The following is a 144,179-nucleotide window of genomic DNA, read 5'->3' as shown; positions in this document are numbered from 1 at the left end:
TTGCTGTGCTTTTGCCAGCTTGAGTCGTTTCATTTTTCTAGCGAGAGGCTGAGTGCTTCCATCCTCATGTGAAGCTGAACCACTAGCCATGAACATAGGCCAGGGCCTCAGCCGTTCCTTGCCACTCCGTGTGGTAAATGGCATATTGGCAAGTTTACGCTTCTCCTCCGACAATTTTAGTTTAGGTTTTGGAGTCCTTTTTTTTCTGATATTTGGTGTTTTGGATTTGACATGCTCTGTACTATGACATTGGGCATCGGCCTTGGCAGACGACGTTGCTGGCATTTCATCGTCTCGGCCATGACTAGTGGCAGCAGCTTCAGCACGAGGTGGAAGTGGATCTTGATCTTTCCCTAATTTTGGAACCTCAACTTTTTTGTTCTCCATATTTTATAGGCAGAACTAAAAGGCACCTCAGGTAAACAATGGAGATGGATGGATTGGATACTAGTATACAATTATGGACGGACTGCCACGGTTAGGTGGTATAAAAAAACCACGGTTAGGTGGTATATATTATAATAATAATACAATTATGGATGGACGGACTGCCTGCCGACTGCCGACACAGAGGTAGCCACAGCCGTGAACTACCGCACTGTACACTGGTTGATAAAGAGATAGTAGTATACTCGTAACAACTAGTATGACACTATGACGACGGTATAAAGAATGAAAAAAAAACCACGGTTAGGTGGTATATATTATAATAATAATACAATTATGGATGGACGGACTGCCTGCCGACTGCCGACACAGAGGTAGCCACAGCCGTGAACTACCGCACTGTACACTGGTTGATAAAGAGATAGTAGTATACTCGTAACAACTAGTATGACACTATGACGACGGTATAAAGAATGAAAAAAAAACCACGGTTAGGTGGTATATATTATAATAATAATACAATTATGGATGGACGGACTGCCTGCCGACTGCCGACACAGAGGTAGCCACAGCCGTGAACTACCGCACTGTACACTGGTTGATAAAGAGATAGTAGTATACTCGTAACAACTAGTATGACACTATGACGGTATAAAGAATGAAAAAAAAACCACGGTTAGGTGGTATATATTATAATAATAATACAATTATGGATGGACGGACTGCCTGCCGACTGCCGACACAGAGGTAGCCACAGCCGTGAACTACCGCACTGTACACTGGTTGATAAAGAGATAGTAGTATACTCGTAACAACTAGTATGACACTATGACGACGGTATAAAGAAAGAAAAAAAAATACCACAGTTAGGTGGTATATATTATAATAATAATACAATTATGGATGGACGGACTGCCTGCCGACTGCCGACACAGAGGTAGCCACAGCCGTGAACTACCGCACTGTACACTGGTTGATAAAGAGATAGTAGTATACTCGTAACAACTAGTATGACACTATGACGACGGTATAAAGAATGAAAAAAAAACCACGGTTAGGTGGTATATATTATAATAATAATACAATTATGGATGGACGGACTGCCTGCCGACTGCCGACACAGAGGTAGCCACAGCCGTGAACTACCGCACTGTACACTGGTTGATAAAGAGATAGTAGTATACTCGTAACAACTAGTATGACACTATGACGGTATAAAGAATGAAAAAAAAACCACGGTTAGGTGGTATATATTATAATAATAATACAATTATGGATGGACGGACTGCCTGCCGACTGCCGACACAGAGGTAGCCACAGCCGTGAACTACCGCACTGTACACTGGTTGATAAAGAGATAGTAGTATACTCGTAACAACTAGTATGACACTATGACGACGGTATAAAGAAAGAAAAAAAAATACCACGGTTAGGTGGTATATATTGTAATACAATTATGGATGGACGGACTGCCTGCCGAGTTCCGACTGCCGACACAGAGGTAGCCACAGCCGTGAACTACCGCACTGTACTGTGTCTGCTGCTAATATAGACTGGTTGATAAAGAGATAGTATACAATACATACAACAATATACTACTATACTGGTGGTCAGGCACTGGTCACCACTAGTCACACTGGCAGTGGCACTCCTGCAGCAAAAGTGTGCACTGTTTAATTTTAAATTAATATAATATTATGTACTCCTGGGGGCTCCTGCTATAACAACCTGCAGTGCTCCCCAGTCTCCCCCACAATTATTATAAGCTTTGCCTTTTATACATTGATGTGCAGCACACTGGGCTGAGCTGAGTGCACACAGACTGAGTCACACTGTGTGACTGGCTGCTGCTGTGTATCGTTTTTTTTCAGGCAGAGAACGGATATAGCAGAGAACGGATATATTATATTAAAATAAATAAAAGTTAACTAACAACAACTGCACTGGTCACTGTGGTAAACTCTGTCTGACTCTGCACAATCTCTCTCTCTCTTCTAATCTAATTTCTAATGGAGAGGACGCCAGCCACGTCCTCTCCCTATCAATCTCAATGCACGTGTGAAAATGGCGGCGACGCGCGGCTCCTTATATAGAATCCGAGTCTCGCGAGAATCCGACAGCGTCATGATGACGTTCGGGCGCGCTCGGGTTAACCGAGCAAGGCGGGAGGATCCGAGTCTGCTCGGACCCGTGAAAAAAACATGAAGTTCGTGCGGGTTCGGTTTCAGAGAAACCGAACCCGCTCATCTCTAATTCTCATCATGCAACATGCTGCTGGAGGTAAGTATGGGCTGGGCTGGGTTGGAGCTGAAAACATGGAGGTGGCTGATGTAGGACACAGGGAGGCTGATAATACACACAGAGGGGGAGTCTGATGATACACACAGAGGGTGAGCCTGATGATACACACAGAGGGGGAGCCTTATGATACACACAGAGGGGGAGCCTGATGATACACACAGAGGGGGAGCCTGATGATACACACAGAGGGGGAGCCTGATGATACACACAGAGGGGGAGCCTGATGACACACACAGAGGGGGAGCCTGATGACGGACACAGAGGGGGAGCCTGATGACACACACAGAGGAGGGGGAGCCTGATGATACACACAGAGGGGGAGCCTGATGATACACACAGAGGGGGAGCCTGATGATACACACAGAGGGGGAGCCTGATGATACACACAGAGGGGGAGCCTGATGACACACACAGAGGGGGAGGATAATGATACACACAGAGGGGGAGCCTGATGATACACACAGAGGGGGAGCCTGATGATACACACAGAGCGGGAGCCTGATGATACACACAGAGGGGGAGCCTGATGATACACACAGAGGGGAAGGATGATGATGGACACAGAGGGGGAGCCTGATGGTGTTCACAGAGGGTGAGCCTGATGATACACACAGAGGGGGAGCCTGATGATACACACAGAGGGTGAGCCTGATGATACACACAGAGGGGGAGCCTGATGATACACACAGAGGGGGAGCCTGATGATACACACAGAGGGGGAGCCTGATGATACACACAGAGGGGGAGCCTGATGATACACACAGAGGGGGAGCCTGATGATACACACAGAGGGGGAGGATGATGATACACACAGAGGGGGAGGCTGATGATACACACAGAGGGGGAGCCTGATGATACACACAGAGGGGGAGCCTGATGATACACACAGAGGGGGAGCCTGATGATACACACAGAGGGGGAGGCTGATGATACAGAGCAGGAGCCTGATGATACACACAGAGGGGAAGGATGATGATGGACACAGAGGGGGAGGATGATGATGGACAAAGAGGGGGAGGCTGATGGCGTTCACAGAGGGTGAGCCTGATGATACACACAGAGGGGGAGCCTGATGATACACACAGAGGGGGAGCCTGATGATACACACAGAGCGGGAGCCTGATGATGGACACAGAGGGGGAGGCTGATGATACACACAGAGGGGGAGCCTGATGATACACACAGAGGGGGAGCCTGATGACACACACAGAGGGGGAGCCTGATGATACACACAGAGGGGGAGCCTGATGATACACACAGAGGGGGAGCCTGATGATACACACAGAGGGGGAGCCTGATGACACACACAGAGGGGGAGCCTGATGACGGACACAGAGGGGGAGCCTGATGACGGACACAGAGGGGGAGGCTGATGATACACACAGAGGGGGAGCCTGATGATACACACAGAGCGGGAGCCTGATGACGGACACAGAGGGGGAGCCTGATGATACACACAGAGCGGGAGCCTGATGACGGACACAGAGGGGGAGCCTGATGACGGACACAGAGGGGAAGCCTGATGATACACACAGAGGGGGAGCCTGATGACACACACAGAGGGGGAGCCTGATGATACACACAGAGGGGGAGCCTGATGATACACACAGAGGGGGAGCCTGATGATACACACAGAGGGGAAGCCTGATGATACACACAGAGGGGGAGCCTGATGATACACACAAAGGGGGAGGCTGATGATACACACAGAGGGGGAGCCTGACGATACACACAGAGGGGGAGCCTGATGATGGTCACAGGTGGAGCCTGATGATACAGAGGGGGAGGCTGATGATACAGAGGGGGAGGCTGATGATGGACACAGAGGGGGAGGCTGATGATAGACACATAGGGTGGAGGCTGATGATGGACACAGAGGGAAGGCAGAGAAACACAGAGTGGGGGGGGGGGAGGCAAGCAGAGTGACAGAGTAAATGGGGGTGCAGGCTGATAGACCCAGATCTAAAGGGGGCAGGCTGAGAGTAGCAGGGGGGAGGTGATGTGTGGCTGAGAAACACAGGGGGAGATGATGGTGTGGCTGAGAGATGCATGTTGGGAGATTATGGTGTGGCTGAGAGACGGACGTAGGGGGGAGATGATGGTATGGCTAAGAGACACAAGGGGGGTGATGGTGTGGCTGAGAGACGCAGGGGGGAAGATGATGGTGTGGCTGGGAGACGCAAGGGGTAAAAGGTGACACAGGTGGCATGAGTCTGATTGATATTCTGTTGTATGACGATGACTTTGATTATATTCCTACACAAACAGGCATCCTCCATGCCATGTGAAATCCTACATTAACAGTAAATACTGACTGAAGATGCTGTGTGACCAGGGAGGCTACATTTTTTAAGAGGTACCCCATTGTGAGAAACCACCATATAGGTAAGGTACATTTGGAATGCAAATGAATGTTCCCAGAGTGATGAGAAATGGGTGGTGTGTCATGTAGACGCGCCCCCATATTCAGTTGCCATGCCCCTGTCAGAATGTGGCCACACCCCTTATTTTGGCGTGCGCCTCCGGTGCGCACACACAGTACCACTAAGAAATATTTTCTACTTGCAACCCTGCACTCACCTAACGCCTGCTTCATGGAAATCACTTGCAAATTACATTAATCACTGTGGGTGCGCATTGCGGCAATGACACATGCGCAGTTTATCCATTATCGCTCAAAACATCAGCATAGCATATATCTCTGAATAAGGCCCTATGTTCAGCAGAGAAGACCTAATTGTACAAGTCCCCCGGAGAACTTACAGTACTGGTCATAAAAAATATTCATGCTATACCCGCCCTGGCTGCCTGAAGCTACAGTATTCCTCTACGTAATCTTGATTGATCTAACATTCCAAAATCTGAATGTATGACTAAAGTGGGAATCTCTCTAGTGACTATCGGGGTCATTCCGAGTTGATCACTAGCCTCCGTTGTTCGCTGCGTAGCGATCAGTGAGAAAAATTGATTATCTGCGCATGCATATGCGCCGCAATGCGCACGCGCGTCGTATGGGTACAAAGTCTTTTTACACTGGTTCCAACGACGATTCCAATCGCACAGACGGCCGCAAGGTGATTGACAGAAAGAGGGCTTTTCTGGGTGTCAACTGACCAATTTCAGGGAGTGCTTAGAAAAACGCAGGCGTGTCCGGGAAACGCAGGCGTGGCTGGGAGTTCATTGGGCGGGTGTGTGAGGTCAAAAGTCGTCCCTCCATCGTTAGAATCAACGCACAGGATAAGTAACTACAGGGCTGGTCTTGTTTTGCACAAAATGTTTTTGCAGGCGCTCTGCTGCACAGGCGTTCGCACTTCTGCAAAGAGAAAATACACTCCCCGGTGGGCGGCGACAATGCGTTTGCACGGCTGCTAAAAACTGCTAGCGAGCGATCAACTTGGAATGACCCCCTATAAATGAAGGGTTTTCATCTACAGAACGGAATGTTTAGTCTTTGAAATCCAGGTACAGTAGCTTTGTTCCCTGGTGTAATTTATTATTTAGTCATGTTTATCATTTTGAGGCTTGTTTTCATTTTTGTATATATTTAAAGAAAGCAAATGAGTTATTGTTTTTTATGAATTCTTTTTGTTCATCTTCCCTTTATGTTTATTGGCATTTATACGTAATAACTAATCATGCATAAAAAGCATATGTGGGATAACAGCACAGTTTATTTGTTGTCAGAGATGGTCCGAGCCAACCCCAGCACTTCTCCAACCTCTAAGCAGAGGCGGATTGGCCATAGGGCTTACAGGGAAGATTCCCGGTGGGCCGATGCACCCGTGGGGCCTGTTTTGTTTGAGGACATGTGGTCCTTTTTATAGACATAAAGAATAAGATGCAAAATAAGTTTTATGGTAAGAACTTACCTTTGTTAAAACTCTTTCTGCGAGGTACACTGGGCTCCACAAGGATTGGACAATGGGGTGTAGAGTAGGATCTTGATCCGAGGCACCAACAGGCTCAAAGCTTTGACTGTTCCCAGAATGCACAGCGCCGCCTCCTATATCATCCCGCCTCCCAGCACAGTAGCTCAGTTTTTAGTTAACCAGCCCAATGCAGTAGCAGAAAAAGAGACAACAACAGTTAGTAGCCACATACACCACACTTCCACAACAAGAGAAGTGTCAGCGGCTAATGCCATACCAACCCAATGAAGCTAAGTGTGTTAGGGTGGGTGCCTTGTGGAGCCCAGTGTACCGCGCAGAAAGAGTTTTAACAAAGGTAAGTTCTTACCATAAAACTAATTTTCTGCTGCGGGGTACACTGGGCTCCACAAGGATTGGACAATGGGGATGTCCTAAAGCAGTTCCTTATGGGAGGGGACGCACTGTAGCGGGCACAAGAACCCGGCATCCAAATGAAGCATCCTGGGAAGCGGCAGTATCGAAAGCATAGAACCTTATGAACGTGTTCCCGGAAGACCACGTAGCCGTCTTGCACAATTGTTCAAGGGTCACACCACGTTGGGCCGCCCAAGAAGGTCCAACAGACCGAGTAGAATGGGCCTTAATGTGAACAGGAGCAGAGAGACCAGCCTTCACATAGGCATGTGCAATCACCATTCTAATCCATCTGGCCAGGGTCTGCTTGTGAGCAGGATAGCCACATTTGTGAAATCCCCCCCCCCAAAAAAAAAGAATCAGATTTTCGGATAGAAGCAGTTCACTTCACATAGATACGGAGAGCCCGTACTACATCCAAAGACCGCTCTTTGGGAGACAAATCAGGAGAGACAAAGGCTGGAACCACAATCTCCTGATTAAAGTGGAATGAAGAAACCACCTTAGGTAAATATCCGGGACGAGTCCTAAGAACCGCCCGATTACGGTGAAAAATCAGATATGGGGAACTACAAGACAAGGCACCCAGATCCGACACTCTTCTAGCAGAGGCAATAGCCAGCAAGAACACCACCTTAAGGGAAAGCCACTTAAGGTCAGCTGAACCAAGGGGTTCAAATGGAGGCTCCTGCAACGCCTCCAAAACCACCGACAAGTCCCAAGGAGCCACAGGCAGGACATAGGGAGGTTGGATACGCAACACACCCTGAGTGAAAGTATGAACATCAGGCAAAGTCGCAATTTTTCTCTGAAACCACACCGACAAGGCAGAAATATGAACCTTTAGGGAGGCCAGACGCAGGCCCAACTCTAGGCCTTGCTGCAGAAAAGCCAAAAGCTTGGCTGTACTAAACTTGGAAGCGTCATAATTGTTAGATGCGCACCAAACAAAGTGGTAATGCCAGACCCTATGGTAAATCCGAACAGAAGCCGGTTTCCGGGCCCGCAACATAGTTTTAATGACCTCTTCAGAAAAACCCTTAGCCCTCAAGACGGAAGCTTCAAGAGCCACGCCGTCAAAGACAGCCGGGCTAGGTCCTGGTAGACACAGTGGCCCTGAACGAGGAGGTGTGGGCATTGAGGAAGTAGAATTGGACGCTCTGACGATAGACCCTGAAGGTCTGAGAACCAGTGCCGTCTGGGCCACGCCGGAGCTATGAGAAGCAGATTTCCTTTTTCTTGCTTGAACATCCAAATTACCCGGGGCAGGAGTGACACCGGATGGAACACATATGGCAGCCGAAACCTCCACGGCACCACCAGCGCATCCACGAATGCTGCTTGAGGATCCCTTGTCCTTGCTCCGAAGACCAGAACCTTGTGATTGTGTCGAGACGCCATCAGATCCACGTCTGGAAGACCCCACTTTTCCACGAGGAGTTGAAACACTTCTGGATGGAGGCCCCATTCGCCGGCATGCACGTCCTGATGACTGAGAAAGTCCGCTTCCCAATTCAGGACTCCCGGAATTAATATTGCCGATATGGCCGGTAGATGGCGTTCCGCCCAACGTAGAATCCGTGAGACTTCCTTCATTGCCAAACGGCTTCGAGTGCTGCCTTGATGATTTATGTAAGCAACTGTGGTGGCGTTGTCCGACTGTACTTGAACAGGACGGTTCTGAATTAAATGCTGGGCCAGGTTCAACGCATTGAAGACCGCCCGCAATTCCAGAATGTTGATCGAGAGGAGAGATTCCTCCTTGGTCCACCGACCATGAAGGGAGAGTTGCTCCAGCACCGCACCCCAACCTCTTAGACTGGCATCTGTCGTCAACAGGACCCAGTTGGATATCCAGAAGAGACAGCCCCTGCACAACTGTTGGTCCTGGAGCCAAAGTAGCGACAGACGGACCTCTGGCGTCAATAAGATCATTTGAGATCTGACCCGGTGAGGCAGGCCATCCCACTTGGCTAGAATCAGCCTCTGGAGGAGGCAAGAATGGAATTGAGCATACTCCACCATGTCGAATGCTGATACCATTAGGCCCAGCACCTGCATTGCCGAATGTATATACACTTGCGGATGAGAAAGGAAGCAACAAATCCTGTCCTGAAGCTTCAGGACTTTCTCCTGAGACAAGAACAACCTCTGGTTGGGAGTGTACAACAACGCTCCCAGGTGCACCATGTTCTGAGCAGGGACCAGGGAGGATTTCTTCCAGTTGATGAGCCACCCGTGGGCTTGTAGAAACCGGACCGTCATATCCAGATGACGTAGGAGAAGATCTGGGGAATTTGCCAGAATTAACAAGTCGTCCAGATACGGCAGTATCCTGACCCCTTGAGGCGGAGTACCACCGTCATCACAGCCATGACTTTGGTGAAGACTCACGGAGCCGTTGTTAAACCAAAAGGTAACGCCCGAAACTGGTAATGTAGGTTGCCAATAGCGAACCTCAGGTATTTTTGATGTGACACTGCTATAGGAATATGCAGGTAAGCATCCTGTATGTCCAGGGAGACCATGTAGTCCCCAGGTTCCAAGGCCAGAACTATAGAGCGAAGGGTTTCCATATGGAACTTGGAAACCTTCACAAACCTGTTCAATGCCTTGAGGTTGAGAATGGGCCGGGCGGACCCATTTGGTTTCGGGACTAGAAACAGTGGAGAATAGTACCCCTGGCCCTTCTGAGCAAGAGGCACCTGTACTACGACTCCTGTATCCAGGAGGGTCTGTACCACCGAGTGTAGAGTTTTTGCCTTTGTCTGGTCCAAAGGGACGTCTGTCTGGCAAAATCGATGAGGAGGTCGGTTTTTGAAGGCTATGGTGTAACTCTCGAGTGACGTCTTCCCGTATCCAGGCATCTGAAGTGGTTTTCAACCATTCCTGGGTATACCCTAGAAGCTGGCCCCCCACCCTGGGATCACCCAGGGGGAGGCCCGCCCCGTCATGCGGCAGGCTTATCGGTCTTGGCAGCTGGCTGACGGACAGCCCAGGCTCTTTTGGGCTTCGGCTTACCAGGTTTGGAAGTGCGGGCCTGCTTATGGTGCGCCTGACCTTTTGCTTTACCTGAAGGAATAAAGGGGCGAAAGGATGTACCTTTAGCCTTCGACACAGAAGGAGCGGTATTAGGCAGACAGGCAGTTTTGGCAGTAGCCAAGTCAGCCACTATCTTATTTAAGTCCTCCCCAAACAGAATATCTTCCTTGAAAGGGAGTACCTACAGGGTTTTTCTAGAGTCCAGATCCACAGACCAGGATCTCAGCCACAATATCCGGCGAGCCAGTACTGACGTAGTAGAGGCCTTGGCTGCTAGGATACCGGCATCAGAAGCCGCCACTTTAATATATCGAGAAGCTGTGACAATATATGACAAGCATTGTCTAGCATGGTCAGAAGAGATTTTAGCTTCTAACTCCAAGGCCCATGCTTCAATAGCCTCTGCAGCCCATGTAGCTGCGATAGTGGGCCTTTGTGCAGCACCTGTGAGGGTGTAAATCACTTTCAGACAACCCTCCACACGTTTATCCATAGGCTCTTTTAGAAACGTGACGGTAGTGACAGGTAGAGCTGAGGAAACCACCATCCTAGCCACATGTGAGTCCACTGGAGGGGGCGTTTCCCAATTTTTAGACAGCTCTGGCGCGAGGGGATAGCGAGCCAGCATCTTCTTTTGAGGCACAAACTTCGTACCTGGGTTTTCCCAGAGTTCCTGACGTATATCCACTAGGTGGTCAGAGTGAGGTAAAACTTGTTTAACCCCCATCAGACGCTTGAACCTATCTGGTTTCTTAGGAGGGACGGATGGCTCGGGATCATCCGTAATCTGCAGAATTAATTTAATAGCCTCCAAAAGATCAGGAACATCCACATGTGAACTACCCTTCCCATCAGCCGTATCTGAGTCAGAACCTGAGGGGTCAGTATATGTGCCGTCTTCATCAGACGAGGTGTCAGTGACAGCAGTGGATTGTGAGGAGATGAGCGCTCGCTTAGAGGACCTCTTGGACCTAGGCAAGCGTTGGTCAGACCTTTTAGTAGTCAAGGACTGGTTCAACTTCTTTAATTGAGCAGATAAATCGTCCGCCCACGGCGGGTTAGCTGCAGGGACCACATACGGTTGTACCGGCATTGGGGGTCCCATAGGGGGTGTCAGTTTATGAACTAGCGTATGCAGAAGCGTGGAAAAAGCGGCCCATGGCAGGTCATTATTTGCCCCCGTTGCCACTGTCCCACTGGGGGGCAAGGAGCCCCCAGAACCAGAGCCCAAAGCTGCTATATTCTCCTCATAGTTATCTGCGGCTTCAGCAACACCGGCAGTGTGTTCAGCCCCAGAACCGTTACCCTCAGAAGCAGACATGGGGGTATATTTACTAAAATTCATATTTTTCAGAATGAGGTTAAAGTTCAAACACGAATGACATCGCAAGTGTAAATTTGCAACTTTTTGAATTTATTACGACTAATTTACTAAGCTGTCGTATTCTGCATTTTCGTGTTTTCCGATGTCGATGTCATTCGTATTTATTGGCAGTGTTGTACGGGAGTGAATAGTAAAACACTGCCGACATTAACACAATGAATCTCGGCCGGATCTGTGAGATCCATGCAGGGCTTCATTGTGCACCTTTCGTATAAAAAATAACATTGTTACAAATCATTAAAAAAAATGCGTGGGGTCCCCCCCCCCTAAGCTAAACCAGCCTCGGGCTCTTTGAGCCAGTCCTAGTTGACAAAATATGGGGAAAAAAATGGCAGGGGTTCCCACATATTTAATCAACCAGCACCGGGCTCTGCGCCTGGTCCTGGTTCCAAAAATACGGGGGACAAAAAGTGTAGGGGTCTGATTGGCTCACGGAACGCCGCCGGACAGTGAGGGGCAGGAGAGGCGCACGCTGCGCTCTCCTCCCCTCACAGAGTGACAGCAGCAGCGCAGTGAGCACGGGGGATGGGGGGACCAGGGCAGCGGTGGTCAGGACCCGGCTGAGCCGCATGCAGTGGATGAAAGAGCCGCATGCGGCTCGAGAGCCGCGGGTTGGCCACCCCTGATCTAGTGTATGCTCTGTCTACCTGCTTGGCTGACATATAAGATTGAGTGAATAGTGATTGGGATACGGTTGGTGTAATAAGCAAGAAAATATATCTTTCTAAAGAATGATATAGTTTCCTAAATTCTGAAAGTGAATTATATAATGATGATGATGATGATGATGATGATATTATAGCAATAAGTACATTTGTTATTCGTTGGTTGGCTATCTTGATTCAGAAAAGTGTCATATTTCTATTTATTGCACGTGCATTACTGTATGTTTCTCTATCGTCCTAAGTGGATGCTGGGGTTCCTGAAAGGACCATGGGGAATAGCGGCTCCGCAGGAGACAGGGCACAAAAAAGTAAAGCTTTACTAGGTCAGGTGGTGTGCACTGGCTCCTCCCCCTATGACCCTCCTCCAGACTCCAGTTAGATTTTGTGCCCGAACGAGAAGGGTGCAATCTAGGTGGCTCTCCTAAAGAGCTGCTTAGAGAAAGTTTAGTTTAGGTTTTTTTCTTTACAGTGAGTCCTGCTGGCAACAGGATCACTGCAACGTGGGACTTAGGGGGAAAGTAGTAAACTCACCTGCATGCAGAGTGGATTTGCTGCTTGGCTACTGGACACCATTAGCTCCAGAGGGATCGAACACAGGCCCAGCCGTGGAGTCCGGTCCCGGAGCCGCGCCGCCGACCCCCTTGCAGATGCTGAAGCGTGAAGAGGTCCGGAAACCGGCGGCTGAAGACTCCTCAGTCTTCATAAGGTAGCGCACAGCACTGCAGCTGTGCGCCATTTTCCTCTCAGCACACTTCACTGGGCAGTCACTGAGGGTGCAGAGCGCTGGGGGGGGGCGCTCTGAGAGGCAAATATAAACCTTATACAAGGCTAAAAATACCTCACATATAGCCCATAGGGGCTATATGGAGATATTTAACCCCTGCCTGACTGGAAAAATAGCGGGAGAAGAACCCGCCGAAAAAGGGGCGGGGCCTATCTCCTCAGCACACGGCGCCATTTTCTGTCACAGCTCGGCTGGTCAGAACGGCTCCCAGGTCTCTCCCCTGCACTGCACTACAGAAACAGGGTAAAACAGAGAGGGGGGGCACATTAATGGCTATATATATATATATTAAAGCAGCTATAAGGGAGCACTTAATATAAGGATATCCCTTGTATATATAGCGCTTTGTGGTGTGTGCTGGCAGACTCTCCCTCTGTCTCCCCAAAAGGGCTAGTGGGTCCTGTCTTCATTAGAGCATTCCCTGTGAGTTTGCGGTGTGTGTCGGTACGTGGTGTCGACATGTATGAGGACGATATTGGTGTGGAGGCGGAGCAATTGCCAAATATGCAGATGTCACCCCCCAGGGGGTCGACACCAGAATGGATGCCTTTATTTGTGGAATTACGTGATGGTTTATCTTCCCTTAAACAGTCAGTTGAGGACATGAGGCGGCCGGACAATCAATTAATGCCTGTCCAGGCGCCTCAAACACCGTCAGGGGCTGTAAAACGCCCTTTGCCTCAGTCGGTCGACACAGACCCAGACACGGGCACTGATTCCAGTGACGACGGTAGAAATTCAAACGTATTTTCCAGTAGGGCCACACGTTATATGATTTTGGCAATGAAGGAGACGTTACATTTAGCTGATACTACAGATACCGTAAAACAGGGTATTATGTATGGTGTGAAAAAACTACAAACAGTTTTTCCTGAATCAGAAGAATTAAATGACGTGTGTGATGAAGCGTGGGTTGCTCCTGATAAAAAGTTGATAATTTCAAAAAAGTTATTGGCATTATACCCTTTCCCGCCAGAGGTTAGGGCGCGCTGGGAAACACCCCCTAAGGTGGACAAGGCGCGCACACGCTTATCAAAACAAGTGGCGTTACCCTCTCCTGAGACGGCCGCACTTAAGGATCCATCAGATAGAAAGATGGAAGTTATTCAAAAGAATATATACACACATGCAGGTGTTATACTACGACCAGCTATAGCAACTGCCTGGATGTGCAGTGCTGGAGTAGTTTGGTCAGAATCCCTGATTGAAAATATTGATACCCTAGATAGGGACAATGTTTTACTGTCGTTAGAACAAATAAAGGATGCATTTATCTATATGCGTGATGCACAGAGGGATATTTGCACACTGGCATCTCGGGTGAGTGCTATGTCCATTTCAGCCAGAAGAGCCTTATGGACACGACAGTGGACAGGCGATGCGGATTCAAAACGTCACATGGAGGTTTTGCCGTATAAAGGGGAGGAGTTATTTGGAGTTGGTCTATCAGACTTGGTGGCCACGGCTACTGCCGGGAAATCCACTTTTTTACCTCAAGTCACTCCCCAACAGAGAAAGGCACCGACCTTTCAACCGCAGCCTTTTCGCTCCTACAAAAATAAGAGAGCAAAGGGTTTGTCGTACCTGCCACGAGGCAGAGGAAGAGGGAAGAGACACCAACAGGCAGCTCCTTCCCAGGAACAGAAGCCCTCCCCGGCTCCTGCAAAAACCTCAGCATGACGCTGGGGCCTCTCAAGCGGACTCGGGGACAGTGGGCGGCCGTCTCAAAAATTACAGCGCGCAGTGGGCTCACTCGCAGGTAGACCCCTGGATCCTGCAGATAATATCTCAGGGGTACAGGTTGGAATTAGAGACGGATCCTCCTCATCGTTTCCTGAAGTCTGCTTTACCAACCGTCTCTTCCGAAAGGGAGAGGGTGTTGGAAGCCATTCACAAGCTGTACGCTCAGCAGGTGATAGTCAAAGTACCCCTATTACAAGGAAAGGGGTATTATTCCACTCTATTTGTGGTACCGAAGCCGGATGGCTCGGTAAGGCCTATTCTAAATCTGAAGTCCTTGAACCTCTACATAAAAAAGTTCAAGTTCAAGATGGAGTCACTCAGAGCAGTGATAGCGAACCTGGAAGAAGGGGACTTTATGGTATCCTTGGACATCAAGGATGCGTATCTACACGTTCCGATTTACCCCGCACACCAGGGGTACCTCAGGTTCATTGTTCAAAACTGTCACTATCAGTTTCAGACGCTGCCGTTCGGATTGTCCACGGCGCCTCGGGTCTTTACCAAGGTAATGGCCGAGATGATGATTCTTCTTCGAAGAAAAGGCGTATTAGTTATCCCATACTTGGACGATCTCCTAATAAGGGCAAGGTCCAGAGAACAGCTGGAGACAGCTTTAGCACTATCTCAAGAGGTGCTAAGACAACACGGGTGGATTCTGAATATTCCAAAATCCCATTTAATCCCGACAACTCGTCTGCTGTTCCTAGGAATGATTCTGGACACGGTTCAGAAAAAGGTTTTCCTTCCAGAGGAAAAAGCCAAGGAGTTATCCGATCTGGTCAGGAACCTCCTAAAACCAGGAAAAGTGTCAGTACATCAATGCACAAGAGTCCTGGGAAAAATGGTGGCTTCTTACGAAGCAATTCCATTCGGCAGATTCCATGCAAGAATATTCCAAAGGGATCTGTTGGACAAATGGTCAGGGTCGCATCTGCAGATGCACCTGCGAATAACCCTGTCACCAAAGACAAGGGTGTCACTTCTGTGGTGGTTGCAGAAGGCTCACCTATTAGAAGGCCGCAGATTCGGCATTCAGGATTGGATCCTGGTGACCACGGACGCCAGCCTGAGAGGCTGGGGAGCAGTCACACAAGGAAGAAACTTCCAGGGAGTATGGACGAGTCTGGAAAAGTCTCTTCACATAAACATTCTGGAACTAAGAGCAATCTACAATGCTCTAAGCCAGGCGGAACTTCTCCTGCAAGGAAAGCCGGTGTTGATTCAGTCGGACAACATCACGGCGGTCGCCCATGTAAACAGGCAGGGCGGCACAAGAAGCAGGAGTGCAATGGCAGAAGCTGCCAAGATTCTTCGCTGGGCGGAGAATCACGTGATAGCACTGTCAGCAGTGTTCATCCCGGGCGTGGACAACTGGGAAGCAGACTTCCTCAGCAGACACGATCTTCATCCGGGAGAGTGGGGTCTACATCCAGAAGTCTTCAACATGTTAATAGACCGTTGGGAAAGACCAATTGTAGACATGATGGCGTCTCGCCTCAACAAGAAACTGGACAAATATTGCGCCAGGTCAAGAGATCCACAGGCAATAGCTGTGGACGCACTGGTAACTCCTTGGGTGTACCAGTCAGTGTATGTGTTTCCTCCTCTGCCGCTCATACCAAAGGTATTGAAGATCATACGGCAAAGAAGAGTAAGAACAATACTAGTGGTTCCGGATTGGCCGAGAAGGACTTGGTATCCGGAACTTCAAGAGATGCTCACGGACGAACCGTGGCCTCTACCTCTGAGAAGGGACCTGCTACAGCAGGGTCCCTGTCTTTTTCAAGACTTACCGCGGCTGCGTTTGACGGCATGGCGGTTGAACGCCAGATCCTAAAAGGGATAGGCATTCCAGAAGAAGTCATTCCTACCTTAATTAAGGCACGGAAGGAAGTCACCGTGAAACATTATCACCGCATTTGGCGAAAATATGTAGCGTGGTGCGAGGATCGGAGGGTTCCGACGGAGGAATTCCAACTGGGTCGTTTCCTACATTTCCTGCAATCAGGATTATCTATGGGTCTCAAATTGGGATCCATTAAGGTTCAAATTTCGGCCCTGTCAATATTCTTCCAAAAAGAATTGGCCTCTGTCCCTGAGGTCCAGACTTTTGTCAAGGGAGTACTGCATATACAGCCTCCTGTGGTGCCTCCGGTGGCACCGTGGGATCTAAATGTAGTTTTAGATTTCCTAAAATCCCATTGGTTTGAACCATTGAAAAAGGTGGATTTGAAATATCTCACATTGAAAGTGACTATGTTACTAGCCCTGGCCTCTGCCAGGAGAGTATCTGAATTGGCGGCTTTATCTTATAAAAGTCCTTATCTAATCTTCCATTCGGATAGGGCAGAACTGCGGACTCGTCCGCATTTTCTCCCTAAAGTGGTATCAGCATTTCATCTGAACCAACCTATTGTGGTGCCTGCGGCCACTAGCGACTTGGAGGACTCCAAGTTGTTGGACGTTGTCAGAGCCTTAAAAATATACATTGCAAGGACGGCTGGAGTCAGAAAATCTGACTCGCTGTTTATATTGTATGCACCCAACAAGTTGGGCGCACCTGCTTCTAAGCAGTCGATTGCTCGTTGGATTTGTAACACAATTCAACTTGCACATTCTGTGGCAGGCCTGCCACAGCCTAAAACTGTAAAAGCCCACTCCACAAGGAAGGTGGGCTCATCTTGGGCGGCTGCCCGAGGGGTCTCGGCATTACAACTCTGCCGAGCAGCTACGTGGTCGGGGGAGAACACGTTTGTAAAATTTTACAAATTTGATACCCTGGCAAAGGAGGACCTGGAGTTCTCTCATTCGGTGCTGCAGAGTCATCCGCACTCTCCCGCCCGTTTGGGAGCTTTGGTATAATCCCCATGGTCCTTTCAGGAACCCCAGCATCCACTTAGGACGATAGAGAAAATAAGAATTTACTTACCGATAATTCTATTTCTCGGAGTCCGTAGTGGATGCTGGGCGCCCATCCCAAGTGCGGATTATCTGCAATACTTGTACATAGTTATTGTTAACTAATTCGGGTTATTGTTAAGGAGCCATCTTTAAGAGGTCCTTTCTGTTGTCATACTGTTAACTGGGTTTAGATCACAAGTTGTACGGTGTGATTGGTGTGGCTGGTATGAGTCTTACCCGGGATTCAAAATGCCTCCCTTATTGTGTATGCTCGTCCGGGCACAGTACCTAACTGGAGTCTGGAGGAGGGTCATAGGGGGAGGAGCCAGTGCACACCACCTGACCTAGTAAAGCTTTACTTTTTTGTGCCCTGTCTCCTGCGGAGCCGCTATTCCCCATGGTCCTTTCAGGAACCCCAGCATCCACTACGGACTCCGAGAAATAGAATTATCGGTAAGTAAATTCTTATTTTTTATTGCTAAATTATCATTCTAAACAGGATTACACTATGGGTGGGATGTAATAGTGTCCGAGATCACTGGAGGTGTAGGATGCGGGCCAACCTCGGCAAAATCATGCCTCATATGTGTTCTTGTATACTTTGTTACTGTATATCCCAGAGCTGTAAATAAAAATCAGATATTCTTTATGCTGGGATTACCTGTGGAATCATTTTGATAAGTCTTAATTATTTATATATATATATATATATATATATACACATACACACACACACACACACACACACACACACACACACATATATATATATAGGCCCTCATTCCGAGTTGATCGGTCGCAAGGCGAATTTAGCAGAGTTACACACGCTAAGCCGCCGCCTACTGGGAGTGAATCTTAGCTTCTTAAAATTGCGAACGATGTATTCGCAATATTGCGATTACTAACTACTTAGCAGTTTCAGAGTAGCTCCAGACTTACTCTGCCTGTGCGATCAGTTCAGTGCTTGTCGTTCCTGGTTGACGTCACAAACACACCCAGCGTTCGCCCAGGCACTCCCACCGTTTCTCCGGCCACTCCTGCGTTTTTTCCGGAAACGGTAGCGTTTTCAGCCACACGCCCCTGAAACGCCGTGTTTCCGTCCAGTAACACCCATTTCCTGTCAATCACATTACGATCGTCGGAGCGAAGAAAAAGCCGTGAGTAAAAATACTTTCTTCATAGTAAAGTTACTTGGCGCAGTCGCAGTGCGAACATTGCGCATGCGTACTAAGCGGATTTTCACTGCGATGCGATGAAAAATACCGAGCGAACAACTCGGAATGAGGGCCATATATGGTATGGGTTCACGTCACAAGATTTTTTTTTTTAGCACTGTTGGTGATTTTCACTCCAAATTACACTAGGTGGCGCCCATGTCCTTTCTATCATTCAGAAATTGAGACTGAGTTATTTCTGACGTGAATATTGGACTTAATATTTTAGATATATCAAGCCATGGATACAGATAAAGTGGAGAGAGATCGAATAAGAATTAATCAGCTCCTAAATGTCATTTTTCAAACACAGGCCCATATGTGTTAAGCCTTAAATAGAGATAAAGTGGAGAGTGATAAAGAGTGATAAAGTACCAGCCAATCAGCTTCCTAACTGCCATGTTACAGGATGTGTTTGAAAATTGACAGTTAGGAAGCTGATTGGCTGGTAATGTATCACTTTATCACTATCCACTTTATCACCTTTTAAGGCTTAAACCATTTGGGCCACAGCCTGTGAAATGACAGGTATTGTACTGTAGAGGCAGATTGGTTGGTACTTTGGGGGGTATGTACTAAGTAGTGAAAAAGGTGGAGAAGTGAGACAGTGGAGAAACTGTCCATGGCAACCAATCAGCAGTGACGTAACATTTATAAATTGCATACTACACATTTGTACGGAGCAGCTGATTGGTTGCCATGGACAGCTTCTCCACTGGCTCACTTCTCCACTTTTATCACTGCTTAGTACATGTCCCCCTTTGTCTCTCTCTAAGCTTTTTGGTTAAATATATATACTGTATATGTGTGTGTGTGTGTCATACTTGCCTACCCTCCCGGAATGGGTGGGAGGCTCCCGAAAATCGGGTGACCCTCCCGGCCCCCCGGAAGGGCAGACAAGTCTCCCGATTTCAGCGGTCACCCCCTGCCCGGCCGCCCACTTAGCGAGTAAAGTAGGCGGTCCGAGCAGGCGATGACGCGATTCTTGTTGAATCGCGTCATCATAGCCACGCCCCCTGCTGTATAATGCCGAGAATAGCGGCATTACACAGCGGCGGGGGGGCATGGCTTACATTACGCGATCAATCAGCCACGCCCCCGTTCCGCCTCTGGCCCGCCTCCCTCTGGACGTCACCTCATTTCCCGCCTGCCCTGATGAGCCGACCGGCTGCTCTCTCCCGGAGAGAGCAGCCCAGAAGTCGGCAAGTATGGTGTGTGTGTGTGTGTGTGTGTGTGTGTGTGTGTACAGTATACATAATATGTACCGTATACACTGTGTGCATAAACTTGAATAACTATCTGTGTATTCAGCAGGCCCCATTTATGAACCAGTGACTCTGGCCAATCTGTATATTCCTGTATTGTTACCATATTCTTGATGAGTTTTGGTTGGTACTAGAGATGAGCGCCGGAAATTTTTCGGGTTTTGCGTTTTGGTTTTGGGTTCGGTTCCGCGGCCGTGTTTTGGGTTCGACCGCGTTTTGGCAAAACCTCACCGAATTTTTTTTGTCGGATTCGGGTGTGTTTTGGATTCGGGTGTTTTTTTTTAAAAAACACTAAAAAACAGCTTAAATCATAGAATTTGGGGGTCATTTTGATCCCAAAGTATTATTAACCTCAAAAACCATAATTTACACTCATTTTCAGTCTATTCTGAATACCTCACACCTCACAATATTATTTTTAGTCCTAAAATTTGCACCTAGGTCGCTGGATGACTAAGCTAAGCGACCCTAGTGGCCGACACAAACACCGGGCCCATCTAGGAGTGGCACTGCAGTGTCACGCAGGATGTCCCTTCCAAAAAACCCTCCCCAAACAGCACATGACGCAAAGAAAAAAAGAGGCGCAATGAGGTAGCTGTGTGAGTAAGATAAGCGACCCTAGTGGCCGACACAAACACCGGGCCCATCTAGGAGTGGCACTGCAGTGTCACGCAGGATGGCCCTTCCAAAAAACATTCCACAAACAGCACATGACGCAAAGAAAAATTAAAGAAAAAAGAGGTGTAAGATGGAATTGTCCTTGGGCCCTCCCACCCACCCTTATGTTGTATAAACAGGACATGCACACTTTAACCAACCCATCATTTCAGTGACAGGGTCTGCCACACGACTGTGACTGAAATGACGGGTTGGTTTGGACCCCCACCAAAAAAGAAGCAATTAATCTCTCCTTGCACAAACTGGCTCTACAGAGGCAAGATGTCCACCTCATCATCATCCTCCGATATATCACCGTGTACATCCCCCTCCTCACAGATTATCAATTCGTCCCCACTGGAATCCACCATCTCAGCTCCCTGTGTACTTTGTGGAGGCAATTGCTGCTGGTCAATGTCTCCACGGAGGAATTGATTATAATTCATTTTAATGAACATCATCTTCTCCACATTTTCTGGATGTAACCTCGTACGCCGATTGCTGACAAGGTGAGCGGCGGCACTAAACACTCTTTCGGAGTACACACTTGTGGGAGGACAACTTAGGTAGAATAAAGCCAGTTTGTGCAAGGGCCTCCAAATTGCCTCTTTTTCCTGCCAGTATAAGTACGGACTGTGTGACGTGCCTACTTGGATGCGGTCACTCATATAATCCTCAATGTTGAGAGAATCATATGCAGTGACAGTAGACGACATGTCCGTAATCGTTGTCAGGTCCTTCAGTCCGGACCAGATGTCAGCATCAGCAGTCGCTCCAAACTGCCCTGCATCACCGCCAGCGGGTGGGCTCGGAATTCTGAGCCTTTTCCTCGCACCCCCAGTTGCGGGAGAATGTGAAGGAGATGTTGACAGGTCGCGTTCCGCTTGACTTGACAATTTTCTCACCAGCAGGTCTTTCAACCCCAGCAGACTTGTGTCTGCCGGAAAGAGAGATCCAAGGTAGGCTTTAAATCTAGGATTGAGCACGGTGGCCAAAATGTAGTGCTCTGATTTCAACAGATTGACCACCCGTGAATCCTTGTTAAGCGAATTAAGGGCTCCATCCACAAGTCCCACATGCCCAGCGGAATCGCTCCGTGTTAGCTCCTCCTTCAATGTCTCCAGCTTCTTCTGCAAAAGCCTAATGAGGGGAATGACCTGACTCAGGCTGGCAGTGTCTGAACTGACTTCACGTGTGGCAAGTTCAAAGGGCATCAGAACCTTGCACAACGTTGAAATCATTCTCCACTGCGCTTGAGACAGGTGCATTCCACCTCCTATATCGTGCTCAATTGTATAGGCTTGAATGGCCTTTTGCTGCTCCTCCAACCTCTGAAGCATATAGAGGGTTGAATTCCACCTCGTTACCACTTCTTGCTTCAGATGATGGCAGGGCAGGTTCAGTAGTTTTTGGTGGTGCTCCAGTCTTCTGTACGTGGTGCCTGTACGCCGAAAGTGTCCCGCAATTCTTCTGGCCACCGACAGCATCTCTTGCACGCCCCTGTCGTTTTTTAAATAATTCTGCACCACCAAATTCAAGGTATGTGCAAAACATGGGACGTGCTGGAATTTGCCCATATTTAATGCACACACAATATTGCTGGCGTTGTCCGATGCCACAAATCCACAGGAGAGTCCAATTGGGGTAAGCCATTCCGCGATGATCTTCCTCAGTTGCCGTAAGAGGTTTTCAGCTGTGTGCGTATTCTGGAAACCGGTGATACAAAGCGTAGCCTGCCTAGGAAAGAGTTGGCGTTTGCGAGATGCTGCTACTGGTGCCGCCGCTGCTGTTCTTGCGGCGGGAGTCCATACATCTACCCAGTGGGCTGTCACAGTCATATAGTCCTGACCCTGCCCTGCTCCACTTGTCCACATGTCCGTGGTTAAGTGGACATTGGGTACAGCTGCATTTTTTAGGACACTGGTGACTCTTTTTCTGAGGTCTGTGTACATTTTCGGTATCGCCTGCCTAGAGAAATGGAACCTAGATGGTATTTGGTACCGGGGACACAGTACCTCCAACAAGTCTCTAGTTGGCTCTGCAGTAATGATGGATACCGGAACCACGTTTCTCACCACCCAGGATGCCAAGGCCTCAGTTATCCGCTTTGCAGTAGGATGACTGCTGTGATATTTCATCTTCCTCGCAAAGGACTGTTGGACAGTCAATTGCTTGGTGGAAGTAGTAAAAGTGGTCTTACGACTTCCCCTCTGGGATGACCATCGACTCCCAGCAGCAACAACAGCAGCGCCAGCAGCAGTAGGCGTTACACGCAAGGATGCATCGGAGGAATCCCAGGCAGGAGAGGAATCGTCAGAATTGCCAGTGACATGGCCTGCAGGACTATTGGCATTCCTGGGGAAGGAGGAAATTGACACTGAGGGAGTTGGTGGGGTGGTTTGCGTGAGCTTGGTTACAAGAGGAAGGTATTTACTGGTCAGTGGACTGCTTCCGCTGTCACCCAAAGTTTTTGAACTTGTCACTGACTTATTATGAATGCGCTGCAGGTGACGTATAAGGGAGGATGTTCCGAGGTGGTTAACGTCCTTACCCCTACTTATTACAGCTTGACAAAGGCAACACACGGCTTGACACCTGTTGTCCGCATTTCTGTTGAAATACTTCCACACCGAAGAGCTGATTTTTTTTGTATTTTCACCAGGCATGTCAGTGGCCATATTCCTCCCACGGACAACAGGTGTCTCCCCGGTGCCTGACTTAAACAAACCACCTCACCATCAGAATCCTCCTGGTCAATTTCCTCCCCAGCGCCAGCAACACCCATATCCTCCTCATCCTGGTGTACTTCAACACTGACATCTTCAATCTGACTATCAGGAACTGGACTGCGGGTGCTCCTTCCAGCACTTGCAGGGGGCGTGCAAATGGTGGAAGGCGCATGCTCTTCACGTCCAGTGTTGGGAAGGTCAGGCATCGCAACCGACACAATTGGAGTCGGACTCTCCTTGTGGATTTGGGATTTCGAAGAACGCACAGTTCTTTGCGGTGCTACTGCTTTTGCCAGCTTGAGTCTTCTCATTTTTATAGCGAGAGGCTGAGTGCTTCCATCCTCATGTGAAGCTGAACCACTAGCCATGAACATAGGCCAGGGCCTCAGCCGTTCCTTGCCACTCCGTGTGGTAAATGGCATATTGGCAAGTTTACGCTTCTCCTCCGACAATTTTATTTTAGGTTTTGGAGTCCTTTTTTTACTGATATTTGGTGTTTTGGATTTGACATGCTCTGTACTATGACATTGGGCATCGGCCTTGGCAGACGACGTTGCTGGCATTTCATCGTCTCGGCCATGACTAGTGGCAGCAGCTTCAGCACGAGGTGGAAGTGGATCTTGATCTTTCCCTAATTTTGGAACCTCAACATTTTTGTTCTCCATATTTTAATAGGCACAACTAAAAGGCACCTCAGGTAAACAATGGAGATGGATGGATACTAGTATACTTATGGATGGACTGCCGAGTGCCGACACAGAGGTAGCTACAGCCATGGACTAACGTACTGTGTCTGCTGCTAATATAGACTGGATGATGATATGAAATCAATATATATATATATGTATGTATATATATATATAATATCACTAGTACTGCAGCCGGACAGGTAGATAATATATTTATTAGGTAATGATGACTGATGACGGACCTGCTGGACACTGTCAGCTCAGCAGCACCGCAGACTGCTACAGTAAGCTACTATACTATAGTAGTATGTACAAAGAAGAAAGAAAAAAAAAAACCACGGGTAGGTGGTATACAATTATGGATGGACTGCCGAGTGCCGACACAGAGGTAGCTACAGCCGTGGACTAACGTACTGTGTCTGCTGCTAATATAGACTGGATGATTGATAATGAGATGAAATCAATATATATATGTATGTATATATAATATCACTAGTACTGCAGCCGGACAGGTAGATAATATATTTATTAGGTAATGATGACTGATGACGGACCTGCTGGACACTGTCAGCTCAGCAGCACCGCAGACTGCTACAGTAAGCTACTATACTATAGTAGTATGTACAAAGAAGAAAGAAAAAAAAAAACCACGGGTAGGTGGTATACAATTATGGATGGACTGCCGAGTGCCAACACAGAGGTAGCTACAGCCGTGGACTAACGTACTGTGTCTGCTGCTAATATAGACTGGATGATTGATAATGAGATGAAATCAATATATATATATATGTATGTATATATAATATCACTAGTACTGCAGCCGGACAGGTAGATAATATATTTATTAGGTAATGATGACTGATGACGGACCTGCTGGACACTGTCAGCTCAGCAGCACCGCAGTCTGCTACAGTAAGCTACTATACTATAGTAGTATGTACAAAGAAGAAAGAAAAAAAAAAACCACGGGTAGGTGGTATACAATTATGGATGGACTGCCGAGTGCCGACACAGAGGTAGCTACAGCCGTGGACTAACGTACTGTGTCTGCTGCTAATATAGACTGGATGATTGATAATGAGATGAAATCAATATATATATGTATGTATATATAATATCACTAGTACTGCAGCCGGACAGGTAAATAATATATTTATTAGGTAATGATGACTGATGACGGACCTGCTGGACACTGTCAGCTCAGCAGCACCGCAGACTGCTACAGTAAGCTACTATACTCTATAGTAGTATGTACAAAGAAGAAAGAAAAAAAAAAACCACGGGTAGGTGGTATACAATTATGGATGGACTGCCGAGTGCCGACACAGAGGTAGCTACAGCCGTGGACTACCGTACTGTGTCTGCTGCTAATATAGACTGGATGATTGATAATGAGATGAAATCAATATATATATATGTATGTATATATAATATCACTAGTACTGCAGCCGGACAGGTAGATAATATATTTATTAGGTAATGATGACTGATGACGGACCTGCTGGACACTGTCAGCTCAGCAGCACCGCAGACTGCTACAGTAAGCTACTATACTATAGTAGTATGTACAAAGAAGAAAGAAAAAAAAAAACCACGGGTAGGTGGTATACAATTATGGATGGACTGCCGAGTGCCGACACAGAGGTAGCTACAGCCGTGGACTAACGTACTGTGTCTGCTGCTAATATAGACTGGATGATTGATAATGAGATGAAATCAATATATATATATGTATGTATATATAATATCACTAGTACTGCAGCCGGACAGGTAGATAATATATTTATTAGGTAATGATGACTGATGACGGACCTGCTGGACACTGTCAGCTCAGCAGCACCGCAGACTGCTACAGTAAGCTACTATACTATAGTAGTATGTACAAAGAAGAAAGAAAAAAAAAAAACACGGGTAGGTGGTATACAATTAGGGATGGACTGCCGAGTGCCAACACAGAGGTAGCTACAGCCGTGGACTAACGTACTGTGTCTGCTGCTAATATAGACTGGATGATTGATAATGAGATGAAATCAATATATATATATGTATGTATATATAATATCACTAGTACTGCAGCCGGACAGGTAGATAATATATTTATTAGGTAATGATGACTGATGACGGACCTGCTGGACACTGTCAGCTCAGCAGCACCGCAGTCTGCTACAGTAAGCTACTATACTATAGTAGTATGTACAAAGAAGAAAAAAAAAAAAAACCACGGGTAGGTGGTATACAATTATGGATGGACTGCCGAGTGCCGACACAGAGGTAGCTACAGCCGTGGACTAACGTACTGTGTCTGCTGCTAATATAGACTGGATGATTGATAATGAGATGAAATCAATATATATATGTATGTATATATAATATCACTAGTACTGCAGCCGGACAGGTAAATAATATATTTATTAGGTAATGATGACTGATGACGGACCTGCTGGACACTGTCAGCTCAGCAGCACCGCAGACTGCTACAGTAAGCTACTATACTCTATAGTAGTATGTACAAAGAAGAAAGAAAAAAAAAACCACGGGTAGGTGGTATACAATTATGGATGGACTGCCGAGTGCCGACACAGAGGTAGCTACAGCCGTGGACTACCGTACTGTGTCTGCTGCTAATATAGACTGGATGATAATGAGATGAAATCAATATATATATATGTATGTATATATAATATCACTAGTACTGCAGCCGGACAGGTAAATAATATATTTATTAGGTAATGATGACTGATGACGGACCTGCTGGACACTGTCAGCTCAGCAGCACCGCAGACTGCTACAGTAAGCTACTATACTCTATAGTAGTATGTACAAAGAAGAAAGAAAAAAAAAAACCACGGGTAGGTGGTATACAATTATGGATGGACTGCCGAGTGCCGACACAGAGGTAGCTACAGCCGTGGACTACCGTACTGTGTCTGCTGCTAATATAGACTGGATGATTGATAATGAGATGAAATCAATATATATATATGTATGTATATATAATATCACTAGTACTGCAGCCGGACAGGTAGATAATATATTTATTAGGTAATGATGACTGATGACGGACCTGCTGGACACTGTCAGCTCAGCAGCACCGCAGACTGCTACAGTAAGCTACTATACTATAGTAGTATGTACAAAGAAGAAAGAAAAAAAAAAACCACGGGTAGGTGGTATACAATTATGGATGGACTGCCGAGTGCCGACACAGAGGTAGCTACAGCCGTGGACTAACGTACTGTGTCTGCTGCTAATATAGACTGGATGATTGATAATGAGATGAAATCAATATATATATATGTATGTATATATAATATCACTAGTACTGCAGCCGGACAGGTAGATAATATATTTATTAGGTAATGATGACTGATGACGGACCTGCTGGACACTGTCAGCTCAGCAGCACCGCAGACTGCTACAGTAAGCTACTATACTATAGTAGTATGTACAAAGAAGAAAGAAAAAAAAAAAAAACACGGGTAGGTGGTATACAATTAGGGATGGACTGCCGAGTGCCAACACAGAGGTAGCTACAGCCGTGGACTAACGTACTGTGTCTGCTGCTAATATAGACTGGATGATTGATAATGAGATGAAATCAATATATATATATGTATGTATATATAATATCACTAGTACTGCAGCCGGACAGGTAGATAATATATTTATTAGGTAATGATGACTGATGACGGACCTGCTGGACACTGTCAGCTCAGCAGCACCGCAGTCTGCTACAGTAAGCTACTATACTATAGTAGTATGTACAAAGAAGAAAAAAAAAAAAAAACCACGGGTAGGTGGTATACAATTATGGATGGACTGCCGAGTGCCGACACAGAGGTAGCTACAGCCGTGGACTAACGTACTGTGTCTGCTGCTAATATAGACTGGATGATTGATAATGAGATGAAATCAATATATATATGTATGTATATATAATATCACTAGTACTGCAGCCGGACAGGTAAATAATATATTTATTAGGTAATGATGACTGATGACGGACCTGCTGGACACTGTCAGCTCAGCAGCACCGCAGACTGCTACAGTAAGCTACTATACTCTATAGTAGTATGTACAAAGAAGAAAGAAAAAAAAAACCACGGGTAGGTGGTATACAATTATGGATGGACTGCCGAGTGCCGACACAGAGGTAGCTACAGCCGTGGACTACCGTACTGTGTCTGCTGCTAATATAGACTGGATGATAATGAGATGAAATCAATATATATATATGTATGTATATATAATATCACTAGTACTGCAGCCGGACAGGTAGATAATATATTTATTAGGTAATGATGACTGATGACGGACCTGCTGGACACTGTCAGCTCAGCAGCACCGCAGACTGCTACAGTAAGCTACTATACTATAGTAGTATGTACAAAGAAGAAAGAAAAAAAAAAACCACGGGTAGGTGGTATACAATTATGGATGGACTGCCGAGTGCCGACACAGAGGTAGCTACAGCCGTGGACTACCGTACTGTGTCTGCTGCTAATATAGACTGGATGATAATGAGATGAAATCAATATATATATATGTATGTATATATAATATCACTAGTACTGCAGCCGGACAGGTAGATAATATATTTATTAGGTAATGATGACTGATGACGGACCTGCTGGACACTGTCAGCTCAGCAGCACCGCAGACTGCTACAGTAAGCTACTATACTCTAGTAGTATGTACAAAGAAGAAAGAAAAAAAAAAACCACGGGTAGGTGGTATACAATTATGGATGGACTGCCGAGTGCCGACACAGAGGTAGCTACAGCCGTGGACTAACGTACTGTGTCTGCTGCTAATATAGACTGGATGATTGATAATGAGATGAAATCAATATATATATATGTATGTATATATAATATCACTAGTACTGCAGCCGGACAGGTAGATAATATATTTATTAGGTAATGATGACTGATGACGGACCTGCTGGACACTGTCAGCTCAGCAGCACCGCAGACTGCTACAGTAAGCTACTATACTATAGTAGTATGTACAAAGAAGAAAGAAAAGAAAAAAAACCACGGGTAGGTGGTATACAATTATGGATGGACTGCCGAGTGCCGACACAGAGGTAGCTACAGCCGTGGACTAACGTACTGTGTCTGCTGCTAATATAGACTGGATGATTGATAATGAGATGAAATCAATATATATATGTATGTATATATAATATCACTAGTACTGCAGCCGGACAGGTAGATAATATATTTATTAGGTAATGATGACTGATGACGGACCTGCTGGACACTGTCAGCTCAGCAGCACCGCAGACTGCTACAGTAAGCTACTATACTCTATAGTAGTATGTACAAAGAAGAAAGAAAAAAAAAAAACGGGTAGGTGGTATACAATTATGGATGGACTGCCGAGTGCCGACACAGAGGTAGCTACAGCCGTGGACTAACGTACTGTGTCTGCTGCTAATATAGAGTCTAGACTGGATGATAAATTATTGATAATGAGATGAAATCAATATAATATCACTAGTACTGCAGCCGGACAGTTACTATATATATTTATTATGTAATGACTGATGACGGACCTGCTGGACACTGTCAGGTCAGCACAGCACCGCAGACTGCTACAGTAAGCTACTATAGTAGTATGTATAAAGAAGAATGAAAAAAAAAAAAACCACGGGTAGGTGGTATACAATATTATATATATATATATATATATATATTATATACAATTATATATATATATATATATTATATACAATTATATATATATATATATATATATATATTAAACTGGTGGTGATTGATTATTAAACTGGTGGTCACTTCAGGTCACGTTGCAACTTGCAACTAGTACTCCGAGGCCTAAGCAGACAATCACAAAATATATTATTATACTGGTGGTCAGTGTGGTCACAACAATGGCAGTGTGGCACTGACTCTGGCAGCAAAAGTGTGCACTGTGACTGTACGTTATATGTACTCCTGAGTCCTGCTCTCAGACTCTAACTGCTCCCCACTGTCAGTGTCTCCCCCACAAGTCAGATAATACACTTACAGTCACACTATCTATTATCTAATCTAGTATAAATATCACTTCAGCAAGTAGTATAGTAGTATACAGTATAGTAGTACTCCTCCTAATAATGCTCCCCAAAATACTGTGTCTCTCTCTTCTCTAAACGGAGAGGACGCCAGCCACGTCCTCTCCCTATGACTCTCAATGCACGTGTGAAAATGGCGGCGACGCGCGGCTCCTTATATAGAATCCGAGTCTCGCGATAGAATCCGAGCCTCGCGAGAATCCGACAGCGTGATGATGACGTTCGGGCGCGCTCGGGTTAACCGAGCAAGGCGGGAAGATCCGAGTCGCTCGGACCCGTGAAAAAAAACATGAAGTTCGGGCGGGTTCGGATTCAGAGGAACCGAACCCGCTCATCTCTAGTTGGTACAATACCTTTTTTTTCAGGTAAGAAATTATATTTTCATTTGAAGGTTTTGGTGAGCATGGGGAAGGGGTTGAAGCTAGTTGCTGAGACTACTTTATTTTGTATTATGCAGTGTCACTGTTACCGTAGTTGAGCGAGTTGAGTTGATACTCAACATGCACAAGAAAGGCCTCATTCAGATGCGGTTGCAAAGAAACTATTGTACGCAAATGGATCGATGTCTTCTTACTGCATGCATCTGAGCCGCAGTGTGCACGTGCAGCAGTAAATTGCAGTGGTAGTCACACAGAGGAATTAGTCGCAATGTGAGTGACAGGCAGACAGCTTTTTGGGGTGGTAACGGGGATGGGTCGGGTACATAGGTGCCGATTTCTAATTTTGCTGGTGGGTGCTCGGCGGGAGCGGGAATGAACAGGCGGCCGCGGCAGTGACTAATGCCCATTACACATTATGGAACACAGAGTAATGCCCATTACACATTATGCAACACACAGTAATACCTTTTACAGATTATGCCACACACCGTAATGACTATTACGCAATATGCCACACACTGTAACGTCAATTACATATTATGCCACACACAGTTATCATCCTGACACCATTTTATGCCCCACACACAATAATGCCCCTTACAAATGATGCCACACAGTAAGACTTCTAATTATTTTTAAATTACCTGCCTGTTGCCAGGGGTTTCATGCTCTGGGTTCCATGCTCGTTGGGGGCCCCTGCGCGTTGCTAGGGGTTTTATGTGCGTTGCCAGGGGCTTAATGCGTGTTTCCAGGGGTCTCCTGCACATTGCCGGCAAAGTATGGGAGGGTGGGTCCGGGGGGCATCACTAAGTATACTGTGCTGCTAGCATGCTGCTAGCTCAGGGGCAAATGCAGGATTTTCCTGAGGGGGGGGTGGGGGGGGGGGGGCTGGTTCCGTACATGATTGTTAGGAGTAAATGCAGGTTTTGTAGGGGAGGGGTGGTGGGTGAGTTTCATACACGTTACATAGAACACATACATGTACACACTCAAACTCACACATACATGTACACACATGCAGAACACATACAAAAACACACAAAGACAAACATATAACACACAAACACATAGAACACACACACACATAGAACACAAGCACACATAAAAGTAAACACACACACACACATATAACACGTACACACAAACACACAGAACACACACACCTACATATACACACACATAGAACACAAACACACATACAAAGTAAACACACACACACACACACACACACACACACACACACACATATAACACATACACAAACACATAGAACACACACACATAGAGCACAGACACACCTACATATACACACACAAGAGCACATACATACACACATACATACAAACACATACAGTATAACCACACTTACATATGTGATGCCCTGACGGCAGAGCCGGATTAAGGCTCTGGGGTGCCCGGGGCACTTCAGAGAGCGAGGCCCCTAATTAAAAGGCAGGCAGCTAAGATATATATATATAGGGAAACAACAGTAGCCGGCACTCGTGGAGACTCATGTAATAACTTGACACAGCACAGCAGCTTAAGCTGCTTACATGAGTCTCCACGAGTGCCGGCTACTGTTGTTTCCTTATATCTGCTATCTGCAAGCAGGGCACCGGAGCAAGCTGTTTCTATTTACAGGACAGGAGTGCCGAATACTTCTCTTTGCTCTATATATATATACACACACACACACACACACACACACACACACACACACACACACACACACACACGTATACATACATACACATATAAATACAAATACATATATATACACACGCATATACAGTATGTTTACATATACTGTATATGCACACACAGATATATACACAGATACAGATATATACAGATATATATATATATATTAGAGATGAGCGCCGGAAATTTTTCGGGTTTTGTGTTTTGGTTTTGGGTTCGGTTCCGCGGCCGTGTTTTGGGTTCGACCGCGTTTTGGCAAAACCTCACCGAATTTTTTTTGTCGGATTCGGGTGTGTTTTGGATTCGGGTGTTTTTTTAAAAAAACCCTAAAAAACAGCTTAAATCATAGAATTTGGGGGTAATTTTGATCCCAAAGTATTATTAACCTCAAAAAACATAATTTACACTCATTTTCAGCCTATTCTGAACACATCACACCTCACAATATTATTTTTAGTCCTAAAATTTGCACCGAGGTCGCTGTGTGAGTAAGATAAGCGACCCTAGTGGCCGACACAAACACCGGGCCCATCTAGGAGTGGCACTGCAGTGTCACGCAGGATGGCCCTTCCAAAAAACCCTCCCCAAACAGCACATGACGCAAAGAAAAAAAGAGGCGCAATGAGGTAGCTGACTGTGTGAGTAAGATTAGCGACCCTAGTGGCCGACACAAACACCGGGCACATCTAGGAGTGGCACTGCAGTGTCACGCAGGATGTCCCTTCCAAAAAACCCTCCCCAAACAGCACATGACGCAAAGAAAAAAAGAGGCGCAATGAGGTAGCTGTGTGAGTAAGATTAGCGACCCTAGTGGCCGACACAAACACCGGGCCCATCTAGGAGTGGCACTGCAGTGTCACGCAGGATGTCCCTTCCAAAAAACCCTCCCCAATCAGCACATGATGCAAAGAAAAAGAAAAGAAAAAAGAGGTGCAAGATGGAATTATCCTTGGGCCCTCCCACCCACCCTTATGTTGTATAAACAAAACAGGACATGCACACTTTAACCAACCCATCATTTCAGTGACAGGGTCTGCCACACGACTGTGACTGATATGACGGGTTGGTTTGGACCCCCCCCAAAAAAGAAGCAATTAATCTCTCCTTGCACAAACTGGCTCTACAGAGGCAAGATGTCCACCTCATCTTCACCCTCCGATATATCACCGTGTACATCCCCCTCCTCACAGATTATCAATTCGTCCCCACTGGAATCCACCATCTCAGCTCCCTGTGTACTTTGTGGAGGCAATTGCTGCTGGTCAATGTCTCCGCGGAGGAATTGATTATAATTCATTTTAATGAACATCATCTTCTCCACATTTTCTGGATGTAACCTCGTACGCCGATTACTGACAAGGTGAGCGGCGGCACTAAACACTCTTTCGGAGTACACACTTGTGGGAGGGCAACTTAGGTAGAATAAAGCCAGTTTGTGCAAGGGCCTCCAAATTGCCTCTTTTTCCTGCCAGTATAAGTACGGACTGTGTGACGTGCCTACTTGGATGCGGTCACTCATATAATCCTCCACCATTCTATCAATGTTGAGAGAATCATATGCAGTGACAGTAGACGACATGTCCGTAATCGTTGTCAGGTCCTTCAGTCCGGACCAGATGTCAGCATCAGCAGTCGCTCCAGACTGCCCTGCATCACCGCCAGCGGGTGGGCTCGGAATTCTGAGCCTTTTCCTCGCACCCCCAGTTGCGGGAGAATGTGAAGGAGGAGATGTTGACAGGTCGCGTTCCGCTTGACTTGACAATTTTGTCACCAGCAGGTCTTTCAACCCCAGCAGACCTGTGTCTGCCGGAAAGAGAGATCCAAGGTAGGCTTTAAATCTAGGATCGAGCACGGTGGCCAAAATGTAGTGCTCTGATTTCAACAGATTGACCACCCGTGAATCCTTGTTAAGCGAATTAAGGGCTGCATCCACAAGTCCCACATGCCTAGCGGAATCGCTCCGTGTTAGCTCCTTCTTCAATGCCTCCAGCTTCTTCTGCAAAAGCCTGATGAGGGGAATGACCTGACTCAGGCTGGCAGTGTCTGAACTGACTTCACGTGTGGCAAGTTCAAAGGGCATCAGAACCTTGCACAACGTTGAAATCATTCTCCACTGCACTTGAGACAGGTGCATTCCATCTCCTATATCGTGCTCAATTGTATAGGCTTGAATGGCCTTTTGCTGCTCCTCCAACCTCTGAAGCATATAGAGGGTTGAATTCCACCTCGTTACCACTTCTTGCTTCAGATGATGGCAGGGCAGGTTCAGTAGTTTTTGGTGGTGCTCCAGTCTTCTGTACGTGGTGCCTGTACGCCGAAAGTGTCCCGCAATTTTTCTGGCCACCGACAGCATCTCTTGCACGCCCCTGTCGTTTTTTAAAAAATTCTGCACCACCAAATTCAAGGTATGTGCAAAACATGGGACGTGCTGGAATTTGCCCATATTTAATGCACACACAATATTGCTGGCGTTGTCCGATGCCACAAATCCACAGGAGAGTCCAATTGGGGTAAGCCATTCCGCGATGATCTTCCTCAGTTGCCGTAAGAGGTTTTCAGCTGTGTGCGTATTCTGGAAAGCGGTGATACAAAGCGTAGCCTGCCTAGGAAAGAGTTGGCGTTTGCGAGATGCTGCTACTGGTGCCGCCGCTGCTGTTCTTGCGGCGGGAGTCCATACATCTACCCAGTGGGCTGTCACAGTCATATAGTCCCGACCCTGCCCTGCTCCACTTGTCCACATGTCCGTGGTTAAGTGGACATTGGGTACAACTGCATTTTTTAGGAGACTGGTGAGTCTTTTTCTGACGTCCGTGTACATTCTCGGTATCGCCTGCCTAGAGAAGTGGAACCTAGATGGTATTTGGTAACGGGGGCACACTGCCTCAATAAATTGTCTAGTTCCCTGTGAACTAACGGCGGATACCGGACGCACGTCTAACACCAACATAGTTGTCAAGGACTCAGTTATCCGCTTTGCAGTAGGATGACTGCTGTGATATTTCATCTTCCTCGCAAAGGACTGTTGAACAGTCAATTGCTTACTGGAAGTAGTACAAGTGGGCTTACGACTTCCCCTCTGGGATGACCATCGACTCCCAGCGGCAACAACAGCAGCGCCAGCAGCAGTAGGCGTTACACGCAAGGATGCATCGGAGGAATCCCAGGCAGGAGAGGACTCGTCAGACTTGCCAGTGACATGGCCTGCAGGACTATTGGCATTCCTGGGGAAGGAGGAAATTGACACTGAGGGAGTTGGTGGGGTGGTTTGCGTGAGCTTGGTTACAAGAGGAAGGGATTTACTGGTCAGTGGACTGCTTCCGCTGTCACCCAAAGTTTTTGAACTTGTCACTGACTTATTATGAATGCGCTGCAGGTGACGTATAAGGGAGGATGTTCCGAGGTGGTTAACGTCCTTACCCCTACTTATTACAGCTTGACAAAGGGAACACACGGCTTGACACCTGTTGTCCGCATTTCTGGTGAAATACCTCCACACCGAAGAGCTGATTTTTTTGGTATTTTCACCTGGCATGTCAACGGCCATATTCCTCCCACGGACAACAGGTGTCTCCCCGGGTGCCTGACTTAAACAAACCACCTCACCATCAGAATCCTCCTGGTCAATTTCCTCCCCAGCGCCAGCAACACCCATATCCTCCTCATCCTGGTGTACTTCAACACTGACATCTTCAATCTGACTATCAGGAACTGGACTGCGGGTGCTCCTTCCAGCACTTGCAGGGGGCATGCAAATAGTGGAAGGCGCATGCTCTTCACGTCCAGTGTTGGGAAGGTCAGGCATCGCAAACGACACAATTGGACTCTCCTTGTGGATTTGGGATTTCAAAGAACGCACAGTTCTTTGCGGTGCTTTTGCCAGCTTGAGTCTTTTCAGTTTTCTAGCGAGAGGCTGAGTGCTTCCATCCTCATGTGAAGCTGAACCACTAGCCATGAACATAGGCCAGGGCCTCAGCCGTTCCTTGCCACTCCGTGTGGTAAATGGCATATTGGCAAGTTTACGCTTCTCCTCCGACAATTTTATTTTAGGTTTTGGAGTCCTTTTTTTTCTGATATTTGGTGTTTTGGATTTGACATGCTCTGTACTATGACATTGGGCATCGGCCTTGGCAGACGACGTTGCTGGCATTTCATCGTCTCGGCCATGACTAGTGGCAGCAGCTTCAGCACGAGGTGGAAGTGGATCTTGATCTTTCCCTAATTTTGGAACCTCAACTTTTTTGTTCTCCATATTTTATAGGCAGAACTAAAAGGCACCTCAGGTAAACAATGGAGATGGATGGATTGGATACTAGTATACAATTATGGACGGACTGCCACGGTTAGGTGGTATAAAAAAACCACGGTTAGGTGGTATATATTATAATAATAATACAATTATGGATGGACGGACTGCCTGCCGACTGCCGACACAGAGGTAGCCACAGCCGTGAACTACCGCACTGTACACTGGTTGATAAAGAGATAGTAGTATACTCGTAACAACTAGTATGACACTATGACGACGGTATAAAGAATGAAAAAAAAACCACGGTTAGGTGGTATATATTATAATAATAATACAATTATGGATGGACGGACTGCCTGCCGACTGCCTACACAGAGGTAGCCACAGCCGTGAACTACCGCACTGTACACTGGTTGATAAAGAGATAGTAGTATACTCGTAACAACTAGTATGACACTATGACGACGGTATAAAGAATGCAAAAAAAACCACAGTTAGGTGGTATATATTATAATAATAATACAATTATGGATGGACGGACTGCCTGCCGACTGCCGACACAGAGGTAGCCACAGCCGTGAACTACCGCACTGTACACTGGTTGATAAAGAGATAGTAGTATACTCGTAACAACTAGTATGACACTATGACGGTATAAAGAATGAAAAAAAAACCACGGTTAGGTGGTATATATTATAATAATAATACAATTATGGATGGACGGACTGCCTGCCGACTGCCGACACAGAGGTAGCCACAGCCGTGAACTACCGCACTGTACACTGGTTGATAAAGAGATAGTAGTATACTCGTAACAATTAGGATGACACTATGACGGTATAAAGAATGAAAAAAAAACCACGGTTAGGTGGTAGGTATATAATAATAAATAATACAATTCTGGTCGGACGGACTGCCTGCCGTGTGCCGACACAGAGGTAGCCACAGCCGTGAACTACCGCACTGTACACTGGTTGATAAAGAGATAGTAGTATACTCGTAACAATTAGGATGACACTATGACGGTATAAAGAATGAAAAAAAAACCACGGTTAGGTGGTAGGTATATAATAATAAATAATACAATTCTGGTCGGACGGACTGCCTGCCGTGTGCCGACACAGAGGTAGCCACAGCCGTGAACTACCGCACTGTACACTGGTTGATAAAGAGATAGTAGTATACTCGTAACAATTAGGATGACACTATGACGGTATAAAGAATGAAAAAAAAACCACGGTTAGGTGGTAGGTATATAATAATAAATAATACAATTCTGGTCGGACGGACTGCCTGCCGTGTGCCGACACAGAGGTAGCCACAGCCGTGAACTACCGCACTGTACACTGGTTGATAAAGAGATAGTAGTATACTCGTAACAATTAGGATGACACTATGACGGTATAAAGAATGAAAAAAAAACCACGGTTAGGTGGTAGGTATATAATAATAAATAATACAATTCTGGTCGGACGGACTGCCTGCCGTGTGCCGACACAGAGGTAGCCACAGCCGTGAACTACCGCACTGTACACTGGTTGATAAAGAGATAGTAGTATACTCGTAACAATTAGGATGACACTATGACGGTATAAAGAATGAAAAAAAAACCACGGTTAGGTGGTAGGTATATAATAATAAATAATACAATTCTGGTCGGACGGACTGCCTGCCGTGTGCCGACACAGAGGTAGCCACAGCCGTGAACTACCGCACTGTACTGTGTCTGCTGCTAATATAGACTGGTTGATATTTAAAGAGATATTAGTAGTATACAACAATACTATACTGGTGGTCAGGCACTGGTCACCACTCCTGCAGCAAAAGTGTGCACTGTTAATTAATATAATTGTACTCCTGGCTCCTGCTAACAACCTGCAGTGCTCCCCAGTCTCCCCCACAATTAATTATAAGCTTTTAATTTATACATTGATGACTGTGCAGCACACTGGGCTGAGCTGAGTGCACACAGACTGAGTCACACTGTGTGACTGACTGTGCTGTGTATCGTTTTTTTTTTTCAGGCAGAGAACGGATATAGCAGAGAGAAGTGAACGGATATATTATATTAAATAAAAGTTAACTAGCAACTGCACTGGTCACTGACTGTGGTAAACTAACTCTGTCTGCGACTCTGCACAATCTCTCTCTATCTAATCTATCTATCTCTATTCTAATGGAGAGGACGCCAGACACGTCCTCTCCCTATCAATCTCAATGCACGAGTGAAAATGGCGGCGACGCGCGGCTCCTTATATAGAATCCGAGTCTCGCGATAGAATCCGAGCCTCGCGAGAATCCGACAGCGTCATGATGACGTTCGGGCGCGCTCGGGTTAACCGAGCAAGGCGGGAAGATCCGAGTCGCTCGGACCCGTGGAAAAAAAAGTGAAGTTCGTGCGGGTTCGGATTCAAAGAAACCGAACCCGCTCATCTCTAATATATATATATACTAACAAACATTTATGCACATATGTATAGACACAAACTTGACGTGAGCCATAATAATACAGCCATCCAGCCTTACTTTTACTGGCAGGCTGCTGTAGCACAGGAGACAGGAGAGTGAGTGTTCGTTCCTCTTCTTCTCCTTCTCCTCCAAACACCGCTCCATACCTGCTACCATTTCCTACACTACATTCTCTCATACAGCCTGCGCGCTCAGACGGTGACTGAACCACAGGCTGTTACATTACACACTATTGGACAGCTGAGCCGTCGCTCAGCTGTCCTGTACTGATAGGCGGCGCCGGCGCCACGGCTCAGGTGTTAGGTTGCCAGGGCAACCAAACGGGAGCCGGGAATGCAGCGCCGTGCCGCAGATCGGAAACACTGGAATGTAGGGAAGCCCTTCCGCAGCCCCCAGCGTGCCTCAATCCGCTGCGGGGGTTAGCTTTACTGGGTGGCTGGTTCCGTGGGTGCTTCTCGATGTCCGTGGGTGCTCGGGCCCGGGAACACCCACGGAATCAGCACCTATGGTCGGGTAAATGCAGGCCATCAGATGGCATTTTTTTGTTGCAGTTGTGATCTTACTTGCTACCGGAGAGCTCTCTGTGTCCCGGGAGAGCAGCTCAGCCTGTTCTGATTTGCTGTGATTGTGCCGAATATCAGCAATTATATGCTGTTGGACGGAAATGATGTTACAGCATTGGGCGCCCCTATGCTCAGGTTAGCTTCTGGCCATATTAGCATATAATCGCAATTGCGTACAGCAAAACATAGCAACAGCAATAGCAAGAACAGCCACATCTGACTTAGGCCCAAAGAGCCTTGAGGAACGCCACATGGCAGTGGCACTGGGGACGATGAGTATACTCCAGACGAATCTCTCTGTGACCTGCCGGTAAGAAATTATTTGAACCAGCTAATGGCTGTGCCATCCAGTGCACAGAAATTTTTCAGGCACTCAATCTGAATCCCATGTTCTATAGTATCAAATACTGAAGAGAGATCCAGAAGGATTAAGGGCCTAAGTCAGACTGGATCGCTGCAGCGGCAGCAATCGCAATCTGAAGCACTTTGTGGAGTGCGCCTGCCCACCCAGAGAGCCCAGTGAGATGCTAACAGCATCTCAGGGCTCCAATCACCTCTGCCTGAATGACAGGCAGAGGCGGTCACGGGGCGGGAGGAAGCGTGCCAAAGGCGTTAGAACGCTAATCAGCAGAATTTGCTATTCTTTTTCTCGCACACTGGGGGCCGCTCAGCGCTGGGCAAGGCCGCCCAGCATGCTGACCGGCACCTCCCCCCTGCAACAAGCAGAAATTGCGATCCCTTTTACCCCTGTGGACCAGTCCAAGCCTGGGTGTATGGATCTGCTTTTGACCATTTACCCGTCAGCAGAGAATGGACAATGAGAGCCCTCAACCACTCCCCATATGTTGTATATCTTCACAAGCAACCAATATCGCAGAGAGATCCAGATTTGCTGCAAGAGCCTGGGGATTCATACCCCTCCTTGGACGATACTTGGTCAACTGCATGGGCAAAGATCAGATAATGGGCGAAAATTTTAAATTGAAAAAATATTTTTTTTTATTTCGTTTCTAGATTTTTGTTTTATATTTCTAAGTATTCTGCAGCTAAAACTCAATGTTTTCAAGTAAAATCAGAAATATCTTAAAACACACTGGACAAGTATTACTTAGATAAAAATGTAAGTAACCCCCCCCCCCCCCCCTCTCTCTCTCTCATTTTAGAGTTGATGACTGGAACAGAAGAAGAAAGTGCACCTGTTCACAGTCGGAACAGACTTTTTACGTAGACCATCCTTTGTACACACACATATAAATTCCCTTTACTTGACATGCAATTGTTTTTCACAGATCCTTCTACATGTTTCGAAAGCCTTTACATCCTGGTTTCCAGTAGAATTAATTAACTTTTAATATATTTGTTCAACTGTGCAGATTTGTATTAAGGCTGAGCTGACCCCAAGTATTGTGTTAGTAATGTCTCTGGCCAACACTAATAGACAAGGTGATATATGAAAAGCCTTCTCCTATATATTCTGTGGTTCGTTCAGCACAAATGCATTGTGGTGGTTATTCAACGTTCCAGATGTGTCCTCATACATCTAGCCTCAATACACCATGCAGTACGGTAAAGATCTGATTGCGGCTGCAGGCAGCGGGGAAGCGATGCTCCTGCCACCCAATAGGATTTAAGGGGGGCTGTTGGCACATACTAGGATCGCGCAGCGGGGAGCTATGCTGCCGCAACCCGTACTTAGACGCTGTGTCTGTCCGCGGCTTTGCGGGAGTGTGTGTATGAACGCTCCGATGAACGATAGCATAACAAAAGCCTCCTGCTGGTACATGTTGCCGAGATACATACGCAGCGCAGTAATGCCACGCCATGCAGAAATTATAGGCAAAGCTGTGTGAAGACCTATCTGTATAGACAGCATCACCCTATAAGTCTCTCCAGCGATGACCGGCAAATGCTATCATATGCCGGGAGGGGGGGGGGGTCTTAAATATGAAGTAATATGGCGAAAACACGTAATAAGTTACTGTAAATGTTTAAAAAGTAAAAAATAAAAGGCTCCCTTCTTTTCCCACTAATAGATAAAAGTCTCTTTCCATGATATAGGAGGTCATTCCGAGTTGTTCGCTAGCTGCATTCGTTCGCCGTGCAGCAATGAGGCAAAAAAAGGCACTTCTGCACATGTGTATGCGGCGCAATGCGCACACGCAACGTACTATTACAACAAACGATGTAGTTTCACACAAGGTCTAGAGATCCTTTTCAGTCGCACTGCTGGCCACAGAGTGAAAGGAAGACGGCGTTTCTGGGTGTCAACTGACCGTTTTCAGGGAGTGTTAGAAAACATGCAGGCATGCCAGGAAAAACACAGGCGTGGCTGGGCGAACGCAGGGCATGTTTGTGACATCAAAACAGGAACTGAACAGAAGTCATCGCAAGCGCTGAGTAGGTATTGAGCTACTCTAAAACTGCACAAAAAACTTTGTAGCCGCTCTGTGATCCTTTCGTTCGCACTTCTGCTAAGCTAAAATACACTGCCAGTGGGCGGCGGCATAGCGTTTGCATGGCTGCTAAAAACAGCTAGCGAGCGATCAACTCAGAATGACCACCTTAGCCTAATGGAATCTCATGCGGAGAGGAAAATATGAACAGCCTCATCTTCTATGGTACTTTGATCCAGGTATAGCATTAATTTACCGCAGGTTGATAAAGGAACGAAAGACTGCATAGGATAGAGTGAATATAAGCACTAGTGATGAGCGCCTGAAATTTTTCGGGTTTTGTGTTTTGGTTTTGGGTTCGGTTCCGCGGCCGTGTTTTGGGTTCGACCGCGTTTTGGCAAAACCTCACCGAATTTTTTTTGTCGGATTCGGGTGTGTTTTGGATTCGGGTGTTTTTTTCAAAAAACCCTAAAAAACAGCTTAAATCATAGAATTTGGGGGTCATTTTGATCCCATATTATTATTAACCTCAAAAACCATAATTTCCACTCATTTTCAGTCTATTCTGAATACCTCACACCTCACAATATTATTTTTAGTCCTAAAATTTGCACCGAGGTCGCTGGATGACTAAGCTAAGCGACCCTAGTGGCCGACACAAACACCTGGCCCATCTAGGAGTGGCACTGCAGTGTCACGCAGGATGTCCCTTCCAAAAAACCCCCCCCAAACAGCACATGACGCAAAGAAAAAAAGAGGCGCAATGAGGTAGCTGTGTGAGTAAGATTAGCGACCCTAGTGGCCGACACAAACACCGGGCCCATTTAGGAGTGGCACTGCAGTGTCACGCAGGATGTCCCTTCCAAAAAACCCTCCCCAAACAGCACATGACGCAAAGAAAAAAAGAGGCGCAATGAGGTAGCTGTGTGAGTAAGATTAGCGACCCTAGTGGCCGACACAAACACCGGGCCCATCTAGGAGTGGCACTGCAGTGTCACGCAGGATGTCCCTTCCAAAAAACCCTCCCCAAACAGCACATGACGCAAAGAAAAAAAGAGGCGCAATGAGGTAGCTGTGTGAGTAAGATTAGCGACCGTAGTGGCCGACACAAACACCGGGCCCATCTAGGAGTGGCACTGCAGTGTCACGCAGGATGGCCCTTCCAAAAAACCCTCCCCAAACAGCACATGACGCAAAGAAAAAAAGAGGCGCAATGAGGTAGCTGACTGTGTGAGTAAGATAAGCGACCCTAGTGGCCGATACAAACACCGGGCCCATCTAGGAGTGGCACTGCAGTGTCACGCAGGATGTCCCTTCCAAAAAACCCTCCCCAAACAGCACATGACGCAAAGAAAAAAAGAGGCGCAATGAGGTAGCTGTGTGAGTAAGATTAGCGACCGTAGTGGCCGACACAAACACCGGGCCCATTTAGGAGTGGCACTGCAGTGTCACGCAGGATGTCCCTTCCAAAAAACCCTCCCCAAACAGCACATGACGCAAAGAAAAAAGAGGCGCAATGAGGTAGCTGTGTGAGTAAGATTAGCGACCCTAGTGGCCGACACAAACACCGGGCCCATCTAGGAGTGGCACTGCAGTGTCACGTAGGATGTCCCTTCCAAAAAACCCTCCCCAAACAGCACATGACGCAAAGAAAAAAAGAGGCGCAATGAGGTAGCTGTGTGAGTAAGATTAGCGACCGTAGTGGCCGACACAAACACCGGGCCCATTTAGGAGTGGCACTGCAGTGTCACGCAGGATGTCCCTTCCAAAAAACCCTCCCCAAACAGCACATGACGCAAAGAAAAAAAGAGGCGCAATGAGGTAGCTGTGTGAGTAAGATTAGCGACCCTAGTGGCCGACACAAACACCGGGCCCATCTAGGAGTGGCACTGCAGTGTCACGCAGGATGGCCCTTCCAAAAAACCCTCCCCAAACAGCACATGACGCAAAGAAAAAAAGAGGCGCAATGAGGTAGCTGACTGTGTGAGTAAGATAAGCGACCCTAGTGGCCGACACAAACACCGGGCCCATTTAGGAGTGGCACTGCAGTGTCACGCAGGATGTCCCTTCCAAAAAACCCTCCCCAAACAGCACATGACGCAAAGAAAAATTAAAGAAAAAAGAGGTGCAAGATGGAATTGTCCTTGGGCCCTCCCACCCACCCTTATGTTGTATAAACAAAACAGGACATGCACACTTTAACCAACCCATCATTTCAGTGTCAGGGTCTGCCACACGACTGTGACTGATATGACGGGTTGGTTTGGACCCCCCCCAAAAAAGAAGCAATTAATCTCTCCTTGCACAAACTGGCTCTACAGAGGCAAGATGTCCACCTCATCATCATCCTCCGATATATCACCGTGTACATCCCCCTCCTCACAGATTATCAATTCGTCCCCACTGGAATCCACCATCTCAGCTCCCTGTGTACTTTGTGGAGGCAATTGCTGCTGGTCAATGTCTCCGCGGAGGAATTGATTATAATTCATTTTAATGAACATCATCTTCTCCACATTTTCTGGATGTAACCTCGTACGCCGATTGCTGACAAGGTGAGCGGCGGCACTAAACACTCTTTCGGAGTACACACTTGTGGGAGGGCAACTTAGGTAGAATAAAGCCAGTTTGTGCAAGGGCCTCCAAATTGCCTCTTTTTCCTGCCAGTATAAGTATGGACTGTGTGACGTGCCTACTTGGATGCGGTCACTCATATAATCCTCCACCATTCTTTCAATGGTGAGAGAATCATATGCAGTGACAGTAGACGACATGTCCGTAATCGTTGTCAGGTCCTTCAGTCCGGACCAGATGTCAGCATCAGCAGTCGCTCCAGACTGCCCTGCATCACCGCCAGCGGGTGGGCTCGGAATTCTGAGCCTTTTCCTCGCACCCCCAGTTGCGGGAGAATGTGAAGGAGGAGATGTTGACAGGTCGCGTTCCGCTTGACTTGACAATTTTCTCACCAGCAGGTCTTTCAACCCCAGCAGACTTGTGTCTGCCGGAAAGAGAGATCCAAGGTAGGCTTTAAATCTAGGATCGAGCATGGTGGCCAAAATGTAGTGCTCTGATTTCAACAGATTGACCACCCGTGAATCCTTGTTGAGCGAATTAAGGGCTCCATCCACAAGTCCCACATGCCTAGCGGAATCGCTCCGTGTTAGCTCCTCCTTCAATGTCTCCAGCTTCTTCTGCAAAAGCCTGATGAGGGGAATGACCTGACTCAGGCTGGCAGTGTCTGAACTGACTTCACGTGTGGCAAGTTCAAAGGGCAGCAGAACCTTGCACAACGTTGAAATCATTCTCCACTGCGCTTGAGACAGGTGCATTCCACCTCCTATATCGTGCTCAATTGTATAGGCTTGAATGGCCTTTTGCTGCTCCTCCAACCTCTGAAGCATATAGAGGGTTGAATTCCACCTCGTTACCACTTCTTGCTTCAGATGATGGCAGGGCAGGTTCAGTAGTTTTTGGTGGTGCTCCAGTCTTCTGTACGTGGTGCCTGTACGCCGAAAGTGTCCCGCAATTCTTCTGGCCACCGACAGCATCTCTTGCACGCCCCTGTCGTTTTTTAAATAATTCTGCACCACCAAATTCAAGGTATGTGCAAAACATGGGACGTGCTGGAATTTGCCCATATTTAATGCACACACAATATTGCTGGCGTTGTCCGATGCCACAAATCCACAGGAGAGTCCAATTGGGGTAAGCCATTCCGCGATGATCTTCCTCAGTTGCCGTAAGAGGTTTTCAGCTGTGTGCGTATTCTGGAAAGCGGTGATACAAAGCGTAGCCTGCCTAGAAAAGAGTTGGCATTTGCGAGATGCTGCTACTGGTGCCGCCGCTGCTGTTCTTGCGGCGGGAGTCCATACATCTACCCAGTGGGCTGTCACAGTCATATAGTCCTGACCCTGCCCTGCTCCACTTGTCCACATGTCCGTGGTTAAGTGGACATTGGGTACAGCTGCATTTTTTAGGACACTGGTGACTCTTTTTCTGAGGTCTGTGTACATTTTCGGTATCGCCTGCCTAGAGAAATGGAACCTAGATGGTATTTGGTACCGGGGACACAGTACCTCCAACAAGTCTCTAGTTGGCTCTGCAGTAATGATGGATACCGGAACCACGTTTCTCACCACCCAGGATGCCAAGGCCTCAGTTATCCGCTTTGCAGTAGGATGACTGCTGTGATATTTCATCTTCCTCGCAAAGGACTGTTGGACAGTCAATTGCTTGGTGGAAGTAGTAAAAGTGGTCTTACGACTTCCCCTCTGGGATGACCATCGACTCCCAGCAGCAACAACAGCAGCGCCAGCAGCAGTAGGCGTTACACGCAAGGATGCATCGGAGGAATCCCAGGCAGGAGAGGAATCATCAGAATTGCCAGTGACATGGCCTGCAGGACTATTGGCATTCCTGGGGAAGGAGGAAATTGACACTGAGGGAGTTGGTGGGGTGGTTTGCGTGAGCTTGGTTACAAGAGGAAGGTATTTACTGGTCAGTGGACTGCTTCCGCTGTCACCCAAAGTTTTTGAACTTGTCACTGACTTATTATGAATGCGCTGCAGGTGACGTATAAGGGAGGATGTTCCGAGGTGGTTAACGTCCTTACCCCTACTTATTACAGCTTGACAAAGGGAACACACGGCTTGACACCTGTTGTCCGCATTTCTGGTGAAATACCTCCACACCGAAGAGCTGATTTTTTTGGTATTTTCACCAGGCATGTCAACGGCCATATTCCTCCCACGGACAACAGGTGTCTCCCCGGGTGCCTGACTTAAACAAACCACCTCACCATCAGAATCCTCCTGGTCAATTTCCTCCCCAGCGCCAGCAACACCCATATCCTCCTCATCCTGGTGTACTTCAACACTGACATCTTCAATCTGACTATCAGGAACTGGACTGCGGGTGCTCCTTCCAGCACTTGCAGGGGGCGTGCAAATGGTGGAAGGCGCATGCTCTTCACGTCCAGTGTTGGGAAGGTCAGGCATCGCAACCGACACAATTGGACTCTCCTTGTGGATTTGGGATTTCGAAGAACGCACAGTTCTTTGCGGTGCTACTGCTTTTGCCAGCTTGAGTCTTTTCATTTTTCTAGCGAGAGGCTGAGTGCCTCCATCCTCATGTGAAGCTGAACCACTAGCCATGAACATAGGCCAGGGCCTCAGCCGTTCCTTGCCACTCCGTGTGGTAAATGGCATATTGGCAAGTTTACGCTTCTCCTCCGACAATTTTATTTTAGGTTTTGGAGTCCTTTTTTTACTGATATTTGGTGTTTTGGATTTGACATGCTCTGTACTATGACATTGGGCATCGGCCTTGGCAGACGACGTTGCTGGCATTTCATCGTCTCGGCCATGACTAGTGGCAGCAGCTTCAGCTCGAGGTGGAAGTGGATCTTGATCTTTCCCTAATTTTGGAACCTCAACATTTTTGTTCTCCATATTTTAATAGGCACAACTAAAAGGCACCTCAGGTAAACAATGGAGATGGATGGATACTAGTAAACAATTATGGACGGACTGCCGAGTGCCGACACAGAGGTAGCTACAGCCGTGGACTACCGTACTGTACTGTGTCTGCTGCTAATATAGACTGGTTGATAAAGAGATGTAGTAGTATGTATGTATAAAGAAGAAAGAAAAAAAAACCACGGGTAGGTGGTATACAATTATGGACGGACTGCCGAGTGCCGACACAGAGGTAGCTACAGCCGTGAACTACCGTACTGTACTGTGTCTGCTGCTAATATAGACTGGTTGATAAAGAGATGTAGTAGTATGTATGTATAAAGAAGAAAGAAAAAAAAACCTCGGGTATGTGGTATACAATTATGGACGGACTGCCGAGTGCCGACACAGAGGTAGCTACAGCCGTGGACTACCGTACTGTACTGTGTCTGCTGCTAATATAGACTGGTTGATAAAGAGATGTAGTAGTATGTATGTATAAAGAAGAAAGAAAAAAAAACCTCAGGTAGGTGGTATACAATTATGGACGGACTGCCGAGTGCCGACACAGAGGTAGCTACAGCCGTGAACTACCGTACTGTACTGTGTCTGCTGCTAATATAGACTGGTTGATAAAGAGATGTAGTAGTATGTATGTATAAAGAAGAAAGAAAAAAAAACCACGGGTAGGTGGTATACAATTATGGACGGACTGTCGAGTGCCGACACAGAGGTAGCTACAGCCGTGGACTACCGTACTGTACTGTGTCTGCTGCTAATACAGACTGGTTGATAAAGAGATGTAGTAGTATGTATGTATAAAGAAGAAAGAAAAAAAAACCACGGGTAGGTGGTATACAATTATGGACGGAATGCCGAGTGCCGACACAGAGGTAGCTACAGCCGTGAACTACCGTACTGTACTGTGTCTGCTGCTAATATAGACTGGTTGATAAAGAGATGTAGTAGTATGCATGTATAAAGAAGAAAGAAAAAAAAACCACGGGTAGGTGGTATACAATTATGGACGGACTGCCGAGTGCCGACACAGAGGTAGCTACAGCCGTGCACTACCGTACTGTACTGTGTCTGCTGCTAATATAGACTGGTTGATAAAGAGATGTAGTAGTATGTATGTATAAAGAAGAAAGAAAAAAAAAACCACGGGTAGGTGGTATACAATTATGGACGGACTGCCGAGTGCCGACACAGAGGTAGCTACAGCCGTGGACTACCGTACTGTACTGTGTCTGCTGCTAATATAGACTGGTTGATAAACAGATGTAGTAGTATGTATGTATAAAGAAGAAAGAAAAAAAAACTTTGGGTAGGTGGTATACAATTATGGACGGACTGCCGAGTGCCGACACAGAGGTAGCTACAGCCGTGAACTACCGTACTGTACTGTGTCTGCTGCTAATATAGACTGGTTGATAAAGAGATGTAGTAGTATGCATGTATAAAGAAGAAAGAAAAAAAAACCACGGGTAGGTGGTATACAATTATGGACGGACTGCCGAGTGCCGACACAGAGGTAGCTACAGCCGTGGACTACCGTACTGTACTGTGTCTGCTGCTAATATAGACTGGTTGATAAAGAGATGTAGTAGTATGTATGTATAAAGAAGAAAGAAAAAAAAAACCACGGGTAGGTGGTATACAATTATGGACGGACTGCCGAGTGCCGACACAGAGGTAGCTACAGCCGTGAACTACCGTACTGTACTGTGTCTGCTGCTAATATAGACTGGTTGATAAAGAGATGTAGTAGTATGTATGTATAAAGAAGAAAGAAAAAAAAAACACGGGTAGGTGGTATACAATTATGGACGGACTGCCGAGTGCCGACACAGAGGTAGCTACAGCCGTGGACTACCGTACTGTACTGTGTCTGCTGCTAATATAGACTGGTTGATAAAGAGATGTAGTAGTATGTATGTATAAAGAAGAAAGAAAAAAAAAACCACGGGTAGGTGGTATACAATTATGGATGGACTGCCGAGTGCCGACACAGAGGTAGCTACAGCCGTGAACTACCGTACTGTGTCTGCTGCGACTGGATGATAAATAATGATATAAAAAATATATATATATCACTACTGCAGCCGGACAGGTATATATTATATAATGACGGACCTGCTGGACACTGTCTGTCAGCAGAATGAGTTTTTTATAGAATAAAAAAAAAAAACACCACACAAGTGAAGTCACACGACGAGTGTTTAACTTTTTCAGGCAATCACAATATAGTATACTACTAACTATACTGGTGGTCAGTGTGGTCAGGTCACTGGTCAGTCACACTGGCAGTGGCACTCCTGCAGCAAAAGTGTGCACTGTTTAATTTTAATATAATATGTACTCCTGGCTCCTGCTATAACCTATAACTGGCACTGCAGTGCTCCCCAGTCTCCCCCACAATTATAAGCTGTGTGAGCTGAGCACAGTCAGATATATATACATAGATGATGCAGCACACTGGGCTGAGCAGTGCACACAGATATGGTATGTGACTGAGTCACTGTGTGTATCGTTTTTTTCAGGCAGAGAACGGATATATTAAATAAAACTGCACTGTCTGGTGGTCACTGTGGTCAGTCACTAGTAAACTCTGCACTCTCTACACTTCTACAGTACTCCTAAGCTCCAGTAAATCAGGTCAATCTCTCTCTCTCTCTCTCTCTCTTCTAATCTAAATGGAGAGGACGCCAGCCACGTCCTCTCCCTATCAATCTCAATGCACGTGTGAAAATGGCGGCGACGCACGGCTCCTTATATAGAATCCGAGTCTCGCGAGAATCCGACAGCGTCATGATGACGTTTGGGCGCGCTCGGGTTAACCGAGCAAGGCGGGAGGATCCGAGTCGCTCGGACCCGTGAAAAAAACCATGAAGTTCGGGCGGGTTCGGATTCAGAGAAACCGAACCCGCTCATCTCTAATAAGCACCCTGTTTGTTTATGTAACTAAGCTAGATAGATCTGGTTATTGTGTTGATATTAGTTGATAGGTCACTGACGTTTGTCAATCAAATAAGTTAGCCAATGAGAAGGGTTTAGGTAGGCGGGTTATATTAGTTTATTTAAGTGAGGGCTGAAGTAATCTAATTCCTCTTGCCATTTTGTGATCCCTGGGGCTGGTAAAGTATTCTGGTATCACTCTGCGGGGCTATTAGTATTACTTTATATAATTTAGGCTTTGTATTTTATTCTCTGTTTTAATTTTAATATACATAAATTGTACATTAGCTGCTGTTTTGTTATGTAATTTCATTATTTAATTATATTAATTTTGTAAAAGTTTTCTGCCTATTGTTTGCGCTGGGCATTAGCTGGGCAGCATTCTAAGTGCAACCTAACAAGCTTTTGATATGCCTCGTCCCCGCAGCGGCGCCCCCCCCCCCCCCCCGCCGTTTGGTTGAGGCGGCTAAGCCTCTCTCTGCGGCCGCTGCCTCTCCAGCGGTGAGGGGAGCGCGGCGGTATGCTGTGAGGGGAGCCGGTCACGCGGTCTCCGGCTCCCGCTCGGCGCCGCCTGAAGCGGCTTTGAGCGGTCACCCGCCTCCCTCTCCCTCTCCTTCAGTGCTGCGGGCTTGGCTGTCGGACGCGACGGCCAGCCCTGCTAGCACATTCCGCCGGCCGCAATTTAAAATAAGCAGCGGGTCCGGTGCATCGGCCCCCGCTGCAGATAGCCCCGCCCCTTCGCCATTTCAGCAGGTGCAGCAGCCGTTAGACCCCCTCCCACAGCTTTAGGAGCTGGGGGAGGGGGAGCTCGGCTGCAAGGGGCAGTAGTGCAGTAGCAGAGCTCCAAGGGAGAGGCAGTGTATTAGCCTCTCCCATAGCAGGAGCTTTAGATGTTAATGTGGGTGAGGTGGGGATGATAGGGGATAATAATGATTCTCCAGGGTTCACATTTGACAGGGGGATTACTTGGGATCCCCTCCCCCTCCTTCCTCTCAATTTTTATCCCAGGCAGGTGTGGGCTTTCAGCTCCCGAGCGTGTCATGGTCCCCATATTTCAGCCAGGGGGCTCAGCAAAGTGTAATGCAATTGCCTTTGGCCGGGCAGCAGCACTTGTTTAGCCCTCATTTAGGTCAGTTTCTTCATTTAGGTCCGTTGTATCAGTCATATGCTGTACTTCAATTTATGCAATTTTCAGCAACCCCGCAGGCAAGCAATCAATATGCACATTGGTTGCAGCCTGCGTCTAATAAATTAATGGGCGCGCATCAGTTAGGGATGCCACCCTTGCCACAATTTACTACAACGGCCAGACCTCCGTCACCACAGCAGTCGGAGGAGAATATTACACGCGTGCAATCTCATGTACGCGCGCCATCGAAGTAACGCTGTTTCATTGAGTCCACAGGTTTTGACTTATAGTGCACTGTGACGGGCGCGTAGCACAACGCGGGACAAGAAGTCGCAGGAGAAACGGACGCGGTCCTTCTATATCTGGAACTGGTGAGAAAAATTTAGAAGTTAAGTTTAGCGCAATTCTTTCTCATTCTGACGAATCATCTGATACGTCTAGTTCACTAGAATCCGCGTAAATTTATGTGGACATTTGTTCAGCACCTTAGAGGGAAACGTAAAAGTTCAAAGGGAGGGCGTAGCGTAGCGATGCAGCTCGGCTCCTGATGCAACTGGGGATAACGTACATTGCGCGAATACAGCAATACTAAGATGAGTTAGGTCTAAGGTTAGGAAAAGGATAAAGAAAGGCCGATTTGTAGACATGTTTGCGATTACGCATGATGCCAAAAAAGCGTTAAATACAGCAAAGGCTGGGGGGCCTGCTGCCGAGGAAGCAAGAAGGAGTTATCCTAACTGGCTTGCGCGAATGTATATATTTGCGGCCTGCTATACGGGGTCTCGTCCGTCAGAATTTATGAATGTTCTGAAGTATTTTCATCTGATACATAATATGTATCTGACGGCGAGGCACAATGTTTGGAGGCAGTATGACGAGTTATTTAGGAAAGAGCCAAAGCAATAGGCCTTTAACCGAACAGGTGGGTCGAAGGGGAAGAAGGAAATGTTATGCATTTAATAACACGCAATGTAATAAAGGAACATCGTGTAGATATAGGCACGTCTGTATGCTGTGTGGTGGAAATCAACCAGCAAAGGACTGCAACAGACCACCAGTTCAGTCAGCGGGTAGAGGAAAACAGAGAATCGTCCCAAAATAAGGCAGAGTCACCAGTGATTTTAGAAGTTTTAGAACGGTGGTTGGGCTGCTATCCTCTTTAGGGAGGAGGTGGCATTTTTATTACAAGGTTTTAAATTCAGTTTCAATCTACCTGTAGTTAGTCCAGTTATAGTTTTAGCTAGAAGAAACCTAAAATCAGCTAGAGATTTTCCAGAGATCGTAAGAGTGAAGATTGCAGCGGAAGTTGCTTTAGGGCGTATGTGTGGCCCTTGCGAAAGTCCACCTCTGGCTGAGTTTTGCGTTTCACCATCGGGTGTAGTTCCAAAGAAGGAGCCGGGAAAGTTTAGGATTATTCAACACCTTTCCTACACGAAAGGGGGCTCAATAAATGAGGCTCTTGACCCTTCTTTGTGTAGCGTTAAATATCAGTCTTTTGTGGAAGAAGCTGTGGCTATGGTTAAAGGTTTCGGTTCCGGTGCGCTGTTAGTGAAAGTAGATGTAGAATTAGCTTTTAGACTGTTGCCCCTGCATCCTGATTCGTTTAAGTATATGGGTTTCAAGTTGGATGGTAAATTCCTTATAGATAGTGTTTGCCTAGGGGTTGTTCAGTTTTGTGTTCTTATTTTGAATGATTTAGTTCATTTCTGCAGTGGTGTGTGCAGGCAGGCACCGGTCAGTTGGGAGTCGCCCATTATTTGGATGATTTCTTGTTGGCAGGTCCTGCGGGTAGCTCAGTATTGCCACTTGCCAGGAGTTACTTTTTTCGGTTCAGGCACTTTTTTCAGTTAGGAGAGTACCGATAGCTAAAGATAAAACGGAGGGTACGGTGGCCCGTCTGTCTTATATGGGCATAGAAATCGATACTGAGGCAGGCCTTTGTTGATTAACAGCGGAAAAAGTAAATCGTTTAAGGAGTTTGTTAGAAAATTTCATTTCAGTTAAGAAGATGACGTTGAAGCAAGTACAGTCCCTACTTGGTTTTTTGAATTTTTCATGCAGGGTCATTCCGATGGGCAGTGCCAGATTAAGGATCACATGGGCCTGGAGCTGAAATTTATGAAGGGCCTATTGTGTACCGCCGCAGGGGTTGTTACCAGCAACAGCGGGTTTGTGACTCATGCAGGGCCCGCCACACATTGGCCCTCATTACGAGTTGTTCGCTCGCTAGCAGTTTTTAGCAGCCGTGCAAATGCTAAGCCGCCGCCCTCTGGGAGTGTATATTAGCTTAGCAGAAGTGCGAACGAAAGGATCGCAAAGCGGCAACAAAAAAAGATTGTGCAGTTTCTGAGCAGCTCCAGACCTACTCAGCGCTTGTGATCACTTCAGACTATTTAGTTCCTGTTTTGACGTCACGAACACGCCCTGCGTATGCCCAGCCACGCCTGCATTACCCCAGGCACGCCTACGTTTGTATCTGACATGCCTGCGTTTTTCCACACACTCCCCGAAAACAGTCAGTTACCACCCAGTTACCACCCAGAAACACCCACTTCCTGTCAATCACTCTGCGGTCAGCAGTGCGACTGAAAAGCGTAGCTAGACCTTGTGTGAAACTACATCGGCTGTTGTGAAAGTACGTCGCACATGCGCATTGCGGCACTTACACATGAGCAGAAGTGCCGCTTTTTTGACTAAACACTGCGCTGCGACCGAAAACAGCTAGCAAACAACTCGGAATGACCACCATTGTTCTTTGCCTGAGTCAAAGCCATCCTGGGTACTAGTGGTTCATTTACTAAAGGTTCTAAAAATGAAAATTGGTGATGTTGCCCATAGTAACCATTCAAATTCTGTCTATCGTTTCTCTAATGCATCCCAGATAAATGATAGTCAGAATCTGATTGGTTGCTATGGGCAACATCACCACTTTTCATTGTTAGAACCTTTAGTAAATGCCCCTAGTGTCTGCGTGCTGTAGCAGGTAAGCAGAGGCGCGGAATCACATTTGCTGATTACAGAGTATGGCACGTTTTAATTTTAAAGGCAACATTTTGGTTGCGACGCATCACTGCAGCTGTGTTGTGTATAATGATTTGTGCACTAAAGTGTGGTATTGTATTTATGGGATGCAGTCAGCATGTCAACAATTCCAATGTCAGAAGTTATGATGTCAACATTTTTGAAATGTCAGCATGGACTATGTCAGCTTCTGCAGAATATTGACATGTTCACAATGTCGGCATCAATGTTTCAGTCCCCTTCCGGACCATTTTCAAGACTGCCGATAATTAGTGCAGCCGATCTCAAGCCGACAAGTAAATGCCGGTACTTTCTGCTTTGAGAGCGGCTTGTGTGATTGTTGGTGGTCTTGAAATTGTTCCAGAACGGCATCAAAGCATTGACACTTTAGGTGAATATATAATTCATAGCCTTCGGTATCCGGTCTGTACGTCAGCCACACATAGGTTGACAGTAATTAGGTCGACGTGCATTCGGTCGACATGGTCACTAGGTCGACATGGATAAAGGTCGACATGAGGGTTTTTTTTTAAATTATTTTTTAAACTTTTTCATATGTTACGATCCACGTGGACTACGACTGGGAATAGTAACCCGTGCGGTAGCGGAGCGAGGCACCTTGTCAGCCATGCGAGGGGACACGGTGCACTAACTGGGGTTCCCGGTCACTTTACGAAGAAAATTATAGCAATTTTTTAATTAAAACTCATGTCGACCTTTTTCCATGTCGACCTAATGACCGCGTCTACCTATTTCGGGTGTCGACCTAGTCGCTGTCTACTAATAGTGGTCAACCTAAGTGTGGTCGACCCTATGATCCACACCCTAGCCCATGGGTCTTCAACCTGCGGCCCTCCAGCTGCTGTGGAACTATACATCCCAGCATGCCCTGCCTCAGTTTTAGCATGCCTTAATAGCAAAACTGTGGCAGGGCATGCTGGGATGTGTAGTTTCACAGCACCCGGAGGGCCGCAGGTTGAAGACCCATGCCCTAGCCTTTACTACAGCATGTGATGCAGGTTATACATTTTTCTGGTGGTATTACACTTCCATTCTTTCTTCTCTCTCTCTCACTCTATATCTATCTATATCTATCTATATATACACGCTGTCAGGCCTGGTGCAAGCCGCTCAGCAGGGTCTGCAAAAGCAGGGAGGCGCCGGATGGGAGAGGCGCTCTCCTTGCTCTGTTTCTGTCGGCTGCCGCTGCGCCTATCACACTATGACAAACAGCGGCGCCAGCACCTTGAAGCGTGGCATCCAACACCCGGGAAAATCAACCCCCCCCCCTCTTCGGCTGAGTGTGAGGGCAGTGACGATGAGGGGGAGTTAGAGGGAGGCTGAGGGCAGGGGCTCTGAAGGGGGACTTACAGGGAGGGTGAAGGCAGGAAAGCTGAGAGAGAGTTACAAGGAGGGTGAGGGCAGGGACGCTGAGGATGAGTTGGAGGGAGGGTGAGTGCAGGGACGCTGAGGGGGAGTTGGAGGGAGGATGAGGGCAGGGACGCTGAGGGGGAGTTGGAGGGGGGGTGAGGGCAGGGACGCTGAGGAGGAGTTAGAGAGAGGCTGAGGGCAGGGGCTCTGAAGGGGGACTTACAGGGAAGGTGAGGGCAGGGACGCTGAGGGAGAGTTATAGGAAGGGTGAGGGCAGGGACGCTGAGGGGGAGTTGGAGGGAGGGTGAGGGCAGGGACGCTAAGAGGGAGGGACGCTTAGAGGGAGGGTAAATTGAAATGAAAAATTTAACAAGAACAACTATGGGTCTCACATATGCCTTGCAACAAAAGACTGTACACATTAATAACAAAACCCCATATTTGTATAAACATAGTCAACATGGCACCCCACAACTGCTTACACAGTACCTAGTAAACGGCTGAGACATACCTCCAGAAGATTTACAGGATTTTCCTCCAGTTTCCCATCCCATAGCAGGAGGTGCAGAGCCGACGGCAGGTAGTAAATGTCCATCTAACGAGAGTGATCAAACAGGGGGACGGGGCCAAATGCCAAAATCTTCCCAGTGAGGAGCCTTGGCCAATCCGCACCTAGGATGTTAACTGGTCCGTGCCTATTCTCCGTCACCTTTGCTCCAGGGCAGTGGGGATTGGGAATACAGGCAGCTCCCAGGGCTGTAGTGTGCTGCTGCCGCTGTGCTGTCCGTGCGGTACGGTGCCCTGGGCCTGCTGCCCTGAGCACCGGCACTGGATGCTCATCATTTTCCGTGGGTGCTACCGGGCCTGAGCATCCACGGAATCGGCACCTATGCCCTACACACACAGCCTGTCCCACCCCCCCTATGTCCCTACACACACACACAGCCTGTCCCCCCCAGTCCCTACACACACACAGCCTGCCCCCCCCCCAGTCCCTACACACACACACACACACACACACACACACACACACACACACACACACACACACACACACACACACACACACAGAGCCAGTTCCCCCCCCAGTCCCCACACACACACACAGCCTGTCCCCCCCAGTCCCTACACACACACAGCCTGCCCCCCCCCAGTCCCCTCACACACACACACACACACACACACACACACACACACACACACACACACACACACACACACACAGCCTGTTCCCCCCCAGTCCCCCCCCCCCCCCACACACACACACACACACACACACACACACACACACACACACACACACACCCTGCCCCCCCCAGTCCCTACACACACACACATACACAGCCTGTTTCCCCCCCCATCCCTACACACACACATACACAGCCTGTCGTCCCTACACACACATACACAGCCTGTTCCCCCCAGTCCCTATACACACACAGTCCCCCCCAGTCCCTACACACACACATACACAGCCTGTTCCTCCCCCCCAGTCCCTACACACACACATACACAGCCTGTTCCCCCCAGTCCCTATACACACACAGTCCCCCCCAGTCCCTACACACACACACATACACAGCCTGTTCCTCCCCCCCAGTCCCTACACACACACATACACAGCCTGTTCCCCCGAGTCCCTATACACACACAGTCCTCCCCAGTCCCTACACACACACATACACAGCCTGTTCCTCCCCCCCAGTCCCTACACACACACATACACAGCCTGTTCCCCCAGTCCCTACACACACACACAGTCTATTCCCCCCAGTCCCTACACACACTCTGTTCACCCCCCCCCAGTCCCTACACATACAGCCTGTCCCCCCCCCCCCCCAGTCCCTACACACACACAGCCTGTTCCCCCCACCCACCCCGTTGCTGAGCGAGCGGGACACAGAAGAAGAAAGCAGGGGTGCATAAAGACAGACCAGGCACAGTCGGGGGCGTGGCCTAATCACGGGTCCGTGACCACGCCCCTTTGAGAGAAAAAATCCTAACATTCAGCAAGCAGCAGGAGCCGGCCTCGGCAGAGAAAGTCACCCGACTTCCAGGCAGGCAAGTCCGCTGCTGGCTGCTGCTGTCTTGCACGCTGGCCGGCGCTTGTGCCTTATCTCAAGGGGGCGGGACATCAGACGGCTACTGAACAGGAAAACAGGAAAAAAAATGTTTTCCTGTTTCCATCTGCAGGGGATCCTGTGGGCCTATTTTGAAGAGGGGGCCTGGAGCTGCAGCTCCATCCGCCCCATTGTTAATCCGGCCCTGCCGATGGGTAGGATTCTTAATCGTAGGTTGGAAAGAGCCACAGCAGGTTTTAAGAGATCTTACCTTTTTATTCGGATTTCACTAGATTTGAAAGAGGAGTGTAAGGTTTGGTGGAAATTTTTGAGTGAGCTCAATGGTATACGCGTTTGTTTGCATGAAAAAGTGAGTAATTGTGAGCTGCAATTTTTCACGGATGCATCAGGGTCGGTAGGTTTCGGCGCGTATTTTGAAGGAGAATGGTGTGCCGAAGTTTGGTCTGAAGAGTGGCGCACAAGGAAGCTTACTGATAGTATGCTTTTGCTTGAGCTTTTTCCAATTATTGTTGCGGTTAAGATTAGAGATGAGCGGGTTCGGTTTCTTTGAATCCGAACCCGCACGAACTTCACTTTTTTTTTCACGGGTCCGAGCGACTCGGATCTTCCCGCCTTGCTCGGTTAACCCGAGCGCGCCCGAACGTCATCATGACGCTGTCGGATTCTCGCGAGACTCGGATTCTATATAAGGAGCCGCGCGTCGCCGCCATTTTCACACGTGCATTGAGATTGATAGGGAGAGGACGTGGCTGGCGTCCTCTCCATTTAGATTAGATTTAGAAGAGAGAGAGAGAGAGAGATTGCTGTGATACTGTAGATTAGAAGAGAGTGCAGAGTGCAGACAGAGTTTAGTGACTGACGACCACAGTGACCAGTGACCACCAGAGACAGTGCAGTTGTTTGTTTTATTTAATATATCCGTTCTCTGCCTGAAAAAAACGATACACAGTCACACAGTGACTCAGTCTGTGTGCACTGCTCAGCCCAGTGTGCTGCACATCAATGTATTGTATATAAAGCTTATAATTGTGGGGGAGACTGGGGAGCACTGCAGGTTGTTATAGCAGGAGCCAGGAGTACATGATAAATAATATTATATTAAAATTAAACAGTGCACACTTTTGCTGCAGGAGTGCCACTGCCAGTGTGACTAGTGGTGACCAGTGCCTGACCACCAGTATATTAGTAGTATTGTATACTATCTCTTTATCAACCAGTCTATATTAGCAGCAGACACAGTACAGTGCGGTAGTTCACGGCTGTGGCTACCTCTGTGTCGGCACTCGGCAGGCAGTCCGTCCATCCATAATTGTATTATATACCACCTAACCGTGGTTTTTTTTTTCTTTCTTTATACCGTCGTCATAGTCATACTAGTTGTTACGAGTATACTACTATCTCTTTATCAACCAGTGTACAGTGCGGTAGTTCACGGCTGTGGCTACCTCTGTGTCGGAACTCGGCAGGCAGTCCGTCCATCCATAATTGTATTATAATATATACCACCTAACCGTGGTTTTTTTTTCGTTCTTTATACCGTCGTCATACTAGTTGTTACGAGTATACTACTATCTCTTTATCAACCAGTGTACAGTGCGGTAGTTCACGGCTGTGGCTACCTCTGTGTCGGAACTCGGCAGGCAGTCCGTCCATCCATAATTGTATTATAATATATACCACCTAACCGTGGTTTTTTTTTCGTTCTTTATACCGTCGTCATACTAGTTGTTACGAGTATACTACTATCTCTTTATCAACCAGTGTACAGTGCGGTAGTTCACGGCTGTGGCTACCTCTGTGTCGGCACTCGGCAGGCAGTCCGTCCAACCATAATTGTATTATATACCACCTAACCGTGGTTTTTTTTTCATTCTTTATACCGTCGTCATACTAGTTGTTACGAGTATACTACTATCTCTTTATCAACCAGTGTACAGTGCGGTAGTTCACGGCTGTGGCTACCTCTGTGTCGGCACTCGGCAGGCAGTCCGTCCAACCATAATTGTATTATATACCACCTAACCGTGGTTTTTTTTTCATTCTTTATACCGTCGTCATACTAGTTGTTACGAGTATACTACTATCTCTTTATCAACCAGTGTACAGTGCGGTAGTTCACGGCTGTGGCTACCTCTGTGTCGGCACTCGGCAGCCCGTCCATAATTGTATATACCAGTGACCTAACCGTGGTTTTTTTTTCTTTCTTTATACATACATACTAGTTACGAGTATACTATCTCTTTATCAACCAGTCTATATATTAGCAGCAGACACAGTACAGTGCGGTAGTTCACGGCTGTGGCTACCTCTGTGTCGGCACTCGGCAGCCCATCCATAATTGTATATACCACCTAACCGTGGTTTTTTTTTCTTTCTTTATACATACATACTAGTTACGAGTATACTATCTCTTTATCAACCAGTCTATATATTAGCAGCAGACACAGTACAGTGCGGTAGTTCACGGCTGTGGCTACCTCTGTGTCGGCACTCCGCAGCCCGTCCATAATTGTATATACCAGTGACCTAACCGTGGTTTTTTTTTCTTTCTTTATACATACATACTAGTTACGAGTATACTATCTCTTTATCAACCAGTCTATATATTAGCAGCAGACACAGTACAGTGCGGTAGTTCACGGCTGTGGCTACCTCTGTGTCGGCACTCGGCAGCCCGTCCATAATTGTATACTAGTATCCAATCCATCCATCTGCATTGTTTACCTGAGGTGCCTTTTAGTTGTGCCTATTAAAATATGGAGAACAAAAATGTTGAGGTTCCAAAATTAGGGAAAGATCAAGATCCACTTCCACCTCGTGCTGAAGCTGCTGCCACTAGTCATGGCCGAGACGATGAAATGCCAGCAACGTCGTCTGCCAAGGCCGATGCCCAATGGCATAGTACAGAGCATGTCAAAACCAAAACACCAAATATCAGTAAAAAAAGGACTCCAAAACCTAAAATAAAATTGTCGGAGGAGAAGCGTAAACTTGCCAATATGCCATTTACCACACGGAGTGGCAAGGAACGGCTGAGGCCCTGGCCTATGTTCATGGCTAGTGGTTCAGCTTCACATGAGGATGGAAGCACTCAGCCTCTCGCTAGAAAACTGAAAAGACTCAAGCTGGCAAAAGCACCGCAAAGAACTGTGCGTTCTTTGAAATCCCAAATCCACAAGGAGAGTCCAATTGTGTCGGTTGCGATGCCTGACCTTCCCAACACTGGACGTGAAGAGCATGCGCCTTCCACCATTTGCACGCCCCCTGCAAGTGCTGGAAGGAGCACCCGCAGTCCAGTTCCTGATAGTCAGATTGAAGATGTCAGTGTTGAAGTACACCAGGATGAGGAGGATATGGGTGTTGCTGGCGCTGGGGAGGAAATTGACCAGGAGGATTCTGATGGTGAGGTGGTTTGTTTAAGTCAGGCACCCGGGGAGACACCTGTTGTCCGTGGGAGGAATATGGCCGTTGACATGCCAGGTGAAAATACCAAAAAAATCAGCTCTTCGGTGTGGAGGTATTTCACCAGAAATGCGGACAACAGGTGTCAAGCCGTGTGTTCCCTTTGTCAAGCTGTAATAAGTAGGGGTAAGGACGTTAACCACCTCGGAACATCCTCCCTTATACGTCACCTGCAGCGCATTCATAATAAGTCAGTGACAAGTTCAAAAACTTTGGGTGACAGCGGAAGCAGTCCACTGACCAGTAAATCCCTTCCTCTTGTAACCAAGCTCACGCAAACCACCCCACCAACTCCCTCAGTGTCAATTTCCTCCTTCCCCAGGAATGCCAATAGTCCTGCAGGCCATGTCACTGGCAATTCTGACGAGTCCTCTCCTGCCTGGGATTCCTCCGATGCATCCTTGCGTGTAACGCCTACTGCTGCTGGCGCTGCTGTTGTTGCCGCTGGGAGTCGATGGTCATCCCAGAGGGGAAGTCGTAAGCCCACTTGTACTACTTCCAGTAAGCAATTGACTGTTCAACAGTCCTTTGCGAGGAAGATGAAATATCACAGCAGTCATCCTACTGCAAAGCGGATAACTGAGTCCTTGACAACTATGTTGGTGTTAGACGTGCGTCCGGTATCCGCCGTTAGTTCACAGGGAACTAGACAATTTATTGAGGCAGTGTGCCCCCGTTACCAAATACCATCTAGGTTCCACTTCTCTAGGCAGGCGATACCGAGAATGTACACGGACGTCAGAAAAAGACTCACCAGTGTCCTAAAAAATGCAGTTGTACCCAATGTCCACTTAACCACGGACATGTGGACAAGTGGAGCAGGGCAGGGTCAGGACTATATGACTGTGACAGCCCACTGGGTAGATGTATGGACTCCCGCCGCAAGAACAGCAGCGGCGGCACCAGTAGCAGCATCTCGCAAACGCCAACTCTTTCCTAGGCAGGCTACGCTTTGTATCACCGCTTTCCAGAATACGCACACAGCTGAAAACCTCTTACGGCAACTGAGGAAGATCATCGCGGAATGGCTTACCCCAATTGGACTCTCCTGTGGATTTGTGGCATCGGACAACGCCAGCAATATTGTGTGTGCATTAAATATGGGCAAATTCCAGCACGTCCCATGTTTTGCACATACCTTGAATTTGGTGGTGCAGAATTTTTTTAAAAACGACAGGGGCGTGCAAGAGATGCTGTCGGTGGCCAGAAAAATTGCGGGACACTTTCGGCGTACAGGCACCACGTACAGAAGACTGGAGCACCACCAAAAACTACTGAACCTGCCCTGCCATCATCTGAAGCAAGAAGTGGTAACGAGGTGGAATTCAACCCTCTATATGCTTCAGAGGTTGGAGGAGCAGCAAAAGGCCATTCAAGCCTATACAATTGAGCACGATATAGGAGATGGAATGCACCTGTCTCAAGTGCAGTGGAGAATGATTTCAACGTTGTGCAAGGTTCTGATGCCCTTTGAACTTGCCACACGTGAAGTCAGTTCAGACACTGCCAGCCTGAGTCAGGTCATTCCCCTCATCAGGCTTTTGCAGAAGAAGCTGGAGGCATTGAAGAAGGAGCTAAAAGGGAGCGATTTCGCTAGGCATGTGGGACTTGTGGATGCAGCCCTTAATTCGCTTAACAAGGATTCACGGGTGGTCAATCTGTTGAAATCAGAGCACTACATTTTGGCCACCGTGCTCGATCCTAGATTTAAAGCCTACCTTGGATCTCTCTTTCCGGCAGACACAGGTCTGCTGGGGTTGAAAGACCTGCTGGTGACAAAATTGTCAAGTCAAGCGGAACGCGACCTGTCAACATCTCCTCCTTCACATTCTCCCGCAACTGGGGGTGCGAGGAAAAGGCTCAGAATTCCGAGCCCACCCGCTGGCGGTGATGCAGGGCAGTCTGGAGCGACTGCTGATGCTGACATCTGGTCCGGACTGAAGGACCTGACAACGATTACGGACATGTCGTCTACTGTCACTGCATATGATTCTCTCAACATTGATAGAATGGTGGAGGATTATATGAGTGACCGCATCCAAGTAGGCACGTCACACAGTCCGTACTTATACTGGCAGGAAAAAGAGGCAATTTGGAGGCCCTTGCACAAACTGGCTTTATTCTACCTAAGTTGCCCTCCCACAAGTGTGTACTCCGAAAGAGTGTTTAGTGCCGCCGCTCACCTTGTCAGCAATCGGCGTACGAGGTTACATCCAGAAAATGTGGAGAAGATGATGTTCATTAAAATGAATTATAATCAATTCCTCCGCGGAGACATTGACCAGCAGCAATTGCCTCCACAAAGTACACAGGGAGCTGAGATGGTGGATTCCAGTGGGGACGAATTGATAATCTGTGAGGAGGGGGATGTACACGGTGATATATCGGAGGGTGAAGATGAGGTGGACATCTTGCCTCTGTAGAGCCAGTTTGTGCAAGGAGAGATTAATTGCTTCTTTTTTGGGGGGGGTCCAAACCAACCCGTCATATCAGTCACAGTCGTGTGGCAGACCCTGTCACTGAAATGATGGGTTGGTTAAAGTGTGCATGTCCTGTTTTGTTTATACAACATAAGGGTGGGTGGGAGGGCCCAAGGATAATTCCATCTTGCACCTCTTTTTTCTTTTCTTTTTCTTTGCATCATGTGCTGATTGGGGAGGGTTTTTTGGAAGGGACATCCTGCGTGACACTGCAGTGCCACTCCTAAATGGGCCCGGTGTTTGTGTCGGCCACTAGGGTCGCTAATCTTACTCACACAGTCAGCTACCTCATTGCGCCTCTTTTTTTCTTTGCGTCATGTGCTGTTTGGGGAGGGTTTTTTGGAAGGGACATCCTGCGTGACACTGCAGTGCCACTCCTAGATGGGCCCGGTGTTTGTGTCGGCCACTAGGGTCGCTAATCTTACTCACACAGCTACCTCATTGCGCCTCTTTTTTTCTTTGCGTCATGTGCTGTTTGGGGAGGGTTTTTTGGAAGGGACATCCTGCGTGACACTGCAGTGCCACTCCTAGATGGGCCCGGTGTTTGTGTCGGCCACTAGGGTCGCTAATCTTACTCACACAGTCAGCTACCTCATTGCGCCTCTTTTTTTCTTTGCGTCATGTGCTGTTTGGGGAGGGTTTTTTGGAAGGGCCATCCTGCGTGACACTGCAGTGCCACTCCTAGATGGGCCCGGTGTTTGTGTCGGCCACTAGGGTCGCTAATCTTACTCACACAGTCAGCTACCTCATTGCGCCTCTTTTTTTCTTTGCGTCATGTGCTGTTTGGGGAGGGTTTTTTGGAAGGGCCATCCTGCGTGACACTGCAGTGCCACTCCTAGATGGGCCCGGTGTTTGTGTCGGCCACTAGGGTCGCTAATCTTACTCACACAGCTACCTCATTGCGCCTCTTTTTTTCTTTGCGTCATGTGCTGTTTGGGGAGGGTTTTTTGGAAGGGACATCCTGCGTGACACTGCAGTGCCACTCCTAGATGGGCCCGGTGTTTGTGTCGGCCACTAGGGTCGCTTATCTTACTCACACAGCGACCTCGGTGCAAATTTTAGGACTAAAAATAATATTGTGAGGTGTGAGGTATTCAGAATAGACTGAAAATGAGTGTAAATTATGGTTTTTGAGGTTAATAATACTTTGGGATCAAAATGACCCCCAAATTCTATGATTTAAGCTGTTTTTTAGTGTTTTTGGAAAAAAACACCCGAATCCAAAACACACCCGAATCCGACAAAAATAATTCGGTGAGGTTTTGCCAAAACGCGTTCGAACCCAAAACACGGCCGCGGAACCGAACCCAAAACCAAAACACAAAACCCGAAAAATTTCAGGCGCTCATCTCTAGTTAAGATATGGGTCTTAGGAGTCAGAGAATTTTATTCTGGTGTGATAATTAAGGGATGGTTCAAGCGATCAATAATCAAAAATCTTCGTGTTTGCATGCTTTGAAGTTGATAAGGCATTTGACCTTTAGGTGTTTGCAGTTGAATATAGATTTGAATGCTAGGCATGTCCCGGTCTTTGAGAACGAGATAGCAGATGCTTTGTCTCGTTTTCAGGGGGATAGATTTAGAGCATTAGCCCCAGTGGCTAAAGTAGAAGGTTTATCATGGCCTGATTTTGTATGGCAGATCATCAATCCAGTATGAAAGCTTTAGCATTGAAAGTATTGGCCCCGGGAACTTTGAGATCGTATTCCACAGCTGGGAATGATGGGCAGGCGTACTTGAATTCTGGAGTAAGAGTATGCACGATGCTATTTTGGAATTTGTATGGTTAGGGCATGAGAGGGGACGTTCTAAAGCAGCTATGTCGGGTGCCTTAGCAGGAATTTCAGATTTTTCGCGTTTGGAAGGGTTGTCGGATCCAACTAAATCTTTTATTTTATCAAAGGCTTTGAGGCGTTGGGCTAAGGAGCAAGCAGGTGTAAGTGATGTGCGTAGACCAATCGGCATCGAGTTATTGAAGGGTTTAATTACCGCTGTTTCTGGTATTGCATTAGGGGAATTTAAAGTGGCCCCTTTTTAGTTTAGCATTTGCTATAGCTTTTTCTCTATCGTCCTAGTGGATGCTGGGGTTCCTGAAAGGACCATGGGGAATAGCGGCTCCGCAGGAGACAGGGCACAAAAAGTAAAGCTTTAGGATCAGGTGGTGTGCACTGGCTCCTCCCCCTATGACCCTCCTCCAAGCCAGTTAGATTTTGTGCCCGGCCGAGAAGGGTGCAATCTAGGTGGCTCTCCTAAAGAGCTGCTTAGGAAAGTTTAGCTTAGGTTTTTTATTTTACAGTGAGTCCTGCTGGCAACAGGATCACTGCAACGAGGGACTTAGGGGAGAAGAAGTGAACTCACCTGCGTGCAGGATGGATTGGCTTCTTGGCTACTGGACATCAGCTCCAGAGGGACGATCACAGGTACAGCCTGGATGGTCACCGGAGCCTTGCCGCCGGCCCCCTTGCAGATGCTGAAGTAAGAAGAGGTCCAGAATCGGCGGCAGAAGACTCCTCAGTCTTCTAAAGGTAGCGCACAGCACTGCAGCTGTGCGCCATTTTCCTCTCAGCACACTTCACACGGCAGTCACTGAGGGTGCAGGGCGCTGGGAGGGGGGCGCCCTGGGAGGCAAATGAATACCTATTTTGGCTAAAAATACCTCACATATAGCCTCCGGAGGCTATATGGAGATATTTAACCCCTGCCAGAATCCGTTAAGAGCGGGAGACGAGGCCGCCGAAAAAGGGGCGGGGCCTATCTCCTCAGCACACAGCGCCATTTTCCCTCACAGAAAGGCTGGAGGGAAGGCTCCCAGGCTCTCCCCTGCACTGCACTACAGAAACAGGGTTAAAACAGAGAGGGGGGGGCACAAATTTGGCGATATGCTTATATATATATTAAGATGCTATAAGGGAAAACACTTATATAAGGTTGTCCCTATATAATTATAGCGTTTTTGGTGTGTGCTGGCAAACTCTCCCTCTGTCTCTCCAAAGGGCTAGTGGGTCCTGTCCTCTATCAGAGCATTCCCTGTGTGTGTGCTGTGTGTCGGTACGTGTGTGTCGACAGGTAGGAGGACGATGTTGGTGAGGAGGCGGAGCAATTGCCTGTAATGGTGATGTCACTCTCTAGGGAGTCGACACCGGAATGGATGGCTTATTTAGGAAATTACGTGATAATGTCAACACGCTGCAAGGTCGGTTGACGACATGAGACGGCCGACAAACAATTAGTACGGTCCAGACGTCTCAAAAACACCGTCAAGGGTTTTAAAACGCCCGTTTACTTTAGTCGGTCGAGACACAGACAGGGACACTGAATCCAGTGTCGACGGTGAATAAACAAACGTATTCCTTATTAGGGCCACACGTTAAAGGCAATGAAGGAGGTGTTACGTATTTCTGATACTACAAGTACCACAAAAGAGGGTATTATGTGGGATGTGAAAAAACTACCATAGTTTTTCCTGAATCAGATAAATTAAATAAAGTGTGTGATGATGCGTGGGTTCCCCCCGATAGAAAATTATGGGCGGTATACCCTTTCCCGCCAGAAGTTAGGGCGCGTTGGGAAACACCCCTTAAGGTGGATAAGGCGCTCACACGCTTATCAAAACAAGTGGCGGTACCGTCTATAGATAGGGCCGTCCTCAAGGACCAGCTGACAAGGCTGGAAAATATAATAAAAAGTATATACACACATACTGGTGTTATACTGCGGCCAGCGATCGCCTCAGCCTGGATGTGCAGAGCTAGGGTGGCTTGGTCGGATTCCCTGACTAAAAATATTGATACCCTTGACAGGGACAGTATTTTATTGACTATAGAGCATTTCTATATATGCGAGATGCACAGAGGGATATTTGCACTCTGGCATCATGAATAAACGCGATGTCCATAACTGCCAGAAGATGTTATGGACACGACAGTGGTCAGGTGATGCAGATTCCAAACGGCACAGTATGGCCGTATAAAGGAAGAGGACTTGTTTGGGGTCGGTCCATCGGACCTGGTGGTCACGGCAACTGCTGGAAAATCCACCGTTTTTTACCCTAAGTCACATCTCTGCAGAAAAAGACACCGTCTTTTCAGCCTCAGTCCTCTCGTCCCTATAAGATCATATCTGCCCAGGGATTGAGGAAAGGGAAGAAGACTGCAACAGGCAGCCTATTCCCAGGAACAGAAGCGTTCCACCGCGTCTGACAAGTTCTCAGCATGGCGCTGAGACCGTACAGGACCCCTGGATCCTACAAGTAGTATCCCGGGGGTACAGATGGGAATGTCGAGACGTTTCCCCTTCGCAGGCTCCTGAAGTCTGCTTTACCAAGTCTCCCTCCGACAAGGAGGTAGTATGGGAAAAAATTCACAAGCTGTGTTCCCAGCAGGTGACAATTAAATTACCCCTCCTACTACAGAAAAGGGGTATTATTCCACACTATATTGTGGTACTGAAGCCAGAAGGCTAGGTGAGACTTATTCTAAAAAATTTTTTTTGAACACTTACAAAGGTTCAAATTAAGATGAAGTCACTCAGAGCAGTGATAACGAACCAGGAAGAAGGGGACTATATAGTGTCCCGGGACATCAGGGATGCTTACCTCTATGTCCCAAATTTGCCCTTCTCACTAAGGGTACCTCAGGTTCGTGGTGCAGAACTGTCACTATCAGTTTCAGACGCTGCCGTTTGGATTGTCCACGGCACCCCGGGGTCTTTACCAAGGTAATGGCCGAATTGATGATTCTTCTTCGAAGAAAAGGCGTCTTAATTATCCCTTACTTGGACGATCTCCTGATAGGGGCATAGTCCAGGGAACAGTTGGAGGTCGGAGTAGCACTATCTCGGATACTGCTACAATCAGCACGGGTGGATTCTAAATATTCCAAAATCGCAGCTGATCCCGACGACACGTCTGCTGTGCCTAGGGATGATTCTGGACACAGTCCAGAAAAAGGTGTTTCTCCCGGAAGAGAAAGCCAGGGAGTTATCCGAGCAAGTCAGGAACCTCCTAAAAACAGTGCATCATTGCACAAGGGTCCTGGTAAAAATGGTGGCTTCCTACGAAGCAATTCCATTCGGCAGATTTCACGTAAGAACTTTTCAGTGGGATCTGCTGGACAAATGGTCCGGATCGCATCTTCAGATGCATCAGCGGATAACCCAATATCCAAGGACAAGGGTGTCTCTCCTGTGGTGGTTATAGAGTGCTCATCTTCTAGAGGGCCGCAGATTCGGCATTCAGGATTGGATGCTGGTAACCACGGAGCCCAGCCTGAGAGGCTGGGGAGCAGTCACACAAGGGAAAAATTTCCAGGGAGTGTGATCAAGTATGGAGACTTTTCTCCACATAAATATACTGGAGCTAAGGGTAAATTTATAATGCTCTAAGCTTAGCAAGACCTCTGCTTCAAGGTCAGCCGGTATTGATCCAGTGGGAAAAACATCACGGCAGTCGCCCACGTAAACAGACAGGGCGACACAAGAAGCAGGAGGGCAATGGCAGAAACTGCAAGGACTTTTCGCTGGGCGGAAAATCATGTGATAACACTGTCAGCAGTTTTTCATCCCGGGAATGGAAACTGGGAAGCAGACTTCCTCAGCACGACCTCCACCCGGGAGAGTGGAAACTTCATTGAGAAGTTTTTTCCACATGATTGTAAACCGTTGGGAAATACCAAAGGTGGACATGATGGCGTCCCGTCTGAACAAAAAACGGGACAGGTATTGCGCCAGGTCAAGGGACCCTCAGGCAATAGATGTGGACGTTCTGGTAACACCGTGGGTGTACCAGTCGGTGTATGTGTTCCCTCCTCTGCTTCTCATACCTAAGGTGCTGAGAATTATAAGACGTAGAGGAGTAAGAACTATACTCATGGCTCCGGATTGGCCAAGAAGGACTTGGTACCCGGAACTTCAAGAGATGCTTACAGAGGTCTTATGGCCTCTGCCGCTAAGAAGGGACTTGCTTCAGCAAGTACCATGTCTGTTCCAAGACTTACCGCAGCTGCGTTTGTCGGCATGGCGATGGAAAGCCGGATCCTAAGGGAAAAAAGGCATTCCAGAAGAGGTCATTCCTACCCTGGTCAAAGCCAGAAAGGAGGTGACCGCACAACATTATCACCACGTGTGGCGAAAATATGTTGCGTGGTGTGAGGCCAGGAAGGCCCCACAAAGAAATTTCAACTCGGTCGTTTCCTGCATTTCCTGCAAACAGGAGTGTCTATGGGCCTCAAATTGGGGTCCATTAAGGTTCAAATTCGGCCCTGTAAATTTTCTTCCAGAAAGAATTGGCTTCAGTTCCTGAAGTCCAGAAGTTTGTCAAGGGAGTATTGCATATACAAACCCCTTTTTTGTGCCTCCAGTGGCACTGTGGGATCTCAACGTAGTTCTGGGATTTCTCAAATCACATTGGTTTAAAACCAGTCAAATATGTGGATTTGCAGCATCTCACATAAAAAGTGACCATGCTCTTGGCCCTGGCCTGGACCAGGCGAGTGTCAAATTGGTGGTTTTTTCTCAAAAAAGCCCATATCTGTTTGTCCATTCGGACAGGGCAGAGCTGCGGACTCGTCCCCAGTTCTCTCCCTAAGGTGGTGTCAGTGTTTCACCTGAACCAGCTTATTGTGGTGCCTTGCACCTACTAGGGACTTGGAGGACTCCAAGTTGCTAGAAGTTGTCAGGGCCCTGAAAATATGTTCCAGGACAGCTGGAGTCAGAAAATCTGACTCGCTGTTTATACTGTATGCACCCAACAAGTTGGGTGCGCCTGCTTCTAAGCAGTCGATTGCTCGTTGGATTTGTAACACAATTCAACTTGCACATTCTGAGGCAGGCCTGCCACAGTCTAAATCGGTTAAGGCCCATTCCACAAGGAAGGTGGGCTCATCTTGGGCGGCTGCCCGAGAGGTCTCGGCATTACAACTCTGCCGAGCAGCTACGTGGTCAGGGGAGAACACGTTTGTAAAATTCTACAAATTTGATATCCTGGCAAAAGAGGACCTGGAGTTCTCTCATTCGGTGCTGCAGAGTCATCCGCACTCTCCCGCCCGTTTGGGAGCTTTGGTATAATCCCCATGGTCCTTTCAGGAACCCCAGCATCCACTAGGACGATAGAGAAAATAAGAATTTACTTACCGATAATTCTATTTCTCGGAGTCCGTAGTGGATGCTGGGCGCCCATCCCAAGTGCGGATTATCTGCAATACTTGTACATAGTTACAAAAATCGGGTTATTATTGTTGTGAGCCATCTTTTCAGAGGCTCCGCTGTTATCATACTGTTAACTGGGTTTAGATCACAAGTTGTACGGTGTGATTGGTGTGGCTGGTATGAGTCTTACCCGGGATTCAAAATTCCTCCCTTATTGTGTACGCTCGTCCGGGCACAGTACCTAACTGGCTTGGAGGAGGGTCATAGGGGGAGGAGCCAGTGCACACCACCTGATCCTAAAGCTTTACTTTTTGTGCCCTGTCTCCTGCGGAGCCGCTATTCCCCATGGTCCTTTCAGGAACCCCAGCATCCACTATGGACTCCGAGAAATAGAATTATCGGTAAGTAAATTCTTATTTTTCGGAGCTTTAAGATTAGGTAAGTTAGTGGGAAAAAGCAAAAAATAAAATAAAAAATTCAGTAGATTCAGGTATATCAGGTATATAAAATACACCTTTCCAAAACGGATCAACTAGGGAGAAGTAAATGGATTTCTGTTCCTATGCATGCGGAGCCGAGCATTTGCCCAGTAAGACTAGCAGAGGCTTATGGCCGGAGTCGTCCGAAAGGGGGATAGCAGTGGTTGGTTCAAGAGGATCTGAATCCTTTATCTAAATTTCAATTTACAAGTGTTTTCAATAAATGTTCTGATAGCTTTGGACCTTCCGCTGGAGAGTTATCGGACCCATTCTTTTAGAATAGTTGCAGCGACTTGCGCGGCATCGACAGGTTCTTCCAGCGAAGATATTAAAAGGTTAGCGCGGTGGAAGTCGGATGCTTATAAGGGATATATTAGGAGCAATAAGTTGCATTAATAATACGCATCCTGCGAGTTTGTTGTTTGTGAATCCCAGGGCCATAAGCCACCCGCCTTTAAAGGGGGATTGGAGTTCTTTTCACCTTTTTCCTCACAACATTTTTGAGGTTTGGTGTTGTTCACCTCCATCTGGGTCGCCTAAACAACTAAGTTCTTACCCCTCCCTCTTTTCCTCTGGTAGTTTCGTTAAATATTAAATAATATTGATTAAAATTTTCTTTGATGGCTGTTTTTTCTACAGGTTTTTTGTCATTATCAAGCCGGGTGTGGATTGTAGGTCATTCATATGTTTATTGGGACAGTAGGCATAAGATGTCCAAGTCGTTTCCCTTTGAAGTGAAGTGGATAGGTTTAAGGGGAATGAGATGGAGTAACCTATTGAGTGTGCTCTGGGACCTTGAAAAAAGGTGGGGTGCCCCTGATTGTTTGTTGATTCATTTGGGAGGTAATGATTTCGGTACTTGTAAAGGTATAGAACTTATTAACGCCATGAAAAGGGATTTTTAGATAATCACGGAACATGGGCCTTTGGTTAAGGTGATATGGTCTGAAGTGGTACCGCGTAAATATTGGAAGGGCACCCAAGGGGGAGTGGCTTTAGATAAAGTAAGGAGGAAACTCAATGCCGCAACCTCCAGATATGTCATTAGTTTAGGAGGAAAAGTTGTTAAACATCCAGATTTGCGTTACGAGAAGGAAGATTTTTATAGGTTGGATGGAGTGCATTTATCTGAGAGCGGTTTGGAGTTATCTGTCACAGCCTTATTGAGGTGTTTAAAGGAGGTTTGAGGTTTTATGTTGGTGGCGGTTTTCGTAGTCTAGAGCCTCCGAATTTGGCGGAAAGCAGTGCTATTCAGCGGCTTAATGTAGCGCAGCAGAGCTTGGCTAGCATTTCCCCTTTGAGAAAAGGCGAGTCGGTCACTACCTCAGGGGAGGACCAGGTCACCATCTTATGGAGGGACCAGCACTGTGCTAATTAAGGGGAGATGGTTCTACCCAGGACGGATTGCGCAAGGGGCGGAAACTCCGCCCCATTTGTTTAAAGATTAAAGTTTTAAGCCATAGCCGAGTTGACACTGCTTTTTCGCCACCGGTGAGTAATTTTTTCAATTCTGATTCGAATTTAATAAATCTGGCTGTGACCTCCATTTTTTCCAATTTATACAGTTGTCTGTGTCATTATTTCTAGGTTTATTGGTTCTAGTTTGTGTAATAAATAAAACATATGGGTGACTTAAAGCTATTATAAAGTCTGGCAAGTAGTTTGGACATTTTCTTTAAGTAACCACCAGAGGGCGCCTCATATTACACATTCTTCTGTAAAATTTTATCTGAATAGAAAAGGTTATCTGTTTTTGTCTGCCATCCTTATTTGGGCTGTATCCTGGAGTTTGGATTATTGTTTATTGTACATTATACTTTGGTGCAATTTATGAGGCTTGTCGGTTTAACTCAGTGAGATATGAAATTGTTATTTTGCTCTAATAAAAATAGTAATAAGTCAAAGTCACTGAAAATAACAAATAACAAGTTCAAAGTTTTACTGTCTCCATAACAACATCTATCTCTACTTGCACTGCGTACTTCATAGTGTAAGGAATTATATAGCTCATCTGCTCCACCCAATACATTCCCTATGTGTATAGCTTGTCAGGCAAATGCAGTGAATGGAAAAGGAGAATCCAGGTAAGTATTACGTATGGAGGGCATATCATTTATTGGATGATTGGGACCAGTGCTTAAAGTGGGCCGGAACGGGGCGGAACTGCGTTCCGTCACTTCAAATTGAAGGCGGAACCAGTTCCGCCTCCGTCCGACCACTAGCGTCTGATCAGTGCACTTGGTAGATTGCAGCACCCGCCAGCCAATCCTGGCTCATGGGCGGACCGGCTGCCAATAAAAAGAAAGCAAGGCTTTTTTTTTTCCAACTGGATGAGCCTGTGAGCCAATCATGGCTCGCGCACCGCCAGCCAATGAGAAGCTGCCTAGTGGCACCTTCTCATTGGCTGGCGGTCCGCCAGCCGTGATTGGTGCACAGTCGGCGCCATAATCAGATTCAAAGAGCGGCCTCTTCTTTTGATCAGCAGCTGGTCCGCAGGAATGGCTGACGGCTGCTGACAACGTCAAACCTCACTACAGCTGGGACCCACTGACGCACCCTGCTACTCCTCCGTCCCACTGACAGAGGTGTGCTCCCTCCTCTCTCCCGCGTCTAGCAGTGTGCAGGCCCCGGATAGCCGCCTCCCTCCAGTGCAGTGCCTCCGGCTGTCCCAATCCCTATGATGCCGGTGGACAGCACATTTCACAGTTCAAGCTTGAGGCTTCTCTCACAAACAAGCAAATAAATAAACAATAATCATTGCACTGCAATGCAGGAGGACTGCCAGGCAGACCCATCGCAGACCCAGGCAGGCAGACCCATCGCAGTTCACCGATTATTGTTTATTTATTTGTGAGAGAAGCCTCAAGCTTGAACTGTGATCTGTGCTGCCGCGGCACAGCTCCGTGCAGCCCTTTCATGTTCCAAGCAGTGCAGGGGACCAGACACTCACTGCACTACTCATCGGCAGGAACTCCGTCTTCCTCAGCTCCAGTCCACAGCTGCCAGTGCCTCCCATCATTACACAGGTCAGATGTGTGTGAGCTGCTGCTGTCCCTGGGGAAGGAGGGAGAGGGGGAGTGTGTGTGTACTATCTGCAGTCCCAGCATATGTGTGTGTGTGTAATTTGCAGTCCCATTGTGTATATGTGTGTGTGTGTGTGGGGGGGTGAGCATGTGTGTAATGTATTCTGCAGTTTAAGTATCTGTGTGTGTGTGTGTGTGTGTGTGTGGGGGGGGGGGGGGGTGGGGGCAGTCTGCGGTCCCAGTGTGTGTTTGTAATTTGCAGCCATGGTGTGGTGGGGCAGACTGCAGTCCCAGTGTGTGTGTGTATGTACAGTCTGCAGTCCCAGTGTGTGTGCGGGGGCATTTTATTTATATATCACACACACACACACGCCCCCATCCTACCAAATCCTGTGTTTGCCCCTGCAGTGGACGATGAGGGTGCTGCTACAGGAAATCGGAGTTGTTGCGCTGCTGTTCGGGATCTTTCTGTGAGTACCGGGGCTAAGACCCCTCGCTGTGTATATATAGAGATACTGCTCTGTATGTATCCAGCTGGGGTCCCCTACCCCCATCTTGGCTGTGCATTGGATTACATGCTTCCCAGGTTGCAGGTGTAGTTTTAGGCTGGCTCAATTTTTCATTAACGTTAAAGTAACAGTGATGTAATTAGGTGTAATGGAGCGGATTTTTAATTGGGGGTACTATTGTGTGACCACGCCCCTTCTTGGTGAGGCCACACCCCCTTCTGCGGCGCGCGCCTACGGCGCGCAGGTGATAAAGGGGATGAGTTCCCCCACCTCTCCAGGACCACTTTAAGCCCTGATTGGGACTGATATTAGATGATACTGTAATTTCAGCCATATAACAATATGCTACTAGCAAATCTCTGACCACTTGGTGCAGGAATCTCAGTATATATTTATATGTATAACAAGCCAGAGGCGGAACTACCGGCAGTGCAAGCAGTGCGTTGCACTGGGGCCCGCCTCTGTCCAGGGGCCCAAGCATGTAATGAGTCAAACTGACTCATTACATGCCGCTGTGCGCTGCGGGCAACCGCTGCCCGCAGCGCACAGCCGCCCGGCGAGGAGAGGAGCAGCGGCACGGACGGGGGAAGGAGGAGGAGGGAGGTGAAGGAGGGAGCCGCAGCAGCGCTTTGTTACTGGTGGAGGCGCTGCTGCTCCTCTGCTTCACTATAGGCTGTCTTCCGAGAACAGCCTATAGTGAAGCAGAGGGGCAGCAGCAGCAGCGCCTCCACCAGTAACAAAGCGCTGCTGCGGCTCCCTCCTCCACCTCCCTCCTCATTCTCTACTGCCCGGGAATCGTCTGACGCTGCACCGAGGAGCCGGAGCCAGCGGAGAGGGTAAGTATAATTCTTCTTTCTGTCTTTCTTTCTTTCTTTCTTTCTTTCTTTCTTTCTTTCTTTCTTTCTTTCTTTCATTCTTTCATTCTTTCTTTCTGTCTCTTTCTTTCCTTCTTTCTTTCTTTCTTTCTTTCTTTCTTTCTTGGGACTGCCTGCCGCTATGTGTAAAAAGGGGGAATCTGCCTGCCGCAATGTGTAAAAAGGGGTAATCTGCCTGCCGCAATGTGTAAAAATGGGGAATCTGCCTGCCGTAATGTGTAAAAAGGGGGGACTGCCTGACGTAATGTGTAAAAATGGGGAATCTGCCTGCCGCAATGTGTAAAAAGGGGGGACTGCCTGACGTAATGTGTAAAAATGGGGAATCTACCTGCCGCTATGTGTAAAAAGGGGGAATCTGCCTGCCGCAATGTGTAAAAAGGGGAGACTGCCTGCCGCTAGGTGTAAAAATGGGGAATCTGCCTGCCGCTATGTGTAAAAAGGGGGAATCTGCCTGCCGTAATGTGTAAAAAGGGGGACGCTGTCTGCCGCTATGTTTAACAAGGGCACGCTGTCTGCCGTTATGTGTAAAAAGTGTACGCTGTCTGCCGCTATGTTTAACAAGGGCACGCTGTCTGCCGTTATGTGCAAAAAGTGTGCGCTGTCTGCCGCTATATGTAACAAGGGCACGCTGTCTGCCGTTATGTGTAAAAAGTGTACGCTGTCTGCCGCTATGTTTAACAAGGGCACGCTGTCTGCCGTTATGTGTAAAAAGTGTACGCTGTCTGCTGCTATGTGTAACAAGGGCACGCTGTCTGCCGTTATGTGTAAAAAGGGGACGATGTCTGCCGTTATGTGTAAAAAGTGCACGCTGTCTGCCGTTATGTGTAAAAAGAGGAATCTGTCCGCTGTAAGGTGTAAAAGGGTCTCTACCTGGTGTAGTGGTGCTACTGTGCGGCGTAATTTGAAGAATGGAGACTACTGTGCACCGTTTTATGAATTGGTATTATTTTGTGGCCACACCCCTTCCCCACGAAGCCACGCCACTATGTATTTTTGCGCGCGCCACTGCCCCTGTTTTGCATGTAGGGGTGGGGCTCTGATGCCGTTTCTTGCACACAGTGCTAAAATGTCTAGTTACGGCACTGTTGCTAGGTATCCATTTCTCTGGCCCTGAGCAGGTCCCCCTCACCAGATCCTCTCCAGGGGTGAGGGGGTGGACTTGGATGGGATGGGATGTGTGTGTGTGTGGGGGGGCCCAAAGCATTTTGTCGCACCTGGGCCCACCGCTCGCTAGTTCCGCCACTGTAACAAGCATTATTTTATCTACTATTAATGTCACTTGAATTTTATAAGGAAACGTTCTTGGTGCAATTATTGGGCATAAATTAAAATCACATTTTTGGCTAAGGTACTAATTAAGTCACCTGTGCTTAAGCATGGATTTCCTAAAACCTGGAGTGGAAGTGTGCCTGGAGGACCAAGTTTGTGTACCGCTGCTTTAAATGATTAAAACTTTGAAATGCCTTTTTTAATATCACTTTTACACTGAATTGCCGGGTCGCACCCAGGATTTGTACACTGCTCCGTCCCAGGTGCGACTCAGCGAGATCCCTTTCAGTAAGACGGCCTGACCTGGCAAATATGCCAGGTTGATGACATCACCGACAACGCGTGTGTAAGCGGCGTTTGGAGATGAAATGATCTCCAAGCACTGTCTCTTCCTATTCAGTGAGCAGGTGCCGGGCTTATCTGCTTACACTGCATCGCGACCCGGGTCTTTCCCGGGACCAACCTTGTAAGCTAGTCGGTTGGATTCCCGGGTCTCTGGAGCTGGGTAAACCCTTTTACACTAAGCCACGACCCAGATTAACCCAGCAAAATAGCCCGGGTCAAAACTATGATGTAAAAGGGGAATAAGTGATGTCATTACTGGGGGAAAAAAAAATATATGGAAAGTTATATTCCAGAAATCTATGGGGTATATCCAAGTAAGTGCATTTATTTGTTTCCCCATGGTGCAGAGCCGGCCTTAGGCATATGCAAACTAGGCAAATGCCTAGGGCAATTTGTATGCTTAGGGGCCCCAGCAGCTTCTGCTGATTAAAATGATATGCGGCATGCCTATATTCTGTGTGTGACTGCGGCTGTATCTGCATATGAAATGCTACGTTGCGTGTATTCCTGGAAATCACTGTAATATAGCATTTCGTATGCAGATACAGCCGCAGTCGCACACAGAATATAGGCATGCTGCATATCATTTTAATCAGCAGAAGCTGCTTGTGCATCCTAGCCACGTAGTAAAGCAAATAAGATGCATTTTCATAAACAAAAGGCGCCCGACGTTAGCAGAGCTGCCAGCTGACTCATGCCAGGCATCTCCTGCAGAACTAGCGGCGGTGCTAGGGGGCATCAGCCAAAATCTGATTAAATATGCATTAGAAGTTTTCAGTTTGCTTAATTGGGCCAATAATTACATGACGTTATTGGGGTGAAATTCTACAAAGTGCAGTAAAATGATCTTTGGAATCCAAATACTGTAGCTGGGCTTCCTTGGCAGAAATGATTATTCAGTCAATTTTAACATTTCGATTCTTGTTTTCATTTTTGTATAAATGTAAAGAAAGCAAATAAGAGTTATATAAGTTATCCTTAGAAAAGAAAATATCCATACTTAATTTCTTATCATTTTACTATCCTTTATGTTTATTGCCACGTATATGTGTGATAACAACGGTGACCGCCAGATGTGGCATGCACCAGTGAAATGGCGCTATTGCCCGTGATGCCTTATATAGAATCCAAGTCCTGAGAGAATGTGAATCCTGTAAAATGACGTTCGGCCTTGACGTGGGATCCAAGTCTGGCGGTAACACCCGAGCCAGACACTGATCCCCAGTGTTCAGAGTGGTTCAGATTCCTTGGAATCTGGACTGCTCATCTCTAGTTCAAGGTAAAGAAGTGTAATCCTACTTCTTCTCTAACAAGTATGTGTGACTTCCAGAATGGTGTACTGAAAAAAAGAGACAAAATATAGTGTACACTTTATTTAATAAGTACTGGGACACAGAATGGTATATATATATATATATATATATATATACTTACTATACTATCCCTTTAAACCGGGATACCCGTGAATGACACAAATTCTGTAACTGGCTAACTTAAAGCCTGAGTTGCTCCTGGCGTTAATCAGTCACAGAGCCTGTGTAATTCATAGTACGCTAAGCATATTTTATATATATACTAGGTGCTTCATCGCGCCCTATGGGCGCTCTTCACACCGTCGCAAGGGGCTACGCCCCCTTAACCCTTGCATGCCTTTCTGGGGTTCAATATTTGTATTATATGGAGTATTACCTGCATTCCTTTGTTAGTGGTTAAATATTGCACAATGAAACGGCATGCGATGTTGAAGGAGGCGCAGCCCCTTGCAACGGCGTGAACAGCACCTGCAGGGCACGATGTACAGAATGTAGCGGGTGCGGGGGGGACTGCGGATGCGGGAGGGTGTCTGTAGATGCTGCGGGTGGAGGGGGGGCGGATAGCGCGGGGGGGCCCGGATGGGGAAGGGTCGGGAGGTGCTGCGGGTGGGGGAGGGGCAGAGGAGTGGGGGCTGCAGATGGGGGAGGGGTCCGGAGGCACTGTAGGTGGGGGAGTGGCAGGGGTGCCACGGGTGGGAGAGGGGCAGGTGCGGGGATGTTGCGGATGGGTGAAGGGTTCCGTAGGTGCTGTGGGATGGGAAGGGGCAGTGGTGCCGGGGGTGGGGTAGGGGGTCCGGAGGCGCCGTGGGTAGGGGAGGGGCAGGTACAGCGTGTGGGGGAGGGGTGGAGTGCCGCATGTGGTGGAGGGGAGGGGTGGAGTGCCGCATGTGGTGGAGGGGAAGGTGCGAAGGTGTGGTGCATTGAGGAGGGGTCTGGAGGCGCTGCGGGTACTGTACCTGCCAAAAAGGTTGTTGGAGGGCATGCAGTAACAGGGCCAGGACAGTAGTGACAGGGTCAGAACAGGGGTGACGGGGCCAGGACAGGGGTGACAGGGTCAGGACAGGGGTGTCAGGGCCAGGACAGGGGTGACAGGGTCAGGACAGGGGTGACAGGGTCAGGACAGGGGTGACGGGGCAATGACAGGGGTGACGGGGCAAGGACAGGGGTGACGGGGCAAGGACAGGGGTGACGTGGCAAGGACAGAAATGACAGGGACAGGATAGGGGTGACAGGGCCAGGGTAGGGGCGGCAGGACCAGGACAGGGGTGACAGGGCCAGTATAGGGTTGACAGGGCAAGCACAGGGGTGTGTCAAAGTCAGAAAAATATCACGCTACACACTGCCATATTTGCACCTCATGCGAGTGCCTGTTGCACGTTCATGAGCCCTGCCGTGCGTGCGCATACTCGCCGTTGCGGGCACCCGCAGGCGCACGGTGTGCGCATTTACGGTAAAGTTTATGTGCGTCTAGTGGGCGACTCGTTCATAACATATTTTAACTGTATAATGTATTTTGTAGATTATGGTCCCTTTGATAGAATCTGAAAGTTTAGTTAAGGTAGCATGTTCATAGACAAAGAGAACCCTCTTTGTTTGATACGAAGGGTCAGACAGGGGTTATACAGTGGTGTTTAGTATCCATCGGAAGAGTATTTAATTAGCAATATTCCGGTGTTGGTTTGAAGCGGATAACTCGCTCGTGTGAATAGTTATGGACATAAGAAGTTTATGGACTTTTACTATATTTGCACTTTATTATCCATGCGGCGGGAAACCTAGTTTCCCACCCACCTGAGCAGTTGGAAATAGTCACAGCCCACCTGTATGAATCAACCTATGACCTTTTGTTATAATGCGAAGAGGAATTCCTGTGTCCAATGAACAATAAGAATATAGGGACCATTGTACTGTATTATGTGTAGGGTATAAAAGGACAAGCCACTCTGGGCCAGCTCTCTATTCTCTTCAACGGTTCTCATTGCTGATAATCGGGAGCTGGATATCCAGGAGGCGCATGCGATTGTTACCCTTTGTGCGTAAGTTTCTCCGCAATCATATTACCTTTACTGTTATTGTGAGCCATATCTCTCTCTCTCTCTCTCTCTCTCCTCTCCTCTTTCTCTCTCTTTCTCTTAAGTATTATTGTACTGCTATTGTATTTTAAGTGTAGTTACTTGGTTAGATATTCAATGTTATTTTGGTAGTGTATGACTTGTATTGTATTATTCTTTTGAACGTTCATTCATTTCCTTAAAAGGCGTTAGACCCTTAGACCGGTAATTGTGTGTTCATTATATTGCTGTGGGTAATAGGAGCGTCTCTATCGCTCAAACAGCTTTAGTGTAAACAAGGTTAAGCAGCGTTATATCGCTACAGTGTTTCAGTACAAGGTTTACAGTATAAGAATATCATTTCTGTGTGTTACATTCAAGGTCTACTGATTGTTATCTTGTGAGCGTCTGCGCCGCTCGTGATCTCCTCGTGGTCTCGAGCGTCCGCTACGCTGATAGCGTAGCATTACGGTAGTCGCTCACCTATAGTGTGCCCAATACCAACAGCGTATTCTCGCGAGCGTTTGTGTCGCTCGAGTGGCTCGCTCCCGATACAGCGTCTGCTACGCTAAGAGCGTACCCTTACGGTACCTCGTGTGCCAATTGCGTACTGTGTTTCTTAACCTCTTTATAGTGTGTTATATAAGATAAATATTTGGCTTTATCAATTGGCGGCTCGTCCGTCCTTCACATATCTGTGCTAGGTAATTTCAGCAGACATTATCCATCAGCAAAGGGCGGGAGATCATATTCCTCGAACTGCTGCCTGGATAAGCGTCTGCTTCGCTTAGTAAAGGGTGCTGAAGGAATCCGGAACCGGAGGTAAGAACAACACGCTAGTGTCTTTTAAAACTGTTTTTTTCTGTTTTGCGTACGCACGCACGCATATATCTGCATTTCTTTTCATTCGTGTATTTTCATATCACTCTCCTGTTTGCCATTTTATAATTGATAAACGTGCTAAGAAAGATTTGTTGCTATTAGTAGTTAAAGAGTAAAAGTAATACATTAAGGGGTAAATTGTAAAGCACGCACACAGCTTTGCCTAAGATACAAGGAAAGACCTGGGTGGTGCTCGGTAGATGATTGAAGACCATCTACATTGATAAACGTGTTAATTGTATTTCTGTGGACATATCTGGCTGGCATACACGTGTTTCTAACAAAAGGGTTAGACTAGTGTACGCAACGTAAAGGCCGACGCACGCAGCGTATATTACGCAACGGAGCGTCTGGGTACGCCCACGTAACTCAAATCACACTATAGTATTATTTTAACAGGCGAAAAGGTGGCAACACGATAAATAGCGCAAGTCAATTTTAGTGTCCGAAATTTAAACTAATAGATCCTTCTCTAAATTTACGACTCATCTGGTCTAAAGGAAAGAAATTTCTGCGCAGAAATAGAAACAAAAGTAAAGTGTACATGTGGTGAGTGAGTGTTTGCATATATAAGTTTCTACAATTTTTGGGATTGAACCACAGGAAATCATCGAGTTCTCGTGAAGTACATACGTGTAAGTGACATACATGGTGGCTAGGGAGGCATCCCTTGTTAAACATATAAAGAGCATTAGAGTGTAGCAGACCAGGAGGTCATACTGTAGCAGACCAGGAGGTCCGGAATACAGACCAGGAGGTCTAGGTACAGCAGACAAAGAAGTCCGCTATAGAGACAAGTAGCACAACACCAGGAAGGGTTGGTGCGGAACCCATATAGGCCATAAAGCTCAGGCTGAAGGAATTCGCAGCTGCTAAATTTCGATTCCACTGGTCGCTCCGCACATAAGATTAGTTGCTTATGTGCTGAACGATTGTACCGCACGTAATTGTGTGCATTAGTTAGTAATCTGACCCAGTACCATTTGCGTACGGAAGGGGTCATAAACGCTATTTGTACATTCTAACGTGATTTGTGTAATTTTTTATTTTTTAAGGGAAGTTCGCTGGTCACTCAGGAATTATCCAACAACCGATACTTGCTGGGGACTGGTAGGGCCAACACGCCCCAGTAAGTAAAGGTTCATAGGGGCCCTAGGTTGGGTACAACAGCTCTGGATACAGTGATTGCAGTACTGGCCAACGTGGGCGAGGAGTGAGTGGAGTACTCGGTAAACTTCGCCGCCGGCCTGCCCCGGACATCTTGGTTTTTGTAAGGGTTCGCTGAAGACCCTGATTTGAAGGTCAGAGGTAGTGAAAGCAACACCTGCAAGTTATGGGGGCCAGTTGTTCAGGTAGGGGGCGATCAACCTCGGTTCGGGTTGATTTAGTGAACCGACCAATCGGGTCGGCAAAGTATGTAATGTGTGAAAAATACGGTTCACACACAGAAGTTTTATGTGATGAATGGGAAAGAATGACTGTACATGACGGGGAGAAGTTCCCAAGAGTAGGCAGCTTTAGCCCAGATGTGTTACTAAATCTAAGGAGAAGGATATGTCTCATTAAATCAGCAAAGAGACGGATCAAACATTTTGATTGTTTAAAGTTATGGCAAAAGGAAAGTGAAATACAACGAAACTTAACTTACATATCTGATTCTCATCTTGGGAGGAGAGACATGGCAATGGAGAGGATTATGGTTGCGGAGAAAGGCACAATGTTGTACGATAAAAATGCACTTAGTAACTGTATTAAGGATGAAAGTAACAAATGTAATAATGTTTATGAAAATGAAAGTGTAAAAATTACAAATGTTAACCTGTGCAAGTCGCACCCCATGTCAAACTTCCCTCAGGATTACAAGCCAGAAAGTGAGCCCAGCACGATGTCGGCACCTCTTCCAGCAGCCATCACACAAGACATCCAGGTGGACACGACCAAATCGGTAAAGGCAATAATCAAACCCCCTAACGGAGGGTCAGGTCGTGTCCACAGGTACGTACAATGTTTTATGTCACGCACAAACAAATGTACCCCATATTGTAAGACCAACACAAGATGATGTAGTTGAGTTTGATCCTGTCAGGGTGATCACAGTCCCCAATGGGAAGACTGACGATCAGGGAATCATTCCCGTCGGGGACAGTGCAATGCGCCGTCCCTGGTCCTGGACCGAATTGAGATCAATTATGTCTGAATTTCCTGATCCTAGGAAAAATCTAGTCGCATGTCAAAGGTTCATTAAAGAACTAGGAAACTCAACAGAACCCACCAACAAAGATTGGCGGACAGTGCTGAGGGCATGTTTGCCCTCTGGTGTTGACCCTGCGAAATTTATTACTGATTGTCAATTAGACACAGAAGTACCTCAAACGGAGGAACACAATCAGGAATGTATTAAGCAGATTAACCGACAGTTGGAAGTATATTTCCCTGCCGTTGTCAAGTGGAATGAAATTTTCTCCATAAGACAAAACGAAGGGGAAAGTATTTCCAATTATTTCAATCGAGCACTGCAAGTAATGGCTAGGAACACTGGGATCACAGACATCAAAACATGCGCACAGCATAGAGAAATAGCGGTTAAGGTATTAATGAATGGTTTAAAGGAGGTATTGAGAACAAGGGTACAGACCACCAACCCAAACTGGAGAAATATCTCGGTGGCCGCATTAAGAGAGGCCGCTATTGATCATGATCAAAATATCACCAGACACAGGGAGTCACAAAGTGATAAGTTAATGGCCGCAAGTATACAGGCCCTAACCACAAGACCACTCCAGCATAAGCCCCAAACCCCTGCGAGAAATTCAAATGTGGAAGTCTGTTACACTTGTCATAAAGAGGGACACTTTGCAAGAGATTGTAGATCAAGAAAAATACAAAAATCATATCAACCCCCTAGACAACAACATAACCATGATATCCAAGGAAGCAGGGAAGTACAGGGAAAACGGTTGATGGTGATGAGCATCCGAGCGTTTGAGGAGGCATCACATCAACCAAGACCTCAGGTCATTGACACTTGGAGGAAACCCAGGGTTTGTTATCTTTGTAAAAGAGAAGGGCATTATGCCAGTAACTGTAACAGCCCACATAAAGTCAGACCCCCTAGACATGAATATGACACACCAAATTGTAATCAGGGATCACATAGGAAGGAGTTTGGGCCGCACCTGTAACATGCAATCAGGAAAGGTGATCATTAGGACTGATGGTAAGCCTGAGGCTATTGTTAACAAGTTGGGAGGTCATTCCTTGAGGACACAGGAATGACCGGGTAAAATTTGTAATGTATCTGTGAAATGTTTTCTTTTTCCCCATCTCTGACGGTTATCGGCAGGACTCAAACATTGCATAGCTACTTGGTCTTTGCAGAAGTCTACCAAACCCCAGCATGACCTACCCGCATCAATGTATCCTGGCCAGATACAAAGGGTGGAGTATGGAGGTGCTGGTGGGAGGGACTGAGCAAGGATACCATTGGACATGTAGATATGACAGCCTGATGATGAACGGCAGATCTGACAATGTTTTAAAATGTTTGAAAAATTTTGTTTTTCCCTGTTGTTGTTTATTGTTGGTTTATGTAATATATATATATATGAATTGTTCTCTCTCTTTTGGTTTTTTTTTTGTTCTCTCTCTTCTCACTCATGTTTTCATATTTTAAAGATGGTATGTCACACATCAGTTAGACAAATGGTAATGCAAGATTTTTGCTCCTTACAGAAAGATCGCTGGTTTGGAAGGAATATTGTATCACCAGAGTGTTCGGTTGGAAGACTAAGAGACAGCACCTTTGAGATGACAGCAGAACAAGAAGAACAACAAGACTAGAGAACTAATTATCGTAACAAGTTTCTCTCCCCCTCAAATTTTTATTCTGTACCCCCATTACAAATTTCTCCTTTTCTCCTCCTGTAAGATGGACTTGCCCCAAGAGACTGTGATATGGATTTTCCTGTTGACCATGATGTTGACCAGAGCAGTCTGTTTCGGTGAGAGTACCAGTGAGGTCGAGAAAGGATCCAGAAGGGTTTCTGATGACTGAGATGGAGGTGTATATTTCCAATAGCAACACAATCACCAAGCAAAGGCGAGTACCGGAAACGATCTAGCAGCCATGTTATTTGTAAACATTGTGAAGGATTGTTAGCTGAAAAGAGAACTGTATCTGTAGACACTGTGTAGTTGAGGATGGGTGTAATAAGAAATGCCAATCCAGTTTTAATAATCCACATGGACCAGCATCCATTGAGTGACTATCACTCCTTAGTGGGTAAAGTGTTAAATCAGACAGATTGTTGGGTATGCTCTCAAGTACCTCAAGGCCATAGCAAATCAGGATTAGTGCCCTTCCCTTTAACTATAGGGGAGGTACTTGAGCTAAGTGGTGGGAGGCCGGTGGACAGGAGGTTTAATATCTCCAGTCCTCCTAGTTTGAAGCTCCACCAATATCACGTGGATAGGTCCCTAGTATGTTTTAACATTTCCAATCCCCGAAAGCCGGGAAATTGGGAAGTGTCATGGAATAACCAAACCATGACCTTTTCATTCAGAGCCGATAGATTGCCAACAGATACAGAACTTATACGCCACATAGCTGGTAGTGGAAAATATTTCCGATATAGGTATACCCTAGGAAGTAGGTCCATGAGAGTTGGAGAGGTATCACCAGGATACTGTGCACATATCATACAAACAGATACGTGTACTAGACAGATGGGAGAATTAGGGTTAGGAGATTTCACATGGAAGATGTGTAATATGGTTATGTCCTACTCCGTCCCATATGTTCTCCCCGATGATGCATATTTCATATGCGGGAGGAAGGCATATAAGTGGCTTGCCCCAAACTCTGAAGGATTATGTTATATTGGAAAAGTACTGCCTGAAGTAATGACTGTATCACATACTAAAATGAAAGATATTCATCGCAGTGCCCAAGCTCCTTATACTCACACTCATTACGAACACATCGTTAAACGGCACCTGATAGAGAGAACAGAGCATCCGGCCTCTGACCTGATCAGTGAATCCACCGGGATTCAATTCCTAATCACGTTAGATATCACTCGCACCGCCAGAGGAGTGATAAATTATAAATATATATCAGCGCTTGCAAATTTATTAGACAATATCACAGAAATGTATGACGACACTTTTAGATATACCGGAAGGGAGCTCCAAGCTTATAAAACAGAACTGGTTCAGCATAGGATGATTCTCAATTATCTCACAGCTGTGACGGGTGGGTATTGTATCACCCTAGCAACTCAGTATGGAATAAAGTGCTGCACGTATATCACAAACAGCACCGAGGACCCGGTCGAGGTCATAGACCAAAAGATGGATGATATTCTCCAGTTAAAATGGGAGTTCTGAAGGAAACACAATCTCACCCTGGCCGCTGTGGGTAATGAACTGACCAGTTGGATGTCATGGTTGAACCCGCGAAATTGGTTCTCTGGTTTAGGAGAATGGACCCAAGGTATTATCATGGATGTAGGGAAATTCCTTTTGTGTGTTCTGGGTGTCATCATATTAGTCGGTCTGATATTTAGATGCGTTCGGGTTTTAACAAAGTGTAAACGTAGCGCCCGAGTGATGAGTTTAAGGAGTGAAGATACTGTAATAACAACGACTGATGTGATTTATGACCCAACGATAGAGACACTGTTGTGATGAAAATGTGATTCTACGGTCCGTTTCTTTCACCTGTTTCTCGTTTTTCTCCAGATAAAAAGACCCGCTTGGAAGAGGAATTTGATGACCTTATATACAGACAACAGATGGATTAAAGAAGAAGTTTGACAACCTTGTACACAAACAACAGATGGACTATGCCATAGACCCCCAGTTTCCCTAGAAATTTTTAATTTACGCTAGCCCAACTTTTTTTGTAAGTCTATGGACATTGACAAGGCTTTTTGCATACCGTTAATAGCAAAAGCCCAAAGGAGACTTCAAACAAGACTTCAAACAAGACTTCAAACAAGACTTCAAACAAGACTTCAGACAAGACTTAAACCAACAAATGCATATTAACCTCACATAGAATACCACTGCATTTACCATAAGTGTTCTTTATCTTCATCTCTACAACCTTCAGGTAATGACACACATAGTCGATAGGGAATACAGGCACAGATATCAGCACTCACATATTCCCCTACTCATGTATCATCAACTAAAATGTGCTCCCCCATTTTGTTGCAACCAAAAGCCGAAAAGAGCTCGGTAAAGTTTGACAGCCCATCCACAGACCCTTAATACGGGATAAGAAGGAATTCAAATGTATACTTCGCAATACCTTGAAGCTTGATTTAAGACACGTACGGCACGATGATACATGACCCCCCAAGCATGGATTCATACACACATGCTTCTGCTATCTCACTAGGTCATACCCTTTTCTCACCTTCTCCTCTCCTCCCCTACCCAACCATAGAAATATTTACACATCACATATATTTTTCTCTTTTTGAAAAGTTTTAGGAAGTGGCAGTTATTGGTGACTGCCAAAGGGTGGACTGTCAAAGTCAGAAAAATATCACGCTACACACTGCCATATTTGCACCTCATGCGAGTGCCTGTTGCACGTTCATGAGCCCTGCCGTGCGTGCGCATACTCGCCGTTGCGGGCACCCGCAGGCGCGCGGTGTGCGCATTTACGGTAAAGTTTATGTGCGTCTAGCGGGCGACTCGTTCATAACATATTTTAACTGTATAATGTATTTTGTAGATTATGATCTCTTTGATAGAATCTGAAAGTTTAGTTAAGGTAGCATGTTCATAGACAAAGAGAACCCTCTTTGTTTGATACGAAGGGTCAGACAGGGGTTATACAGTGGTGTTTAGTATCCATCGGAAGAGTATTTAATTAGCAATATTCCGGTGTTGGATTGAAGCGGATAACTCGCTCGTGCGAATAGTTATGGACATAAGAAGTTTATGGACTTTTACTATATTTGCACTTTATTATCCATGCGGCGGGAAACCTAGTTTCCCACCCACCTGAGCAGTTGGAAATAGTCACAGCCCACCTGTATGAATCAACCTATGACCTTTTGTTATAATGCGAAGAGGAATTCCTGTGTCCAATGAACAATAAGAATATAGGGACCATTGTACTGTATTATGTGTAGGGTATAAAAGGACAAGCCACTCTGGGCCAGCTCTCTATTCTCTTCAACGGTTCTCATTGCTGATAATCGGGAGCTGGATATCCAGGAGGCGCATGCGATTGTTACCCTTTGTGCGTAAGTTTCTCCGCAATCATATTACCTTTACTGTTATTGTGAGCCATATCTCTCTCTCTCTCTCTTTCCTCTCCTCTTTCTCTCTCTTTCTCTTAAGTATTATTGTACTGCTATTGTATTTTAAGTGTAGTTACTTGGTTAGATATTCAATGTTATTTTGGTAGTGTATGACTTGTATTGTATTATTCTTTTGAACGTTCATTCATTTCCTTAAAAGGCGTTAGACCCTTAGACCGGTAATTGTGTGTTCATTATATTGCTGTGGGTAATAGGAGCGTCTCTATTGCTCAAACAGCTTTAGTGTAAACAAGGTTAAGCAGCGTTATATCGCTACAGTGTTTCAGTACAAGGTTTACAGTATAAGAATATCATTTCTGTGTGTTACATTCAAGGTCTACTGATTGTTATCTTGTGAGCGTCTGCGCCGCTCGTGATCTCCTCGTGGTCTCGAGCGTCCGCTACGCTGATAGCGTAGCATTACGGTAGTCGCTCACCTATAGTGTGCCCAATACCAACAGCGTATTCTCGCGAGCGTTTGTGTCGCTCGAGCGGCTCGCTCCCGATACAGCGTCCGCTACGCTAAGAGCGTACCCTTACGGTACCTCGTGCGCCAATTGCGTACTGTGTTTCTTAACCTCTTTATAGTGTGTTATATAAGATAAATATTTGGCTTTATCAGGTGACAGGGCCAGGATAGGGGTAACAGGGCCAGCATAAGGGTGAAAGGGCCAGGATAAGGGTGAAAGGGCAAGGCCAGGGGTGACAGGGACATGACAGAACACAGGGCACGGGAGAGATTGGTATTAGGGACAAAACAGTGGTGACAGACAGATGTGTCTTACCGGAGTCACTGCTGCTGGCTGCTGCTGTTCCACTCCAACCTGTTGGGGTCTGCTGCTGGTGGAGACTTGGCATGGCTGACTCTCTCAGGCTGGAGTCCTGCTTCCCCTGCCCGTCAGCATCCCTCCCCCCCCTCCTCAGTCACACACCGCAGACCTCGCGCAGCTGCCGGGCACTGTGGTAAGGGGAGACTGGGAGTGACTGGTTAGCCCCCAGGAGACACTGCGACTGGTGGGAGGAGGGGGTCATAGCATGCACACGGCGCGGACCTCGTGGCTGCTGGGCACTGTGGTAAGGGGAGACTGGGAGTGACTGGTTAGCTCCCAGGAGACGCTGCGGCTGGAGGGAGGAGGGGGTCGGAGCCTGCAAGCAGCTCGGACTTCTGCAGCGCTACCCGCTGGCTAAAGTGTGTGAAGGAGCTGGGCGCACCTCACTGCGGGCGGCAGCACTGCAGCTAGCGGTGGGGTTGCCGGGGCTGGAAATAACAGAGGCAGTACGGAACCTGCATAGCAGCAGGTGCCCCACAAAACTGCAGCTAAGAAGCGTGGAGTGTGCTAGAAAGTGACGCTCCTCCGCGCCAGAGAGACCCTGCTGAGTATGCTGATGTGGGGGGTCGATGCCCGTCTGTCTGTACGGCATACCCCCTCACACACCCCCATACCTCCCAACTGTCCCGGGGTTCCGGCAGCAGAGCCGAATTAAGGGGGGGCCAGGGGGTACATACCGTGGGCCCCACAGTTTTAGGTGGCCCCCCGGCTGGAGTAGCTCTGTCCCAGCTCAGAAGCTCCCCCGTCCTGCCAGCAACAGCAGCAGTATTGTGCTACAGTCAGCACACGCTGCTGCGTGTTGGCAGGTCTGTGGTGTTGCAGGGAGGCAGCAGTCTCCCTGCTTTTCTTCTGCCTGTGCGGGTGTGTAGGGGGGAGCGACCACCTCCTCTGGATTTAGCCATAGCTGAGGGGCCAAAATTCCATATATTAAAAAAAAAAATCCCGGAATTTGCATAAGGGGGCGTGGCCACGTGTCCCGCGATTAGGTCACGCCCCCATCCCCACAGCAGGCACAGCAATGAGATAGGGCTCCCCTGTCTCAAGTGCCCTGGGCCCCCCGGACTCATAATCCGCCCCTGGAGGCAAGCCAGCAGCTCACAGAGCGCTGCACATGCCCCCTCACTGATGAAAACGGGGCCCTCCCGTGAAGCCACGCCCCCTTTTCGTTGGCCATGCCCCCTTTTCGCTGCGCGTGTGTCCCTCATTTTGCCTGAAGAAAGCTGGGGGGTTTCCCCCCCCCCCATCTGCCCGAAGAAAGCTGGGAGGCATGCACCCCTGCCTGTGCCATGCCCATACTATCTGCTTATGCTCCTAGTCTCCTATAGATTTGCCCAGATCTGTGACTCATTTGACTAACTCCGCCCAGTGTTGTGACTCCGCCCAGCGTTAGCAAATGAGTCACAAAGTCACAGATCTGGGCTATTATATAGGAGATATATTATATATATATATATATATATATATATATATCGGAGATAGGCGGCACTCCCGGGACTTATTCAAACAATACACGGGACAACACCCGTGAGCATCAACATCAACGTTTCGATTTTATTAATCGTCTTCAGGATAAAACATGTACCAAGATAACAAACATTTATAACTCACCAAGTGAATGCACGCCTCCTCCTGCCGCCAGGCTCCGGGCATCCGTCCACTCCCTAGATCGACGTTTGATCCATATACTAACAATGTCTCACTTAAATGCTTTCAGAGACGTTTAGATCAGAAAATTGAGGATATTAAGATCAGGAATAAACCTCAAGTTTCCAATATGTCTAAGGCCGAATTTGAAGCTATGCGTAGTCTCAGTAAGGACTTGAGCATTGTTATCCGTCCGGCGGACAAGGGGGGAGGGATTGTGGTACAGGATTTAGACCAATATTGTCAAGAAATTTATCGTCAGTTAGGTGATAGCACTGTATACTGTGAATTGAATGCAATCCTACAATAGCATTTAACAATGAATTACATACTATACTCTCTAAAGCTGTGGCAGATAACATCATTTCTGATTCTTTAAAAAATGCATTATTCCAACAGTTTCCAGTAGCTCCTGTGCTATACACAATTCCTAAAGTCCACAAAGACCCCCTTTGTCCCCCGGGACGTCCCATAATCTCTGCCCGGGACTCTATATATTATAAAGTGTCCAAATATTTGGACACACATTTTCAGCCGGTTATTCAAGCTCAGAACACATATTTAAAGGACACTACAACCTTTATCCTTAAGCTAAATCAATTACCATCTCCATTGCCAAAATGTTTTTTATGTTCCTTGGATGTTGTGAATTTATACACGAGCATACCCCATGATGGAGGTTTGAGTGCAGCACGCAAAATCCTTACCGATAGTCCACTGTATACTGGCCCTGATATTTCATTTTTTATTGGCTTGTTAGAATTGACCCTTAAGAATAATTACTTTTTATTTAACAACAAATGGTACTTACAGCAACAAGGCTGTGCAATGGGGTCCTGTGTGGCCCCGGCCTTTGCAAACAGCTACATGTTTGAGGTGGAACGAGAAATCTTTTTTTCTGATTCCAATATAGCGTCTAAATTTTTGGTTTTTTTAAGATATATAGATGATCTTTTTATCATCTGGCTAGGAGAGGAGGGTGACTTCCATGATTTAATGACAAGAGCTAATTTAGCAAATGAACATATTAAATTTACGTATACTATCAGTGATTGTGAGGTGAACTATTTAGATGTTACTATTCAACTTAAAAATGATACTTTACATACTACCCTATATAGGAAGAAAACAGATCGTAATAATGTTTTACATCATTCAAGCCAGCATCCCAGAGCAACCAAGGAAGGGCTTCCCTTCTCCCAATTTGTCAGGGCACATCGCATTTCTGATACTGTGGAAGATGCTAATAATGAAATTGACCGTATGATCATGCAATTTCTAGCAAGAGGGTACAAATATGAGCAATTGATTGAGGCCAAGAAAAAAGTTTTAGCGATAACCAGAGAACAAGTATTGGTAACTAATAAGCACAAATTGGGAGATGATCCTAGAATACCATTCGTACAACAATTTCATGCACAGAGTGCATTTAAAGAATCTCTGTATCTCTTAAATAGCAATATGTTCTGTCTTCTCTCAGGGGCATCAAAAAACATGCATAATTCCTGCTCAAACATGTATATATTTGCATAGCTGGGGGCTACGGAAGACCCCATAGCACACCCACGCTTCTGCAAATAGAACATGCTATCGAACAGGAAATAGTTACGATTTAGTGTCAAGTTCAATAATATCAAAAACAATTCATGATTGAAGACAGACACAGGCACATAATTCTCAAAGAAGCGCTTCATTGCAAGCATACCACCACTATGCCGGCTGGCACTTTGTTGTGTTGTTTAGACATCTGCAGTCTCTATACCTGCATCCCGCATAGTGGTGGTATGCATGTTTTTTGACGCCCCTGAGAGAAGACAGAACATATTGCTATTTAAGAGATACATAGATGATGTATTTATGCTATGGTTGGGGGGTATCGTAGCGTTTGAGAAAATGATAATGGAAATCAATACTATGGAATTACCTATTAAGTTTACACATACTTGCAGTACCAGTGAGGCTAATTTTCTTGACGTTCATGTTACAGTGAGGGATGGTGTATTTGAAACAGGTGTATATAATAAGCCTACGGATAGAAATACCCTGCTAATGGCATCTAGTCACCATCCAGAAGCACTGAAAAAAGGTTTGCCATTATCCCAGATGATACGAGTAGCCCGTATTACCAGTGTCCCTGAGAAAGTCCCTAAAGAACTAGACATTATGGTGGATAAATTCTGCAATAGAGGCTATGATTTCAAAACTTTGAATATGCAGAAAGACAAAGTATTAAAAATGTCTAGGGATCAATTATTGAATCCAGCCCGCAGGGACCCTGACACTATTATCCCATGGAGTAGTGATTACACTACTTCTAATCCTATCATTAAGAGAGCATCAAAGGCATTATGGCCGATTGTTCGTTCAGATAGAGAATTGCCCATGTTACGTAATCTTTGACCAGTAGCTGCATTTAGACATGGCACCAATTTGCAGGACAGATTGGTTATGTCGGATATCTCCGGGCGTAATGAACCGACATTGCATAATGTATATAAGAAACCACCCAGTTGCTATAGTTGTAACGACTGTACTGTCAAGATCCGGATAACTGAACGCCATTTTCTACCTGTTAGGTGTCTCCTGAGATTGGCTCAGCGTGCCAGGGCGAGGTTATAACTATTTTTTCCTTACAACTCTTTTGGTATTGCCCGCAGCGCTGGCTCAGCTCCCTTCTTAGTGTGCTCACTTAACTGTGGTATGGCGCTCTCAGTCCCGTCGGGCCGTCACCGCCGCGCCTGTGGTCTCACCTCATGAAAGCTGAGTGCGGCTTCCTCCATGTGCTGCGGCCGCTGCTGTCATCCCTGTGGCCGCTGTGCGTGTGTGGGAGTGCGTGGAGACTCTGCTGCTGCGGCCTTCGCCGCCATTACTGTTTGGCACATGGTTCCTCAAAATCATCTTTTCCCCTTCAACTCGGTCATGGGTACAGCCTTCTTGGATAGAATCACATGTTGCTCTCCTCACCCATCCGCAGCGCTGCTGCTGCCTGTGCATAATTGTCAGCCAATCCCTGTTACCCTGCAGGTATAAATATCCTGTCCCAGCACCCAGGAGATTGTGAGTGCTTCAATTGTCCCTCCAGAGATTCCAGTCTACAGTTTCACTAAAGACTCTCCTGTGAATGCTCCCTCCGGTACAGTCTGACTCCTCTGTGTCTACCCTCTGCGGTGCAGCTCCAACTCTCCTGGGGTTATATTCTGTGGTGCAACCTGTCTCCATTGCTTCCGCACCCAGTATTAGCAGAGTGTGCTCCCCGGCTTCCAGCAGCCACTCTCCAGTGGTTCTCTGTTTCCATTACCATTAGTAACTCACTATTATAGTGGAGTGATATACCTGCGATCCCCAGCAGCAATTGAGTGCTTTACCTGCGATCCCCAGCATCACTTAATGCTTTACCTGCGATTCCCAGCATCACTTAATGTTTCACCTGCGATCCCTAGCATCACTTGAGTGCTTTGACTGAGATCCCCAGCATCACTTAATGCTTTACCTGCGATTCTCAGCATCACTTAATGTTTCACCTGCGATCCCTTGCATCACTTGAGTGCTTTACCTGCGATCCCCAGAATCACTTAATGCTTCACCTGTGATCCCCATTATAAACTAATGCTCCGGTTACTGGTCTCAAACCAGTAGGAACTCAGAGACTTTCTCTTTGACAGTTATTGTTTTGTTGCACTTTCTATGACTTTTATTATTTAATAAACACCCTTAAAGGCATCTCCTGTTGTCATGGTCACACCTTCGGGCTTTGGTACTACTATTCCTGCGCATGTCTAGGAGCCCCATCTCACCTCCTAAATTCAGGTACCCATCAGCCCCTACAACTGAGGCTTCCCGCCACCGACACCAGCCCTCAGTTGTGACAGTAAGCACTGACCTAATGGATCCGGTCGGAGATCAAGTCCAAGGGACCAGGCCGATGCAAGAACTGGCAGCCCGCCTTGAACATCAAGAGGCTGCACAAGGTCATGTTGTCCGATGTCTTCAGGACCTTTCCTCCCGACTGGATGAAATTCAAGCCACCATCCATGGGTCCGGGGAGTCCAGTATGCCGACTGTAGTACCTCCGGTGGTATCCCCACCCACCATACCCATTTCTCCTCCACGTCTCCACTTGCCGACACCTGCTAAATATGATGGATCCCCAAAGGCCTGCAGGGGTTTCTTAACCCAGTGCGAGATCCACTTTGAGTTGCAACCTGGCAGTTTTCCTACAGACCTCACTAAAGTTGTTTATATCATCTCCCTACTCAGTGGCTCCGCCCTTGACTGGGCATCACCCTTATGGAAAAGATCAGATATTCTGCTGTCATCCTACTCTGACTTCGTGGCAACATTCAGACGAATCTTTGATGAGCCAGGTCGAGTGTCGTCAACTTCTTCTGAAATTCTCCGGCTACGCCAGGGTACACGAACTGTCGGCCAGTATTTAGTACAATTCCAGACTTTGGCATCTGAAGTTTCCTGGAATGAGGAAGCACTCTATGCAGCTTTTTGGCAGGGCCTGTCTGAATGTATTAAAGATGAGCTCGCTACTAGAGACTTGCCCTCAAAATTGAATGAGCTCATATCGCTCTGCATTAAAGTAGACCTACGGTTCCGTGAAAGGGCTATGGAGCAAGGCAGGTCAACAGTTCCTAAGACTCCTTCTGCTCCTCCTCCTCGTCAGCCATCTCCGTCCAAAGACGAACCTATGCAGATAGGTCATTCACGATTGTCTCCAGCAGAGCGTAGAAGACGTCTATCTAATCGGCTTTGCCTATATTGTGCTGCACCGTCCCACCTCATTAACGCCTGTCCTGAGCGTCCGGGAAACTCCAAGTCCTAGCCCGCCAAGGAGAGGGTCGGCTAGGAGTAATGAATTCCTCTCCGTCTTCAAGTGACTGCAACCTCTCAGTTTCTCTTCATGTGGCTCAACGTACCAAGAGTCTTATTGCCTTGTTAGATTCTGGAGCAGCCAGAAACTTTATAACTGAGAAGTTCGTTAAGCAGTGGTCCCTACCCACTGAGAGACTGTCATCTCCTATATCTTTAACTGCCGTGGACGGTAGTAGGATTCCTGATGCAGTGATTACCTCCAAGACCCTACCTATCCGTCTGAAGGTAGGGGTACTGCATACAGAACTGATTTCTTTCCTGGTAATCCCAAGGGCCACTCATCCTGTGGTTCTAGGCCTCCCATGGCTTCGTTTGCATAATCTCCAAGTTGATTGGAGGATGACCCATATCCTGGCATGGGGTCCTTCCTGTTCTGAAACATGTCTACATAAAGTGCTTCCAGTTTGCAAATCCTCCTCTAAATCTCCTGATATTCCGCCTTCTCCATATCAGGATTTCACCTATGTATTCAGCAAGTCTTCAGCCGATATTCTTCCTCCCCATAGAGAATGGGATTGCCCTATCGATCTCATTCCAGGGAAAACTCCTCCTCGCGGACACACGTATCCATTGTCATTGCCTGAGACCCACTCCATGGAGGAGTATATCAAGGAAAATCTGGCTAAAGGATTTATCCGGCCTTTGTCTTCTCCAGCTGGCACAGGATTCTTCTTCGTAAAGAAGAAAGATGGTGGCCTGCGGCCTTGTATTGACTACCGGGGTCTGAATGACATCACAGTAAAGAATCGGTACCCTCTGCCGCTTATCACCGAGCTATTTGACCGTGTCAGTGGAGCCACTATCTTCACAAAGTTAGATCTGAGGGGTGCTTCTAATCTCATCCGAATCCGGAAGGGTGAAGTGTGGAAGACCGCTTTTAACACCCGTGACGGACATTACGAGTACCTTGTCATGCCTTTCGGACTCAGCAATGCTCCAGCGGTATTTCAACACTTCAGAGACATTCTCTATCGTCATGTTGTGGTTTATCTCGATGATATCCTTAGCTTTGCAAATGATCTGGAGAAACATCGGTTCTGGGTGAAAGAGGTTTTGTCCCGTCTCCGTACCAATCATCTGTATTGCAAACAGGAAAAATGCATCTTTGAAGTTAAATCCATCCCATTCCTGGGGTATATTGTATCCGGTTCCGGTCTGGAGATGGATCCTGAGAAATTCCAAGCAATCCGAGATTGGCCGATTCCTCTAACTCTCAAGGGCATCCAGAGATTCCTAGGGTTTGCCAATTATTACAGGAAATTTATTCGAGACTTTTCCACCATTGTAGCGCCTGTTACAGCTCTTACCAAGAAGGGTGCCAATCCTTCCAAATGGTCAGAAGAAGCCACCCAAGCCTTTCATTTGTTGAAACAAAGATTCATCTCTGCTCCGGTTTTGAAACAACCAGATACCAGTTCGCCCTTCATCCTTGAAGTGGACGCCTCTTCGGTTGGAGTGGGCGCAGTACTGTCTCAAAGAGCTAACGACGGTCATCTACATCCTTATGGCTTCTTCTCACAAAAGTTCTCTCCTGCCGAGTGTAACTACGCCATTGGTGATCAAGAACTTTTGGCGATTAAGCTCGCTTTGGAAGAGTGGAGGTACTTATTAGAAGGAGCTTCTCATACCATCACCATCATGATGGATCACAAGAATCTCCTGTATCTAAAAGGCGCCCTCGCCAAGCCAGGTGGGCACTTTTCTTTTCCAGATTTGACTCCAAACTGCAGTTTTGTCCAGGGTCACAGAATCGCAAGGCTGATGCCCTTTCCTGCTCCTGGGAGCAAGAAAATGAGCCTGAGTCTACTGACAAGCATTATATTATTGATCCAGTGGCGTTCTCCGCAGTGAGGATGGACTCTATGCCCCCCGCCAGGGAAAAGTCTCGTGAAGCCGGCTCTCAGAAGGAAGCTCGGGGTGCTGTCACGATCCGGGTAACTGAACGCCATTTTCTACCTGTTAGGTGACTCCTGAGATTGGCTCAGCGTGCCAGGGCCAGGCTATAACTATGTTTTCCTTACAACTCTTTTGGTATTGCTCGCAGCGCTGGCTCAGTGGCCTTCTTAGTGTGCTCACTTAACTGTGGTATGGCGCTCTCAGCCCCATCGCGGCCGTCACCACCGTGCCTGTCGTCTCACCTCATGAAAGCTGAGTGCAGCGTCCTCCATGTGCTGCGGCCGCTGCTGTCATCCCTGTGGCCGCTGTGCGTGTATGGGAGTGCGTGGAGTCTCTGCTGCTGCGGCCTTCGCCACCATTACTGTTTGGCACATGGTTCCTCAAGATCATCTTTTCCCCTTCAAACTCGGTCATGGGCGCAGCCATCTTGGATAGAATCACATGTTGCTCTCCTCACCCATCCGCAGCGCTGCTGCTGCCTGTGCATAATTGTCAGCCAATCCCTGTTACCCTGCAGGTATAAATATCCTGTCTCAGCACCCAGGAGATTGTGAGTGCTTCAATTGTCCCTCCAGAGATTCCAGTCTACAATTTCACTAAAGACTCTCCTGTGAATGCTCTCTCCGTGACAGCCTGATTCCTCTGTATCTACCCTCTGCGGTGCAGCTCCAACTCTCCTGGGGTTATATTCTGTGGTGCAACCTGTCTCCATTGCTTCCGCACCCAATATTAGCAGAGTGTGCTCCCCGGCTTCCAGCAGCAACTCTCCAGTGGTTCTCTGTTTTCATTACCATTAGTAACTTACTATCATAGTGGAGTGATATACCTGCGATCCCCAGCAGCACTTGAGTGCTTTACCTGCGATCCCCAGCATCACTTAATGCTTTACCTGTGATTCTCAGCATCACTTAATGTTTCACCTGCGATCCCTTGCATCACTTGAGTGCTTTACCTGCGATCCCCAGAATCACTTAATGCTTCACCTGTGATCCCCATTATAAACTAATGCTCCGGTTACTGGTCTCAAACCAGTAGGAACTCAGAGACTTTCTCTTTGACAGTTATTGTTTTGTTGCACTTTCTATGACTTTTATTATTTAATAAACACCCTTAAAGGCACCACCTGTTGTCATGGTCACACCTTCAGGCTTTGGTACTACTATTCCTGCGCATGTCTAGGTCTGCCCCTGTGGTTTATACTATGTTGGGCAGACCACACGGAAGTTCAAGAAGCGCATGAATGCGCATAGATCTGCATTTAAATTTATTTTCAGTGGCAGAGACGTGGACCAACCAGTGGCACGTCATTTACTCGAACTTAAACACACCCAGGAATCAATCAAATATTTTATGATCGATCATGTGCCAACTTCTTTACGGGGTGGAGATAGAGCTAAGGCTCTGCTGATTAAAGAATCTAGATGGATTTTGAGACTTGGCACTATTAAACCAGCAGGTCTCAAGGATAAAATTAATTGGAATACTTTAGTGTAAGGTGCTGTTGATATGCATTGATTCTTTTGCTTTGCGCTCTCATATTGCATTGATTTTATTTTATGTGCTATTTCCACTGTATTTTGGGTTTGTTATTTATGTATGTATATTTTTTAATATGTCTTGTTTACAGATCGCGCTATTGGGCCTTCGGATGATCCGGCGCCGCGGTTAACACTGTCAGGTGAGTGCGGACAGTGTTGGAATTCACCAGCCTCCCCTGTGGAACGCGAGCCAGCAGTTTCTGTGGAAAACGCTGGCCGCGTCTACAGGAAGTGCGTCAGGATGAGGTACTTCCGGTCAAATGTCCCCCAAAGGATGATACAGGCATACATAAGAAAGAGAGGTACACATACAAAAAATGAGACAGAGGCAACAGCAACCTTGGTGACGGGATGTAGTTATGTGACCAACGGTCAGGAGACCGCCAGTCTCATAACGGACACCTAGATCCCGCCACCCTCTAAATCCCGACAGTTGGCATGCTGACTAGCAGGGACTATTCCCACTCGTGGGTGTCCACGTCACCCATAGATTAGGAAAAGACCATGTGGCGAGCACAAGTGGCTTGTTGCTCTCGCCCCCCCCCCTTCCTCCCGCTGGCATACCGCTACCTGGATCCCGCCATCAGTATGCTGACCGCCGGATCCCAGCGGCGGTCACGCATACCGAACCCGTTGGTGACATACCATGAGAGATGAATAGCCAAAAGGGGGAATGCAAACAGCGGAACAATGAAAGATGCAGCATGAAGAACAGAGGCGCTCAGGAGCAAAGCACTGGGAGGAGGAGGAGGAGTAGGGTCAGCAGGGCGACATGTACGTTGTGCTTTGGAAGAGGCTGCATTCTATATGATAATAATAGGCAGAATGTAGACAACTATGAAGAGAAATGGGGACAGTGCTTCTGTTTTTCCCAGCATGTTAGCAATGTTCCACTAGGAACATATTAATAATAATAATAATAATAATAATAATAAAATAAAACAACCCAGGTGGTCCCCTCGCCCTTAGCAACTTCTGTCTGCACTCTAGAGGGGTTGCAGTTATGTGATGGGTGGTCAGGAGGCCGCCGGTCACGACAACTCCCTCTACATCCTGCCCCCTCACTATCCCGACGGTTGGCATGCCGACCAACAGGGACTATTCCCACTTGTGGGTGTCCACGACACCCATAGAGTGGGACTAGAACCTGTGTCACCACTGAGCCCTCAAGGGGCTTGTTGCACTTGCCCCTACCCCCCGCAAGCATTCTGCGTCCAGGATCCCAGCCTCTGGTAATGTGATACACACCCCTCTAAAGTAGTGGACCCTGAAAAGTTTTAGGTACAGTAGGTGTGGAAAAAATGCTGTAAGAATGCTTTCAAATATAGAAGTGTTAATAGTTTATTTTTTATCAATTAACAAAATGCAAAGTGAATGAGAAAATAAATATTAATCAAGTCAATATTTAGTGTGACCACCCTTTGCCTTCAACACAGCATACATTTTTCTAGGTACACTTGCACACAGTTTTTGAAGGAACTTATCAGGGAGATTGTTCCATCTTGGAGAACTAACCACAGCCCTTCTGTGGATGTAGGTTTGCTCAAATCCTTCTGTTTGTTCATGTAATCCCAGACAGACTTGATCAGGGCTCCTTGGGGGCTAAATCATCACTTCCAGGACTCCTTGTTCTTCTTTATGCTGCAGATAGTTCTTAATGACATTGGCTGTATGTTTGGGGTTGTTGTTCTGCTGAGGAATACATTTGGAGCCAATCATACACCTCCCTGAATGCATAGCATGATGTATAACTACATGCCTGTATTCCTCAGCATTGAGGACACCATTAATCCTGACCAAATTATAGCTAATTAGTCCAGAGCACCTGCTGCTATTTTTCTGCATCCTAGTTCCTATGTTTTCGTGCATAGTTGAGTCCTTGTCCTTGTTTCCAAGTCATAGCTTTGGCTTTTGGCCGCAATTCTTCCATGAAGACCACTTCTGGCCAGACGTCTCTGAACAGTAGATGGGTGTACCTGGGTCCCACTGGTTTCTGCCAGTTCTGAGCTGATGGCACTGTGGGACATCTTCCAATTTTGAAGGGAAGTAAGCATGATATGTCTTTCCTTGGCCAACCACTGCCTCTACTGTCTTCAACGTAACCCGTTTCTTTGTTTCTGGGATTACATGAAGAGACAGAAGGATTTGAGCAAGCCTACAACCACAGAAGATCTGTGGTTAGTTCTCCAAAATTTTGGAACAACCTCCCTGCCGAGTTCCTCCAAAAACTGTGTGCAAGTGTACCTAGAAGAATTGATGCTGTGTTGAAGGAAAACGGTCGTCACGCCAAATATTGATTTGATTTAGATTTCCCTTCTATTCTTCCACTTTGCATTTTGTTAATGGATAAGAATAAACTATTAACACTTATCATTCTTACTTTGCTGAATTTTTTCCACACCTGCCTAAAACATTTGCACAGTATTGTATATATATATCACCAAAATCCCACAGACGGGACTACCGCACTTGCAATCATCCAGAAAAGACATCCACAGGGTCCGAGTATATATTCATATGAATATATAACCAGACTCCGTGGGTGTCTATTCTGGATAATTGCAAGTGCTTGGATGCTGTCATGCTGTCTGTGGGATGTTGGTGATAATAATATGACCATTTGAGACAGGCACGCTTACAAGGTGTAACATTATAACGGATTGTCGGCTGTTAGAACACTATATATATATATATATATATATATATATATATATATATATATAAACAATCTGTATATTTGACAGGTCTGTCCCCACTTATGAAACACTAGCTATGGCCAAACCGTATATTCCTGTTCTGTTAATTGCCATATTCTTGATGAGTTTTGGTTGGTACAGGACCTTTTTTCAGGTAAGAAATGATACTTTAATGTAAGGTTTTTAGTGGTTATGGAGGAGGGATTACAGCTGAAGGTTGAGTCTAATTTATTTTGTAATATTATAGTACATGTGAGTTTGGTGCTTGTAAATATACTGTAGAAGGGAACCGTTACTGTATATAAAATAAAATATATAGAGGACTTTGATAATAAAAAAGTTCTATATTGAAAGTTGATTTTGAGTAAAATTGACTTGACCAAATTTATGCTGATTTCCTGCTTTCTAATTTCTTGTTAAATCATTTTAACCAGATTTTCTCATCACATAAAAGTTTAAGCACCCACATAATAGTCCACACATTCTAGTTGCAAGGAAATGTGTGTCAAGAACACTGGTTCCCACAGACCCGATATCCAGGATTCAGCTTATTATCAGGGAGGTGCTTGAAGAATGAAATATAAATTTAGGGGTCTATTTACTAAGCCTTGGATGGAGATAAAGGGGACGGAGATAAAGTAGCAACCAACCAGCCCCTAACTGTCAAATTTCAAACCCAGCCTGTAACATGGCAGTTAGGAGCTGATTGGCTGGTATTTTATCTCCATCTACTTTATTTTTGTTGCTTGTCTTGAGAATCACTATTAGAAAACTTTTACAACTAGAAATACTTTTCAAATCAAACTGTATTATTCATTGTAAATTTCAGGATTCGGAGCGGCATTTGCTCCAAAACTACTATGGGTCAATGCAAACTGAAATCACTTTTCCGGGGATAAAAGGATTAGCACTTGCGCCTAACAAAACTGAGCTACAAGTAAGGATAGATGCAATGTTTGACAAAATTCAAATGCTCATCCCCAATGTTACATTCACTTATTTTAATACAAGCTCAAGTGGGAGAAACAGTAAGGCGTTCATAGTAAACCCCAGGACACGATATTGTGTTGGAGAGGACTTTGTGGTACAGCTCAACATGTACGATTACTTGGGCAACAGGAAGTCCTACGGAGGAGACTTCATTAGGCCAAGATTGTTCTCCACAGAGCTTGGAGCTTCTGTGTCTGGAAGAGTGGAAGACTTCAGTAATGGGTCATACCATGTGCACTTTCCTTTGTACTGGGTGGGCAAAGCCAAAGTCTCCATTCTCTTGTTCCACCCAAGTGAAGGAGTTGCAGCAGCCTGGAGAGCGAGACATTCCAGTTTGGGAGTCCTTGGCTTTGAGGGTAAATTTGAAAAATATGGTAAAGAAGTTGCAACGGCATGTGGATTTATGCTTGAGGAGGAAGACGGGAAGGAGATTTGTGAGTATATGGATCCAGTCTACGAGGAGGCTCTTTACTGTTTTAAGGTTCCAAACTTCACTTGTGAAAGCTTGAGCCAGATGAGGGGTTTCGCTCTTCCTGTGTCACATCTCACTCCTGAGGAACAACGGCTCTTCCAAAGGTATAATATCCATTCATTATATCCATGTTTCACTCCACCTCATTTTCTTCTGCATAAATCTTGTGAGTAAATGACAATAGAAGGGAGTAGAGATTTTGCCGTAGTGCCACAGACATATCTCCTGCAGCACACACATGTACACAGCCTCGTGTAAGTACATCTCCTCTCCTTCTCTGCCCTAAAACCTCCTTTCGTGCCTCCATTCACTTTATGCTCACTACAGTACCAATTCTCCCCACTCGCAATAAAGGACTTTCACAAGCAGTTCAGCGACACTGCTATTACATGCTTATATCCTTATGTGTCTTAATTGTCACCTCCCGGGAACGTCTAGTACATTTCCAACACGCTACACCGGGCATCTCAAGCGCGACTGCACTTCTGTGCCTACACACAGTGTAATGCATGTGAGGTATGAGTTTCTATGGAATTTCGTGCATGTGCAGCAGCAAAAAATCATTCAACTCTCTGAACAGCGGCAGTGGGTATGACTCAGAATCATGCCCCACATGTAACTCAAACTGCTTTTACAGTGTCTTGTCTGAGTGATCGGGATGGGAAGTAGTGGTTGGAGTTTAAGAAGCGTGCAGCAAAGGATAACATCATTGTGACCCCAATACTCTCTATGGAATGCCACGATTTCCTGCAAATAACATTATCGCTAATTTACTCTGTCAAGAGTGTAGAGCACAGGTTCTTAACTCGGTCCTCAAACAGTTGGTGTTTTCCAGGTCTCCTCGCAAGTAAAATAGTTAGCTCCACCTGCAGATCTTTTAAAATGTGTTCAGTGAATAATGAATGCACCTGTGCACCTGCTGGGTGACCTGGAAAATGTGACCTGTTTGGGGTCCTGAGGACCAACTTTGAGAACCACTGGCCTAGTGAAAGCTCCACAAAATCCGGAAGATCCCCAGGCATTCTGGGAGAGTAGGTACAGATATGTCCTGAATCTGTGTAAACAACAGGGCTCCCATGCAGCAGTCACAGCTTTTCCTTACACCAGGGGTGGGTAACCTCAGGCCCGCGGGCCGTATAAGGCCCACAAAGCCACTTGATTCGGCCCTCCCAGGCTCAACTAACCAAGGTAGATGCCGAGCGCCCGCTGAGATTTTGTTACTAGTGGGTGCCCGGCTTTGGTAGTGTGCGTGTGTGCCTGTGCGGTGCTATGGGAGAGATGTCATGACGTCTCTCCCATAGTTCTGGGGAGCGGGCAGCCAGGCAGAGGGCAAGGGTTCGGAAGCAGGAGCGGGGCTGGTGAGTAGTGTTTTTTTCTTTCTTTTAATGTGTGTGTGTGTGTGTGTGTGTGTGTGTGTGTGTGTGTGTGTGTGTGTGTGTGTGTGTGTAAGCGGTGCTACTAGGGGTCATATCTAATGGGGGCAGGCTAATTTTTAAGTTGATAATTTTTTTATGGCCCCCGAAGGTTTTTATAAATACCCAAATGGCCCTTGGTAGAAAAAAGGTTCCCCACCTCTGCCTTACACCATGGGGGTAATTCAGACCTGATCGCTAGGCTGCGTTTTCTCACAGCCTACGATCAGGTCCAAACTGTGCATGCATATGCACTGCAATGTGCAGGTGCGTCGCACGGGTACGTAGCGGATTGCCGCTCAGCGATGGGTTTGTGCTACGGATCCATTCGCACGGGCGATCACAAGGAGATTGACAGGAAGAAGGTGTTTGTGGGTGGCAACTGACCGTTTTCAGGAAGGGGTTGGAAAAATGCAGGCGTGTCCTGTCCAAGCGTATGCTGGGAGGGATCCTGACGTCAATTCCGGTCCCGGACAGGCTGAAGTGATTGCAGCGGTGAGTAAGTCCTGGGCTGCGTAGAGACTGCACAAAATCAGTTTGTACAGCTCTGCTACACATGCGTTTGCACACTTGCACAGCAAAAATACACTCCCCCTGTAGGCGGCGACTATCTGATCGCAGCAGTGCAAAAATCGCTTGCTAACAATCAGGTCTGAATTACCCCCCATGTTCCATTGGGCTTCATCTGTGGCTGTACTGCAGACTAGCATCTTCTGCCTCAGCTCACAGGTGCAGTATACTAATCCCCTTGGGGCATCTTAGTCACGCCATGCCATATAGAGTAAGTGTGCAAGTCCAGTGAGGACACATCTGTAAGTGCTCTGTAAATACCGTGGTTAATTCACTAAAATGGGAGTTCTATATAAGATGGGATGTTGCCCATAGCAACCAATCAGATTCAACTTCTCATTTATCTAGCACCTTCTAGAAGATAATACCTGGAATCTGATTGGTTGCTATGGGCAACATCCCATCTTAAATAGAACTCCCATCTTAGTAAATTTATCCCAGTGTCTAGTATACTGTACGCTATGTTCTCTCATGGCATGGGAATTTTAGGTATAGCAGTACTTTAAACCAAATCATCTCTGCTATCCCCTCCATTTGCCCCCCACAGTTTTAATTTTGCATAATGTTATTCCCTTTCTACCACATCAGACTGTTCTCCAAGTCACATTTACTTTTTCTGTGTGTTTTATCAATATACTGATGTAATGTCACTGTTGTACCCTTTTTGTATATTTCAAACATTAAACCTTTTATATTAATTGCACAATCTAATCTTTTTTAAGGTCAAATGTTGCTGTGGAAATCCCTCAAAACTTTACACCTATCACAGTTACTAGACGTAGAAGTAAGTGTTACCCTTTATTTGCATCTTGCTCCCTTTTGCTATTATTGTACATTACCGAAACATGAAATAAATAACGTCGTTTTTGGCCATAGTGGGTTATGAATATACTGGTGATTCTCAGCCTATCAGGAGTTGTTCCCCACCGGATTACAAGAACACAAGATCCCTTTCTGTTGAAAATTACCTATGGTCCTGTCCTGTCCTTAGTAAGTTCTGGCTGGAAGTCTTTGGACTATTAAACAAAGTTCTGGACCTGTCACTATCTCCTACCCCCTCCTTAGCTTTATTAAATGTAGTCCCAGATAATAATATTCCATCTCATAAACCTTATGTTCTTGGACATACAGTATTCTTATAGCGGCACGGGCAGCTCTAGCCCAGATCTGGAAACAACCTGCCCCGCCCCCCTTATTAAAGGTAATAAAAAAAGTTAATTTCCACTTCCTAATGGAAACTGAATGAAACCATAATGAAACCTTACTCATACTCAACTACCTCCCCTTTGGGTCGCTGGTCCTCCTGGAACGAATACACTACAGAAGGAGAAGTCTCCCAGTATTTTCCTAAATCTTCACACTCTGACCCCCTCCAATTTAGCCTTAACGAGAGAGACTCAGATTCCTCAAATGATTCATCAATTTTTGTCGAGTAATTGTGTTGAACTGTTATTGTATTTATACTATTTCTGTTATTCATACATCTAATGATTTGAATAAGAGAGCTTTTCGTTTTATTGCCGTTTATGCTTTTACTTTATGTGTTTGTAAACATGTACGACGTGTGTTTTGTTTTCATGTATGTTTTTGGAATCTCAATTCATCCCCTTTTCCCTTTTGGACACCCCCCCCCCCCCCCCCATTTCTTTCTGTACCCCCCATAAAAAAATTATTTTCAATCAAAATTATTGATGTTAAAAAAAGAAAATTACCTTTGGGACCAGGTTCCGAAAACCTATGCTTTTGAAGCTTGTTACATAGGAGTCAAAGGGGGTCATTCCGACCCGTTCGCACGTTGCTGTTTTTCGCAGCAGTATGAACGGGTCAGTTATATGCATGCGCGGCGGCTGCAATGCACGGGCGCGTCGTTGCCAAGCGACGGCCGTCGCTGGGCAACAACAAGAAGAACGAATAAAGCGATCGCTACCGCGATCGCAAGAAGATTGACAGGAGGATGGCGTCAACTTACCGTTTTCTGGGAGTGGTGAGTCCAACGCAGGCGTGTCCAGGCGTTTGCAGGGCGGGTGTCTGACGTCAGTTCCGGGACCGGACAGGGTGAAGACATCGCAGCGGGTGAGTAAGTTGAAAGCTACTCAGAAACTGCACAAAATGTTTTTGCATAGCACGGCTGCACAAGCATTCGCAGCCTTGCTATGCAAAAAACCCCTCCCCCATAGGTGGCGTCTAGTTGATCGCACAGACAGCAAAAAGTGCAGACCCCACTGAGAATAATGGTGGCTGCAACCTGAAGCTCTTTTGCAGGAGATTTCTGATTGGGCTGTTACTACATAGCCCCAGGGCCATTGAAACAGCTGCAGGGCCCGGATACTAAAGCGGATGTGACCAAATTTAGGAGGCGTGGTTACACAAGGAGTAAATTTGTCTCCCTCAGCAGCTGGCCCAGTCCTCTGCTGGGCCTCTCCAACAGGTAAGGGCTCGGGTCGTTAGTGCCCCTCTCAGTGCCTCTGCATAGATTTAAGTAAAAAAATAGCTTGAAACATATGGCCCATAATTATATATTATATCACAAATGCACAAATTTATCAGGATCATCGCAATATTCCCTCAAACCCATGAATTTATTATATACTGCAGTCAGAAACGAGTAAACTATCAGTCTTTTTGATGTGTAATTGTTTGATTAGTGTGATTTCCACGTATAAAAATCGGGATGGCGGTTTGAAATAATGTGGGTTTATGTGTGGTTTGACCTTTCCTAAATATATAAAAACACCCATCTAGTTTGGCAAATTCACCCTTTAGTAGACACGTTGTGCCGCAATTGTGGTACTGCATTGTGTACATGCAAAATTGAGGTTTCCTCTAAATCAGAAGTTCTCAAATGCGGTCCTCAAGGCACCCCAACGGTCCAGGTTTTAGGTATAATCATGACTCAGCACAGATAGTTAATTCAAACTGACTGAGGTACTAATTAAGTCACCTATGGCCAAGCATGAATAAACTTAAAACTTGGACCATTAAGGATGTCTTGAGGACCACATTTGAGGACCTCTGCTTTAAATCAAGCCCATGGTGTGGAATAGAAAAATAAAAGAACACAATGCTGCAACTTCGGTCTTTAGTGAAACACGCATTGATGCAAAATCTGATTTGCACAAAACTCTACTTGAAATTCACCCATTTCTAACTTATTATGCTGCATATGGTAGAAGACAGTACCCATGTGATAGCCTTTGTTTCCTGTTCACATAGTAGCTCTAAATACGTCTCACTTAAATGCATATATTTTACTTATGTTCTATGTAAAATAATATTATTTCTATTTTCTTTTTTAGACTTAACATTAAGCCCAAAGCCACAATGTCAGACAGGAATGGGCTCTCCCTTCCCAAGTGGATACTTTTTCAACAATATCTGGAATCCAGTTTACTGCAACATGAAGGTCTATAGAACCGGGGAGGACTTCACTAAATGTCTGCAGGGGAAGAAACTCTTTCTCATCGGTGACTCCACGTTGCGCCAGTTTATCATGCACTTCACTGAGGACATCAAAAGTAAGTTTTATGTCACTCACCCTGTGGTAAAATAAACATAAATTCAAAATAATATAAATAAACTCTATACAATTGCACTATACTGTAGTTCTGTAGTGGAGCACTCCTAGCCAAAAAATCACTGCATCCAGTATCAGGGCATTCAGATAAGTCAGTTCCTTGTGGTCTCTTTACAGTGATGTCATCAAAAGTTCCATGAATCAATTGTGGTGGGACTTCCTGGTTTGGTGAGATCAGTGAATTGCTGCATCCAGCAGCCGGATACAGTGATCTCTGATTATACTGTAGTCTCCAAAATAAACTTGGGACCTTGATAGAGGAATCTTAGGATCTTTGATAAGGGTTCTCATTTCTACAGTATGTATCTATACAAAAGCTATTGTTTAAAGAACAGATGATGTCCACCTTTAGCTCTGCCATTGGCATGTGTATCGCAAACCCCTTAGGTAGCCCTAATTACTACCTGCATCTTGGCTGGCGTTCAGGGAAGGTGGTCTCCTTTTTGAATCCAAGATGGATGATATGAAACTTCTGTATCCAACTAGAGCAGTTTTACATTGGACATCTTGGATTCAAAAGGCATCTGAGATGTGGGGAAGAGGAAACAGCATTGCTTGCTACTCAGGTGAGTAATCTACTTCTCAGATGGAGGGTGGTTTTGTCCCAGGGGGTTGTCTATGTCTTGGGGAGGTGAGAGTGGTGGGTAGTCTGCAGTAGATCATGGAAGGGATCAGTCTATGTCCTGGGGAGAAGATGGCAATTAGTCTATGTACTATGGAGTGTAGGATGGGTAGTTTATGTCTTGGGTGGGTGTCCCTGAGGAGGTATGACAGGTTAGTCTATGTCCTGAGGGTAGAGGGGCGATTATGGGGAGCAGACTAGGAGCCTAATTTAGATCCGATCGCTGGTACAACAGTGATCGCAACCTGAAGCCCTTTCTGGAGTGCACACCCATGAAGACCCAGTGAGATACGTGTCTGGACCGTTGGAGGGCGGGCCGCGGTGGCTGCGTGACGTCACACGGAGCCGCTGTGACCCAGAACATGGCTGGTAGCTGCCTGCCAGTGCAGCAGGGAGCTACTTGGCGGGTGCAAAAGCATCGCCACCTTGCGATGCTTTCGCACCTGTGCAGGGGGTGTGGGGGGGTGGTATGGCCTGACATGTGAGGTGGACTAGCCCTGTGCTGGGCATCCCCCCGCATGTCAGAGAAACTGGTCATAGATGTGCTAAATTTAGCACATCTACGATCAAGTCTGAATCACCCCCTATGTCACTGTTCAACACACTTATGTTTAAATTCATACTGACTAATGCAACACTCAAAGGGAGAACATGTTTTGTAAATGTTTATAATTGTCATCAGGAAAGATGGTCCCATATAATGGTTGGAGATGTGCAAGCAGACTTAAAGTTGCCATATACAAAACGACTATTATTTAAATTAGCCAACTGGTAGCTGAGAAAAGATGAGGAAGGAGCACAGAAGGATGAAAGTGAAGTCATTTTAGCACAATAGCCCTTGTTGATATACCACAATGCAACTGTAAAAATGTTAAAGTTCAGAATAAGGCGCTCATAACTTTATTGTGATTACATAAACCTTTTTCTTAAGCTAGCTTATCACTAAAATAAACCACACCACACACTGAAATAAAGACACGGACACGGTAGCTGGAGTTAAAGGTCAGACGATGTTTATTGATCGCTGACCAACTCTTTAAACTATAATTGTGATCGAATTAGAATTAATTTAGAATATAGATTTAAATTTAGCTTGGAGGATGGCAACAGAAAGTCGCTACCAGACACCAGCACCAGTCACCTAGATGAAAACCACCAAACCAAGGAGGGGAGTACCCAGACCCCGCCTCCTTCCCGCATAACCCGCATTGTGCTGGCCTCACCCCTCTTTTCTCTGGCAAACGTTCGGTTCCCGCAGGGGAACGTCTAAATGTCCAACCGCAAGAGAAGGACACACCTGCCATCCTTCTAAAGAGGGAGCCCCACAATGACCACTTATGCCTGTGTGACAGCTGGTTGGTAGCGACTTCCCGCCACCAAGGTTTACAAACCGCCACCGCCATCCGCAACCAGCAACAATAACCAACTAAGAACAAACTAAATAGCCCTACCGAAAAGGACCAAAAATATCCTCCAGGAAAATCTGCACTCCTTCCGGAGAAAGATGAACCCCATCCTCCTTGTAGAACTGCCCATTACGCAGCACAAGTAAAGAATGCCTGATCGCTACTCCACCTATGGCCCTGACAAAGAGAGACACTGCCGAATTCACCTTCTTGCGGGCCTTCTCCAGCGCCGCGAAACGCACCGCACCACGCCAATGAAAACGCAGCACTATCTCCGACCAAACAATGCACACTCCTGGCCAGTGACAACGGATCGCCACCAAATCCGCCTTAACGGACAGAATCAAATCTATGCCCTTAACTCGACCTAGATCATTACCACCTAAATGAAGGACAATACAACTAGGGCGACCCCAGCGGCGCTCCCGAGAAAAAAGGAGCCGCAACAAGTCACCCCACAACATACCTCTGACACCTAACCATCGCAATTGCCTAGACCCAAAAACATCAGCTGCCCTAAGTGCCATGGGATGCTTTGCCACCCAAAAAATATAGGAATGGCCAACCAGCCACACATGTTCCCCAAAATTGACGATAGCTGAAAAAGAAAACATCCTAACATCAGAATTGTGATCATAATACATACATAATGCATAACGTAACAAAAACCCAAGTGAAGGAGAAAAATCAAAAAACCTCCCGTGGACCTTGATAGAACAGCCAATTGAAATTAGGCCCCCTCGGAGGAAAAATTTTAAAAATTCACTTCACACCCTCGATTCCTGAACGGTAAGTGTTCAAAAACCGACGAGTAAACACGTTTTTGGGTTAGCGCAACAGGCGCACCTATAACTTATCCAAACGGACATAAGACCTATAGGAGGCCGACTTCCAAACGGCCCAGCTCCCGAATAGCCGCAGGGGATGAACCTGTAGCCGCTGCATGGGTAGCCGCCCCAATCCGAAAGGAATGGGTACCGAAGTCCGCCCCCTGCAAGCCCAATGCCGCCAAACATTTTTTAAACACAGCAGCAAATTGAAACTTTGTCAGCGGGTCAACCTGTGCGTGCACCAGCAACTGGTCGCCCCCCGGAGGCCTCAACCGTATATACTCCTGCGTCAACCGCAGCGGGCAAACACCCGTTTCCTCCTGAGCCTCCAAGGATACCCAGCGACCCCGACCTGTTTGATCTGTCTTGGACCGCACAATCCTACAGAGCAACAGGCCATCCTGCAAGCGCACATTTTCGTAAAGCAAACCCGACTCCCGAGACGCCTTGCTGCATGCCACCAACTCGCTCACTCTGAGAGCCCCAAAAAAGGCCAGGGCATACGCACAACTAAACAACGCCACCTCGAATTCCGAGGTCGCAATTTGAGGCATCACACGCAGTAACTCTGCTAGAAGCTGCAACGTCATGGGTCTACGTGAGTCCGCGGGCGCCGGGCGCAACCTAGCCCAACCTTTCAGCGCTCTGGAAAGGACAAAAGACCCCGTGGGGTCCGTCATCCCGTAGAGCCGCGAGTGAAAAGAAATGCCCGCAAGGGCAGATGCCATGGCCGCTTTTGACCTACCGTTTTGGTAATGTTCCCAAACAAAGGTCATCAGGGCGTCGGCCGAGGACTCACCTGCTACCCTGTACCTACGCTGAAAAACCGACCAATCACGCCAGGCTGCATCATACGCTCTGAGAGTGGAGGGAGCCAGAGCACACCTGGCCAGAGCAGCTAACCCGATTCGACAATCTGCCAGACAGAAGGCGGGCACTGTAAACCCTCCGCCGCCGCTCCCGGAACCAACGTCCTGAATTTGTCAAATTGGAACCGAGACAATGCATCCGCAATTCCGTTGTCAATTCCGGGAACGTGACGGGCCCCGAACTTAATATTGCGCCGCAAGCAAACTAACACTAGATGCCGTAGCAGCCTCAGAGCCTGCGGAGAGGAGGAACGCTGATTATTAATCGCATGTACCACCCCCAAGTTGTCGCAACGAAACGAGATGTCCCTATTCGCGAACTGTCAGGCCCATAATTCAAGCGCCACTATGATCGGGAACAATTCCAGCAAAAGGAGGTTCTTGGTAAACCCACGCGTTACCCAAGAGGCCGGCCAAGCGGCAGCGCACCATGCCCCAGCAAAAAACGCGCCAAAACCTTGACTGCCCGAGGCATCCGTGAACAATTGTAGCTGCTTACTGGAACAACAAGGCGCCGGCCACAAAACCTCCCTGTTGAAGGACACCAGGAAAGAAACCCAAATCCGCAAATCATCCCTGATCTCGCGGGAAAGGTACACGGTGTGATTCTGCCGGACCGTCCCCGCCGTGGCCCGTTCAAGTTTGCGACAGAAAATCCTACCCATGGGGATAATCCGGCACGCAAAGTTGAAAGAACCCAGCAAAGACTGCACCTGCTTAAGCCGAACCCTGCGTTTGCCTAAACAGTCAGTAATTAAACCCAAAAGCTTACGCACTTTATCCTCGGGTAGGCGACAGCAACCCCCCACCGTGTCTATTTCAATACCTAGATAGCTAAGACAAGTGCAAGGGCCCTCACACTTGTCCTGCGCGACAGGCACCCCTAAACTGTCGAATAATGATCTAGCCACCGACAGAATATCCCCACAGATCGAACTGTCCCCCGGACCCACAAAGAGAAAGTCGTCCAGGTAGTGAGCCACCCCGCGTTGGCCGGAGGCGGCCTGGACGCACCAGTGCAAAAATGTGCTAAAACTCTCAAAGTAGGCGCAGGAGACCGAACAACCCATGGGGAGACACCGATCCACGTAAAAATCGCCCCCTAGTTTGAAACCCAGAAACCGCAGGGAATCCGGGTGCAGCGGGAGTAGCCGAAAGGCCGACTCCACGTCCAATTTTGCCAACAGACCCCCCGGACCACAATCTCGCACCAGGCGCAGAGCGTCATCAAAAGACTGATAACGTACCCTGCACTCTGCCTCCGGAATAGCGTCGTTGACCGAAAAACCCGGAGGGTGCGACAAGTGCTGTATCAGGCGAAACTTGCCCGTGGCCTTCTTGGGCACCACCCCCACTGGGGAAATGCACAAGGAGGGCAGCGGGGGAAAGGCGTAGGGCCCAGCCATGCGTCCCAGGCCGATCTCCCCGTCCACTTTCCGCCGGACCTCCTGCGGGAATTCGCGAGCCGATCTCAAATTCTGGCGCGCCACTACGTGCACCGAATCCGAAATGGGCACACGAAAACCGTGCCGAAAACCCTCCAAGAGGAATGACGCTGCCGACTTGTCGGGGTATAATCTCAGTCAGCGCCGCAACTCGGGAACTCGAATCGGTGAGAAGGCCTTACTTGCCAACACCCCCGGCCTCGGCAGGAGCGGAGGGCTTACCGCTCGCCGCTGAGGTGCAATCCTTGGCCGGGTGACTGGCACCGCCCAACTTACACGAGTGGCGAAAACGACAATTCGCTCCCTTGACGCATTTGCCCTCGTTGTAGGCAAAACACTTCCCTTTCCCTATCAAGCGGGAACCCGAAGTCCCGGCCGCCCCGGGCTTCTTGACCGTGACGTCCGGGGTGGGCTTAACCTGCTGCGTGACCTCCAACCACACCTCGACATCCTTAAAACCCGCGGGCAGGGTGTGGTTGCCATCCTGATTACGACGGAATTTCTCATCGTAATCCCGCCAAGCGGAACCCTTGGATTTTAAGTACATGTCGTGTACTAAAAACAAATACTTAACTAAGTTGGAATACTCCGCGGGTCGCGATTCTGTGTAGCAAGCAGTAAAAACAAAAAAACCACGCAACCACTGGTGAAAATTGCGGAACGCATTTTCCCCAATGCCACCCGGCTTCTTGGCTGCGTCAAAACCCTGTCGCATTTCATCCGTAAGGGTGAAGATGTCAACGTACTTCCCCTTCCGGATTTTTTCTCGCATTCGCTTACGAACCCCCCGCGTAACTGCCGCGTTGGCGCAATGCACCATCTCCGCATAACGGGGGGGGTCAAGTGGAACAGCCGACGCTGGTGTTGCCACTTTCTGCGCTTCCTTCGCCATGCGCCGCGCGATAAGTCTATCTAATTTACGCGGGCGCCGCGGAGAACCTGACGAAACACTGCTAGATGATGAGGAACTACTGGTTGAACTGTGTAAAGGAAGGGCTTGCTCACCTGTGTTAGAAGGACCCGGAACAGCGTCGTCCGTTGCACCCGACTCCGTTGGTGGCCGCACTTCCCCCGTCGATGTCGCGGCCGCGGCCATCTGCGACCGTCGCCCCCTACGTGACGTAGCCCCGGAGCCAGCCAGCACCTGTGAGGGAGAAACAGAGGGGACAACAGGCGCGGGGGAAACCAGCGCATCATTAGCAATGGGGTGAACCTGCGGGGGAGGAGGCCCAGCCCAGTCGCTCCTCGGCGGAGGGCCGGCGGGAAGCTGCAGGGAAGGACCCCCAACTGAGGTGTACGCAACGGAGTGGGGGAAGGCAGCCCCGCCCCCCGCAGCGACCCCCATGGAGTAAGAAGGCCGCCATGCAGTATGCGGCGTGTAGCCGCTCGCCCCCGAAAGTCTGGATGAAACCGGGAGGAACCGTGGGGGTGCCGGGAGGGGTGGCCAAATTTGCGCCAGATTCTCTCCGGCGAGGAACGGCCCGGGCTGCGAGCCCGCAAAGGCAGGGAGGGGCACCGTGACCCGGGGGCCGCCGACCGACCATGTGGTCTGGACGCCGGCGCCCGAGCCGGCAAAGTACGGGTAAAATTGTGGAGCGGACGCCACCGTTATGCCCGTGGAGGGCGCTCCGGCAGCTGCAGGGAACGCCGGCGCAAGAGACCCCGGAAGGCCACCAGGGAAAAATTGGCCCCCAGCGAAGCCTTGCGGTGCGGCAAACGAGTGAGCAGGGCCGGGTGTATGGTAAGCCGCTGCTATGGACGACTGAGTCGCCACCAGCTGAAATGCCCCCGACGGGCCGGGGGGCAGCGCCTGAAGCCCGACGTACGAGGACGCCGCCACGGGTAGCCGAGCCACGGGCGACCAGGGGCCTAGCCAAAAAGCCCCCCGATGCGGAAATCCCATCCGGGAACCCCTGCCATGAAACCACCGGAGGGGCGGGCGCTGCGGCAGCCCCAGCCACGCCCCCCGCCCCGGGAACACCGAGCATCGATCCCATCCCCCCATTCCCAATTCTATACATGGGCGCTGCAGGCCCCTCCGCAGGGAGGGGTACATGCCCAATGGGAACAGTGCTGGGGACAGCGGGCACCTCACCCAGCAGTCCCCTATTCATATCCCCCCCAGTTGGACCCGCCCCCTCCCCGCCCTCCGCAGCCCCGTTGCGGCCGCCCGGCACCACGTGGGCGCCCGAGCCGCCGCTGAGAGCTGCTGGCGGGGAAGGCGGGGGAGACCCGGCGCTGACTAGCGCTCCGAGCGAGGGAGCTGAAGTTGGAGCCGAGGCTGCCGGGGGCGCCGGTGACCGCGGCCCCGCCGGGCAGCGCGTCCCGGCACCACGTGCAGAGCGGCCGCTGGCCGCTTGTCTCCCGCCGGCAGGGAAGCGGGCCGTCGCGGCCTGACCCTGCCGCATGCCCGGCCGTCGCGGCCCGACCCTGCCGCATGCCCGCCACCGTCGTAGGCAGCCTCCGGGGTGCAGCCTCCGGGGAGCGGGAGCGGGGGGTGCCCACAGCCTCCGCGAGGCGGCGGGGGGGAGGGGCAGAGCGGCGTGGACGAGGCATAACAGGAGGGGGGGAAGCAGCAATAACTATAAAGTGAACAACTGTGCAGTAATGAATGACCACAAAGGAGGGGGAAGGGGGTGCAGAATCAAACACAGCAATAGTCCAATATATCCAAAAAACACAAGTACAGATATACTTATCCTTCCTGGGCCATACAATGAATGGCAAGAGGAAGTCTGAGGAAAATGGCCCTGCCCTATATACTATCCTAAGACCAACCTATTAAGCTTGATGGACAACCTTCTAATCCAATAGGAAAAACCACAGGGAAAAACTGATCTGCCTAGCAACTGCTTAGTCATTAACCAACCAATCACAAAAAGTTGAGCTCTTATATTGCCTCAGGCTTATGCAGCCTTCAGCTTATCTAATTGAAAAAAATAAACAGAAAAACCTATGTGCAAATGCTCTTTAATACATTCAGGTGAGGTGATACTAAAATAATGTGAAAAGGGTGTGAAAACTAGGGATGAGCGGGTTCGGTTTTCAGAGAACTGAACTGTACCGAACTTCACCATTCAAGTCTCGGGTTTTCCCGCCTGACTCGGAAACCAGAACGAGGCAAAACGTCATCATCCTGCTGTCGGATTCTCGCGGGGTTTGGATTCCATATAAGGAGCCGCGCGACCCCGCCATTTTCACTCCGGCATTGGAGACTGTAGAGAGAGGACGTGTCTCCATTCTCTCAGTGTCCTCAGTGTCCTTGTCTTGTGCTGAATTTGTCCAGTTACAGTGCTTGTGTCCTCTGCTGCCATATGTCCAGTGCTGTCCAGTGGTGCTGTGTTGTGCTGCATCAGTTTAGTGGTGGTGTGTTGTGCTGCATCAGTCACAGTGGTGGTGTCCTCTGCTGCCATATGTCCAGTGCTGCTTTATAATAGAGATGAGCGGGTTCGGTTCCTCGGAAACCGAACCCCCCCGAACTTCACCCATTTTACACGGGTCCGAGGCATACTCGGATTCTCTCGTATGGCTCGGTTAACCCGAGCGCGCCCGAACGTCATCATCCCGCTGTCGGATTCTCCCGAGATTCGGATTCTATATAAGGAGCTGCGCGTCGCCGCCATTTTTCACTCGTGCATTGGAAATGATAGTGAGAGGACGTGGCTGGCATCCTCTCACTTTGTTTCAGGGGGCTGCATATCTTTATTCTGGGGACCAGCAGTATTATAGGAGGAGTACAGTGCAGAGTTTTGCTGACCAGTGACCACCAGTATTATACGTTGTCTGCCTGAAAAACGCTCCGTATCTGTGCTCAGTGTGCTGCATATATCTGTGCTCACACTGCTTTATTGTGGGGACTGGGGACCACCAGTATATTATATAGGAGGAGTACAGTGCAGAGTTTTGCTGACCAGTGACCACCAGTATACGTTGTCTGCCTGAAAAACGCTCCGTATCTGTGCTCAGTGTGCTGCATATATCTGTGCTTAGACTGCTTTATTGTGGGGACTGGGGACCACCAGTATATTATATAGGAGGAGTACAGTGCAGAGTTTTGCTGACCAGTGACCACCAGTATACGTTGTCTGCCTGAAAAACGCTCCATATCTGTGCTCAGTGTGCTGCATATATCTGTGCTCACACTGCTTTATTGTGGGTACTGGGGACCACTAGTATATTTTATAGGAGGAGTACAGTGCAGAGTTTTGCTGACCAGTGACCACCAGTATTATACGTTGTCTGCCTGAAAAACGTTCCATATCTGTGCTCGGTGTGCTGCATATATCTGTGCTCACACTGCTTTATTGTGGGTACTGGGGACCAGCAGTATATTATATAGGAGTACAGTGCAGAGTTTGCTGACCAGTGACCACCAGTATACGTTGTCGGCCTGAAAAACGCTCCATATCTGTGCTCAGTGTGCTGCATATATCTGTGCTCACACTGCTTTATTGTGGGGACTGGGGACCACCAGTATATTATATAGGAGGAGTACAGTGCAGAGTTTTGCTGACCAGTGACCACCAGTATTATACGTTGTCTGCCTGAAAAACGCTCCATATCTGTGCTCAGTGTGCTGCATATATCTGTGCTCACACTGCTTTATTGTGGGTACTGGGGACCACCAGTATATTATATAGTAGGAGTACAGTGCAGAGTTTTGCTGACCAGTGACCACCAGTATTATACGTTGTCTGCCTGAAAAACGCTCCATATCTGTGCTCGGTGTGCTGCATATATCTGTGCTCACACTGATTTATTGTGGGTACTGGGGACCACCAGTATATTATATAGGAGTACAGTGCAGAGTTTTGCTGACCAGTGACCACCAGTATACGTTGTCTGCCTGAAAAATGCTCCATATCTGTGCTCAGTGTGCTGCATATATCTGTGCTCACACTGCTTTATTGTGGGTACTGGGGACCACCAGTATATTATATAGGAGGAGTATAGTGCAGAGTTTTGCTGACCAGTGACCACCAGTATAATACGTTGTCTGCCTGAAAAACGCTCCATATCTGTGCTCGGTGTGCTGCATATATCTGTGCTCACACTGCTTTATTGTGGGTACTGGGGACCACCAGTATATTATATAGGAGGAGTACAGTGCAGAGTTTTGCTGACCAGTGACCACCAGTATTATACGTTGTCTGCCTGAAAAACGCTCCATATCTGTGCTCAGTGTGCTGCATATATCTGTGCTCACACTGCTTTATTGTGGGGACTGGGGACCACCAGTATATTATATAGGAGGAGTACAGTGCAGAGTTTTGCTGACCAGTGACCACCAGTATTATACGTTCTCTGCCTAAAAAACGCTCCATATCTGTGCTGCATTGTAGTATATAGTAGGAGTACAGTGCATAAATTTGCTGACCACCAGTATATAATATATAGGAGTACGGTACAGAAGGCCACTGCTCTACCTACCTCTGTGTCGTCAAGTATACTATCCATCCATACCTATGGTGCATTTCAGTTTTGCACAGTTTGCTGACCACCAGTATATAATATATAGCAGTACGGTACAGTAGGCCACTGCTCTACCTACCTCTGTGTCGTCAAGTATACTATCCATACCTGTGGTGCATTTAAGTTTTGCACAGTTTGCTGACCACCAGTATATAATATATAGCATTACGGTACAGTAGGCCACTGCTCTACCTACCTCTGTGTTGTCAATTATACTATCCATCCATACCCATGGTGCATTTCAGTTTTGCACAGTTTGCTGACCACCAGTATATAATATATAGCAGTACGGTACAGAAGGTCACTGCTCTACCTACCTCTGTGTCGTCAAGTATACTATCCATCCATACCTGTGGTGCATTTCAGTTGTGCGCAGTATATATAGTAGTAGGCCATTGCTATTGATACTGGCATATAATTCCACACATTAAAAAATGGAGAACAAAAATGTGGAGGGTAAAATAGGGAAAGATCAAGATCCACTTCCACCTCGTGCTGAAGCTGCTGCCACTAGTCATGGCCGAGATGATGAAATGCCATCAACGTCGTCTGCCAAGGCCGATGCCCAATGTCATAGTAGAGAGCATGTAAAATCCAAAACACAAAAGTTCAGTAAAATTACCCAAAAATCAAAATTAAAAGCTTCTGAGTAGAAGCTTAAACTTGCCAATATGCCATTTACGACACGGAGTGGCAAGCAACTGCTGAGGCCCTGGCCTATGTTCATGGCTAGTGGTTCAGCTTCACATGAGGACGGAAGCACTCATCCTCTCGCTAGAAAAATGAAAAGACTTAAGCTGGCAAAAGCACAGCAAAGAACTGTGCATTCTTCTAAATCACAAATCCCCAAGGAGAGTCTAATTGTGTCGGCTGCGATGCCTGACCTTCCCAACACTGGACGGGAAGAGTTGGCGCCTTCCACCATTTGCACGCCCCCTGCAAGTGCTGGAAGGAGCACCCGCAGTCCAGTTCCTGATAGTCAAATTGAAGATGTCACTGTTGAAGTACACCAGGATGAGGATATGGGTGTTGCTGGCGCTGAGGAGGAAATTGACAAGGAGGATTCTGATGGTGAGGTGGTTTGTTTAAGTCAGGCACCCGGGGAGACACCTGTTGTCCGTGGGACGAATATGGCCATTGACATGCCTGGTCAAATTACAAAAAAAATCACCTCTTCGGTGTGGAATTATTTTAACACAAATGCGGACAACAGGTGTCAAGCCGTGTGTTGCCTTTGTCAAGCTGTAATAAGTAGGGGTAAGGACGTTAACCACCTCAGAACATCCTCCCTTATACGTCACCTGCAGAGCATTCATCGTAAGTCAGTGACAAGTTCAAAAACTTTGGATGACAGCGGAAGCAGTCCACTGACCACTAAATCCCTTCCTCTTGTGTCCAAGCTCCTGCAAACCACACCACCAACTCCCTCAGTGTCAATTTCCTCCTTACACAGGAAAGCCAATAGTCCTGCAGTCCATGTCACTGTCAAGTCTGACGAGTCCTCTCCTACCTGGGATTCCTCCGATGCATCCTTGAGTGTAACGCCTACTGCTGCTGGCGCTGCTGTTGTTGCTGCTGGGAGTCGATCGTCATCCCAGAGGGGAAGTCGGAAGACCACTTGTACTACTTCCAGTAAGCAATTGACTGTTCAACAGTCCTTTGCGAGGAAGATGAAATATCACAGCAGTCATCCTGCTGCAAAGCGGATAACTCAGGCCTTGGCAGCCTGGGCGGTGAGAAACATGTTTCCGTTATCCACCGTTAATTCACAGGCAACTACAGACTTGATTGAGATACTGTGTCCCTGGTACCAAATAGCATCTAGGTTCCATTTCTCTAGGCAGGCGATACAGAAAATGTACACAGACCTCAGAAAAAGAGTCACCAGTGTCCTAAAAAATGCAGTTGTACCCAATGTCCACTTAACCACGGACATGTGGACAAGTGGAGCAGGGCAGACTCAGGACTATATGACTGTGACAGCCCACTGGGTAGATGTATTGCCTCCCACAGCAAGAACAGCAGCGGCGGCACCAGTAGCAGCATCTTGCAAACGCCAACTCGTTCCTAGGCAGGCTATGCTTTGTATCACCGCTTTCCAGAAGAGGCACACAGCTGACAACCTCTTACGGAAACTGAAGAACATCATCGCAGAATGGCTTACCCCAAATGGACTCTCCTGGGGATTTGTGACATCGGACAACGCCAGCAATATTGTGCGTGCATTACATCTGGGCAAATTCCAGCACGTCCCATGTTTTGCACATACATTGAATTTGGTGGTGCAGAATTATTTAAAAAAACGACAGGGGCATGCAAGAGATGCTGTCGGTGGCCCGAAGAATTGCGGGCCACTTTCGGCATTCAGCCACCGACATGTCGTCTACTGTCACTGCATATGATTCTCTCACCATTGAAAGAATGGTGGAGGATTACATGAGTGACCGCATCCAAGTAGGCACGTCAGACAGTCCGTATGTATCCTGTCAGGAAAAAGAGGCAATTTGGAGGCCCTTGCAGAAACTGGCTTTATTTTACCTAAGTTGCCCCCCCTCCAGTGTGTACTCCGAAAGAGTGTTTAGTGCAGCCGCTCACCTTGTCAGCAATCGGCGTACGAGGTTACTTCCAGAAAATGTAGAGAAGATGATGTTCATCAAAATGAATTATAATCAATTCCTCCGTGGAGACATTCACCAGCAATTGCCTCCTGAAAGTACACAGGGACCAGAGATGGTGGATTCCAGTGGGGACGACTTAATAATCTGTGAGGAGGGGGATGTACACAGTGAAAGGGGTGAGGAATCGGACGATGAGGAGGAGGTGGACATCTTGCCTTTGTAGAGCCAGTTTGTGCAAGGAGAGATTGATTGCTTCTTTTTTGGTGGGGGCCCAAACCAACCAGTCATTTCAGTCACAGTCGTGTGGCAGACTCTGTCGCTGAAATGATGGGTTTGTTAAAGTGTGCATGTCCTGTTTATACAACATAAGGGTGGGTGGGAGGGCCCAAGGACAATTCCATCTTGCACCTCTTTTTTCTTTCATTTTTCTTTGCATCATGTGCTGTTTGAGGACTATTTTTTTGAAGTGCCATCCTGCCTGACACTGCAGTGCCACTGCTAGATGGGCCAGGTGTTTGTTTCGGCCACTTGTGTCGCTTAGTTTAGCCATCCAGCGACCTTGGTGCACCTCTTTTTTTCTTTGCATCAAGTGCTGTTTGGGGACTATTTTTTTGAAGTGCCATCCTGTCTGACACTGCAGTGCCACTCCTAGATGGGCCAGGTGTTTGTGTCGGCCACTTGTGTCGCTTAGCTTAGTCATCCAGCGACCTCGGTGCAAATTTTAGGACTAAAAATAATATTGTGAGGTGTGGTTTTTGTAAAAAAACACCCGAATCCAAAACACACCCGAATCCGACAAAAAATTTTCAGGGAGGTTTTGCCAAAATGCGTCCAAATCCAAAACACGGCCGCAGAACCGAATCCAAAACCAAAACACAAAACCCAAAAAATTTCCGGTGCACATCACTACTTTATAATAAGTAGGGATGAGCGGATTCGGTTCTCAGAGAACCAAACCGTACCGAACTTCACCATTCGAGTCCGGTTCTGAGCCAGGCTCAGGTTTTCCCACCTGACTCAGAAACCAGAACGAGGCAAAATGTTATCATCTCACTGTCGGATTCTCGCGGGGTTTGGATTCCATATAAGGAGCCACGCATCCCCGCCATTTTCACTCCGGCATTGGAGAGTGTAGAGAGAGGACGTGTCTCCGTTCTCTCAGTGTCCTCAGTGTTCGTGTCTTGTGCTGCATCTTTCCAGTAACAGTGCTTGTGTCCTCTGCTGCCATATGTCCAGTGCTGTCCAGTGGTGCTGTGTTGTGCTGCATCAGTTCAGTGGTGGTGTGTTGTGCTGCATCAGTCACAGTGGTGGTATCCTCTGCTGACATATGTCCAGTGCTGCTGTATAATAAGTCCCTTACAGTGTTGCTGTGTTGTGCTGCATCAGACCAGTGGTAGTGTCGTGGCCATCAGTCATTCCAGTGACCAGGCAGTCACAGTGGTATACTCTGCTGCTATATGTCCACTGCTGCCGTATAATAATAACAACAACAACAACAACAACAAGTCCCTTACAGTGTTGCTGTGTTGTGCTGCATCAAACCAGTGGTATTGTCGTGGCCATCAGTCATTCCAGTGACCAGGCAGTCAAATTTAAATGGTCTGAGGAGAAACGTAAACTTGCCAATATGCCATTTATGACACGGAGTGGCAATAAACGGTCAAAGTTCATGACTAGTGGTTCAGCTTCACATGACGATGGAAGCCCTCCTAACTGAGGCCTTGACACTTATGTTGGTGTTAGACGTGCGTCTGGTGTCCACCCTTAGTGCAGTAGGATTTAGACAATTGATGGAGGTATCGTGTCCCCGGTACCAAATCCCATCTAGATTCCATTTCACTAGGCAGGCGATACCGAGATTTTGCCATTTAATTCCAGTGATTTGGAAGTATAATTCCAGTGATTTTGCCATTTAATTCCAGTGATTTTGCCATTTAATTCAAGTGATTTGGCCATTTAATTCCAGTGATTTGAATGTATAATTCCAGTGATTTGGACATATAATTCCAGTGATAATTGTGTGTGTCGCTTGGCTTAGTCATACAGCTACCTCATTGCACCTCTTCGACATCTTTGCATGAGGTGTTGTTTGGGGCCTAGTTTTTGAAAAGTGCCATACTGTCTGACACTGTAGTGCCACTCCTAGATGGGCCAGGTGTTTGTGCCTTACACTTGTGTCGCTTGGCTTAGTCATACAGCAGCCTCAGTGCGCCTCTTTTTCTTCTTTTAAGTGCCATCCTGTCTGACTCTGCCGTATGAGTCCAGGGGTACTGCTGTATTAGTCTGGGGTACTGCCGTATAAATCCACCAACTGCAGAATTTTTTACAAATGACAGGGGCGTGCTGGAGATGCTGTCAGTGGAACAAACAATTACGTCCCATTCTCGACATTCAGCCACTGCATGACTACTAGATGGGCAACCTCGGTGCACCTTTTTTTCTTCTTTGCATCATGTGCTGTTTGGGGGCTATTTTTTTAAAGTGCCATCCTGTCTGACACTTCCGTATATGTCCAGTGGTACTGCCATTTAATTCCAGTGATTTGGACGTATAATTCCAGTGATTTAAACGTATAATTCCAGTTATTTTGCAGTATTATTACAGTGATTTTGCAGTATTATTACAGTGATTTTGCCATTTAATTCCAGTGATATGGATGTATAATTCCAGTGATTTTGCCATTTAATTCCAGTGATTTTGCAGTATTATTACAGTGATTTTGCCATTTAATTCCAGTAATTTTGGCTGTATAATTCCAGTGATTTGGCTATATAATTCCAGTGATTTTGACGTATAATTCCAGTGATTTTGACATTTAATTCCAGTGATTTGGACGTATAATTCCAGTGATTTTGCCATTTAATTCCAATGATCCTGCCGTATAATTACAATGGTACTGGCGTATAATTACAGTGATCCTGCCATATAAATCCAGTGATCCTGTCGTATAAGTCCAGTGATCCTGCCGTATAATTACAGTGGTACAGTGTCGCTTAGCTTAGTCATACAGCTACCTCATTGCCCTCTTTTACTTCTTGCCATGATGTGCTGTTTGGGGACTATTTTTTTAAAGTGCCATCCTGTCTGACACTTCCGTATATGTCCAGTGGTACTACCATTTAATTCCAGTGATTTGGATGTATAATTCCAGTGATTTTGCAGTATAATTCCAGTGATTTGGACGTATAATTCCAGTGATTTGGACGTATAATTCCAGTGATTTGGACGTATAATTCCAGTGATTTTGCAGTATAATTCCAGTGATTTTGCCATTTAATTCCAGTGATTTTGCCATTTAATTTCAGTGATTTGGACGTATAATTCCAGTGATTTGGATGTATAATTCCAGTGGGAATTGTTTGTGTCGCTTGGCTAAGTCATACAGCTACCTCATTGCACCTCTTCTACATCTTTGCATGAGGGGCTGTTTGGGGCCTAGTTTTTTAAAAGTGCCATCCTGTCTGACACTGCAGTACCACTCCTAGATGGGCCAGGTGTTTGTGCCGCACACTTGTGTCGCTTGGCTTAGTCATACAGCAGCCTCGGTGCACCTCTTTTTCTTCTTTGCATCATGTGCTGTTTGGGGACTAGTTTTTGAATAGTGCCAGCTTGTCTGCAACTGCAGTGCCACTCCTAGATGGGCCAGGTGTTTGTGCCGCACACTTGTGTCGCTTAGCTTGGTCATACAGCCACCTCGGTGCAACTTTCAGGCCTAAAAACAATATTTTGAGGTGTGAGGTGTTCAGAATAGACTGGAAATGAGTGGAAATGAATGTTATTAAGGTTAATAATACCGTAGGAGCAAAATTACCCCCAAATGCTGTGATTTTAGCTGTTTTTATGTTTTTTTCCAAAAATCATCGAGATCCAAAACCAAAACATGAAAGTGGAATTAGAACTAGTGATGTGCAGCGGAAATTTTTCGGGTTTCGTGTTTTGGTTTTGGATTCGGTTCCGCGGCCGTGTTTTGGATTCGGACGCGTTTTGGCAAAACCTCCTTGAAATTTTTTTGTCAGATTCGGGTGTGTTTTGGATTCGGGTGTTTTTTTACAAAAAACCCTCAAAAACAGCTTAAATCATAGAATTTGGGGGTCATTTTGATCCCATAGTATTATTAACCTCAATAACCATAATTTCAACTAATTTTCAGTCTATTCTGAACACCTCACACCTCACAATATTATTTTTAGTCCTAAAATTTGCACCGAGGTCGCTGGATGACTAAGCTAAGTGACCCAAGTGGCCGACACAAACACCTGGCCCATCTAGGAGTGGCACTGCAGTGTCAGACAGGATGGCAGATTTAAAAAATAGTCCCCAAACAGCACATGATGCAAAGAAAAAAAGAGGCGCAATGAGGTAGCTGTGTGACTAAGCTAAGCGACACAAGTGGCCGACACAAACACCTGGCCCATCTAGGAGTGGCACTGCAGTGTCAGACATGATGGCACTTCAAAAAAATAGTCCCCAAACAGCACATGATGCAAAGAAAAAAAGAGGCGCAATGAGGTAGCTGTGTGACTAAGCTAAGCGACCCAAGTGGCCGACACAAACACCTGGCCCATCTAGGAGTGGCACTGCAGTGTCAGACAGGATGGCACTTCAAAAAATAGTCCACAAACAGCACATGATGCAAAGAAAAATGAAAGAAAAAAGAGGTGCAAGATGGAATTGTCCTTGGGCCCTCCCACCCACCCTTAGGTTGTATAAACAGGACATGCACACTTTAACAAACCCATCATTTCAGCGACAGAGTCTGCCACACGACTGTGACAGAAATGACAGGTTGGTTTGGGCCCCCACCAAAAAAAGAAGCAATCAATCTCTCCTTGCACAAACTGGCTCTACAGAGGCAAGATGTCCACCTCCTCCGATTCCTCACCCCTTTCACTGTGTACATCCCCCTCCTCACAGATTATTAATTCGTCCCCACTGGAATCCACCATCTCAGGTCCCTGTGTACTTTCAGGAGGCAATTGCTGGTGAATGTCTCCATGGAGGAATTGATTATAATTCATTTTGATGAACATCATCTTCTCCACGTTTTCTGGATAATATACTTGACGACACAGAGGTAGGTAGAGCAGTGGCCTTCTGTACCGTACTGCTATATATTATATACTGGTGGTCAGCAAACTGTGCAAAACTGAAATGCACCACAGGTATGGATGGATAGTATACTTGACGACACAGAGGTAGGTAGAGCAGTGGCCTACTGCACCAAACTGCTATATATTATATACTGGTGGTCAGCAAACTGTGCAAAACTGAAATACACCACAGGTATAGATGGATAGTATACCTGACGACACAGAGGTAGGTAGAGCAGTGACCTTCTGTACCGTACGGCTATATATTATATACTGGTGGTCAGCAAACTGTGCAAAACTGAAATGCACCACAGGTATGGATGGATAGTATACTTGACGACACAGAGGTAGGTAGAGCAGTGGCCTACTGTACCGTACTGCTATATATTATATACTGGTGGTCAGCAAACTGTGCAAAACTGAAATGCACCACAGGTATGGATGGATAGTATACTTGACGACACAGAGGTAGGTAGAGAAGTGGACTACTGTACCGTACTGCTATATATTATATACTGGTGGTCAGCAAACTGTGCAAAACTGAAATGCACCACAGGTATGGATGGATAGTATACTTGATGGCACAGAGGTAGGTAGAGCAGTGGCCTACTGTGCCGTACTGCTATATATTATATACTGGTGGTCAGCAAACTGTGCAAAACTGAAATGCACCACAGGTATGGATGGATAGTATACTTGACGACACAGAGGTTGGTAGAGCAGTGGACTACTGTACCGTACTGCTATATATATAGTTATACTGGTGGTCAGCAAAATTCTGCACTGTCCTCCTACTATATACTACAATGCAGCATAGATATGGAGCGGTTTTCAGGCAGAGAACGTATAATACTGGTGGTCACTGGTCAGCAAAACTCTGCACTGTCTATATAATACTGCTGGTCCCCAGTCCCCACTATAAAGCAATTAGCACACTGAGCACAGATATTTGCAGCACACTGAGCACAGATATGGAGCGTTTTTCAGGCAGAGAACGTAGATATTTGCACTTGTAGCACACCGAGCACAGATATTTGCAGCACACTGAGCACAGATATTTGCAGCACACTGAGCACAGATATTTGCAGCCCACTGAACATAGAAACTGAGAGGACGCCAGCCACGTCCTCTCACGATCATCTCCAATGCACGAGTGAAAAATGGCGGCGACGCACGGCTCCTTATATAGAATACGAATCTCGCGAGAGTCCGACTGCGGGATGATGACGTTCGGGCGCGCTCGGGTTAACCGAGCAAGGCGGGAGGATCCGATTTGCTCGGACCCGTGCTAAAAAAGGTGAAGTTCGGGCGGGTTCGAACCCGCTCATCACTAATTAGAACCAAAACACAAAACACAAAAAGTGCCAGCCGCACGTCTCTAGTGAAAACACCCTTTTTCACATTATTTTAGTAAAAATAATGTTAACAAATAGACTCTTAGTACAGCTGCCCTATAATGTGCAACAATAGCAGGCAGCTCCCAATTGCTGGTAGTGGAGACTCAGGTGCCAGTAATCTGATAGCCAGTCTGTGTTGTAATACACAGGCAGAGGCGTAACTAGGGTAGGGCGAGTGGGCACGTGCCCTGGGCGCCTTGGCAGGCCCAGGAGAGGGGGGTGCCGGCCAGGGCATCATGCCCCACTCGCCCCCGTCACGCCAAAATGTGAGGGGAGGAGAGCGCAGCGTCTCTCCCTCCCCTCACCGCCACTGCCAGCAGCGCTGCTGTGTCCGGTCTCCGGCGGCGTTTGCCTATCAGAGCTTGCGGACCGGCTCCTGATTGGCTGCCGGTCCGTTAGCTCTGATTGGCTAGCGAACCGGCGCCACACAGCCGCCGGAGACCTGGAGCAGTGAGGGGAAGGAGAGGCGCTGCGCTCTCCTCCCCTCACATATCAGAGGCGAGCCGGAGCCACAAGCGGTGAGTGACCAGGGGGGGAGCACAGTGGGGCATGTAACTGGCACAGTGGGGCATGTATCTGGCACAGTGGGGCATGTAACTGGCACAGTGGAGCACGTATCTGGCACAGTGGGGCATGTAACTTGGACAGTGGGGCATGTATCTGGCACAGTGGGGCATGTATCCGGCACTGTGGGGCATGTATCCAGCACTGTGGGGCATTATAAGTTGCACTGTGGGGCATGTATCTGGCACTGTGGGGCAATGTATCTGGCACTGTGGGGCAATGTAACTGGCACTGTGGGGCATGTATCTGGCACTGTGGGGCATGTATTTGGCACTGTGGGGCATTGTATCTGGCACTGTGGGGCAATGTAACTGGCACTGTGGGCCATTTTCAGTGGCCACACCCCTTCTGGTACATGGCCACACCCCTTCTGGAGTGTGGCCACACCCATTTTTTCGCCGTGCGTGCCCTCGGCGCGCGCACATGCTTCTTTTGGTGTTTTTTTTTTTTGGGGGGGGCGCCATTTTCCATCGCCCTGGGCTCTGAAAACCCTAGTTACGCCTCTGTACACAGGATAGTATTCACATAAGCAGCGGCTGCAGTGTTATGCGAGACCCATACATTGACCTCAGCATCACGTCCCCTTCTCCAGTAGAATCCAATTGTGTACCTGTAAAAAAAATATATATATATATACTTACAAACAATCCATGTAGCATCCCAGGGGTTAAAAAAATAAAAAAAATAAAAACCCGGTCCAACGAACTAAAGGGGTTCCATGTTTACACATAGAACCCCTTTCCCCAAATGCCGGGACCCCTCGTGACTCCTGTCACTAGAGTACCCGGCATCCAATCAGGGAGTGTCACATCATAGCGCTCTCCTGATTGGCTGTGAGCTCCTGGCCTGTCAATCAGGCGGAGCGCATTGACTATAATGGAGGATCGCGGTACTCCATTATAGTCAATGATGGGAAAATTGCAGTCTGCGGCTAATCGTAAGGTTAAGTGAGGTCACTCTTTTTCCCCCATTATTTTAACAACCCGGTCCTGGCTCATAGAGCCTTAGGCTGGTTATGGTTAGGAGGGGGGTACTCCATGCAATTTTTTTACATTTTTTTTAACACTTTTACACACTTTTGCACAGAGAAGCATGCACGGATCTCACTGATGATCTAAACACGGCAGCCACAAGCTGGTCTATTTGAAAGCTCCAATTTTGTATGAATTCTATGCTTTCCCGGCAGTATTTGGCTATTGACGGCAGTGATTGAGAGTACAAATTCTTAGTAAATTACTGTGTTGTATAAAATAACAGCCGTATTTACCGATGGTCTGATTCATATTTTTGTGGACAGCAGTGTATCTCAATACGAATAGCCCCAACACTGCCAAGATTTGTGTTTAGTAAATTCCCGAGATCACACTTAGAAAAAAAAAGCAAACTCGATTGGAATCGGGGCCTTAGTAAATTTTCACCAATGAGTTAATTCTTGGCCATATTTAGTTTTAGGAAGAGCTCGGACATCCAGGATGAAATGGCACAAGGACAGTTTGAGATGCAAGTGAGGAGATCTGGGCTATTTTAAACTCTTTCCCCTGTTATTAGAGAGTGAATGACAGCAAATGAAATGGAGCAGACAGATAGAAATATACAAGAATAATTAAGTATAGTTTAGAATGTTTGGAAGAACCATCATGACATATAAGTCATATCTGAAGCTATGGAGTCTAAAATAGGCGTTCTTGGTGATAAGACCAATGTATTGCCGCAATCTTAACTTGTATACTGCTAACAGATGTGTTCATTTCCAACAGTTGTGAAATATTTCCTCTACCACCAGAAGGGATGGTCACTTTGGGATAAGACACTGCAAGCTGTGAATATGGAGAAATACATTTATGTATCCTATAAGAGACATGGGTTCCCACTGGAACATAGCACCTACTATTACTTCAAGGAGGACATGTATACCAGTCGTCAGATTGACCAGCTCACTGGGGGAAAGGACACTATTATTGCTATTACAATGGGTCAGCATTTCAGGCAGTTCCCCCTTAAACTTTTCATCAAACGTGCTATCAACATCCGTAGAGCTATAGAACAACTGTTCCTCAGGAGCCCCGACACGAAGTCATCATCAAGTCAGAAAACACCAGGGACATATATGCCCCAGTGGAAAGGCAAGGAGACTTCTATGGTTACACTCAGTATCTGGTGCTGAGGGAAGTTTTCCAGGGGATCAATGTTGGCTTTGTGGATGCTTGGGACATGACGGTGGCTTCAGCCACAGCGACTGTACATCCTCCAGGGGCCACATTTTCAAGTATTATGAGTCTGACATTCACATTTGCATGTTAAAAAAGCAGGAAGGATAAAAGACCAAGAGCCATGTTTTTGTATTCCTGTGGAAACCATTCATGTATAAGGTTGGTCTAGGGGAAGATGACTTCCAAGTCAACAGGAAGTAGCCTGTGCAATGCAAGGTTGCAGGAAACAGACTGTGTGGTTCAATGCAAAAAGGAAGTAGGTGTGCAATTCACAGCTGCCGGAAATAGGCTGTGTAAATAAAGACAACAGGAAGTGGGCTGTGTGATTCAAGGAAACAGGACAACAGGCTGTGTGATGTCAGACAAGGGCTGAAAAAAAAAGGGATTTATTCAGAGTAACATCAGCAGGTTTGAATAAGTTTTACAGTGGCAGTACTTCTATTTAAATAAAGCTGTTATTAATACTCCTTTTCCACTAAGTCACAGGTCTGACTCAAAATTTGGAACACAGTTCCAAGCTGTGTCAGACCCCAGATATGACCCCTTTTCTACTACGGCGCTGTTTACACTGCACCTGGGTGCAGTGTCTTCTGGCTGGAGCTTGGAGATGATGTCATCTCCAAGCGCTGGAACATCCGGCAGAGCAGGACCCTCCGAATGTGACCTAGGTCCCGTTAGGCCATGCCCTCAATTTGAAGCTGCCCACCATCATGCTGGGGGCAAGCCCAGCACTCTGGAAGCTGCTAGGCTGCCTTCAGCCTCCGTAACTCACCTTTCCATGTTACCTCTGCTGTCTGCAAAGCAAGACAGACAATAGTGCTAACAGCTTGTCCCATGCTCCCAACCTCCTGTGGGACACTGCGGTCAGGGAGGTATGGGCTCTAAGCATGCTGTAAACGTGTTCTGAGTAGGATAACCCGGGTAATCCGTTTACACTGCACCCTTACCCAAATCATTCCCGGGTACGACCCTGGTAGCTACCTGGGTAGGATTCCCGGATCACTCGACTTGGGTATTTTTTGAGGGAGCTGTTTCCACTAACAGAAAAAAAAACCTGCATCGATGCGCATCCCCATGCAAAAACACAGGTTTTTTAAGCTATAGGAAAAGGGATATTATAGTGATGTGACTGATCCTTTAAAGACAGAGGTTGTTTGGATGGGAAAGCAAGACCCAAAGTATCATCAATAATGGGGAAGTGGTTTGGGACACTTAATAAATGTTAACTCCTCTGACAATTTACTTTTTAAAATCATTATACTGTGTACTAGAGCTAACTGGAATGACTCCTGATACTTCAAGTGCTACAGTATGCCTGGTGGAATTTCTAGATAACCCCTGCTTTTCTAATACCTGCTGTCACTTATAATCTTCTTAAACAACTTCCATTTTGTGCATTATTGTCTGAGAGGCACGTGTGACATCAGGGGCTGACAGGGAGGGCTGGTCTTCAAAGAGCCATTTTTTAGACTCGATTGGGTTACCTCAGGGTAATTTATCTCTCAATTATAAAAAAAAATGGAAATATAATCCATGCAATGTTAACAGATTATTTTAGGCATAAGGTGTAAGGTGGGTACACACCTAAAGATACAGTATATCTGCAGACCAATCGATTTGCAGATGTATCTGCAGATGGTACACTCTGACCAACCGCCACTGCCATCTGCTGATATATCTGTTGTTGAAGACATTGACCAACTAATCTTTCCTCTGTACACACTGGCAGATCGTCGTCATGAAGTGTGCCAAATATTCCTGCAATTTACATAATGGGCTGGCCTTCCAAAGAGCTCACAGGAAAGGGAAATAGGCCATCTATTCTCCTGTGATGCTCTGCAACTATAACAGCATCTTTGTCATAGTATTTTTTGTAATATTGCCAAATATGGATCATATTGGTGCCCCTTACACTAAATTATGCCACGCAGTAGTGCCCCTTACACCACATTATTCCCTTTGCACCATATTATGCCCCACACAGTAATGCCCCTTACACCATATTATACTCCACACAGTAATGCCCCTTACACAATGCCAGATTAAGGTCCACATGGGCCTGGAGCTGAAATTTATGAAGGGTCTATTGTGTGCTGACGCAGAGGGTTTGGACAGCATGGTTTGGCCAGCATTATTTCCCAGCAACCGCACAATTCCTAGCATAACCGTGCACCTGCACCGATACATCCTGCCACATAGGTAGGGTAAATACTGGCATTACACTCCGGGTCCAAAACTCATGGCAAACTAGTGATAATGTCAATTATTATCTTTAAACATAAAGCTATACATTATTACCGTGGAGCCGCTATGGCCGCTAGACCACGTGCACGTGCTACGCACTTTGTACGCTATTTGCGTACAGAGTCCCGCACGTGGTACGCACTTGGCGTACACACGCTGCGCTGGGTGTACGGAATACACACAGCGGGCGCACACACAGTAGATAACCTTTAAACCTTGTTAATAAAACACAGTAAGAATATACTTATACTCTAAACCTTTGTAGTCAAATACTGTAATGATGTAACGCTTAAAAACCTTAACAATGTGTATGCTGTTTGAGCGATTGAGACGCTAAGAGAGCCCTTTGCAGGAAAGTGAAAACACAACACCGGGTTTGGTTAAAACCACAGCAGCTCTAACACTGCCGTGGATTATTCAGAGAAAAAGGGGAAAACAATACAAGTTATACACTACAAGCTAACACAGAAATCTAACAGAATAACAGAGAATAAAACTAACAATGGCGAACAATGGCTACAGAGAATATCCATACGTGGGGAATCTTTTGCATGCGCGACCTGGAATCCAGTCCTCAGCTATCAGGTAGAAAGCCTTCAGAGACATGAGGCTGGCCAGGCAACAGTGGTCTTTATATACACAACATACATTCACAATACAATGGTACCTGTATCTCATTGTTCATTGGACACAGGGATGTGTCTCTACATTACAGCAAAGGTCATAGGTGGATTTGAACAGGTGGGCTGTGTCTTTCCCCAACTGCTCTGGTGGGAGGTATCCTCAGGATTCCCGCCGCATGTGTAATTTACAGCAAATACAGTTACTGTTCATAATCTACTTCTGTACATAACTATACGCAGGAGCGATCGATCCTTTCATAACTAACACCGGAATGTTACTCTTAAAATACCCTACAGCTGGATACTAGACACCACCTTTCAACCTTTATCTGACCCTTCCTATCATGCAAAGAGGAATCTCTCTGTCCAGGAACAGTTTAAACTAATCATACTCGCTGACATGGTCTAGGGGAATATTAACTACAAAATGCACTATTTGGGTTAAATATGCTACGATCGAGTCGCACGCTACATGCTCACAGACTCCGCCGTAAATACACATCTCCTGCGCACGATCGCCGGAGCGATCCTTACGCAACTTGCGGGTATGTGCACGCACGGGGGAACAAGTGCACGAGCAGCGTGCATGTGCATGAGGGGTTAGTACAAGGGGCATGCATCATGATATTTTTCGACTTTGACACTAGGTACATATGGGAAATGCAGCCAAATTCCAAACATAGCTGTTTTCAGATTTTTTGACGCATTTTCCTTTTAGTCCATCACACCCACAGAGATACTACTCATACCGCTTTCACATCTCCAGTGCCGGATCCCACCTGGGAATTGGAAACGGGTCCTTCCCAGGTGGGATCCGGCATTGGAGTCTATTGTTGGCTGTCCGACCTGGCAAGTTGCCGGGTCGGTTGCCATAGCAGCGGGGGCAGGGGTGGAGGCGACGCTTTGAGATGAGCTCATCTCCGCGCCGCCTCTCCCTATGCTGTGAATGGGTATCGGGTCGCCTCAACCCGGCAACCCATTCACACTGCCACTGACCCAGTATTCAACCCGGGAATAACCCTTCTTATTACCCGCGTTAAATTACCATGTCAGGCGACCCGGGAATTTGGACATGACCCTTTCACAAAGCACACTGATCCGTGTTGACCCGGCAATTTGCCGGGTCGATACCGGGTTATTTGTGCGATGTGAAAGGGGTATCACAGCATATCCCCACCTCCCTGAGAGCAGTGCATCCTCACCTTCCTGACATCAGCACATCCCTGCCTTCCTGACAGCTGTGCATCTCCGCCTCACTGACAGCAGCGCATCCCCGCCTCCCTGACAGCAGCGCAGCGCATCCCCGCCTCCCTGACAGCAGCACATCCCTGCCTCCCTGACAGCAGTGCAGCGCATCCCTGCCTCCCTGACAGCAGAACATCCCCGCCTCAGTGACAGCAGTGCATTGCTTACGCAGCACATCCCCGCCTCAGTGACAGCAGTGCATTGCTTACGCAGCACATCCCCGCCTCAGTGACAGCAGTGCATTGCTTACGCAGCATATCCCTGCCTCACTGACAGCACCTTTTTCCCCCTTGTCACTTAGTCTCTCTCCTCCTTTCCTATGCCTTACCTGGCTCTCCTCATTCTCCCCTTTCCGAATCCCTCTCTTTACTTGTGTCCCCCATCTATCTTTCTCCCTCATGTCTCGTCTATCTTTCGCCTCACCACCACCACGACCACTATGTCCCTTTCCTGCTGACTTTTTTCTGTTTCAGCCCAATATACAGTATTGGTCCAGTACCTTTATTGGTTTTGGTGTAAAGATGTGTCAGCCTGTGCTGCTGTAATGTGCACAAGGCACAGTGGAGTCCCTAGTACAGTGAAGCAGTTCGGCTTTGTTTGGTTCACAGGCATTACGACCGGGAAGTAGAATCAAAACCGTAAACCGCTCATCTTTAGTCCCCAGTATAAATAACATAAAAAAGAACATTTAAATAAGTTAATTCTTCATAAAATTTTTTATTTCAATATAAAAAGGTATAAAAGCTGAGAGACTATGTTTTACAGTAAAAATAAATAAACAAATAATAATTATGGGAACGTGGGTTGGCTGCCATACTGGGCAGCAGCAAGTCTCCTTGGCACCAGATTTGTGGCTGTTTTTTGTGGCTTATTCCTACTCACCTCTGTGGGCTCCTCTGCCTATTCCTGTGCCTACACCCCAAGGGACTGATTGCTCACTGGGAGGCCCTGCCCTGTCGTTTGCTGCATTTGGCCTACCTCCTCACTTGGTCCAGAGGCTGCAGTTCGTGACCCCACTGGCGACCCATGGTCTCTCTCAGCACACCTCCGGGCTGCATACATTTCCTGCTGCTTCCATATCCCGGTCGAGCCTCAGCTTCACAAAGCCGGCAGCTTCAATGATGGGTGGACTTTTCTGGTGGCATGTTCCGGCTACCTGGGTGAGGGCCCGCCTCCTCATCAGAGCCCCGGGTGATCATTGTGAAGTAGCTGGCTCCCGTACCTCATAGACCCCCTCAGGTACCTGTGTCACCCCAACGCTGCTCGCAGGGTGCTCTATTGGTGTGTGTTTGTGTGTGTGGGGGGTTTTAGCACATGTACTGGCTTGTCCTGCAGTGGCCTGACAGCCTCACTTTCCCGCTGGATCAGTTTACTAGCTCGCGGCCACCGCTATACACAATCCTCCAGTGGCCGATATTTAAATATTATGATGTTTCCCATGTATGGCCTCCCCCCCAGCCTTTCCAGACTCGTTGCCAGAGGAGGGAGGTAGCAGTGAAAAAATAGGCTTTTAATTACCTACCGGTAAATCCTTTTCTCGTAGTCCGTAGAGGATGCTGGGGTCCACATTAGTACCATGGGGTATAGACAGGTCCCTTTGTAGCCATGGGCACTTTAAGAATTTAATAGTGTGGGCTGGCTCCTCCCTCAATGCCCCTCCTACCAGACTCAGTCTAGAAACTGTGGAGACGGACATACTTCGAGAGAAGGAAATACACAGATAGTGGTGAGATTCACACCAGCTCACACATAACAACAGAAAACCAAGCAAACCAGCTTGAAACAAGTCAACAACGGCTGAACAACAGTACTTAACCAAGTAACAATGCATTACTCAACCAAGTAACACCGCAGTACTGAACCAAGTAACAACTGCAGGAAAACAAAACGCTGGGCGGGCGACCAGCACCCTCTACGGACTACGAGAAAAGGATTTACCGGTAGGTAATTAAAATCCTATTTTCTCTTACGTCCTAGAGGATGCTGGGGTCCACATTAGTACAATGGGGATGTACCAAAGCTCCCAGAACGGGAGGGAGAGCGCGGAGGCTCCTGCAGAACTGATTGACCAAACTTTAGGTCCTCAGAGGCCAAAGTATCGAACTTGTAGAACTTAGCAAACGTGTTCAACCGTGACCAAGTTGCTGCTCGGCAATGTTGTAAAGCCGAAACACCCCGGGCAGCTGCCCAGGAAGAACCCACTTTACGAGTAGAGTGGGCCTTAACAGAATTTGGACACGGCAAGCCTGCCATAGACTAAGCATGCTGGATAGTACACCTGACCCAGCGAGAAATTGTCTGCTTAGAAGCAGGCCACCCAACTTTGTGGGGATAATAAAGGACAAACAGAGCATCCGACTTTCTGTGACGACAAGTTCTCTTCACATAAATCTTCAAAGCCCTCACAACATCCAAGGACTTTGAGGTAAATGAGGAGTCAGTAGCCACTGGCACCACAATAGGTTGGTTGATATGAAAAGCGGACAGAACCTTCGGAAGAAATTACTGACGCGTCCTGAGCTCAGCTCTATCTTCATGGAAAATCAAGTATGGGCTCTTGCAGGACAAAGCCCTCAATTCTGACACACGTCTAGCACATGCTAATGCCAACACTGTGACCGCCTTCCAAGTAAAAAACTTGACATCAACCTCCTGTAAAGGCTCAAACCAATCCGACTGCAGAAACTGCAGCACCACATTAAGATCCCAAGGTGCCATAGGAGGCACAAAGGGAGGTTGGATGTGCAAAACCCCTTTCAAGAAAGTCTGAAACTCAGGGAGGGCAGCCAGTTGTTTCTGGAAGAAAATGGACAAGGCCGAAATCTGGACTTTTATGGAGCCCAAATGCTGGCCCACATCCACACCTGCTTGCAGAAAGAGGAGAAATCGTACTAGTTTAAACTCCACCAATCGGAAACTTCTTGGATTCACACCAAGACATGGGGGTTTATTTACTAAAGTACCGATTTTGTCCGATTTAGTTTTTTTTTTTCTAAGTGGCAACACGGGAATTTACTAAGCACAAATCTCGGCAGTGTTGGGGCTATTCGTAATGGTTTACCCACGAGAGTGATCCCAATTAACTCGCGGTTAACCGCAGACCGCAAAGTTCCCATCATTGGTTATAATGGAGCGCCGCTATGCTACATTGTAACCAGTGCACTCCTCCTGATTGACAGGGCAGGAGCGCACAGCCAATCAGGAGAGTGCCATGGTGTGGCGCTCCCTGATTTGCTGGCAGGACCCTCTTTGACAGGAGTCACGGGGGGTCCCGCCAGTCAGGGAAAGGGGTTCCATGTGTAAACATGGGACCCCTTTCAGTTCGTGGTTCGGATATTTCGTTTTATTATTTTAACAAGTACGTGGATTACAAGGAGAAAGAAGAGGACCAATCTACACAGGATTGTTTGTAAGTATATATATTATTTACAGGTACCCCATGGATTCTGCTGAAGAAGAGGCCCGAGGGGCTCCGTGTAAACATAGGTAAGTATGTATGTATGTAAGTGTGCATGTATGTACATTAAAGTTGCACTTTCACGGTGTCTGTGTAGTGTTTTTTTGTGTTTTTTGGTAGTAGAACTACAGGTACCAGCGGACCCATTTCCCCCCGCATGCTGGTACTTGTGGTTCTCCAAGTACCAGCTTGCGGGGGAGGCTTGCTGGGACTTGTAGTTCTGCTACAAAAAACAATATTCAAGCATCGGGCTTCACCCTTGGTCCTTGGGTGGCTGGAGGGGGGGGAGGTCCCCACTCCTCCAAGGTACCCTGGCCAGGGGTGACTAGTTGGGGATGTAATGCCAGGGTCGCAGGGACCAATATAAAAGTGTCCCCCGGCTGTGGCATTATCTCTCTGACTAGTGGAGCCCGGTGCTGGTGTTAAAAATACGGGGGACCCCCACGTCTTTTGTCCCCCTATGCATTTTTTCCCTGTATTTTTACAACCAGGACTGGCTCAAAGAGCCCGAGGCTGGTTACGCATAGGAGGGGGGACTTCACGCAATTTTTTAATTTTCTTTTAACCCTTTCATCACTTGTCATAATGCACACAATGAAGCCCTGCACGGATCTCACAGATCTGGCCGGGATTCAATGTGTTATGTCCGACAGTGTTTTACTAATCACTCCCGTAAAACACTGCCCCACAATACGAATCACATCGACATCGGAAAATACGAAAGTAGAAAACTCTGCATCTTAGTAAATTACCGTAGATAGATTCAAAAAGTTGCATGAAAATGCACCCGATAAAAAATGACTTTAGACTCTACCCAAACCGACTCAAACACGAATATTAGTAAATAAACCCCACGTACTTTTTCCAAATCCGATGGTAATGTTTTGACGTTACTCCTTTCCTAGCCTGTATTAGGGTAGGAATAAATTTGTTCGGAATGCCCTACCGGGCTAATATCTGGCGTTCAACCTCCATGCCATCAAACGTAGCCATGGTAAGTCGTGATAAGCGACGGCCCCTGTTGCAGAAGGTCCTCTCGAAGAGGAAGAGGCCTTGGATCTTCCAGCAGAAACCAAGCCCTTCTTGGCCAGTCCGGAGCAATGAGGATCACCTGAACTCTTGTTCTTTTTATTAGTTTGAGAATCCTTGGGGTGAGTGGAAGTGAAGGGAACAAATACACTGACTTGAACACCCACGGAGTTACCAGGGCGTCCACCTCCACTGCCTGTGGATCCCTCGATCTGGAACAGTACCTCCGAAGCTTCTTGTTGAGGCGTGAGGCCATCATGTCTATGGGGGTAATTCTGAGTTGATCGCAGCAGCAAGTTTGTTAGAAATTGGGCAAAACCATGTGCACTGCAGGGGGGGGGGGGCAGATATAACATTTGCAGAGAGAGTTAGATTTGGGTGGGTTATTTCGTTTCTGTGCAGGGTAAATACTGGCTGCTTTAATTTTACACTGCAATTTAGATTTCAGTTTGAATACACCCCACCCAAATCTAACTCTCTCTGCACATGTTATATCTGTCCCCCCTGCAGTGCACATGGTTTTGCCCAACTGCTAACAAATTTGCTGCTGCGATCAACTCAGAATTAGGCCCTATATGAGGTACACCCCAAAGACTTGTCACCTCTGCGAACACCTCTGGGTGGAGACCCCACTCTCCCCCGGATGGATATTGTGTCTGCTGAGGAAGTCCGCTTCCCAGTTGTCCACTCCCGGAATGAAGATTGCTGAAAGCGCCACCGCGTGCTTTTCCGCCCAGAGGATGATTCCTGTTACCTCTGACATTGCAGCTCTGCTCTTCGCTCCGCCCTGTCGGGTTATGTAGGCCACTGTCGTTACATTGTCCGACTGAGCCTGAATGGCCTGATCTTTCAGAAGATGTGCTGCTTGTAGAAGACCGTTGTACATGGCCCTTAGTTTCCGAATATAAATTGGAAGGATGGATTCCAGACTTGACCACCTTCCTTGGAAGTTTTCCCCTTGGGTGACTGCTCCCCAACCTCTGAGACTTGCATCCGTGGTTAGGAGGGTCCAATTCTGAATTCCGAACCTGCGGCCTCTAGTAGGTGAGAGGTTTGTAGCCACCAGAGGAGCGAGATTCTGGCTTTCGGTGACAGACATATACTGTGGTGCATGTGAAGATGAGATCCCGACCATTTGTCCAGGTGATCCAGTTGAAAAGACGGTGCATGAAATCTTCTGTACTGTAGAGCCTCATAGGAGTCAACCATCTTCCCCAGAAAGCAAATGCACTAATGAACCAGCCACCGGGTTGGCTTCAAGACATCCCGGACCATTGCTTGTATCACCAACGCCTTCTCTTCTGGCAGAAACACCCTCTGAACTTCCGTGTCGAGGATCATCCCCAGGAAGGACAGCCTCCTTGTCGACTCCAAATGCGACTCTGGAAGGTTCAGGATCCATCCATGATCCTGGAGCAGTTGAGTTGAGAGAGTAATACGCTGTAACAGCTTTTCCCTGGAAGATGCTGTTATTAGCAGATCATCCAGATAAGGAATTACGTTCACACCCTGCTTTCAGAGGAGTAGCATCATTTCTGCCATGAGCTTGGTGAACACTCTTGGTGTCGTGGAGAGGCCAAATGGCAGTGACAGTGAGAGTCCAACAGCGCAAATCTGAGATAAGCCTGGTGAGGCGGCCAGATCCGGATGTGAAGGTACGCATCCTTGATATCCAGGGATACCAGGAATTCCCCCTCCTCCAGACCTGAGATCACCGCTCTCAGAGACTCCATCTTGAAGTTGAACTCCCTCAAGTAGGGGTTCAATGATTTTAGGTTTAATATCGGCCTTACCGAACCGTCCGGTTTCGGTACCACAAACAGGTTTGAGTAATAACCCTTGTGTTGTAGGTGAGGTGGAACTGGAACAATAACATTTGACCTTAGCAATTTTTGAATAGCTTCCTGTAGGATAGCACTTTCTGTCAGCGAAACTGGCAAGCCTGATTTGAAGATTCTGTGAGGTGGGAGTTCTTGAAACTCCAGTCTGTACCCCTGGGTAACGATATCTTGAACCCAGGGATCCAGGCATGAGGATGCCCAGACTTGACTGATACTGTATTTCTTAGTCTTGCTCCCACCTGCCCGATTTCAAGGCTGGGAGGTCCACAGTCATGCCGAGGATTTTGAGGAGGCAGAACCAGGTTTCTGTTCCTGGGAACTTGTGGGTGCAGGTTTTCAGGATTTTCCCCGACCACCTCTAAAGAAAGTGGAGGGGGATTTGGACTTTTTAACTTTAGCAGTCCGAAACGACTGCATTGCAGAGGTAGGATATGATTTCCTAGTCGGTTGTGTAGCAGAGGGAAGAAAAGTTGACTAACCCGCAGTTGCCGTGAAGATCCACGCATCTAATGCTTCCCCAAACAGAGCCTGACCTGTGAAGGGTAGGTTCTCCACACTCTTCTTGGATTCCGCATCCGCAGACCATTGGCGCAGCCAGAGCCCTCTGCGTGCCGGGACAGCCATGGAAGAAGCCCTCGCATTCAGATGTCCAAGGTCCTACATGGCTTCCACCATGAAACCTGCAGAATCCTGTATGTGACGTAAAAACAATTCAATGTCACTTCTATCCATTGAATCTAACTCCTCTAGTAAAGTGCCTGACCACTTTACTATGGCTTTAGAAATCCATGCACAAGCAATAGTGGGTCTTAAAGCTACACCATTTGCTGTGTATAATGATTTGAGTGTCGTCTCAATCTTGCGGTCGGCCGGCTCTTTTAAAGCGGTGGACCCAGGCACAAGTAAAATCACTTTTTTAGACAACCTAGATACAGAAGCGTCTACCACCGGCGGGTTTTCCCACTTTTTCCTATCCTCAGGGAAAGGAAAAGCAATGAGAACCCTTTTAGGGATCTGGAACTTTTTCTCTGGGTTTTCCCAGGATTTTTCAAACAATGCGTTTAGATCCTTAGACGCGGAGAGGGTTTGGGAAGACTTCTTACTGTCAGTAAAGTAAGCCTCCTCCACCTGCTCAGGTACCTTCTCAGAAATATATAAAATGTCCCTAATGACAGTATATTGCATTCCTGAGTACATGGAATAGACTCCTCTGAAGAAGACACACACTCTGCAGCACAAGATACAGAGTCCCTAGACGTTGTAATGTGAGATATATACACATACACACACAGGAAAATGTCTGACACAGTACCTTCAGAGAGACACAGAGTATAAGGAGCCAGCACACACAGCACCCCAGTAGGCAGTTATTATGATAAATGCCTGGCGCTGACTGAGTAACCTTAATAGATTAAACAGTTAATAACACTTCCCCCCCTCCCTTTCTATAACACCCTGGCAGGGCCGTAACTACGTGTGCGCCAAGTGGGCTTGGCACACAGCGCAGTTGCCCTGAGGGCGCAACGGCCAGCGGCATGTAATGAGTCAAATTGACTCATTACATGCCGCCTCTGTGTGCGCCGTGCGCGGCTGGAGGGAGAAGAGACCAGCGCCGGGTTCAAGGAGGAGGAGGGAGGGGGAGCAGGGAGCCGCAGCAGCGCTATTTG

At 47.2% G+C, this 144,179-nt stretch overlaps 1 long non-coding RNA gene and 1 pseudogene across 1 annotated transcript in view; both read left to right on the top strand.

Annotated features, from left to right (window-relative positions):
• Positions 1-42,176, top strand: part of LOC134943815 (uncharacterized) — a 59,524-nt gene extending 17,348 nt beyond the window's left edge. Inside the window, exon 4 of the long non-coding RNA XR_010181771.1 lies at positions 40,649-42,176. This is a non-coding gene — a long non-coding RNA (uncharacterized LOC134943815). The remainder of the gene's footprint in view (positions 1-40,648) is intronic.
• A 32,557-nt stretch (positions 42,177-74,733) lies between these two features.
• Positions 74,734-133,311, top strand: LOC134943813 (NXPE family member 2-like; annotated as a pseudogene).
• Positions 133,312-144,179: the final 10,868 nt, after the last annotated feature.

This window comes from Pseudophryne corroboree, chromosome 7 (assembly GCF_028390025.1).
Source record: "Pseudophryne corroboree isolate aPseCor3 chromosome 7, aPseCor3.hap2, whole genome shotgun sequence".
Lineage (NCBI taxonomy): Eukaryota > Metazoa > Chordata > Amphibia > Anura > Myobatrachidae > Pseudophryne > Pseudophryne corroboree.
Note: the sequence above shows the minus strand (reverse complement) of the source record. Positions and strands in the feature narration are given on the sequence as shown.